This window comes from Ascaphus truei, chromosome 6 (assembly GCF_040206685.1).
Source record: "Ascaphus truei isolate aAscTru1 chromosome 6, aAscTru1.hap1, whole genome shotgun sequence".
In the NCBI taxonomy this organism is placed as follows: Eukaryota; Metazoa; Chordata; class Amphibia; order Anura; family Ascaphidae; genus Ascaphus; species Ascaphus truei.
In genome coordinates, this window is record NC_134488.1 from 98,275,491 (window position 1) to 98,419,669 (window position 144,179).

Below are 144,179 nucleotides of genomic sequence, written 5' to 3' on the forward strand. Positions count from 1 at the left end.
TATATATATATATATTCCTGGTAACAAGGGTCAGGAATAAGGTGAGACAGTTTGAATAGAGGTAGTTATTAAAGCTTGCATGTTGCATCCATAGTTAATAGAGAGTACCAACACCATAGATAATGACACAGGTATGCTGGGTATACCTTCTTTCAGGTATACTAAAAATGTAACAGTCCAGTATAGGATAAAGTTAGTAATAGAAACAGTTTATAATAGTAGGGACCCAGAGAATAGGGTAATGAGGTATAGTTTGTGTTCATACTAAGCAGTGTACCTCCTCAAGAGGCGAGGGATGCGAGTAAGATATTATATATGTTGGATGTGTTAATAAAGCCTATTTTTGTTCAAAACTACAAAACTCCTGGCGTCCATCTTTTACCACCTGGAAACATGCCCAGCCCGCAAGAACCATAATTTTGGACTAAGTATTGCCCACTGAGATGCATTATTACCCACATGTTGTAAAGTCTCTTATCAGCCAGGCAGGGAGAGTTACAATAATCTTGTTGTCTTTGGTGAGATTGCATTCTGTGAAGTGAACACTTTTCCACTGAATCTAAATCCGAAACGCCACCTCACCCCCCCGAACTCTGTTATCAGCTATAGAACCCGAAGCGAATACAAGGACAGAACCTAATTTTCCCATTGGGGTTGGAGGAAATACCTTACCTGCATTTGCTCCCCATCAGGTTCAATCCCTCCTCCCGATCCCCAGCTCCTCCACAGCTCCTTCTCCCCCCGCCCCTACTGATCCCCCACTCTACCTCCCCAGCAGCCTCATCTCCTGATCTATTTAAAACCAAAGACATAACATAAAACACAGACAAAGCTCAGTGCACATCCAGTAAAACTTATACACGGTACAGTGCCTAAATATACATGTATAGATAACTAATAAATAAAATGGTCTTTTAGTTTAACATTTTGGCCAAATTGTTGTAAGCCCCTGAGCCAACTGCACGGCAGACCACGTTTCAAGGGTCCCTAACACTAATATAAATTCTTAATAACCTGTGCATTGCAGGAAGAATGATTTATAATAAATCTGTCAAAATTAGTTGCAAAGTTCTAAGTCTGATTGAAGCTTTTATTAACCTGTACATTACCAGGAAAAGCACTCTGCATTAGATTTGTCACAATCATACTGCAAGCAAGCAAGTTCCCCTGAGAGTGGGAGATGCCATGGAGTGAGCTTTTAACCATTTAAATATGGGAGGGGGTGAGCTTCAATTAGGTTGGAGGTTGCCACCCTCCAATCAGCTAAGACTAGCTGAACAAGAATTATAAAACATACAGAACACCTACAAGCTCATATTGAACCCCCAAAATAACCACAACATATATATAAGCATATAAGTTTCACAGAGGAGTGCTACTGAGCATGGCAATATATAGATTTAAAACCAAAGGCATACTGTAACATAAAACACAGACAAAGCGCAGTGCACATCCAGTAAAACTTATACACGGTACAGTGCCTAAATATACATGTATAGATAACTAATCATCTCCTGATCTACAAGGTCTGGCCCCATAGCATCAAGCTTTGCTCCTGAATCCGTAAGCCCCACATCTCCCTCCCCCAACTCATAAATCACACTCATTGGGGTCCTTAGACCTTTGCTGCTATGCTACCCATCAGAGTTTTGCAGAAATTAGGGGTAAGGTGGAGGGAACAGAGATGTTCAGAGGCTGTAAGCATTATATTCATAGTATTTCTTTTAGTGGTTCAGCGCGTCAGGAAGATGGTGATTTGAAGTCTCTATGCATATTGACTATTCATAGTAATCATTGTAGCATCAATTTAAAAAAAAGAGAAGTACAGAAAATAAAAGTACTTCTCCAAATCATAGGTGCAAGAGCAAAACTATAATACATAAAGTGCACTTACTGCTCGCCCTTTTTCTTTTATACTCTTTCTTCGCTGTACTTTGTACAATGTTATTGCTGTCATCTTGCCACAATACTCTATGAATCTCCCACTAAAACAATAGATACAATGTACATAGCCTAATATAGAGTAGCAAATGCCCTTTTCACCTATTTGTATGAATTCTACTAAACAAGTTCACAAGTAGTATTTACATTGCCAGGCTTAAATGATTTAAAATGATTGAAATAATAGACTTATTTATATTCAACCACTAGCGGCTTTACTTTAATAACCTACTGTATCAGGTGGGAGGCATCTTCAAGATGGTCGCTTGACACAGACGCTCCCTGGCTGGCTGTTCCTAAGCCGCAGCCATCTTTTGTCAACCAACTTAAATTATTTGATTTACTCATTGTAGATTGCAGGCCAAACTAAGTGCCGTCTTATAGACCTGTAATGTCTGCTAAGGTTCTTCCCCAGTAGTCTAGTAATCTTTCCCAGGTTGCGGCCCACCGGTTGTGTCGTGCCTATGATTGCTATATTGGTGTCAAAACATTCCTGACATGCTGGTCCACCTCAGCCTGAACTGTGGATCTGCTCTGGTCGCTGAGCTGCTTTCTCTGATTGCTGCTATCAGTTCCCAGTTGCAGCCTTTGCTGAGTTGTGCCCAGTAAATATGAAGCTTCCAGTTGTCTCATTCCAGAGGTTCATATCCCAGATGGAGACAAAATCTTACCCCATAGTGGAACACTTAAAATCTTGGCATACTTCAAAACCTACCTTTGACTTTTATTTTTGTTTTGTCTGCATGTTCTGGGAACTCATATAGTATTTAAGCTTGTTAAGTATTGCGCCCAGTGACTTTACTGTGATCGCTGTTCTTGTGGTAAACATGACTCTCGGACGCACTGAATACAGGAGTATTATAGGGGGAGTTGCAGCAGGATTCCGGGAGATGATGCCGCACGAAGTAAGGGATTTTTTCTTTCCGGGTTGGTCTTCAGTAGAAGGTGGAAACCCTGCCCAGGGCCCGCCTAATTCCGGCAGGAGTAGAGACAGCATCTGATGCCCCAGAAACTGCTGCCAGGTATGAGGATTCACCATCCTGGTCCTCACCCCAACAAGCCTTCCGTGACAGAGACCCAGGATGCATGGTTTCGTGGTCCCAGTATGTCATGGAACAAGAATCACATCTCTGTTTCACCCCCCCTTTTCTTTGCAGCTTCTGCTTCTCAGTTCCTCATTTCCAGCTGCTTGTATTTTGCTCTGTACACACACACAGTGCCTGTGTGTAAGACACAGTGTTGCAATCCCTGACTCTGCATTATGCCAGTGAGTTGCTACTGCAGCTCTGAGATCCTTCTCAGAATGGGCTATTCTGCCCTCCCCTCTGTTTTGTTCACAGATAGTCTGTCCCAAGACTATTCCCTTTACCACATTCCCCCTCACTTCCTTTTCCACCTTGGAGACCGTGAGTACAGCACCAATTTCTGTTGCACCCCTATGGCAAGGCCAATTCTTTTCACATGCCCTTAACTACAAAGCATCCACAGAGATACACCTTTCCAACACAAACATCTTATCCACAAGTGCCTGTTTTTAATGCTGCTTTCCTAAATAAAGTGAAGAAAATATACAGGACTTGTTGTGCTTTGGAAAGAGGGCTGAGTTGAAGCTATCTGGGTTCATTCATACCCTAGACATGACCCTGGGTCCAGAATACAGTACACGCGTGCACCTTGCGCACTCTGATCAACCGCCCGCGGATTCGGATCCTGCCCCATCGCTGTCACACGACGTGGCGCATGAGTCAGGCTCCGCCCCCTGAGCTCCGTGACACGTGCAGGTCGGCACGTGGCTGGTCCCACCCCCTCTTGTCCCAGGAATTGGCGTGGGAGTGACGTGTTCTCTAAACTCTGCCCCTGGCCTCCGTGACGCACACGGGATGGCGCACGAGCAGTTCCACCCTCAACCCCGATTAGGCTGCATCATAGGGCACACTTGTGTGCACCAGCAGCCAATCGACTCGCACTTCCTGGTTCCACCCTGGCTGGCTATTGGAGGCTCCTCCTATTTATACCCTCAGTTTACAATCATTCATTGCTGAGCATAGTCATTGTGACGCTGTGCCTTGCCACATCCTTGTTCCTGAACCCTTGCCTTGAATGCTGATTTAACCTCTTGTTGACTGAACCCTGCTAGCTCCTTGGACTCCGCTTCTCTCCACTTCTGATCCAGCTTGTACGACCATTCTCCTGTCTCCAGTCCTGACCTTGGCTAATTACTCCAACGATCCGATATTCTCCTATCCAGAACCTGGCTACGTACCCCGATTATCCGACGCTCTCCAATCCTGAACCTGGCTACGAACTACGACGATCCGCAACACTCCGCTCCTGAACCTGGCAAGTACCTTAACCATTCTACTATCTATAATCCTGACGTGGCTTGAACGACTACTCTCTAACCTAGGCGCGCCGGCGTGGCTGTGGGTCGGCGTTAACAAATTCCCTACCTCAGCACCGCGGTCGCGCTTCGTTTGTGGTGAGCTACGCGTTACACCAGGGAATGTTCTGAGAATGCCTGGTGTAAAATGAGATGTCAAGGTGGCAAAAGCTTGTTAACAGGAATTGAAGGTTTAGTTACTAAAACCTTACTCATTAACCAAGTCTCACTTGTTTTGCCTTGGTTCTATAAATGTGGGGGGGAAGGGCAGTTTAGTTGATGGAACTTGCCCCAGGTGCAAAATACCCAGTTCTCCCTCTGGTGGGATGGGTATACTATAGTCCTCTCATTTTGCCACTGTGCTCTGTAATATAGAAAGGGATTGCATATATACTGTATTTGTCCCACCTAGCCTGCCCATTTTTCTCTTAGTGCTTCCTATGAACTCTTATACCCTCTCTGATGTTCAAGGTTTCCCGGTGCCAACTTATCCTGTGAGGCTGTTTCATACATCCGCTTGCCTTTCACTGAAGAAGTGTTTTCCCTTATTCACCCTTACCCTGTGTCTACAGATTGAGTGCATGACCCCTTCTTGTAGCTTTTCTTTTGCTGTGGAGTTGAATAGATGTGAACTTTTCAACTCGTTGATATGCCGTGTGTGTTACTCTGAAGAACAACACATTATTTTAAGCTCCCATCTTCACTCCCAACTTTAGTTACCCTGAAACACAGGTTCATAAATTATCAGGGCAAATGTACATAAACACAAATAAAAACTGTCACCTTTCCAGATATCTACAAATTCTTATGATGAATTGGAAGAGAAATGTGAAAAATACATCCCGAGATTAAAGAAATGTGCAAGCTCTAAATTAGATGCTGAGCAATATTGGGTAGAGATTGCATATAGAGCCCTGTGAAGTAGTCATAATTCATTCCCTACCTAAACAGCCTAAATAAATGATCTCTCCCATATAAATTCAGGTGTAGAAGGGTGGTGTGGGGGAGCTAATCTCAGCATGTACTGTACTGTACCAGGACTGCTCTGGCACTTGACACCCAAAAACACATACTGTATAACAAACTTTAGGCAGCAATGTGCACTGCTGTAGTGTGTTTCGTTCTTTTACTGGACGACCAGTAATAGCTCCAGAAAACCACTTATTCCAGAGATACCTTTCAACTCTCCTCCATCCTGGTGCTCTTCCCTGCAGCTGGTAGAATTGCTGACATGAGTGGAATAGATAGAGGTTCACGTCGACATTTATGGAAGAATAATATTTTCACATTATTTCTATGCATACCCTGTAGCTATAACCAGGCTTTTGTTTTTCATAGCTATAAAAACACTTTGTGTTTCATCGTGTTATGGGTTAAGTGAAAATGTGTGTGTAACAATTTCTTTCCTTCAAACTTTCGTTAATGCTGAAACTGTAATTTCTTTGTTAAGCTGGGCCTCTCGTCTTATCTTCTCACTCCCCCTTACAGAGTCAGATGTACCAGCTGTCGGCCTTGAGACTAATGCGTTGGTTTAGCACCTGAATTTTCCTTTTTGCTTAATTGCTAAAATATATATGTAACAGGTGTTCCCCCACCATCTGGGAGATTTCACTGCTACCTAGTGTCCTTGTGCTGCTCACCTGCTAGGCTTACGGGATACTGAGTGTCCGCCGGTGATAGTGGGGACGAACAGGACAGGCTTTAGGGTTCTTCTCAGTTCTTTACTTGGTGCAGTGCCTCCATTCCCTGCAGGCCCCAGCAGAACTGGGTGCTGTCCCTGCAGGAAAACCCTCTGGTACTCCCCCTGATGAACTGCACTCTCAGGCATGGGTATAAAACAGGAACAGATCTTTATTGGTCAACAGCAAACAATGGGTGCACTTCTTCCATTGGTCCCTGGACACAAGCCAGGGAGCTTGAGGCCTCAAGGGTCTATCCTTAGCTCCCTTATTCCCTGGCGCAATAAGGTGTAGTACCCCATTCCCCTCAAGGAGAGGGTCTCTCCAACACTCAGAACTCCCCAGGAACACTATAAGATCCAGAACCACGAAATGTAGACTCTGCAGCCCCTTTTGTACCCATGGGGAAGGTATTAGGTCTGAGCCCCTGATAAGGCAGTACACAGGCCCTAGTCCCACCCCTGTCACTCAAGGGAGCTGTTTACTGCAGGGGAAACCCTGCCTGCACTGGTACCAGGGCTTATGTGTTAGTCAGGGCAGATTAGTAGACAAGAGGATACATGGCTACATATATATATTATAATCAATAATATATATATATATATATATATATATATATATATATATATAATCAAAAAATAAATAGATGATACCGTTCTGTGGCTAACGAAATGCTTTTATTTGTGCGAGCTTTCGAGATACACTGATCTCTTCTTCCAGCGATGTTACAATGAATGAAGCAAGCAAAAGCTATACTATAAACAGTGTCTATTGGAATGTTATCTGTGCTGGTCCATCCCCCGGTGTGGATGTGTTTTATGGCTGGAGGTGTCAAAAGGTTCCTGAAAGCAAGTGATGAAAGAGTGTGTACACTGGCGACACAGTTTATTACACTGCGGCCAGATCCGCAAGCCGGGAGATTTCCCGGCTTGCTAGTGGCCGCCCCTCGGCGTGCCGCGCGTCATAGACGCGCGGTCACGCGTCTTCGGGAGCGTGCGCCCCCTGCACGCGCGTCCAGGGGCTCCCCGAGGGAGCCCTGGTGTCCCGCGATCGCGGGACAGCGGCAGGGGGTTCCGGGGGACCCGGCGGACCCGGCAGCGGTAGGGAGAGCGCCCCGATCGGAGGGCGCTCTTCCGCTGCTTCGGCGCGCGCCCGTCACTCTCGGGCGCGCGCCAGGCTACTGCTGCGGCACAGAACGGGCAAATGCTCGAATAAACTGTGCCGCAGCAGTATGTGTATCAGTGTGAATTAACATGAATGGAGAGCCCACAGTATATACAGTGCTTTACAAAAGGTGTGTGTGGAGTGGGAGCGGATATAAATGGTGTGGGTGGGTGTGGAAATGTGAGAGTTAGTAGCATAACAAAAAGTGTGTGTGGATACTATGTGGTCCCTATTGGTGTATAGGGATGGAAAAACAAGGAGTATAAGTATGTGTGAGAGACAGCTGGGTGTGCATACATATAGCACAGTATGTACAGACATGGCCTATAGCGCTCATGGGGAGAGAGTTCACTTGTGTCAGTAATGACTCATAAAATTTCCGTCGGCGGTTCAGCCAATGAGGGCAAACCAGCCGCGTGAGGTCATGGCCACGCCCCTGCAAAATACCCACCACGCCCCCTCCCGTCGCAATCTCCCTCTCTCCCTGGAGACCACAGATCACGGTTAGCACTGTGCACAGTGATGACTGGGACCGCAGCCTTAGAGCCTGTAGAGCAGTGCATTTGTATTAGGTCTCACAGCATGTCTTGAGTTAATGTTAATGTACTCTTGTAAGCGGCCGCTGCAATAAAGTTTCTCAACAAATTGCTTTTGTCTAAATAATAATAAGTGTGGACTGAGTTTTTTTCCACGACACATTCCAGGTGCAATAAAGTAAGGTGTTAGAAACCCTCCACTGTACGAGGTAGAGCAGAGACAAAGAGTGTACGACTACATTTGCATGCCTTCCGGAGTTCTCCAACTCCTGCTTCATTCAGTCCGTTGTCATATTATGCAGTGGTTACGCTGCAGACAAGGATTCCCAGTAATGACATGCAATTAAGCACATTGCGGTTTAGCTTCCCCAGTTGAAACATGGACGTTTCTCTAAAGCTTTAGCCTGCTTCATTGCACTAGTGCAGGGCTGGCCAACTCCAGTCCTCAAGGGCCACCAACAGGTCAGGTTTTCAGGATATCCCTGCTGCAGCTCAGGCCTCTTTTGCTGAAACAGGGATGACGCCAATACCTGGCCTGTTGTTGGCCCTTGAGGACTGGAGTTGGCCACTCCTGGACCCTTTTGGTGCCCCAGGGCTTTCTCGCTATTCATGGGGTCTGGCTGGCTTGATGTCAGTGCTGTCGGTACCATTGCACCCAGTTTCGCGCTTACAGATGCCTTGCGCTCTTCCAAAGATCGTGTTCTGCGCAAATGCGTTCTGAAACGCAGGGAAATGGAAGGACTCCAATATTTACGTGTCCGTATTAAGTGGTGCTCCTATCACGGCAGCCAAAGGGTTAAGAAAGTACAGAATAGGACAAATCCACTTAGTAAAGGGGCAGTTCAACCTACTGGTTGAATTTGTGTTCTATTTATGTAATATAAGCAACATCAAACATGCAAAACACTCGCCTAAACTTCTATATGATTGGTGATTGTCATGTTAAACGCTGCTTTCTACTGTATGTTCTGCCGGGAACACTGAAACCCTGCAGCCACCCCAGCTCTCCTGGGCATCTGGCAGCCTCTCAGATTGCAGTGCAAGCCTCTGTCTGGATTATTGTGGAACAGAGAAAGCATTTACACCATCAAGTATGCAAAAGTTCAGGTGAGTACATGTTTGACTTATTTCTACTTACTGTATTGTGAGGAAGTGGTACTGCTTCCTAAATAGTTGCTATAGCCACCCAAGGAAGCTTAATGCCTTAAAATTAATTAAAAATGACATAAAGAGTCGGGGAGAGGGTGCTCTGCGGTTCAGGGCAACTCACTGGTGGGGAGGAGGAGAGGGTGTGCTCGGCAGCTCACGGAGGGGTGGGGTTGGAGGGGGTTCTCGGCGGCTCACGGGTGGGGCAGGAGGGCGTGTTTGGTGGCTCACTCGGCTGAGGGTGTTTGGCGGCTCAGTGTGTGTGTGTGTGTGTGTGTGTGTGTGTGTGTGTGTGTGTGTGTGTGTGTGTGTGTGTGTGTGTGTGTGTGTGCGCGTGTGCGCATGTGTGTTCGTGTTCCTCCTGACGGTGGAAGCTGGCAAAATTCAGTGGCAGTGAATGTTGCCGACGGCCTCTTCTGCCAGCAGTGACGTCACTTCCGTCACCACTGACTTCCGCATCAATCAACTGCATTCACTGCCAGGGAATTTTGCTGATGTGGTAGGTGCCGCTAAAGAAGTTTCACTTCAAAAATAAAAATAGAATATAGTATACGGTATCGGGGGAAGGGTAAATTACTTCAGTAGAAATTCATATCTTCCCAGGGTGATTCCCTGCTTTGCTTATGCTGCCATTTCAGGTTCCTGGTTTTCCCTAGTGCCTTTTGTTCTTGCACTGTGATTACATGTGGACTGAATATTTATATATACATTCCAACTGTTACTCGTTTGTTGATATATTGACTGAATGACTGACTTTTTTAATTGTGTTTATATAGTAAAATGTTACAACAAAAAGCTGTCACATTAATGACGTGCCTGGGACTTAATTTTAAAAGTCTTTAGATTGGATTTCTATCATCCGCAATATTTATAAAAAGAAAAGTGTCGTAAACCTATGAGCTGAACACTCTTTAGATCTCTTTATCAGAGTGGGGAATAATTTAGCATGTTTGTGATATAGATAATTTGTGTAATATGTGCAATACAATGTGTTTTTTCACTATTTAAAGCTGCAGACCAAGCAACATCCTACATGGTTTTTTTTTTTTTTTAAATAAATCAGTTCTGTTAGATAAGACAATACTTGTAGCATTTGTTTTTAAAAGAACAACTGTGATTTTTTAATGTTTTTGTAATGTAACAAGCATTTTTTGTTTCTATAGCAACCATTTACAAAGTCACATCACCTTCTTCTTCTGAAACAGGCTCTGGCACACCCCTTTTTGAGCCCTGCCCCTCTCTAACAGTGCACCAATTTTATCTAGTGACTGCCTGATCACATGATCTTCCCCACAGAACTTTATCTTTGGTCCTCTTCTGCAGCCATTTAGTGAACCCCCGAGCCAAATCTTCGCTGATCGATCTGCAACTTAGATAATTACTTATCATTGTGTGGATTGTACTGATGCACATATTAAAGGGGGGAAAATGTGTTTAAAAAAAAAAACCGCAGCTTGGACTGCTGCTTTAAATAAAACATCTAACACAACCTCTGCCTGGAGCATCCATTCAGTCTAAATAGCATCCCACCACTGAGGAGTACCATGTGGGGGGAGGGAGAGTGGAAAATGGAGGTGGAAGAACACACTCAGAAATGCAGAACTACTGGGTACCTATATTAAAGCTGCAGACCAAGCAATATCCTACATGTGTGTTGTTGTTTTTTTATTAAATAAATCAGTTCTGTACTGAGAAAATACTTGTAGCATTAAAAAAAAACTATTTTAAAGACATTTTTAATGTATTCTAATGTAACAAGCATTTTTGTTCCTATAGTAACCATTTATAAAATCACATCCCCTTCTGAAACAGCATCAACCTTTTGAGCCCTGCCCTCTCTAGCAGTGAACCAATTGAATCTAGTGCCTGCCTGGTCACATGATCTTCCTCACAGAACTTTACCAGTCAGTGCAGCAGAAGAGGACCCAAGATGCATTTAGTGAACACCGAGCCGAATCTTCAGCGATCGAATACAGGAGAACGGATCGATCAGCAACTTAGCTAATCACTCGTCAATGTGTACATTTAATTTTTTTAAACAACAGCTTGAACTGCATCTTTAAAAGTACAGGGTACGCAAAAGCCTCCATGTGTTGTGCATTCACTGTATAAACATCAAGGAAAAGACACTGCACCGTTCTGATTAAAGTATTTATTGAATTCATGTTTTGATGCTGATATTATTATATATTATTATTATGTGCACCTCTGTCACAATTAGGGAGGGTGACCGGAACGGGTGGAAGCCACAGGACCGCAACAGGTGGAGGTTACAGGACCATAGTAGGATCAGGACCATTATGGAAACTGGACTGGGACAGGTGCAGGGCCAGTGCAGCTTGGAACTCTACCAGGTCTATGTCCATGGCCCAAAGCTAATTTCCACTTCCGCAGGAGTTACAATGCCATGCCCATCGCTACTTTAAGTAGTCTCTCCATTTAGTGTTAACCCATTTTATGCCAATTCTCTATTGTATCCAACCCAGTATAAACAAGGTTACAGCAAAGAGTATCCCAAAACAACAATGGGGGGTTGGGTCCAACACAAGAAAGAAACTAAGATAATATACCTCCATTATAGTGTTAAAAGTGGGCACTCATGGAAGAAACTGTAATCCTGCATGTTTAATATAAAATTGTACAACGTCTGGAAATGTGAATGTGAATTTTCCCTGTGCCTGGGGACACGAATAAAAGAGTGTTGTATGACAAAAGTTCCTGGCACCCATTATTGTACAACCTTGCTACCTCATCACCCAGCCGCCTGAATCCAGCACCCTGAGTCAAGATAACTCATGCGGAGTAGCCACCAATGTAGCATCCCTAGAAGCCAGGAAGAGAGGGTTACATGCCCAATACAATTCTACATGATCAGGATGTGCTTCTGTCTTACACCTTGTGTCTCTGCAGAACAAAAGGATCTTAGCCAGGAGGAAAAACCAGAGCAGGACTCCAGTCTCCAGAGAGTAGGACAGGACAGGACTACTTTGTTGATCTGCCTGTAGCCCTTAGTGCAGCAGGAGGCTTAAATATAGTCAATCAGCCCGGAAGGCTCAGGAACCAATAAAAGCGTGCACAGAAAAACCAGCATCAGGAAGATTCAACATGGATCCTGATACACTGACAGTCATTCCTGACAGACAGAAGGATGACTGGAAAACGTGGTCCGCATATACTGCTCCTGGCGTTTTCTGGCCCCTTCTGTCTAAATTTGTGTTGTTTTCCTGCCATTGTCCTCTTTTTGTTAAGCCATGCAGCTACCAATCAATATAATGGTTATTGTGATCTCTATTGCAAATACTGTAGTTCTCCTTTTCTCCAATTAGTAAAATTGTCATAAAGTGTGATAAGTACTGTATACTGTTTAAGTAAATAGCACAGTACTATCAAGTTATTTTGTTCACTTGAAGCATCAGTCCCAATTTCTTTTTAATTCATGTGAACCAGGAGCTGATTTGTGGTCCACTGACTTCCAGGATCACCTGGTCTCTAAGATGTTTGAGTTTTTTGTGTGTCAGTGAACCCCAATATAAAGTCGCAATACAGTACCATCTGTATTTGGGAACCAGTGGTTCCAAGGAGGTCGGGTACTCCCTGGACCAGGTAATTAGCCCCCCCCCCCCCCCCCTAAAAGAAGTCAGGCAATGTGTACTTCTGCTTTAAAGAGTTGTGAATGTGGCCCTGGCTGCTGTACCACATTGCTGTGGTTCTTACTGACAGCAGTAGAAGGTACCATATTCCAGGTCCACTTTGATGGATACCAGAGAGCCCTGTGCTCCTCACTGACAGATATCCCAAAGCTTTGCTCCTCAGATATAGAAACCTGAGAGTCCCAGTGGTTATATCTCAACTGACAGCAGAATAACTTTAGACCCCAGATCTAACATGATATAAACCAGAAAATTGCTGGTCAATTGCTTAGTGAGATCTTTGGGTCTATGCAGTACAAAATGTCACATCTCAATGCAGCAATGTATATTCCGTGACCCCCTACTGTTGATGAACAAGTTGCAGCATAACGTGAAAATGAATCGGACTACACACCCAGAACCCAAAAATATTGACTGATGACTTTTTCTGCAACTCAAAGTCCTCTAACTTTTACTAGTGTATTTTGCCAGTTTTTAGTCTACTGAAACCATTATTATTATAATTACAAGGCATACAATGTTAGTGAGAATAACAGCCCTCTCATCTCCTATACATCTGCACTCATTAGGCCTCGGGCATGGTCAGCGCTTATGCGCTGACCCGTGCTGAGGCGCGCTGCTGCTCGGCACTGAGCCCCTGCAGCCGCAATGAGAGCGGCTTTAGCAGGGGCTCGCTTACGCTTACGCAAGCGTGCAGAAGCGTAAGTCTTAGAAAATGTTTGCATTCAAGCGCTCAAGGGAGGGCAGGGCCGGTCACGTGAGTAGTTCGCCCAATGAGGGCGAACCAGCTCCGTGACGTCACAGCCCCCCCCCCCCTGACACGCCCCCGGACGGCGCGCGGTCTAAGGCCAGGGAAAGCCCCCGCTTTCCCTCAGTATCCACGTGCCTCAGCACGGCACAATTCACCATGGATGCAGCCTTACTGACAATGTGTTATCTTCAGAGATATTTCCCCATCATCTTACTACAGAACTAAATAACTTTGTGTCATGTGATCATCCCCCCTCCCCCCTCCCCCCTCACCTCTTCAGCTGCATGTTGCAATGGACACCATTGGTAATACATAATATATTCTGGAGCTGTGCTTCGGGAAATAGGCTAAGCTGTTAAAATAAAGTGGTAACATTGATATATTAAATAAGAGACATCAGTTTGGCTTTTCTCCCCATGCAGTCCTTGTTTACATTAGAGATGCTGAGATATCCTGTTGGGTCCGGGTGTACAGCATTGATACTGCCTGACCTCTGACATTTGCTCCATCTCTCCCTGAAAAGGCCACAGGATCTGATTCCTCCTGATGATAGAGAGGTGTAAACTTACAAGAGGAGAGGTATAAAGCACATGTAATAAGAACACAATATAATTTGTGTACCCACCCAGGGCTGCACAGAACACCCAACCTTGCCTCTCTATATTTGAATAGCAATGAATACTTGTTACATTGATGTTGATGTAACCTATTAATAGGCATCTTTGTGCTTTCTACAGTGATTCTTTCCTTTCTGTTTTTTTGTGCAGCACAAAGCTGATATCTAGTAAATTTGTTTATGCTTTTAATCACCTATAAAATAGCTGCTGTTTGCTTTCATGCAAGGTAGAGAAGTGAGGCCTGTGTGAGCATGTGCCTAGTTTGTAATAATAATTAAGAAGAACTGAAAGAAGAAAAAAAAAACCTGCTCAGATTGTTAGGAATTATTTCATTTCCTTTCCCCCCTAAAAAAAAATTTGGGGAGGGAATTCAGCTTTAAAGGGACAGCCCCTCTCTAGAACAAAAGTGTACTAATGGTAGTGGCATGTTTAAAACATTAATAAATGTGATTGATGCCATATTTTTTTGTATCAAAATCGGACCCCAATAAATATTTGAAATCTTTTTTTAAGTTAGTTTGTAAATATGATGAGCTGAGACTTGGAGGGGGTGTCCTGGAACAGGAGGGTTGTGTTTTCTCTGTCTTCAGGCTGCCAGCACTCCTCAGCCTTGCTGTTCAACAAGGTTGCGATCCCCTGTGGGTTTCTTGGCTTCAGCCAGTTTCCTTGGCAAACCCCCCTGCCCTTTTACCAGGATGGACAGTTCCCCCTCCCCATGCCAGGTGGTATTGTCCCAGTTAATTTCCCATCAGCCCAGACCAGCATGCTTTTTTTTTTTATATATATAGTACCACTACCAGCAGCCATCTTGAGCAGTCATCTCTCCTATCCTGGTAAAGTTACTGTTTTTATTTTTTTTAACCTATCCCTATATCTTGCATTTAGCCCACTTCCCCTCCATTGCTCTCATGTCCCAGTGTTCCCTCAGTACATTTTCCCCCTTTTCATTTGTATGTTGTTGCCCCAAATAAACACGTCAGCAAGTAAGAAGGTTCCCTTGCTTGATATATGGGATTGAGCTAACCTTCCTGTCCGTACTCATCTATCCGGGTGTGCTTGGGCCGGAACAAGGGCTTAGATGCTTCCTTTTGTGTGATATAGCCATGTGCTGAACAAGAGTTTGCAGAGGCACATTACTGTTGGAACTACGATCATCCACCACCATGCACCACCCCGACTCTTGTGTTCTGCTCAAGGATGTCTTCTTTCTACCCCCTTTTTATCTAAAGCCCTCTCCCGCCTTAAACCTTTTTCACTGACTGCCCCACACCTCTGGAATGCCCTTCCCCTCAGTACCCGACTAGCACCCTCTCTATCCACCTTTAAGACCCACCTTAAGACACACTTGCTTAAAGAAGCATACGAATAGCACTGTGAACATTCTGAACACATGATACATAAAGCTTGGCCCCCTGCAGACGCACTTACCAGAACTCCCTCCTACTGTCTCTGTACGTTCTCCCTACCTACCAATTAGATTGTAAGTTCCTCGGAGCAGGGACTCCTCTTCCTTAATGTTATGTTTGTCTAAAGCACTTATTCCCATGACCTGTTATTTATATTATCTGTAATTTATTCGATTACCACATGTACTGTGAAGCGCTATGTACATTAATGGCGCTATATAAATAAAGACATACAATACAATACAATAGAGGCAACCCCCCTCCCCTTTCCTCTTCTCCCTTTATCTTTATTGGCTGTCTGATAAGGACAGAGAGTCCTAAGGGGAAAGAAAACACAATGGAAAAACACTTCCATTCAGAGGCCTTGTAGTAATGAAGGTGTGCTTCCTTAATTTAACAAAAAAATCAAAGTAACCACATCTTCTCTTGAAGCCTTTTGAGTTAAGTATATCGGGAAGCAGGTTCAGCGCCAAAGACCAGATTAATACCCAGAAGAAAAAGAAAAAACCCAGTAGGCGAAATTGCAACTTTATCCTTCTGAGTTCCGAAATGTGCAGTGGGCCCTTCACAACCCCCGGCTTGCGGCCACGGAATAGGAAGCCTTCTCTTCCATTCTGCTGTGTGTACTGCAGAAAGAGCACTGAGAATGCACCACTGCCCTCTATCTCCCAAGTGATCCGTGTGATCATGATCCAGTTCTGGTTTTGTATTCACATTTTGCAGGTCCGTAGTAATTGTGATCCAATAGGCAAAGTGAAATCAGTTTTTCATGGGTTAAGACCGTGTTTCCCAAACCTCCTTGTGACACCAGGTTTCTGAGACAACCACCTAATATTCTATTAGTATTGAAGGGGGGGGGGGAGTGCATTTCCTTGGATGCAAGTTCATTGGTTATTCCCAAAACTTGGTGTGGCCGTGTGTCACAAGGAGAGATTTTGAAAACACTGGGTTAAGAGGAGTATATGGAAGAAGATTGTACATTCTACTCAACACACAGTGACATCACACAAACGTGAGTGGCTAAATAAATTGAAACACCAACATCTGAGTGAGACTCATATAATGTTAGTATATTGCCCCTCGAGCATATCCTGCTTTTTAATCTTTTTTTTTTTAGTGTTAAAAAATCAGGATTTTCTTACTATCTAGGTTAATGCCATGATAACCTTCAGGCAGCACTGGGCTATGGGGAAAGCTCCATTTTAACCTCCGGACATTTCATATTTCAAATGCTTATATCTCCTGAATGCCAGCGTGGATTACTGCTTTAATATTGAACAATTATTTTAAATGCTTAAACAGCACTCGTTTTACTTTGCACCAAATAACCGAGATTTAACCCATTACATATATTATTTCCATTAGGGCTTTTGCTTGGAGAGACTGCAAACGTAACATTTTACACCACCCAAGAGGTCTGTGCTCGGGCTCAGGGCCTCTGGCCCTGCACCACTCTGGGGAGTTAAGCATTAACGTATTACTGTACAGCTGCAAAACTGGATCAAAACAATAACACCAGATGTATGCAAGGAAATAAAACCGCATTGCTTTCAATATGATTTTTTTTTGCCTTTGTTAACTATAATACTCGTCTCCACATCCTTCTCAGGCCGCGCTTATAGTGCCAGGGATGCGACCGATGCCGTCGCCAATAGAGAAAGTTAGAATTTAATTTGACAAGGGCAGTGATTGGGTTAGAGACAGTCCCGTGGCAAACAGACAGTGAATCCCTGCGCTTCTCCCTTTGGGATAGCAATAAATGGAGAATAAATATATATATATATATATATATATATATATATATATATATGGTGTAAAAATCTATATGATAAAAGAGACTTTTGGTTTACATCCTTTGATCAAATAATGCCAAGCCTGCTAACCACGTCAAGGTAAGTCTCTATAGCAGGTCCCTATGCTAAATGCATACTAGTGTTACTGTATGTGAAGCGCAGGGATTCACTGTCTGTTTTTCACATTTGTATGGCCAATCCCTTCGCCAGCTGCATGCTCCTTACATGGAGAAGTGCGGCGATTATATATTTGTAGTCACATGTGGCGACTGTCTCTAAAAAATCATTGCGTCGCCGTCGCAAAGCACTATAAGCGCAGCCTTACAGTGTTGCAGCTTCGAGACTGTGGGGGTTACCTATTGGGGGGGGGGGGGGTTGTATTGTGGGGGTTATTCATTAAATTGTAATTGTGCCGATCAGGGCACTATCCCACAAAAACTCCAGTTGAATTCAACAAATCAACTGGCACTATCGCAGTTAAAAAAAATGTTTTTTTAAAAAAAAAAAAGAACCTTTGATTCATAACTCCCTTTATCTGTGCAAATTATCCTCATTCTCTAAGACAGGGTTGGCTAGTCGAAGACTGAACCACTGATGGAGCCACCTGTGCTGAAGCAGGGATATTCTGAAAATCTGACCTGTTGGTGGCACTTGAGGACTGGAGTTGGCCACTCCTGCTCTAAGACTACTTATACAGTGGACCCTCCCTCCATACATAGGCGCACGTGTCTATGTAGCAAACCAGGTAAGGCACTAATGAACAAAAAGATCTGATTGACTGAATGTTAAGTTGGGGACTCTCCAGCAATCTCAATCTATCTTGCGGTGGCTGGTAGCTGAGAATTAACTTCTTTCTATACACCGCAGTCATCTCTCTTCTTTATGACTTTATGGCTGGCACTTTTCTATCAGCATCATAAATGGGTTCTTGTCTAGCTGGGATTTTTTTTTTTTACAAGCAGCAGTGTAAAACCCCTTGTAGTTATCAAGGTCAGGATGATAAAATAATAATGACACGAGGAAATTGATGGCGCAGATAAAAAATAAAAAAAACTTCCTGTGAAAACATCAATCTCTCCAACTTTGCATGCATAACCTACATACTATTTAAATAAACCCGTTGCTGTCAGCATATTTTTTATTTTATATTTCACTTCATGTTTTTCTACACTATAGTGTTGATAAATTAGTAGGAGAATATAATCTGACATTTAATAGAATTAACCTCCTAATAGAATTAACCTCCCATCCTTGGGACATAAGCTGCACTAACAATACTGCTGGAAAAGTGCTGTAATATTCTGTAATTGAATGTAGCAGGGTGTAATAATTTTAAACAAAAGAGCAAAGTTCTTTGAACCCAATTTTTAAAAGGTTAATGGTATAAGAACGGAAAGGGCTGTTTCTAGGCAACAAAATAAGTGATAATAAAATCAGTAGTAATCCAGACTACTGCTATCAGACTGTTTCCTACGTGTTCAACAATGCACAGTTACTTATAATATAAAACAGCGGCAAATAAATCAGCACCAAATTTATCAACGTTTTAAATCAAACTGAAAATAATGGCAATTGTTTTCTGTGATAAATATGGTGCTTTTATTTGCTTCAGAGTTAGAAATGTGCGAAGCTTTCCGCCGAGTTGGCGAACCAATGCGAAACTGGACCTTTTTTGTTCCGCAAAAGAATTCAGGAATCCGTCAGAGCTCAGTGACAGAACGGTCACAGTTTGCCAAGCATTTCCATTATTGGTGCGAAGTCCCACCCAGAGCCTAACAGGTGGGTTATCCTGGAGAGTAGAACATGTTTGGTGAATCGCTGGCAAATCGTGACTAAGCTGCGAATTGATAGTGAAAATGTATGATTTCTGCAGGAATCCATTTTAGGAAAAAAGTTTGAGAATACTCTTTGGAAAGTTTTGCACATTTCTATTCAGGAGACATTGATAACAAAAAAGGCTAGCTTTGTCTGACGCGTATTAGCTGTGTCTGAAGTGCATTAGCCCACTGATTTTAAGGGTGCTCCCATTTCATTTGTTTCTTCTGCCCTCAGCAATTGTAATGCTTCCTCTGTCCCATTTTATGGATTTATGAAAGATAGGCCCCAGTCCCTGATAAACACAGTGCTTCAGATTGCGACTGTATCCTGAACTAAATGAAGAGATAGGACAAGGTTTCCCCAAAATAATGGACTCAGACTCATGAACTAGACTGTAATTTGTAAAGGAAAGTGGAACTGCCACTAATATAATACAACAGGGATAGATGTTACTACTACAGTATGTGTGTGATAAGAGCCGGGAGTGCTGTGCTGGAGAGGGACTCACAGTTTCAATACATTCATTTCAATTTGTAGCAGGAGAATTTTAGCTGAAACAGTTGCAGAGATGCATAAAAATTCAACCCAGTAAGAGTTGTATAGACGTTTGCAGTTGCAATGAAGATAAATTGATGTTCACTTGTATAGTATGGAAGAGAGTCTTTTGTCGTATCCAGTGCAGATTAAAACGTTTCATGCATAACAAACAGCTATATTTCTAATAAGCTGTGAAGCATGGCATAGTGTATTGGTAGCAATGGCCATAGCAATCCTAGTGAAGTGTTGATTAAGCGTAGATTGTGTTACTTTTTATTGGATTACCAAAAGAGTTTTCCATAAAAGCAATAATGTGTAAAATGTTGAAGCCTTACAGATCTCTTCCTTGCGGCACACCTGAAGAGGAGACCTGTGAGGCTTGGAAAGCTCTGAACACTCTAACAGCTATACATAACTAAACAGCATAGAACAGGTGATTTTTAGAGTTGTAGATCATTTGGACAATTGTATACCAGATACTTTTTTTTTATAGGAGGTATAAGGGGAAGTATGAACAAATCATATCCATCTGGATGTTGTAATTGAAAGTATACCTCTTGCTGGATTGTGTTAGAGCAGGGGTAGCAAACTCCAGTCCCCAAGAGCTAGCAGCAGGTCAGGTTTTCTGGATATCCCTGCTTCAGCACAGGTGGCACAGTCTTCGAGCCATTGTCTTCAAGTGAGCCACTGGTTAAGCCACCTGTGCCAAAGCAGCGATATCCTGAAAACCTGACCTGTTGGTAGGTCTTGAGGACTGTAGTTGGCTACCCCTTTGTTAGAGAGTGTCTTTATCTGGAAATCCTTAACACAAAACTATTTCCACATACTGGAAGTTTAATGGAAGATCAAACCGGAACACCTTGTAAATATTTAATCAACATGCTCACTAAAGCAAAGCAATGAATTCTAGGCACCTCTGGCACCATTGGGGATTATAAAATACAGTTACTTGTATTTCAAATATGAACCATTTTTAGGGGATGATCCTACTTAAACACACTAGGAACGCAGTTAAGGAAGATAAAAAAAAAGAAAAACTATAAGCGAAAATAACTGTCTACTATTTACTAACTACTGTATGTGTAGCTATGTTTTATTTAGTTATAAAATGTTTTACCAGGACGTAATACATTGAGAGTTACCGCTCGGTTTCAAGTATGTCCTGAGCACAGAGTTATGATGACAAATACTGTACATGGCTACATTAAGTGAACAGGGTTATACATTATATACAAGACATTGCATTGTATTTTATGTTTTATGTAATATATTTTGTCATCTTACCTTGTTCCTTAAGAAATAGACAAGTGTTCATTTGCATGAGCTTTCTAAAACCTGGGAGAGTTACTTGCGCTCCCATTTACAGCAACTAATAAATTATCCTGACACTCCTTAGGTTTTGATATTTGATGAGGTTTGTTCTGATTTCAATGCCCACCTGCTGCAAGGGGCCAGAGAACTTTGACACGGTTTGCTGTCAATTAATTAACCTGTGATCTTTCCTTCAGCCTGTAACGGGGAGTTAAGAAGTATGAAGTAAACCCATAAAATACAGAAATAAAATCAAGATTTACAAGCTGGGCTGCCAACTGCTGTGAGTGGAACAAGATGTTTCCTTTACAGGTGGGGTGAAAAAAGATGCGACTTGTTTGAGGCTGAGAACGGAAAAGGAAGTGTCATTTACATGAAGGAATGGGTGAAGAGATTTATATAACTCGGGGGAGGGAGGGGAAAGAAATATTGAAAATCAACACCTTTTATATTATTTATATGTTCACGCAACAAAAAGCTACATCTGAGATTATTCAATTACATACAGGGCAGCATTAACTGTGGGGGAAAAATACTTGACTTTATTAAAATGAGACCCACTTTCCTGATGAATTTGTAAAGCTTAAAAAATTTGACCCAAATCATGTACAAAAAAAACAACAACAAAAAAACCCCTAAATAATGCAAAATGCAATTTCCTTTGCTTGGCTTTCAGTAGTACACTCTATACTTCAAAACACATTTTGTGGAAATGTGCCAATGTGCCTTGAATCATGTTTATTCACACATTATGGTAATGCCATCAGCATTACCATATAACAAATATGAAGTATGGTGTGCCGAGCAGAATAATGGGGAAAAAATGATTACTACTGGGAGAAAAAAGGCAGCAGAATTTTAAACTCTCCTAAAATTTTATAATAAACTTATACAAATGTATAATATATATATGGATGGATAAATAGAGCAGCATTCCCTCCGTGGTGAAAACTGATCCGGTTTTCCATGCTAAGGAACTCATTTACATATGCTATTATATTTAATTTGCATTTCCACGTTTTACAGCTGTCATCTCAAATAAAGAATGATACATGTCATAAATGTACAATAAGAGACCTTTACCACACTGGTTTTAAGAGCCACTGACATCTGGGCCTGTGTGTTTTTATTATTATTACAGGAGGGGAGCTACCTTTCTGCCCTACAAAACATGCATTCCTTCACAGGTCGTTCAATGCGTCGCTCGTTTGGAATATTGAATATTCAGTGGATAGCATTGTAATTCATTTTTAGCATCAAAAGCGTCTCTTCTACAACTCAGAATATTTCCACTAACCCCTGACTCAGCAATGCAGTGTTGCCTCCTATGGAAGCAAAGGGGTTAACTCTATTGCAGATGGAGAAACTTGCTTGCAAGATCTCCTGGCAGCAAACATGTTACAATATCATTCCTTGTTCCAAAACCCTAAAGATCTCACTTACTTGGGTTCTTGGACCTTGGCAGCTATGTTTTTTTTTAATACACTGACTTTTGATAAATACTATTTAGAAGTTAAATACTTTGGTGGTATCTGGTGTAAAATTTAAACAACTATTTGGCAATGCATCTTAATATATTACACCCAATATGCTGGCTGGTAAGATGAATTTCTGTTTTCCTTTCCCAGACTCAAATAGTATATTACCCACGAGCTTTCCAACATCTGCTCTGAATTATCAGATCACTGGTAAATTAGTACAAATTTGAGGGGTCAGCAAACCAGGAAAGACCTAGTTTAGACAAACTGTATACACTACCGCAGCAGAGACCAGAGCTGGCCACACACTCACGCCATTTTTTTTAAAATCCTAATAGTTTTAGCTTTACAAACGCACTTCAAAAACAGGCACCCTGCCAGTTTTCAAGACAGAGGATCTTGTAATTTATGGTGCCTGAACTGCTTGAGTAGAGATATGAGACCAGGTGAGAGAGAATTTATGGATGGAACCCTCTATAAATTAAATCCAGCTCCAGATTTGGAAAGCAGGAAGCCTTACAGAGAGGTATGTTGTTTGCCAATGTAAAACCCCCATTCATAAGGACTACGTAAAGACTACCTTAAAATAAAACTACTAAGTGTTAAACCCCTACGGTGCTGGAGGGAAAAAGTGAATTGTTTCACTTGTTTGAGTTTCTGGTTAAAACACTTTAGATATGCAATTCCTCCCAAAAAATTCCTCCCCAAAATTATTCCTTCCCCCTTCCCCAGTTTAGTTGACCACGGGGTACCTAGGAGCTGATCCGTGAGACCCCCCCACCCCCTACCACCTCTGTGTACCCTCAAGTTTGAGTGACAAGAGTTTAAATTTTTTGGAGTTTGTGAGAAAAATAAAAACTACAAACATGGCCAGGAGGGTCCCCAATAAAAAAAAACACACCGCCATCTCCTGAGGACATTGAGGCTTTCTATTTGCTGCTTGAGGCAAGGCTGACTCAGCAGCCATTTTGTGTCAAAGCGCCATGTGTCTCGGAAGGCGGGCGGTCCCAGGACATCAGGGAACTTGGTTTAGGTTAGTTTAAAAAAAGCCACAGCTAAGAATAATTGTGCGCAGATTGCTGCTTTAAAGTTGCAATTTAAAAAACTAAAAATATATACTTTTAATAGTGAGTATGCTTATGCGCGTCCAACCTGAATATGTCTAATTCATAGGGATATTATATGGTGGTCAGAGGCTAAATAGTTGTGTATCATAAAAGCATAAATCCGTTTGCCGTGACTGAGGCGGCAATGAATTATTGGTGCCATGGCAGCACAAGGATGAAATGCCAAAAAATATCTACATTCAAGCTATATTATTCAATTGTATTATTTTAGAACACTAGAGGACTTTGGTTGTCTTTATAAGTACGGAGATAATCAATGTTACCACAGAAAAAGAGGGTTCATTTTGTAGCAGGGGAAATCTTTTCTCCTAAAACATGAACTTTTGCTTTGAAATATAGTTTTGTTTTTGGCTGTGTATTTAAAGGTAAATGGTCTGGTGTGGATAGGAAACCAGCGACACAGGTATTACAAATATTAAAGCAGCAGTCTTACAGTAATTGAAGCAGTGGGACCTTCCGAATGAATATTGCTATTTTCAGCTCCCAGGAACTGAAAATAACAGGGTTCTGTCCCTGGAACCCCCAATTCGAATACTTGAATACTGTATACTAACTGTGGGAGAAATATATATATATATATATATATATATATATACAGACACAGATGAGCTTACAATCTATTTAGTGCCTGAGACATGGCGATAAAGTGATTTAACAAAGGTCACCACACTGACAGGGGATTGAACCAGGTCCCCCTGATTCAAAAGAACGTGGTGTGTGTGGTGCTCAAACCTGGGCAAGTGTCCTATTGAGACATATGACATATTATAACCCTGATTCAAACTCAGTATAATTGTTTACAGCATGTCTTTACTCACTGAGCCATTCCGTCTCCTTATTTGGTGTATCATTCTGTTTCTGTCCTGTACATAATTCTGTACCCCCGTTGCACCACGCTGTGGAATAGGTTGGCACTTTAGAAATAAATGATGATAATATTTGTGTGTATACTGGGCTATCTTTATGCGAGAGGTCAGGGGCACTACCTTCTGGCACCTTTTTGGGGGGAGATCAACAAGTATTCATATAGTGATTATGAAGTTATTAGGCATCGGCTAAAGTACTACCTGGGAGTGGATAAATGTTTTATTTTCCAGCACAGTTCTTTGTTTAAAGCTATGTATTGTAGTTTATGTATTAGATTTTCCTTGCTTAGCGATCTTGAACTTCTTTCCCCTACACAATCACAGTGCTCATTTATTGGTAGAATGCAGCATTTGTCAAATCTCTAAGATAACTGTAACACAGGAGGGCTCAACTCCAGTCCTCAAGCCCTCCCCCCACCCCCCCCCCCAACAGGTCAGGTTTTCAGGATATCCCAGCGTCCGCACAGGTGGCTCAATCAATCCCTGCTTCAGCACAGGTGGCTCAAGCCTCTTTGACTGAGCCACCTGTGCGGAAGCTGGGATATCCTGAAAACCTGACCTGATTGGGGGGGCTTGAAGACTGGACTTGAGCCCCCTGCTGTAAGAAATAACAATCGTGGCTGACTTTAAAGAAACAGATGTTAAAGAAAAAAAGAAACCAAATCAGACCCGTAGTTGGGCACCGCTAAAGTTATCGCATTGTCCCACAGACTGTGATGTCATCAAGCAAAGTTACGTGAAGTCATCGATCGATTATTACAGTGACAGATATGCAAATAAGATTAACACGGTCTGGACTGATAAACATATGGTTCGGTCAACTGGGAATTATGAGGACTGACATGAGCTCATCGTCCCAACAGTATATTTACAAAACCATCACCTATGCTTTTCTCCATCTGTCTCTCTCTCTCTCTCCCTCTCTCTCTCTCTCAAACAGGCACACACTGCTAACCCCACCCCTCTACTCCTATGATGTAATCACTTTGTAGCTCTGAATGGTGCTACCAACCAACTCCAGTATCAAATAAAAGTAACCCGTCTCAATAGGTTGAGCTCTCCAGGCATTTCTGGGTAGAGAGGAATAAACACTTGAGGTCTATCCACTTTGAATGTCCATTGAACCCCTTGGCTCTGTTTAACATACTCTTAGTAATGGAGTGAAGGGAAAAAAAAGAGGAAACTTTCTTTTCTGAGTCGTACTGTAGCTGGCTATGGGTGATTTAAACCAAATGACAGAAAACTAAAACCCACTGTACTGGACACCTCAATGAAAACAGATGTCAACAAAATGGTAAGTGACAGATACGCTTATGCGATTGTTTATTTTTTGGGCAAATACTCTTTTGCTGTGTTTATTTATTCAGTGGGTTTGGTTTCTTCCTCCGCTTTAACCCATTCAGTGCTTTACCGATGTCTAATGTAATGCAATTGATTAGGTACTGTATGTGTTCCAGGACCCGCCAACAATAAGGAACTGAAACTGTAGTAAAAGCTCTATCCAGCTAGGTCACACTGGCTAACCCTTTCATTGCTAGATGCACCATCAATTCATTGCAAAGAATCACTGCCGAAGGCGTTAATAGCTTTTCAAAGACTGATTGCTACTGTTATCTTTGCTAATCAACTTGTTTAAAAATCCAATAAAACTGATAACGATTTTTTATCTACAGGTACAGAATATGTATAACTACTTGCGGTCTGTGAATAATTACTAGCCATATTGCATATGCTAGTGATACTTTATATAATAATTACAAGATAACCAAAAACATACCCTGGGTGCTTGATTTAGTATTTTTGAACATGAATATAAAAACAGGGATCCTTATAGAAATATTATATTTAATACACTGTATTAAAGTAAAATATAGTCAAACAATAATTAGACCCTTTAATAGAACAGTATGTAAGGGTCAAATGAGTACCTGGCGTAAGGATTAACTCATTTTTATTTACAAATCTATATTACAATTAGTTATTTGCTTACAAACATTGTAATTTAAAATGAATAGTTTTACTATAAGCACTTTATACATCTAATTGTAGCATAAATAGTGTAGAAATCTGTCTGTCCAAAGAGCTCCAATGTTTAACATATTTGGCAATTTCTTGAAATATGGCACAGAATCACTTATTTTATTAAACCACTTTGACATTGGCGTATTTATAATGATATACGTAGTATTTACAACACTAAGATAAGGTTGTTGAGTTTTTTTTATACCAATATGCATATTTAACATGTTCGCTTCACCCTGTGACTTTTTTTTATTTCTGTTTTACAATGGCCTTGAAGAAATTGCAAATGGAGCAACAGAAAATATCTGATTATTTTATTACGGAATATTATTGCCAAACCTGGACTCATTTTTGAACTGCAGTAAATCTTTGTTGAATCCTCCCTTTTAAGTCTAAAGGTTTTACACCAGCGCTTCTTAACTAGTTTACATATTAACTGCAATGGCTCGGCAGAAACACCTTCAAAGGGAGAATTATACTTAAACAAAGACTCTAGACAAGGGGGTTTTAAGAGCTTGTATTGCTGCTTAATCAGTCACTGATCTTATTATGATGAGTGAGAACTGTCTGGAGAAAGGAAACTTCTGGTCAATTCGCTGGATGGTCCAGTAACAGATTGCAATTATATATATATTGTAAAAACATACTCCATGTCATGCCGTCTATTGCCCACTATTTCATGGTACGCTCTCGGACATTGTAATATATACTGTACGTCCCAATCAGGGTGTCCTGATAACTCACAGTCAAGTGTTTCATAGACATTTATGACTCAAAAAAATAATTAAGATGGATACACCAAAATACAACTTTATACCTAACAATTAGAAAATGGGATCAAGTGCATTTCAAATTATAGGGAAACAAGAAAAATTAAACATTATTTGGCACAATTCTTCAGTGGAAAATGGTTGCGTAGGAATGCGGCTGTCACAAGCAAGTAGCATATGAAAATCACCAAGGCATGTAGGAAAGTTACACGAGACCTGCTGCTGTGCCTGTAATGTATTGCCATTGAATTCTATAGGAATGTTAGATGTTTTGGGATATGAAACTGCGGGCAGCGGCATGGAGTAATAATATCTGTGCCATTTTTAGAAAGGAATAAGTAATAAGCTTTCATTGTTACCAAAGTTTCTGTCCACTTCAAGAACGTCTACAAATAGTTTGTGTTACACGTAAAGCGCATTCATCGTACTACTCTCTGGTACCAGGCGCAGCTCCTGTGTCTAACTCATTTCAGTTTTTTTGTTTTGTAATTTGCATCGTGTACAAATAAATATAATGCATAGGTTAAATGGGTAATGATGTCTGTGACTCAGGACAGCATAAATTATTAGTTAGAATAGGACTTCTGTAGATGTTCTTTGATACTGTGCTTGTGGTTATGTGAAGCACACTCAATTACAGCATGATTTCACAGCAGTTTGCTCAGGACAATGTTGTGTATCTTGGTAACACGCAAGAGATCTCAGAAATGGTCCTTTTTTTCCCCTGCATATAAATGTCTCCTGCGTGTCTTCACATTGGGGTTTTTTTTCCCCTGAGAAAATGCACGGCACAGGCAGTTCAGAACTCAAAGGTTTTCATTCTCTGTAAAAGTTGGCAACATTTCTAAATCTTTAACATCCTATTTTCTAACTCGAGCATCGACTCTTTTCAGATGGTTACAGAATGACCGCAATACAAAGTGCACTGGTCTCTTACACAGAGATCAACATCAATTCTGTAATCGCTGTGCTGATTGAGATTCTTTAATGCATTGCAGTGTATCTGGCAGGGAAACAGGGGTATTGTTCTCGAGAGGTCTCTATCATTTTTGGTGTACCTGATTTAAAAATAACACTATTTTTTACCCAGGAGAACTGTGATGCATCGAAGTGAGCTTTGGAGTTTTCACGTTGAATAGGACTTCATCCGTTTGCAAAACTCAACATTATGATTACACTCCCCCCCCTTCATTAAAAAAAAAAGGAACAAGAAAGTCTGTAAAATTATTACAAAACTATTGGATTGGATTCGGATTTGCTGTGAAAACACCATGATTTCACATTTTAGAAATTGCTGAAGTTCGAAAAATAACCTCCCGTAACGTATTTTTTATTAAGGAAATCAGAAAATGAGCGAATATTTGCGAAATGTGAAACAAAATGTTGCAGACAATTAGAGAATATTAAAATACATTTGAAAAAAGTAATTGGGAAAAAAAGAGAAACATTGTTTTGAAAAATAAAAAAACAGTATAAGCAACATTTTAGTCGCACAACAAAAAAATCTGCAGGTAAAATGTGTGTCAGATTTGGACAATTTTGCTCAAACTGTAGACCTTGCAAATTCCTGCAACATATTCGAGAATTTTATTCTTCGAAAATTCAAAAATATTAACCCGTGAAGCAAATTTCAACACATCCACCTATCTCTATAGGCTCCATAGGATTCTCTAGAAAGGCCTCTATCTCCTTTATTTAAACCTTTTTTTTAAATATACATTTTAGTTGAGATATAATTTTGTTTTTCTTGACTGAGACTTGCAGAACCAGCAGCACTGGAAAACACACAACATGAATTATTATTATTTATTATGTGCTACCATGTTCTGCTGTGCCGTACAGTGGGGGGAAATGACAACCATAACAAACAAGTTAACATCAACTTATTCACAATGACACATTAAGGCAGCAGGTCCCTGATCCACGGAACTTACAGACAGTCAGAGTTGATAGTGAATGGATTTACGTGAAGCTGCAATAACTGTTATTCATTATTATGCGTTCACTGTACTTCCCCCACATAAAAGATATGCCTAGTCCCTTGATTTCACATAGTGACTACAGTACATCTGAAGTTTCTCCAGTTGTTGATGCTGTGTGAAAGGAATGTTTTAAATATATTGAATACTAATCCAAATCTTTTTCCTTTGACATTTTTTTACACATATTCTACTACAGAGAGACACTAATAAGGTAACCCTTTTGTATCTGTATCACCCACTAAAATTATTAGGACATAATATAATTCCCGCCCGGAGACAGAATTGTAGCTTTAGCCTCTTCTTTTTTTTTAACACAATAATGAATCTACCGTCATATACCATTCACTGCTGGGGACTCTTTAAAAAAAGTTAAAATAAAATATTGTTTTGAAGGGTCTTTGTTTGGATTGCTGTTCTTCTGTTAATGCTTGGGTTACACTGCCAATGGTGAACTGAGCAGAATTAGGCGTTTCAGTAGTCCTACTTTTACTGCCTGCTCATAGCAAACACCCATGTAAAGCTTTATCTGAACAAGCACCGTGTTTACCACAACTTTATTGTAAACCCCCAGGTTATAGCATTAACACTGTTATACAATTGGAGGTCATACAAGTTAACAACAGAAATCTGACCATGTGGGGATACATAATGCATTCGATTTGGGGTCATCCAGCTCTAATAATGGTGGCAGCCAAAGGGTACATAACGTTCCCTGCCGTTCTCTACTATTCATTCCTTTGACTAGTATTTGATGCACTAAAATTTCACAAAGAGTATTAGCTAAACCAACATTAAAAATAAAACACGAAGAGATAAGGACAAATCCAAAAGAATCAATCCAGAAACGATACTGATGGAAGAGAGCGGCAAATAACCCATTATTTCAACTTTTCACACTTATAATTTTGTACTAATTAGTCCTGGTGTTTTCACCCCTAGACAAAGAGTTATTTGCAATAGAAATAATTGACTCTGTTCACAATTTGTTTCGCCTCAATTAAACTCCGAAATACTGAGATTAGCAACATGGGCTGTTTACAGGGCGAAGCAATTACCCCCAGGGTCTGGTTTCTGCTAGTTCATGGAAACTGGAACATCTCTTTAATCAGGACATGATAATACCTCCTGTGTGGCTGTGGCTCTTCCTTATCTCCATTAGACAATCCATGAAATGTGAAAACAGGAAAAAACTGTCAACAGAGGTTATTTTTACAGATCGGCTAATAACAAATTCAGTGTCACTGCGACATGGCCAGATTTTCCCTTTAAAGTAGAAGGTGCTGAAAACCTCACAGTCAATCTTCTTTCTCGGAGGGGTTATGTGAATGTTTACTTACTTTAAAGCTAAAATAAAGAATAATTGCTGATTACTACACAGTATGAATTATTAAATCAATATTTTCCCCAGGCAGATATGAGAACAAAGTGCAAGCAACAAGTAATGGTCTTGATGCTAAATATACACAAATGACAGTATTAAGCCTGAGCTATGGGCGCTCAACCGAAGAATTCTTAATCACCGTTAAAATATCATATATATAACACAGATACTACAGTATATTCAAACCATGGAGTAAACTGTCCAGTCCAATGATAGAGGGTGCTGCTAGCTTCAAATGTAGGGAACAACCCAGCGTTCTACTATAGTAGAAAAAAACAAGAACACAGCGCACACCTAGTGTAGTATTAAAATTTACTTGGCAAGAGAAAGATAAAAACGCACTTTAAAAAAATCAGTGCAATATGGGCACTGAATATGAACACTCCAGTAGTTGGGCAATCAGGGTTGACTGCACGGTCGTTCCTCCCTGCTCAGACGCGTCCGTCAGTTCTTGTGGGTTGGGTCTAGTTCTTCACAGTCCAGGGGACTTCCGCAACACATATTCAGTGCCCATATTGCAATTTGCACTGATTTTTTGTAAGTGCGTTTTTATCTTTCTCTTGCCAAGTAAATTTTAATACTACACTATGAGGTGTGCCCTGTGTTCTTGTTTTTTTTTTTTACTTTAAAGCTACTAAACGATTAAATTTGTCTTTTTAACAAGATAATGTACACAATAAGAGTTAGATGGGCAAACAAAAACTAATTAACATCCTCCAGAATTGTTTCTTCTTCCTGTTTTAGTTCTAATCAATATAATTTTATTTAAATAGAAATGACTAACGATAAACCATTTTTTGAATTTAACCCCTAAGTGATGCAGTTCCCCTAACAAGTACATATTACAGATAGAGATGGGCAGATTTGGATCCGCCTCGGATCCGCCGGTTCCTTTTGTCTGCACTTTTCCAAGGATCAGTCTCAAAAAGGGCGATCCACCCTTTTCGGGTTTTTTTGCCCTCTATCATTGAAAATCCACATGGCGGATACACGTCAGAGGATTGGGAGTAGGAGACACACTGCAGAGGGTTGGGAGTCAGGGACACTGCAGAGGGTTGGGAGTCAGGGACACACTGCAGAGGATTGGGAGTTGGAGACATACTGCAGAGGATTGGGAGTTGGAGACACACTGCAGAGGATTGGGAGTTGGAGACACACTGCAGCGGATTGGGAGTTGGAGACACACTGCAGAGGGTTGGGAGTCAGGGACACTGCAGAGGGTTGGGAGTCAGGGACACACTGCAGAGGATTGGGAGTTGGAGACACACTGCAGAGGATTGGGAGTTGGAGACACACTGCAGAGGATTGGGAGTTGGAGACACACTGCAGAGGGTTGGGAGTCAGGGACACACTGCAGAGGATTGGGAGTTGGAGACACGCTGCAGAGGATTGGGAGTTGGAGACACGCTGCAGAGGATTGGGAGTGAGGGACACACAGCAGAGGATTGGGAGTCCGGGACACATGGCAGAGGATTGGGAGTCCTGGACACTGCAGAGGATTGAGAGTCAGGGACAGAGGATTGGGAGTCCGGGATACACGGCAGAGGATGGGTAGTTAAGGAAACACTGCAGAGGATGGGGAGTCAGGGACACACTGCAGAGGATTGGGAGTTAAGGACACACGGCAGAGGATTGGGAGTTAAGGACACACGGCAGAGGATTGGGAGTTAGGGACACATGGCAGAGGATTGGGAGACAGGGACACTGCAGAGGATGGGGAGTCAGGGACACTGCAGAGGATGGGGAGTCAGGGACACACTGCAGAGGATTGGGAGTTAAGGACACACGGCAGAGGATTGGGAGTTAAGGACACATGGCAGAGGATTGGGAGTTAGGGACACATGGCAGAGGATTGGGAGACAGGGACACTGCAGAGGATTGTGAGTTTGGGACACACTGCTGAGGATTGGGAGTTAGGGATACACTGCTGAGGATTGGGAGTTGGGGACACTGCAGCGGATTGTGAGTTTGGGACACACTGCTGAAGATTGGGAGTTAGGGATACACTGCTGAGGATTGGGAGTTGGGGACACACTGCAGCGGATTGGGAGTTGGGGACACACTGCAGTGGATTGGGAGTTGGGGACACACTGCAGCGGATTGGGAGTTAGGGACACACTGCAGAGGATTGGGAGTTAGGGACACACTGCAGAGGATTGGGAGTTAGGGACACACTGCAGAGGATTGGGAGTTGGGGACACACTGCAGCGGATTGGGAGTTAGGGACACACTGCAGAGGATTGGGAGTTAGGGATACACTGCAGCGGATTGGGAGTTAGGGACACACTGCAGAGGATTGGGAGTTAGGGACACTGCAGCGGATTGGGAGAACATCAAAAGCATACAAAAATATGAGAAAAGCTGAAATCACCAGGCACAATATCATACGTCATTTTAATAGCTAATGCATTTAATAGCTTCCATTGCATTCACATGTAGCACTGTGCGATGAAGTTGTTCAATCTGCGAGGATATCTGTAGCCAAAATGAGTTATGCGTATAAAAACACTCACTAGACTTGAGGCACTTAGTAGCATTATACTTTTAATTAATTGGAAATGTCTGCTTTAAAACCACACAGTGATTTCTGTGGTTTGAGATACACAATACTTTTTGCGCTCTTGCCTTATATTTTCTTGTAGGACACAGACAGATGGATGCTGGGTTCCTAAGTATTGTAGGACTGTCATGATCACAGAGGTAATAATTCAACAGAAACAAGGCCGCACCAGCACATCTTACTGCTCACTGCTCTCTCATCTTCCGCCCACTTTCCTCCTCTCTGTCTCTCTGCCAAGTGGTCGGATCACACAACAAAATATTATAGAATATTACATCTTGCAGATGGCATGTCTTACATGCAGCGTGTCAGAGTATGATGTATGTATGGATCATTCATACGACAATATGCGTTTGTCAGTGAACAAAATTAAGCATTCCCTTCTCCAGCTGCATGTTCAAAATGCAATCTATAATTCATGGGCAAAGTTCAAGGGATTTACAATAATAAGAAAGCATAATGACTAGAAACAACATTAATATACACTGTTACAACATTTCTTTATTGATACCAGTCACTAATCTTGTTTTTTGATTATGGGTGACAGCGTGCCTTGTTTTTAACTGGTTCCTACCACAGATCATAATTTTCTACTGCGTATTAATGCAAAGTGACATTTCCATTAACGAGACTACATAGCCAGAAATGTACTGTACAGTCACATTCATTGTTTGTTTCAAATAAAAACTTCCCGCTAGCACTAACTCTAAAGGATGATCCTGAAGCAAGGTGGTTGACCATTGATTGGTGTTCTGATCATTTTGTTCACTGTTCTTTTAAAAACGAGAATAGGACACGATGATGCCTTCCAATCTTTAAATATAACAGTATTTGCCGGTTGATATTTTAGTCCGTTTACCAAAACATACAACAAAGGAATGCAGGAAAATTGCACCCAGCTTTATTCTTAACATTTACCTAATGCAACAGACTGCACCGTCTATTCAAACGACGAAAAATTCTGGGAACAGAGTAAATTATGACAGACTTCTGACCCACTTTGAACTTTGACATCCTTAGGCCTCGTCCATAGTAATCGCGACAGCGTTCACGGTGCGAACAAGAGACGGCTCCTCTATGAGGCCGCTCATAGTGCGCACGAGGGTGCGCGCGATGAAGTGCGACGGCGCGGCAGCATTTCCCGAAAACAAGATTGTTGAGTTTTGGCGCGACGGCCGAGTGACGGCCGCGTCACGTGGGCAGGTCGGCCAATGAGGACAAACCAGCCTCATCACGTCCCAGCCAAGCCACGCCCTCCGTCGCGAGTGATCTGAAGTCCACAGATCGCTCGGGCTTCAGGCGCACGCACCACCATGCGCTCCGTCGCACGCCCCTGCTCTATGGACTTGACCTTACATCGTGTTGGCTGTGACCAGTGACCCTTGTGTACTTTAATTTTTTGCATATTTAATTCTCATTTAGTTATCACTAGCACAGTATGCTATAAATGACCGAGTTACTTTTTTGCTGATCATATCTGGGACATAACGGGGTCTATTTATTAAAGTCTCCCGGTTGCAAAAATGGGGCAAAAACTGGTGCAAAAAAAATCAAGCAACATTTTTTTTTTTTTAAAGAAAAGGAAACACCCTCTGATCTCATGCAATTCTTTGCACTGGTTCTGACCCAGTTCTGCAGCTTCAGTAAATACACGCCATGGTCTGCTGATCTCACACAGTTCTTTGCACTGGTTCTGCCCCAGTACTGCAGCTTCAGTAAGTACACGCCATGGTCTGCTGGGCATTCCACATAGTTGATGTTTACCAGTCAGTTAGCTATTTAACTACAGTTTATCCTTTACATACCGGTAGTAATTGCAGATTGCTGTCCATTGATAGGAACTGGTAACACAAACTAAGTGGAGTATTTCACAGAAAAGGGACACTGGAGAAGTACAAACGTATTGTCTTTAAATATTATTTTCTCTTCTAATTTCAGCCGATTACTAAAATGCACAAATGTTTCTCACTGCTTCTGCATCACGTTCCTCTGCCAGTGACATATCTTGCTAGTTTGTTATCAGGCATTTTATGTGTTAGCACTCAATGCTCAAAGGTATCTTATCAGGCAGTGGTTTTTATCCCCCCTTTGAGTTTAATACCTTAGAAGTTGTTTTCGAAGTTATACTTTAGACAGAGGGAAAACATAATTTCTGCCAAGTTGCATTATTGTGCCATAAATGGATCAGTGCATGTTTTATTTACGGTGCCCTCTCTTCGGCTTACTTCTTCTGATAACGGTGATAAACATTGAAACTCCTGACCTTTCTTCTTTGATTTGAAAAGTCCCCCATTTGTTTGTAGTTTGGAAAGTTTATTACACTATAGTGGGATTTAGCCACGGAAGTTTGGAAATGCAGTTCTCTAGGTACTGTAGTGGGCTGAATATCATTTATAATTGTATTTCTTTTTTATTTTGTTATTTCTTCACTCTTCTCCTCCATCCCTAATACATCTCATCCTTTCTCTATTTCTGTTCCATTAATAATCACTTCATTTCAGTCCTACCATTTTTTTTCAAGCCATTTTAACCACTGAATATGATAAACTTACGGTTAATTAGAGGCATTAGATAAGAAAGGAGTTAAAGCCCAAATAATATAAGAAGGTCAGAATCAAGAGGTGTAGTTTGAGCAGAATCAAATGTTTCTACAGTGCTACTTTTTTCATTTATGTCATTTTAATTCGACCCCATCTTATTCTGATATCCTTTCAGTTTCCATCTCCTTTTCCCCCCGCCTCTCGTTTGCTTTTCTCGCATAAAAAGAGGACGGAGTCTAAAGAGCTGGAAGAAGAAAAGATCCCCACTTCAACAACAAAAAAAAAATACATCAATTTAATGGGTTTTATTTAAAAGGATCAAATATGACGAGACAGCGAGATGAAACGGAATAAAAGCCTGAGATTCCTGAGGGATCAAAAAATGCCAGCAAAGCAGACAATTTATTCCACCGAGCGAATTCCAGAGAGAAAAGGCATAGAAAAGGAAGAAAAATGGTCCAAACCAAAAGACTGTCACTGTTCAAAGGTTAACTTCTTTATGTTTGTTGAGGCACTAGAATCATCAACTTCTTAAATGTATCCCATATGGCATACATCAAAATCCCTATTGTCTGTGAGCCACATACACTGGTGGCCAGAGTGAGAAAGTTTTAGATGCAATCTCATGATCTCCTCTACCAAATCTTTTATTATACATGTTATGGTCCTTCTATGGGATCTTTTACATTGATAAAAGTAGGCATACAATGTAAGGTTTATTTGTGCAATAATAGCATGGCATTTCATTATCGAAAGAGTGCAAAAGACTTCAAGGCGTAATTCCATGGTGGCTGTTGACAAGTGATAGATGCGTAGGACCCTGCTGGAGCGGTCACGCTGGGAATCTCTAAGCTCTGATAAGTTGTATCGGAGCTCGATCCCGCAAAACTGCCATTGATTTGAATGGCAGTTAAAACGAGATTGGGCTATGATACCCTATATCGGAGCTTAATAAATCTTAGTCTGGTCACAATGAAACACAGAAGAATAGTCCAAATAGTTCATTTGAATGAATGTGGGCTCCAGGAAGCAGCTGGCAGACGGTTTGTTCTATACTCAATCCCTGTTTACTTGGAGGACCCGTATGCTTAAAAATAAATATTGTTTTTGATAAAATGTACAAAGTCTAAGTCTAGGTTAAGGGTGACCAACTCCAGTCCTCAAGGGCCACCAACAGGTCAGGTTTTAAGGATATCCCTGCTCCAGCACAGGTGGCTCAATCAGTGGCTTAGTCGTTGACTGAGCCAATGTGCTGAAGCTGGAATATCCTTAAAACCAGACCTGTTGGTGGCCCTTGAGGACTGGAGTTGGCCACTCGTGGTCTAAGTGGTCTACTTTATCAAAACACGTACCTTCGAAAGTCCCAAGTACATAGGATTGTACCTTTACATGATTTGTGCCACAATTGCTTTACCTGATTGTCATCATTTCTTTGATGTTGCTGACCCCTCCGACAGCAAACAAGTTAATGCTGCCTCGGATATGTTAGATAGCGATACGACAGACCGACACACAAATTACAATAATGCCACTCTAACATTTCTGTGACTAATTTTACTATCTTTAATTAAGGCCACACTTATAAGTGACGGCGACACTGACGCTACAGTCACTGGAAAAATCAAATTGAAGTGACTTCCAGCGACCGCGACCAACCCGTCGCCCGGTCGCGCCGTCGCTTCTACTATAAGCGCACGCGACGGCTTCAATACATTTGTTTTGAAGTGACGTCGCTGTCGCTGGCACTGAAAGCGCAGCCTTACTTTGGTATCTGTGCTCAATACTCAAAAGTCAAAATGTGAGAAATAGGAATTTAGTCCATAGAACTCCCTTGGTTTTCTCATTACATCACAAGTGACACACATTATTACTTCTCAGCATCTACAATAACTTCAGAATCATAACCTTATGTACAATATTCCATGCAAACAAATTCTTCAAAGCTCTACTCACAAGTTCATAATGCAACTCTCCATTTAATGTGACTGCCAAGAACCATGGAAAGACAATGTTTCAGGTCCCAGGTCACCCGATGAAAGGTCCATATGGGACCTGAAACGTTGTTTTTCCACTGTTCTTGGCTGTCTCATTGGATGGAGAATTGCATTATGAACTTGTAGGGCTCTATTATGTATCTCTGTCCCAGAGGAGACCTGCACTTTGAAGAATTTGTTTGTCTATGTTGTGTTGGCGGCACAAGCCGGATTCTCCTCCTTGCCTGAAACTGTTTCCCCGCACTTTGGCACTGAACTAGTCCATGCAGACATGCAAAACTATTTGTGATCTTACTTGTAATGTAAGGAGAAAGCAGAAAAGCTGTCGTATAGAGTTACAATAGTTCTTAAGATGAATTTGTGTGTAGCCATGCCTGGCTTGGCTACTAATCTACCCTGCCTGATATGTAAGTCCTGGAACAGTGCAGGCAGTGTTAGGCCCAATCCAGGGTTTTGCCCACCACAAGGAGCTCCCTTGAGTGACAAGGGGGAGGCGGGCTACGGCCTGTGTACTGCCCAGTAAGGGGCTCAGACCTTGGACCCTCCCCCTCAGTACTTAAGGGGCTGCACTACCAAATTGTTTTAGTTCTGTCTCTCCCTTGAGAGAGACTGGTTTCACAGCAGAGGTGTGCAGGGCTCTGTCACCTCCGCCCCCCCCCCTCCTTTAGGGAGTGGGAGTGAGAACCATACCCCCTGCTCTACTAGGGAGTAGGGGTAGAGTTGGGACCACCCTTGGTGTCCATGGCGGCTGGGGTGTGAGTCCAGGGACCATCCAGAGGCAGGAGACCAGTGATAGAGTATGCTGTATATCCAGTGTATGCTGTATGCCTAAAGAATAAAGTCTGTTCCTGTTATCAAATATACTTCGGCCTGGGTGTGCAGTCTGTCTGGGGAAGAGGAGAGAGTTCTTCCACAGGGACTGCTTCCAAAAGTACTGGAGCCTGCGGTAGATGGAGACGCTGACACCAGAGTGAGAAAGAACCATCTGTCACCCCTAAAGCCTGTCCTGTTTCCCCAACAACATCGGTGGAATCTCAGATCTACTGCGAGTCAACAGGTACTTAGCACCACTGTACACCTGGTAGCCGGGGAAATCTCCCAGAGGGTGGGGGAAACACTGCTACATGTGTATATTGCATTAGCATCTGCTGCGCATTTTATTTGTCATGACTTCAGGGACATGATTCCAATCTACCCAATTTCTCTCCAAAGGAAATTGTTAGAGGAGATAATTGTTTACACACGTTGTATGTACATGTAGCCCTGATTAAATTTTCTCTTTCTGGCCCCCCTCCGCGAGTGCCGTGCGGTAGCGGGTGCCGCCGGAGGCTTTGACGGACCCGCCGGCACTTCGCGAGGGTGGGGGCCAGAGCAGGGAGCAGATCGGAGCTGTGGTTGCCGGGGACGCGATCGGGCCGTCGCTAGGGCCGCGATCGCGTTGCCACCGGCTGGGCGGCTTAAGCAGAGTGCGCCGCCATTGCGCGTTAGCTCGCGCATGCGCAGTAGGACAAAAGCGCGCGATGGGTTCCCTAGAGCAGGAAGAGATCGCGCGAGAGTAGGGAAGAGGATAGGAAGGTTGAGGCGGCCATTAGGGGTTCGCGCATGCGCGAGGGAAGTGCGCACGCGGCCCCAATGCATTAGGCAGCCCCTGGGAACTACAATTCCCAGGAGGCTTAGGGAGGCAGAGGTCAGGTGCTCCCTAGTGGCCAATAGGGCTGAAGGAAGCTCAGCCCGGGAAAAGAGATACATTTCCCGGGCTTTGCAACAGTCAGTCAGGCAGAGGAGAAGGAAGGAGTAGGAAGGGTGCAGGGAGCGCGTGGCTCCTGCATCAGGTAAGGGTCCTCCCTAGATTCCCAGGCAGGCCCCAATTCCCGGGTAAAGGGCAGGGGGTAACTGAAGAGGGACGCCTTAACTAGGGAGGTGACCCTTGAGTGTGGAAGGTGCTGGTTTGGCAGTGTCGCCGCGGAGAGTGCTGTGGGCACTGTCAAAGAGGCACGGTGTGCTAGCAGTGTGTTTGCTGCGGGATCCAGGGGCTGTGTGTGATTGCAGCTGCCTGTGAGTAGTGTCGCTGTATGTGCTGGGCACAGTGCGTGCAGTGTGTGTGAAGTGTGGATCCCTGCAGGCTGACAGTGTGTGCGGTGTGTCAGCTGCAGGTGAGTTGGGAATAGCTAGTAGCAGTTACAGTTAGGACTGGGTAGCTAGGGGAAGGGGGGGCAGGTTATGTCCACAGGCCCTAGGAGTTTCCCTCAAGCCATCCCAGGTTGCGGTTCTTCAGGGACAGGCTCTAGGTTAGGGTTGCTGTCACTCTAAGTAGTAGTTAGTGATAGGAAGGCGGTTGCTGTTCCATGCGGTTGGTGTTGCCGTGGTCCGGTTGCAGTTCCCGTGAAGCGGTGGGACCCTCGTTGGGGTCCACCGGCAGAGTACCTGGAAAGGATCAGATGGACGTCTGACCCTTTGAGAAGAGAGTTGCGGTCCCGAGCATCGGAGTGCTCGGAAGGTATCTTCAATATTATAAAGTGCACCAACTGGGCCCTAGCTTAACATAGTGACTGCGCAGTCACCCACGACCTTTCGCAGGATTGCGGGACATTGGGTGTGGGGTGATCACAGGACACTGGGTGGGGAATACCAGACATTGGGCTGAGGTGATGCGGATAGAGCATCCGGTTATGTTATGATGTTATGTACTGTGTTATGTGTTATTAAGTAAAGTGTTAGCTATTGTGTTATATCTACGTGTGTTATGGTATTTCTTATTCAGGGCTATCTTTCCTAACGGGGGATCCTGGGTAAGTGGAGGCGCTGCACCAGGTAATGGTAAGGGTTTCCCCAGGCTCCCAGCTAGCGGAGGCTCAGATCTCCTGGAGCCGCAGGTGTGTTTCAGTACCAGTAACCCTTTAGGAGCAGGTGTATTGCAGGGAAAGGGACCGGTTAGACCACGAGGGGCCAATGTGAAATTGGGTGGGTCGGCCGGTTCACAAAAAGGGCTACATTTGGAGGCGCTGCTGAGATATCAGACCTGGGGTGCCCTGTATGTTTTTTGTTCTAAATTGTCCTATTTTTGTTCCACCATGTGGGTGCTCTCAAAGCAGGAGGTCTACGCTTGGGCCTTGAAAGTGAACGTGACTCCTAACCGCGTGGTTGCCGTGGGGGCAGTCCCGGCTGGCGTGCCCTTGTTAGAAGTCCAGGCGCAGGTTCGGAAGCTCCCTGGACTGTCGGGTACGTGGGTCAGAGGGCGAAGGTATGATGACACCGTGCAATGGAGTACTGTCCTGATATATGTAGGCCAGACCCTAAGCGAGGAAGATGGCCCTAAGTTCTTAAATTTGCCCGGGGGTCCGACTGATGGGTGCCCCTTTATCTACCCTGACTTGGCAGTTTCTACCTGCACCGAGAGCCCTATAGACATTGACCGTGAGCCCCACCTAAAATGGCGGCTCCCGCCAAATCCAAATGGCACGTGTGCGGCTGACTGCCAGCATGCACAGGAAAATGTTGCAACCCTTCTCCCAGGACTGGCGGGAAAGCCAGAGCCCCGCCCCCACACTGTGAGTGACTTAGTACAGAGCTCGCAACACTCCCTGGAAGAGAGTACTGGATACAGAGAAAATTGCTCGCCGTCGTATGGATCCTGGCAGACCAAGGCTGGGAGCGTATCCTTTTTGTTGTGTCCATGTACAATACAAACATTGAGTATCTGGGGTAGTATGGACCTTAATATTTTGGCGTGCATGGTAAAAATGCGGTTGGAAGACGCGAACGAGGAGGGGTACCTAGACTGTTTTTGTAACCAAGGTGACTGCTCGTCTTGTAAGTTGGCTTGGGGGCGTATATGTGGCTACTGCAGGGTACCAACCCTGCAACCCAAACTGCCGCAGCCTACCGAACGGCCAGTGGGAGGGGACACTGTTGTAGAAATGGAGTGTCCTTCCCCTGAGGAAGAAGTAGACTGCCAGGGGTTACACCGCAATGTGTATGTGTCCTGGCGAGCGCCAGGAATAGATGAAGTTGTGCTAGCGTGTCCCTGCCTGCAAAAAGCCTGTGCCTCGGGAGCAGTCCTGTCGCAGTTACCGCTCGACTTCAAGAACATCGAGTTGGATGGAGAACTGGGTATCCAGTGTTTTATGCCAAATTGTGACTGTCCTAGGGAGGCACTGGAGTGGGGGCCTCAATGTGAGTGTTGCGGGGCCTGGTTCCTACAGCCTATCCTGCCCCAGGCGGCGGAACCAGCCGATGAAGAAGAGGAGGAGCCGGACCTCTCTCCTGAAGTAAGTGATGCGTGTCCCCAGTCTGTTCTACTTCCAGAGGCCGCCGGGGACCCGTGTGTCCAGACCACTGTGGCAGACCCTCTCAAAGGGGACGTGCAAATGGAGGAGCAGGAACTTCTGATGGCGGAACCTGCGGAGGAAGAGGCGCCTGATGGTGATACCGAGGTGGGTGAAGCCGCTACTAATTTTTCCACTTCAGCGATGGAGGTGGTGGAGGGGCCGTGTGCCCAAATGAACTTTCTAGACGCTGAGGCGGAGCCGCTGAAGGCGGAGCTCCAGATGTCGGAACCCCAGATGACGGTTCCAGACCCGGTTCCCGAGCAGGAACCACCGAGACCAGAACCCCAGATTCCGGAAGGCCAGGGTAAGGTGCTTGTACCCCCGCCCATGTGCGATGATCCTAGCGACCCACCGAGCGTGGTGATGCGCCGGCCGGCGGACCACTCCAGTGAGGTGACCGAGGCAACCACCTCCATTGATACAGACCATGATGTGGGCCCGTGTGCCCTGCAACTGACAGTCCGGCCTATCAACGAGGTACCAGCGGTCCCAGGCTTGGGATCAGTACCTGGCGACAACGACAGGGGTAAGTTGACTGCCCCAGGGGTGTCGGGTGTGAGCTCCCCGGTGATCGTGGAGCCTGGTGACTCCAGAGGTAGGGTCACCCGGGCGATGGGCTCACCCCGTCATCGCGTCCTGGTGGAGGTGTCTCCCCCAGAAGATCTCTGCAGATCGTGGGATGAACTCGACCTCATGAAGGTATCCGGTGTAGCGGACCGGAGCGACACATACTCCTGCACGAGGAGTCTCCAAGCTTGGCCTTCTCAAGACCCGGGCCTACCCGAAGAAGTGGTGCCGTCCGCGGAAGAAGTCACCGTTAAAGGGATTGTTGGAGCGGACAAAGACTCTTTTGAGACCGCTCTGGTAGTTGTGGCCTCTCCCAGGTGCGCGATGGAGCGCTATGTTCGCCATGTGGTGGACCGAGGAAAGAGACTGAGCCTCCCTGCCTCCCGTGAGACGAGACCGGAGGATCCGGAAAGGGTCAATACCCCGGACCCCTTACTATTTTTTCTGCGAGGGGGAGAAGGTGGGTTGGTGCAAGGGACAGGTCTTGAGCTCCAAAAGACTCACAGGAGTCAAGGTGGGATACCCTCACCCAATCTGTTAGGGGCACTCCACTCCATATCCATATGAGGATTGATGACAAAATGCATGTTACATGTGATGTGATTTATGCCATGTATTTTCCATTATATAATTCTCTGTACGGTTGCTACCCAAGCGAGGACGTTGGGATTCTGCGAAGGGGAGAATGTAGCCCTGATGTAAATTTTCTCTTTCTGGCCCCCCTCCGCGAGTGCCGTGCGGTAGCGGGTGCCGCCGGAGGCTTTGACGGACCCGCCGGCACTTCGCGAGGGTGGGGGCCAGAGCAGGGAGCAGATCGGAGCTCTGGTTGCCGGGGACGCGATCGGGCCGTCGCTAGGGCCGCGATCGCGTTGCCACCGGCTGGGCGGCTTAAGCAGAGTGCGCCGCCATTGCGCGTTAGCTCGCGCATGCGCAGTAGGACAAAAGCGCGCGATGGGTTCCCTAGAGCAGGAAGAGATCGCGCGAGAGTAGGGAAGAGGATAGGAAGGTTGAGGCGGCCATTAGGGGTTCGCGCATGCGCGAGGGAAGTGCGCACGCGGCCCCAATGCATTAGGCAGCCCCTGGGAACTACAATTCCCAGGAGGCTTAGGGAGGCAGAGGTCAGGTGCTCCCTAGTGGCCAATAGGGCTGAAGGAAGCTCAGCCCGGGAAAAGAGATACATTTCCCGGGCTTTGCAACAGTCAGTCAGGCAGAGGAGAAGGAAGGAGTAGGAAGGGTGCAGGGAGCGCGTGGCTCCTGCATCAGGTAAGGGTCCTCCCTAGATTCCCAGGCAGGCCCCAATTCCCGGGTAAAGGGCAGGGGGTAACTGAAGAGGGACGCCTTAACTAGGGAGGTGACCCTTGAGTGTGGAAGGTGCTGGTTTGGCAGTGTCGCCGCGGAGAGTGCTGTGGGCACTGTCAAAGAGGCACGGTGTGCTAGCAGTGTGTTTGCTGCGGGATCCAGGGGCTGTGTGTGATTGCAGCTGCCTGTGAGTAGTGTCGCTGTATGTGCTGGGCACAGTGCGTGCAGTGTGTGTGAAGTGTGGATCCCTGCAGGCTGACAGTGTGTGCGGTGTGTCAGCTGCAGGTGAGTTGGGAATAGCTAGTAGCAGTTACAGTTAGGACTGGGTAGCTAGGGGAAGGGGGGGCAGGTTATGTCCACAGGCCCTAGGAGTTTCCCTCAAGCCATCCCAGGTTGCGGTTCTTCAGGGACAGGCCCTAGGTTAGGGTTGCTGTCACTCTAAGTAGTAGTTAGTGATAGGAAGGCGGTTGCTGTTCCATGCGGTTGGTGTTGCCGTGGTCCGGTTGCAGTTCCCGTGAAGCGGTGGGACCCTCGTTGGGGTCCACCGGCAGAGTACCTGGAAAGGATCATACGGACGTCTGACCCTTTGAGAAGAGAGTTGCGGTCCCGAGCATCGGAGTGCTCGGAAGGTATCTTCAATATTATAAAGTGCACCAACTGGGCCCTAGCTTAACATAGTGACTGCGCAGTCACCCACGACCTTTCGCAGGATTGCGGGACATTGGGTGTGGGGTGATCACAGGACACTGGGTGGGGAATACCAGACATTGGGCTGAGGTGATGCGGATAGAGCATCCGGTTATGTTATGATGTTATGTACTGTGTTATGTGTTATTAAGTAAAGTGTTAGCTATTGTGTTATATCTACGTGTGTTATGGTATTTCTTATTCAGGGCTATCTTTCCTAACGGGGGATCCTGGGTAAGTGGAGGCGCTGCACCAGGTAATGGTAAGGGTTTCCCCAGGCTCCCAGCTAGCGGAGGCTCAGATCTCCTGGAGCCGCAGGTGTGTTTCAGTACCAGTAACCCTTTAGGAGCAGGTGTGTTGCAGGGAAAGGGACCGGTTAGACCACGAGGGGCCAATGTGAGATTGGGTGGGTCGGCCGGTTCACAAAAAGGGCTACATACACATTGTGTATTCTTACTATTTAAATGAGGTAAACTGTCAAGCTGCAAGAAAGAAGTGTGAGCTCAGTCATCGCCAGTGGCACCGTGCAGAGAAGGTTTGCAATGTTCAATAGGCCAACTTGAATCGCTTTTGTTTTTTAAACTGGGATAGGAAATGGCTGAAGCTGTCATATTGCTACATATATAGAACTGTAGGGAGGGAGTATCATGGGCGAAACTGTCAAAATCCGTTTCCTGGAATTACCCGAGCATTCCATTCAAAATCTGTTCCGCGGTGTAAAATCCGACCAGCGGATTACGGATCTGCGGATTGGATTGTTAAAATCCACCAGCGGATTGCAGAATACGCGGATTGAATTGTCGGTGATTGAAGAAAGAATCCGGAAAAGACGAATCAACCTTTTTGAGACTGACCCGCGGAACAAAGGAACCGCCCGATTCAAGGCCGATTCAAATCCTCAAAAAAATGTGCGCATCGCTAGAGTCACGAACAGTTTCATCCACTTTGAGGGATTTCTGCATCAAGGCAAAATTATTCCAATTCTCGGGCAACTGGTTGCACCAGATATATTAAAAAAAATCTGCTTTGTTGGTTCTTCCGATGCAGTGTTTTTGCATCAATTATTCACCAAGAAAACCGTAATACATATGTACTCCATCACATTTAAATCTTCATAAAAATCTTTGTATGTTTAATATGTAGTGGGTTATGTAGCAAAGACCTCTTGTGCCTTTTTTTAACCTAGTTTTGAAGGCAGGAGACTTTGTTACATAATTCCGGTAACTGTACTCCGTTCGCAAGTCATTATTGGCTCCTCTGCCAGCAAAGAGATTACATGAGAGCCAGGTGGCAATTCAAGTGAAGCTGCAAAATGATCATTTAGATGTATTTTTACCCGGTCTCATAGTTGAATGACACTGTAGACCTTTTTCCACCTCAGCAGACATGTAAAATGTTTATGTGAGAAAATGGAACACCAACCAACATTTGTATCCCTTTTCCTCACTGGAGAGAGCAAGCAATGCTGACCCCACTAGCAGAGATGGGGATAAAAGGCACAGAAATTACTTGTTGTTATAAATCACCACAGGAATAAACATTACAAGTCTGGAGGTGCTGGGAGAGAAGTCTGTTATGGTGCAGGACACATGTTTCTAGAGCTGCTCACCATGTCTGTGTTATCCCGTTACCCAAACATCATTTAGTGAGCCTATAAGAGACATCTCGCACCGCACCAATTTACTTGTAAAATAAACTGTTTACAAGAGCACTTTATTCACGTGTTTGAAGTGTTTTCAAGGCCCATTAAATTGAAAATATAACAGAGGTGAACTTTTGCAGAGTTTACTTTTAATATGTGTGAGAGATAGGGAAGCGATAGATACAGTACACTTGGCAAACTAAAGGCTTGTCTTATATCTGTTGCTAGAATGGTCTGGACAGTATTTGAGTGAGCTGTGCTTGAGACTGAGAGAGCACTACTTGTTTGTGTTTATAAATTATATTTTCATATTTAACTCCCTTGCTGTAATTTTCTATTAGCGAAGGAAATTGTAACCTACTTAGATCCATAAAGTGAACTATTTTTTAAGTAACAGAATGGCATTGATGCAAAAAAAACATTTAACAATGTAAGGCCTCGGCCATGTTCCCTGCTGGCGTGCTGAGGCGCGCTGAGGCGCAGGGAAAGCGGGTGCTTTCCCTGGCCTTGCGGTTGCTTACTGCACGCACTGTCAGCAGCCGTCAGGGGGCGGGCTGGGGGTGGGCGCGTCACTGGCCGGGGGCGGGCCAGTGACGTCACGGAGCTGGTTCGCCCTCATTGGGCGAACCGCTCACGTGACCGGCCTGTCGCGCCGGCAAGCGGGGGAATTTAAAATTCCCCTAAGACCTGCGCTTCCGCAAGCGCGCGGAAGCGCAGGTGAGCCCCTACTAAAGCCGCTCTAATTGCGGCTGTAGGGGCTCAGTGCTGAGCGGGAGCGCGCGTCAGCACGCTTCCGCCAGCAAGCGCTAAACATGGCCAAGGCCTAATGCAGGTGTCAAAATATATAAAGAAACAGAAGAAATAATATAAACAAATTAAAGAAAAATGTGAAAGATGCAGTAACTGCAATAAAAGTCAATTTGAAAATTGAAAGATGCAGATATAAATACGTAATGTTTCAGCTTCCTGGATGCAAAATTGATACACAAACAAGATTTAGGAGAAGGGGAATGAAAGTCCGTTGCTATAATCCACCAGTTTTACAGTGGAAGTGTATACCCGTACTGTATATGGGCAACATGATGATGTAAGTTCAAAAAATGTTTTGGGAAAAAAAAAAAAGATGATAACATCTGCTGCACAGAAAAAAATATGTTACACCAAAGCGTGAAATTTAAGGGAAAGGGAATAAGATGTTGGATTCCTCCAACTGATAACTTTTTACATGCATGAGGCTTTTTAAAATAAACACAGACAGCTTCATCACGCAGGGAACAGGGGAATTTTCTGTGCTTGTTAAGAACATAAATTCCTTCAAATGTTCACGAACTGCAATTGATTTCAAACCCAAAGGAGCAGGGTCCTAGGGATACATAGTACGTCTGTGTTCAATAGATCAAAAAGGCTTAGAGTTTTTCATAAAGTAAGCTAGTAGGAATACTAACTATGGTTAGTGGGCTTTAAAAACATATCAACTCAATTATAGGCTAAAAAATTAGACCAGTCAGAAAATTAGCTTCCTGATTTAGATTGGGCTATAATTATGGCATTAGGGGCTTAGTAATGCATGGCAATAGTTTAAAGCAGCAATTCCCTCTTCCTAATCCCCTCTTTTTTACAGGATGGTAGTCAAGGGGTCTCAAGAGCTGAACCGTGCTATTTTCAGCTCTGCAGGCCCCCTTGTTCCGGAGAAGCTTACCGGTAAAGATACCGGCATTCTCCTGGAGTTTTAATGTCCCAGGTCATGTGGGACAATAGGATGCCACAAAATCATTCCCGTGACACGGCAGTTTTAAACCTCCATTTTGTTTCCGCTGGCGGGGACTGAGTGCCAGAACTTTCTCTGGTAAGTATCTAGGCAGCCAGGAGGTCCCCGGAGCAGAAAATAGAGTGATTCAGCTCCAGGGATTCCCTGGTTCCTAGCCTGTAAAAACAAGTGGGGGTTAAAAAATAAATAAAATGAGCAGCTGGATTACTGCTTTATATTCTATCATGGTGTAGATCAGCGGTGCGCAATCTTTCCAGCGTGCGCCCCCCTCCCTGCTCGCGCTCCCCCTCCCGTACCTCCTCTCCGCTATCCGGCGTCAAATGACGCCGCTGGGTCACGTGACGTCATGTTGCCATGCCAACGTGACGTCACATAACCCCGCTGCGTCATTTGATGCCGCGTTACCATGACGACACGTCTCCGAAGAGAAGGTAAGTGAAGTTGAAGAGGCCTCACGCGATTCATCATTTAAATGCCTTGGGGGAAGAGCGCGGGGCCCCTGCAACTACCGCGCCCCCCCTGAACAATCTTGCACCCCCCTGGGGGGTGCACCACCCAGTTTGCACACCGCTGGTGTAGATCCCTCCACTCTGCCACTTCCGCTGGAAACCACAGTCCTCGAGCAGCAACAGTGAACCAAACAATTAAAAAGTGCTTCTCAGACCAGCCAGGGACAGTCACTGCCGACAGGCCTAATTTTCCCATCTGCTTAATAGAATCTCTGAACTTGATGTGCTATTATAACAGGCAGCACATTCGAAAAGGTGGTTCTAGAGAGAAGGAAGACTACGGAAAGCCGTTGAACTCGACGGTTCTTTGTGGCACCAATGGTGTCTTCTGAGTAAAGCATCTTTGAATTTGCAGCATGATACAAAATGCATCCAGGACATTTATTGTCAGTGCTATGGGAAAATCCAATTATCAAGGCTGCTATTATTATATGGCTCCAAGTTTAGAGTAAACCCATATTCCTAGCCAAGATAAAATGCCTAAATATGAATACATCAACTCATTTGAATAATTCCTATACAAATATTTTGTTTTAAATAATAGAATGACAATTCTATATATATAAAGACCATGGGGAAATTAACCCCTTTCTTGGCTGTCTTGACACTGAAAGGATAATATACTGTACTTGCTCTAAGACAACATAAGTATAGGGGAGGGGGGAAAAGACGGAGCCAATGAATTTAGGTACATGTATGAAATGTAAATCTATACTTGGGCTCAGCTGGAACATTCTTACAATTTATAGCATTAATAGCAATAGAAACAAAGTACCTCCGTTTTGATTGGATCCACTCCACCTAATTTAAGAAGTAGGGTTCCATTGCTCACCCAGCAGGTTGCGGCTGCAGGCCATATGTAAAAGAATATGAAGCACACAAGTGTGCTCCAAATGATATGTCCTTTATACTCTACAGCTTGCCTATAATCCTCTGCCTGTGCTCCAGCCACTTGCACCATAAAGAGGAAATTTGTTTAAGAAATGATCAAAGTAAAACAGATCTTTGAATAAAGAGCTAAGTCAGCTGCTAAACTGAAGTCAGAATCCAACCGTCAAACAACCAATTTGCTATTACTGATTGGGAAAAATGAACTGACATTTTGTTGTGGTGCAAAAAACATCTCAATTTTTGTTTTGACATTAGCAATAACACATTATGTTTATCAGTAAATCTGGAGCCATTTATATGCCATTTTTGAAAATGGACAGTGCTCCCCCAATATGTGTTTGCATACCCCTCAATGTGATATAAACAGTAGTAGTCCATACGTAACAAGCAGGTAAGGACACTGTCTTGCAGTATGTATATATATATTACCCCTGATGAAGTATTTTTCAAGACGAAACACGTAGGGTGGAGGCTGGAATAGCATTTCCTTAAGGTCTCCCTGACTCTCTGAGTTCTTAGCTGTATCTGGCAATATTGGTCTAGTATTAGCTGGACAGTGTATGCTGATTCCTCCCTTCAACGACGGAAACAACAACACGCTGACGTCATACTCGCAATCCTGCGAGACTGGAGGGATAGCCAGGACTACACTGGAGGCAGCTGCAGAAACACCTGAGCCTTTGCGGAGTCTCTGCGTTCCAGGTGGAGCCAGAACCAACTAGCCGCCATACAGATCAGCAGTGAGGAGAGGATCTTGATATCCTACATGCCTGTTTTATCTGCTACCTTGTAAGTATCCTTTTCTCTTTTGCGCATTCTGAAGAATACAAGCATACTTCACCATATTTTTCTTCTTTTTTATTATTTTAGATTCATCTTCATTGGTTTCGTCCATATGCTATTAATTCTTCCCTGATACTTTGCAATAGTTTTCACTTATCACTATTTGCGCCTGTGTTTTTTCTCTCCTGTCTATATTTCCATTACTATTGTGTATAGTATTAACACATTGGCAGCATTTAGTGGTACATTGTCTGATTATAGTGTTTTAATTGTGCACTTAGTTATATATATATATATATATATATATATATATATATATATATATATATATATATATATATATATATATAAAATGGTTCACATGTCTGCTAAATTAATGAAATGAATGGATGCCAGGCAGATTTTCTGTTAATGTTTTTTTTATTTAAGGGCCACTGGGAAGAATCCCAATTTGGTTATTACTGTGCTTCAGGAATCAATACAAATGGAAATACCTATTTGACTAAAAGATTTAAACTACAATAGAAAAGTAACAAGCCAATACAATCAGACATTAGTAGACATGTCCACTTGGGTGGATTTGTATCAAGATACATATTTGAATGTTATATTAAAGTGACACTGCAAGGGGGTTATTCATTGGGATCCATTAGGTTAATGCACCTAATTGGGTGTTAACTCATATTCAAGTCAATGTCAGGTAACGCCCATTCACGTGTGACATCCTGTAACGGATCTCAATTAATCTGCCCCAAAGAGTCAGTGGGGATAATTCATTAAGGTGCAATACTGCTGATTCAGGACTACCATATGGAATCTCCCATTCAAGTTTTGTGCAGTAATCAGCAACAGATCTTGTGCAAAGCACTGCAGAGCAAATTGTCTCTTATTGATACATATCCGACTTGACCTAATTTGATATTCTGGTATCAACCATATACAGTATTAGGGCCAATTCCCCTTATTTAGATAGTGTTTTGGAAATTAACCCTTTGATCAAATATAATGAAAACTCAACAGGAGGACTCCCGGCACGGAAACCTGTGACTTATTGTTCTTCTCTTCATTAAAATTTAAATGTTTTAGGCATAGAAGTATACAGAAACAGAATTTTAGCATGAACAATGCAACTAAAGAAACTTGGTAGGACAAGAAACAAGGCCATTTTTGTCCTTAAAATATATATATTTTTAACCCGAAGCGATCAAGTGATCGCTCCATCACTGATGGAGGCCTCTTGTGTTCCCTTCTGATACATCGCGTTAGAACGCAGAATGCAATCTGCCCTAAAAAAACAAGCCATACGATTATAACATAGTAGCTACGTCTAAAGGGCCATTATATTTACAAGAATACAATAAAACATTAAATGCTTGTTATGGGTGCCATTGGTGGATGAGCAAACAGTCACATATTCAATGACCACCCATTACATAGTTCACATATTCCATTTATGCAAAGGGATTTTGGGGGTAAACTTTGTTTTTAATTTTTAAGTGTTTATTCTATGTCAGTATAAAAGTTTTCAATGTATTTCAATGTGTGCTTTCTTAGTTTCACAGTGCTTAGAGTAGTGTGCGCTTGGTTGGTTGAATTCTGATTCTTAATTGTCTGGAATTACTCATGATTGAGAGGTGCTTGCTTGTAATACTTGTGGGTGGGTTGTAATGATTGAGATATAGGGGCCTATGCAGCAAGCAGCGATAAGCCACTTATCGCCACCTTATCAACAAAAAAGCCTACTGCTATTCAGTAAGTTCAGATAAGTCGGCGATAAGAGAGCTTTTCGGCAAAAATTTTTGCCGGAAAAAAATATATCTGCAAACGCAAGGCAATAAGCCACTTTTCAGCACTTATCTATAAGTCCCGATCAACTTATCGAGGCTGATCGCCGCTCTAGAATTGAGAATTCCTCTCCAAATCCTCTCGCCAGGAAAAGTTGGCAAGAAGGTGGTGAGAAGCTGCCGATAACAAGCGAGACGGCACTTAGAAAAGAAAAAAAAATGCATTCTTCCTGCATCGCATTGATGCACTGATGCATCGCATTAATACCAGCACCGAAGACCCTCGGCATGAATCAGATTCATGAAAAATGCATTTACAGGCAACTTCATTACCTTAGCGGCTAACCGCTAAGGCAATGAAAGGGTTAACCACCAGTGCCATGCGTATTGTGGGTAGCGGGGGTGGGTGAAGGTGTTATTTGGCCCTTGGTGTGCGTTTAGGCCTTGTGGAGGGGTTGCGGGTGAACTTAACCCCTTCATTACCTTTGCGGTTAATACGCTAAGGTAATGAAGGGGTTAACCCCTCCCGCTACCCACCAATAACCATTACAATATGTAATAAACACCAATACACAACCCACAAAGGATTAATACCAGAGGCCGGTGGGGGTCCCCGGGTTGTTGGCTGGCTAATGCTTTGTTTATGAATGGGCAAATTCTATGATCCAAATCTGGATAATAGTTATTTTGCACATTACTGTACTGTATGTGTTTTGAGGGGGGAGGTGTATTTATTGAAATGTTGGCCATCTTTATTTTTTTTTACAACACGAATCGTGCAGCAGGCCAGCGGGGACCGACGGGGACCACTCGAGGACCCCCGCAGTCCTATGTTATCAATCATATCTTCAAATAAATAAATAATGGTTTTATATGGGGGCACAGGGGGTGGGTTGTGTATTGGTGCTTACTACATATTTTAATTTAAATTTTATTACTAGTGTAGATGAGCAGGGGGTCTCTGGAGCAGAACCTTGTTGATTTGAGGTCCAGGGACCCCATGCTTCCCGAGTTACAGGCCCTGTTATGGGGTGCCGGTATCTCCTATGCATGTAAATGTCCCGCGTCACGTGACATTTCAATGCATAGGAGATACCGGCACCCCATAACAGTGCCTGTATCTCAGGAAGCAGGGGGTTCCCAGACCTGAAAACAACGCGATTCTAATAAAATTTTAATTCGATTTTTTTTATTGTGGCTGAGATTTGCGCAGAGAGAGGCGGCTCTCTCTCTTCAGCAGAAAGAAATCGCCAGGTGAGCCCTTTTCAGCGGGCCAATCATCACATCGCCAGCTACTCGCCATGTTTGCAAATGTTGCTATCACTGGTATTCGGGGCTCTCTGCATACCGTTATAGCAACGCTGTCAACAATGGCGAATTAAAAATCGTGGTGATTTTTTCAATCGGACTTTACTGCATGAGGCCCATAGTGTGGGTACAATGGGCTGTGGGTATCTACTTGCAACTGAGAATATAAGAATGTAAGCTGATTAATACAGTATACAGTTTGTTATGCCAAGTCTTTGCTTTTCACCCAGCAATATCCACGGGAAATCCGAGAAAACCATCACACTCTCATTTAGGCCTGTGTGTTTATCTCACGATGTACACTGTATCAGCATTGTAAATCTCACCAAGCAGAGTTATGGTGGTTGAAAAAGAAACATGCCAGTACAATGTATGAAGCACATTAGAGAATGCAGTCTAAACACCCCCAAAACCTTAAAGCAATTACGAGCACAAAGTCTTACTGTTTATAGGGGCATATAAGATTTATGAATAACTTTTGTCGCAATAACACAGCTCTCAGTCACAACGCTACGCCAGAACTTTCATGGTGATTTGCTTTGGAAATCTTTCTGCACTTCACCCTCCAAATGCTGGTCTGGTAACAGTGTCTTTTTGGGGTGCCCAAGTGATAGCCCATAACCAGCATACAGTAGTTGAACCTTTCAACTAGTATTCTTCTCTTAGAAAGTGTGCTCCATACCGTAATCCCTGGCTTCTGGTTGGCTCTGGTGTCCTCGCTATGCTATAATGAATAATAATAAGATATCTCTTTAGGGATTTGAAAGCTGTTTGAAGGAATAAATAATCCCTGTCTTTGAACTAAAACGACTTTGAACTTGATGGCCACTTTTGCAAAAGAGTGGATCAAAGAAAAACTTGCTAGCACAGTAGGGACCTAATGTGAAAAGGACGATTCCCAACAAAGAAAGCAATTAGCAACACCATTAGGTTCCATAAATAACAAAGCAATTGGCGGCATGTCATCTTTACTCTGCATGATAATTCGATTAGAGGAACAGTGCAAGATGTATTCCATTTATCTGCTGCACACAATGCCAAAGCATCATATGATGTACTGCACTACACATGTCCACACGTACTGCACTATACTATGCACAAATGATTAAAGTTTCAATGTTTGCAAAGAATTGTATAATGCCCCTTATCATAACCTAATTACTGACATTTAAACTCATTGATTTTACTGTGTGATAAGTAAACAGTTACAGTGATGGACCTATTGGATGATATATATTTGTCTTTATTTAATAGTTGTTAGTATAAACATACAATGTACAAAAAATATCTCATATTGTGTTGAATTTGATATATATATATATATATATATATATATATATATATATATATATATATATATATAAAGCAGAAAATAGCCATGTTAGTCCAGTTGCGATAGTGCCGAATAAATGAGTTCTTCAGTATCAGGTGATACCTTTTTTATTGGACTAACAATTTATGTCATAAGACAAGCTTTCGAGCTTTTCGCAATACTGATATACAAAGGATTCAATGGCTAAAACAGTGTAGAGAGAGGGGGAAAAACCCCTAGATATTTACTGTAGATAAGGTAGGGTGTTACAAGTGTTTGAAGCCAGGGGACAGTGTCAAAGAAAGGTGGGGAGGGGAAGGGATGTTGGGGGGGAGAGAAAGTGTGGATAAGAATTGAGGCAAGCAGGATAATTACAAACAATTTTGATAGGGTGTGAGAAAACCCATGTCCGCATTAAGTCCTTTGGTTTTGGTGTCAAAGAGTCTTATCATTCTGAGTTCAAATGTTTTCCGTTCTTGGGTGCGTTTAAACATTCCATTGAGGATTTTGATTTTTAAATCATATATATATATATATATATATATATATACAGTATATATATAATATATATATATATTTGTACAAGTAATGTGTGAAACATTCCATTCTTTCTGTTGGAACATTTACACATATGACTTCATTGGGAATGTGTGTGTGATAGCGCCCGATCTGCACTACCCCGGTTCAATGATCCACCATTGTCTGTAACAAATTGGTCCAGGCATCAGGCTCATAAACTGAACATTTCTAGAATTAAATTGACAGCAAAGCAGATTTTTGTAGCATTTATCAATTTATCGGGACACTTTATTATCACTATCTTTTATTTGTATGGCGTCAACATATTTTGCAGCGCAGAACAATGTGTAAGGGGGGAATATAACAATATGCAACAAAAAGAGAACAAGACACACTGGGACAATAAGAAGGAGCACTGCGGTCATTTTGCTATGCTTATTTCAGGTAGCAGTACTGTACGTGTCATTACATACAACAATACATGGAAATTAGGAGAACACGTATGTGGGATGTACCAATTTTGGCAACATGCCCAGGTTTTTTACCTTTATTTTTGAAAGCGTCAAAGAAACCGGCATGTCTAATGTTCCCAGGAGATTTATGAGGAATGTAAGAAATTGATAAGCACTGTAGACGGTGGGGCAGAAAGTCACTTATGGACCGCATAGCGCTAATAACATCAAAGATGGACTGTGATTTAACCCATTCAGCCCAGAATAACACTTGGGATAGATTACATATTTTTGGAACATATTTAAATTATGGATAATGGGGCAAAAAGGCACTTTAGGGTGAACTCACCATACATTTCTTCTCCACTTTTTGATTAAAAGCAATCCAGTTATGTCAATGTTGTATATTAAAGAAATTACCAGGACTACAGTAAAAAAAAAAAAAAAAAAAAGGGGGGGGGGGTGTGGTGGTAGAAAATACATGCACTTTTCCTCTCTACCAGTGTTATGCATGTAACAGACAGATGTGGATGAAATACATCTTACAGTGGTCACAAAAGTATTCTAGTAGGACATTCATTCAGTTACAATGCTCCACCGCTATCTATACTGCAATAAATGGGTTAGGACAAAGTGGTGCCTCCCAAAAATACAAGTGAAAGTGTAGACTTTATGCAGCATTTGTTTGGGCAGATCTGGTCCTATTTATAGGTATTCAACAGGTATTGGGGTAAAATCCATTACCCCGCAAAGAATAAAACACTTCAGTGGGAAGGCAAACATGAACATGGAATAGAGAACAGATGGTGAAACAGAGGGGAAGTTGGAAGTGTTTTGAGGGGGTGGGATAGAAGTCCCGGAGGATGAGAACTCCAGCACAATGCAAAATCCAACTGTGCATATTATTTTCCTTTTCTAAACAGGATAAAAATCCAGCAGGGCTGCGGTGCAGAATACGCATGGACAAAATGTCCCCGGAATCCTATGGAACAAATTCCTTCCCATGATTCATTGTTAGAATTTGCTTGTATTCATAGTTGCATGTTAATAGTGTACCTTGACTGACAGATCTTCCTGCAGAGCAGCAAAGTGCATTGTTCTCTCTCTGTGTAAGTGTTAATACAAAAGATACAAATCAAGATTTTCAGGTAAAATGCCAAATGTTTATAGATCTACTAAATAGATACATATTTTATGTATCCTCATATTCCTATATGCGTATGTACACATGCATTTGATTTTAATATAATAACACTTCAACTTCACTGCCAACGTTTGACCATTAGCTACATCTGATTGAATACTGTATATTATTTGCACATTTAGAGTAAATCTATGATAAAAAATATATTTAGACTACAGGAAAAATATATATTTTCTTTTGATGGGTATTTATAAAATATATATTTATTTCTTTTTACTAAATTCTTCACACCGGTTTTCTTTCTGCTTATTACATTTATTAGCACCATTTAGTTGAAAACATTCTGTATTCATTTTTTAATATTTGTTACTTTTTCTCCTCTGTTTTTCTATGTCACACATTTTGTTGACAATTGTAGATTGATTTATATATTAATTAAAGAATTTACCTAATGTCTAGTTTTATGATTGTTTTCTAATTAATGAGTTCATTTTATAAAATGTTTTTTAAATGTAATATTTTAGCTTTCTTATCAAACTTTCTTAAATAGTTTCATATTATCTTACATTAATTAATTCCATGTACTCATGATTTTCAGTACCCTAATATATGTAATGTTTCATTAAATATATATATATATATATATATATATATATATATATATATATATATATATATATATATATATATATATATTATATTATATTAATATACGTACTATATTTAATTCAATAATATTTTAAATATATTTGTATATGTATTACTAAACCTTCTTGGCATTTTAGCTACAGTATTTCACAATTTTCCATTTTACTTTCCCAGAAACGGCAGTCACCTAATGTAACAATTATTGCATCTTCAAACAGTTTAACAATACTTTTTATTATTTGATTTAAATTCATTCTTTCGATTTCAAAGAAACTGTACACGACCATATTAATTTAAAAGGACATTTCCCTGTGATTTGAGTTAACATAAATAATACCGAACTAATATTTGTAGTTTTGTTTTAAAAAGTGGTAATAATCCTCTCTGCATTTCAGCAGCAAAGACGCTATGAGAAATGGATAATAGATCCAGAACGGGCAGGAAAATGCGAAATAAATCACAGTTTTGTTAGGCTTGTGACTTTAGACATATGTTCCGCATACACCAGTAAGATGGAAGTAGATAAGTTCTCTCAACTGTTTCAGTTTTTTTGTAAGCTTATATATTTGTTTTGACTTTCGTCTGTCGTTCTCAGTCGCGCTACAGAAACGGGACGTTTTTCTCTCTGAGTTAATTAAAACAATAACTAAGATGAGGTTTTCAGATTTAGTCATGTGTAATGCAAAAGCAAATTGTGCCACCTGTAAAACAAGATTCAGCACAGAAACATGAGTTCAGCACAGAAACATGATTAAATAGAGTTCAAAAAGTTTAAACAGGAATTTTAAACCATTCAACTGTCTCTCAACATGTAATATTTCTCCAAAGTACAAAGAACAGTTGTAGGTGTCTTTACTGTGGAAATAAGATCTTATTAGCTGTATTAAGCCCTTTGCTATAACAGTCCCCAATTTAACATGAGAATGATTCGAAACTGTTTAACAATTTCACAACTGACTGTAATTTCCTTTTGTTTTCCCCTGAGAAATGTATTTGTATGCTGCATTTTATGTTGTTAACCAGTTTTTAAAAATGGCCACGAGTTATTCCTGTGCAATTCTTGGTTTTAGACGACATATATATTTTTTATAATCAATACAAAAACAAAAACAAAAAGTACAGAGTTAAATATTTTGTGCATTCATTTCTGTCTTTTCCCCCAATAAACATTTGGAGGGTTATTGCCTTAATGAAGTAAGCTGATTCAAAAGAACTACTGAAAAATGTCTCCCTAGAGCAGGGGTGGGCAATTCCAGTCCTCAAGGGCCACCAACAGGTCAGGTTTTCAGGATATCCCTGCTTCAGCACAGGTGGCTCAGTCAGTGGCTTTGTCAAAGACTGAAGCAGCGATACCCTGAAAACCTGACCTGTTGGTGGCCCTTGAGGACTGCTGTTGCGCAACCCTGCCCTCGCCTAGAGTATAACATCAGGCTACATTTATTGACAATAACACTTGTTAATTGACCGTTATTTAAACCAGGAACTGGTTACAAAAAAACAAAACAAAAAAACAGTGGGAGATTACTGTATTTGTTAATGTGCTTTGTGGAGGGGAAATCAAAATGTGCAGCAAGAAAAAAAATCCAGGGAACACGGTGCGTCTTAATTCTGACTATTCAAATGGAAATGCTATAATGATCGTTATGGCTGCAGAATGTCATAATAGGCATTGTTCATTTGAATTCTACATATATTTTGCATTGTTGAAGGTAGAAGGAGTGACGTCAATGGCGGCATTTTTATTTCTTTATTATAAATGGAAAACCGCCCAGAACTTGAAGTGCCTAATCTATTAATTTAGAATGGGCAGGGTGACATATTAATGGAAAACGGGGAAACGCAATGTGCTGTTTGTTCACTTGGCTTTAAATTAGAACAGTTTATACAAGTCCCTAATCCAGCCAGCAAGAAAAGGTCACAAGGACTCCACAGGTCATCTCCTTTTAACATACCATTTCTCCCTCCTAAAATCCAATTCCTCCATCAACACTTCTTAAACAGGAGCCCTTTTACTCCCTGCACATCCATCACCCAGCCAGTTATACAGTGTCCTTGTGTTTCTTCTCCTCTGTTCCTTCCTGCTTTATTTATGGTTTCTTAGCTCATCCTGTGCTACTCCATCAAAACTGGCACAAGCTAATCCTTACCACCTACACTGCTTGCACAGAGGTAAACAACCCACCCATATCAGTGGGACATATGGTAAACCCTGTAAATCACAGACATATACAGACATATGCATTGCAGGCTTCTGCAGTTTAGGTTTCTTTGGAGGACACCTGCACTGTAGGAGTGCGCAATTACAGCCGCAGCTATGACTTGTTAAATGTTTTTTTCGTGTTTATTTTCCCACTCATAAATTCAAGGAGAAAATTGAATCTGTATGCAACTTGGCACATCTGTTGTCAGTCGACGTCCAACTGTGTCCCAGTAGATTCAGAAAAATTGGTTAAGTGGTTTTCGAAATACACAACGCTCTCTCGATAGGAACTGGGAGAGTTTCAAGAGGATTGTCAACTTTTGGCATTTTCCTGTTACTATTTTGTAACATTGCAAGGAAAAGCCGTGTTACTCATTGCATGCCATGTACGCAGGATTTTACAGAAAGTTATATGTAGACATATACGGTATATGATGAGTTGAAAATCCACATTAACGTAAGTGTCCTCTTTAAAGTCCAGATCCGATGACTTCAATATGCAGAAAGAAGAGACACTTCTACCAAGATGTGGCCAGTCACATACCGAAGGTCAACATGTCTAGGAATTCTCTATTAAAAGTAAAGTGAATGAATTGTCTGTTTTGCTAAATTATATTTTGTTGTTAGTCACCACACACATTTAGGCTCTTTACAGTGAGTTGTATGTTTCTTTTTTTACAGTGTAGCGCTCCAGATATATTTCCAATACTTCATTTTTTAAATATTTTTTCGGTTACATAAAATTGGCTTTCATTTTCTATATATAAAATAGTGGTTTTGATCTCATTTGTAAGGATAACAAAATGGTGCTTAATATTTCTGAATTCCTTCCTTTCTCAAATTGGGCACCTGAGATATTTGTAGTATTTTGTGCTCGACTTTCTATCGACACCCGGGACAGAGGTTAATCCTAGTAGCCATTTGGTCTCCAGTGGTTATACTGTAGTGTGACTATCTCGGCAACTGATGGTTCTCCAGGGGCTTGGGGATTGTTAATCAGCTCCAAGGTTCGCCCAACAAGTAGCACAGTTATGCTGTTTTCACCCTACAAATTAAGCCCTCAAAATGTACATCAGGAGACATTTCTTTAAGCAAGTTTACTGTCTTATTATTTTCAAGATATGACCATCGTCTCATCAAATCCTCTCATCAAATACATTTATTTACATTGAAATCTCCAAGACACTCACAATTACTCTGCAGTTTATACAATTCCTTATGTCCTCGTGTATGTCTGGTGCTATTTATATTTGTACTGTATCATCTTACTCACTACCTTCTGGTTCCACTCTCTCCTTTATTTTAGATTGTACTCTCCTTGGGGTGGGACTCTCTTTTCATATTCAGGGATTCCATCATTCTGTGACCATGGAGAGAGATGTAAACATTGCCCACAGCTGTAGAAAATAGTAGCAAAAGCCTTGGCATTGAAATCCTGCAGAAAAACCATGCAGGGGGAAGAAAACCTTGGTTGGGTTTATGCCTCAGGGACAGTGAACATTTCTTGTCTAATGGTTGCTGCGCCACTTGGCACCCCAAACCAACTGTCTGCCAGTCATATGCCTTGATCGGTCTAACTTCCTCTCTTCTGGCCAGGCTTCTGTTTTCCTCATCAAAAAGAGCCGGAGAATGTTTGTATTATCCCTGTTCAGTGTTTTCTTGAACATTCCTTCGCAGATTTATGTGCAGAATTAAAAAAATAAAATCTTAACAGTCCAGTAAAACTCATGCAGCATTTTGAAAATGCCACGAAATTGTATAGGGGCCTGCGCATTGTTACGGTACATGTTAATGTCACAATATTTCTGCATGTTCTGTTATTGTTTTCCACACCCCCACTGTAGTTCACTGCGGAATATATTGGTATCTTATAAATCCATCAATAAGTAGATACATTCTCGGTATTTCAAATTGTCGATAGCTTTGTATGCCATAGTCCTCGGTGCTAAATATATTAAAAATAATAATGATAATAATAATAACATGAAATTAAGGTCTGAAGAAAGGAAAAACAGAAGAGTGTGTGATGATGCCAGTCTTTAAATGAACATTCATCATTTTCAGGTTTCTTCAATATGAATGACGTTAAATATAGTTATTTGCATTGATTATAAAAGTGTAAATTGTCTGTTTTTTTATAACTATAGTACTAGTATTGAATATTAGTCTCTAGATGTAGGTAGATTATTGCTCACTACACCATATTAGTCTCTACTCCTGAAGAAGTAGCTCATTGGTAATGTTACAGCTGGGGGGACCCGGTACGAGCCCCAGGGTCAGCTCGTGTGACCGTGGGCAAGTCACTTTATCTTCCCGTGCTTTAGATAACAAAATTAGATTGTACGCTTTCCGGGTCATAGACTTAACGTGCCGGCCAAACTCTATGCACAGCGGTGCAAACACTGTCACAATAAATATTATTCTTTTGTGAGCTGGAAATATTTCTCTCTTCATTTTCCTTTCTAGTGCAAACATTTAAAGGTCAATATCGGGAACTAAGAGTCACAGGTGCGGATTTTGGAGATGACGTTCCCTAGAAGTTCCCAACACTTTTCTTTCTGTTTGCCAATCCACTGATGGGATATATACTCTGTACTGGATTGGAAGGATTAACATAGTAATAAACACACATGTTGGTGTTCACTTTGAAGTGCAGGGGGGGTTACATTATGTGAAACAAATTAGGCATTGGAGCAGGATGAATAGGGAAGAGAAGAGAAAGCATGTGGTACTATCCCAACCCCAAATATTTTGAATACCCCAAAGTATTGGTTGATTTACCGACGTTCCTCATGCCCTGGTTATACTATCCCTATGGGATGAGGAATGCTACAGCTGGGTCGGAATAGAATGTGATTCTAGTCATCGTACGGTACATTCATTCTACATTCTTGGTTGTTATTTCTTTGTGACCAGTGGGGCCTTGCAACACATTGGAAGCAATGCATTTACAGGTGTGATGCCTGATGGTTTTAAAAACACAATGTATATTATTACATTTTTTCATGAATCATATTCTTGTTCTTGATAATGGCTACCACCTTTCCTTTTTGTGATGTTGCACTCCATACACAATTTTTTTTATTTTTAGATTTTAAGGGATCGAAAAACATTTAAAGCTATTTCCGCCATAGAAGATAATGATTTTGCTGCCTAGTGATTCAGTGTGTGTATAACACGTGAGTTCTCAGGGTGCTGTATACTTTGCTTTCCTATGTGTTTCTCAATAAGCCGTAACAGTATAGGAGTTTAAGAGATTCAGACACCTTAATGTATCATAGATTGCACTTTAAAGAATTCCGTGTGTGAGAACCTCATCTTCATAAAACCATCTGGTAGAGTTTCCAACGTGTCACTTCCTCTCAAAAGCATCTTGAATATATCCTCAGAAGTTTTTTCTTTTCTTTTCTACAGTATATCAGGCAATATCAGCATATTGTATGTGTAAATTAATCTCAGAATGATATTATAATAACTTTATTTCATATAGTGTGTTTCTCCCAAGAGGACACAAAGCGCTCCATAATTACAGTATAATGCACAGTACTTGGCACATAGGAATTTTTACAGACACAGTCCTTGCCCAGATGAGCTTACAATCTATGATTATGGTGCCTGAGGCACAGGGCGATAAGGTGACTTGCCCAAGGTCACAAGGAGCTGACACTGTGAATTGAACCAGGTTCCTCTGATTGAAACTCTGACATTGTTTACAGTCAGTGTCTTTATTCACTGAGCCACCCCTTCTTATCCCCCCATATTGAATGTGTACAAACCTACATTATCAAAGAAATTCAATTAAATGGTGCACAATGTGTGAGTAACAGCCAAGAGTCAGTAAGGTTAAGAAATTCAGAATCATTTTTTTTTTACCCGGCCTACAAAATTCTTTTAAACCTTGTAGTTTCAAAGAGAATACTGCTGGGTGTGATCCTAACAGTAATTACAACACAACACAGAATTTACATAAATTCCATTAACATTCTGGTAAAGCATACACCAAAGCCATTTATCCAGCTCTACTTCTTCATTTAATATGAGTTATATATGTTTTATGAAAAAAAATAATTAAAAGTGCAAAGCCATTGGCTGTTACCCCATGTTGTAAATGTTACAAATGACATTTACAAATCAGGAGGAATTTAGCTCATGAGTAATGATAAAGGTTGAAAGGGGTCGTGAAGAACGTGCCTCAGTGGGTTTGCCTTGGTGTTGTAGTAGGAACACTATAGTGAACTGCAGAATTTAGTGCAGTTTTGAAGACGTGGCTTTGTCAAGTGTTAGAACTCTGTTAGATGCACAAAATCTAATCTAAACAAATCTAAGAGACAATGAAATAACATTACTCCCTTAAAAGCCACTCAGAGGGGAAGATCTTGGATTTAGGGGCCTATCCATTAAACTCTGATATTATCAAAGCAAATTTTTTTTTTTCCAAAACAGCATGCAGTTTGATGCAATAAAATTCTGGCGTTCACACCACATTCATGAATAATTCGCGATGCGTAACCATTGAGCGTTTTAAAATGTCAATTGTATGCAGTTTTCGTCCGAATCTCCGCAGTGCCTGATCTTAATAGCTGTTATGGCATGCACTGGATAGATAGTAAGGCTAAGGTGCACGGGCGTAACTTCAGAGTAAGGGGCCCAGTTCAATTATCTGCCGGTCAGACATCATGATGTTGCTGCGTCACGTGACAACGCATCGCCGTGGAAACGCATCACGTGATGTGTTGCCATGACGACACAGCGTCATATGACACCGCGACGTCGATGGAGCAGCTCTGCTGTTTTACAGAGGCCCTGCTCTCTCCCCCGGCAATCAGTTTCATTGCTGTGGGGAAGCGCGCAGGGCCTCTGTCACCACTTGGGGGGTTCATCTCGAGTCCGAAGGGAGGATACCGACTTCCTTCGTGCCCCCCCCCCCCTTGAGCTGGGCCCTCGGAACTTTCCCGTGCATCTCGGTAGTTACACCACTGCTAAGGTGAGGTTTTAGAATTATAAACACCTTAGTTTCCATAGCGAACATGAAGCCTCCTTGATTACCAAAGAGTACATAATTAAAGCCTTTCACTTGAGATACCAGGGAAATGTGCTCATTTACATATTCGAAATGTATTCAAATTATTTAATGGTACGTATTTTCAGGTATCTGAGGTGGGTGCACAGGTATCTCACCTCTCCTGTCTAAGCTAAAGACATGGATCTGTAAACTTGAAGCTTAATGAATACTCAGAAAAAAATTATATTTTTTGAGTTTGCCTCAATTGCTTTGAAAATCTGCACATTTCATGGAATTGTACACCCAGACCAAATAGTGTTAGAAAAGCTGCTTATAGCACGGTTTACACAGGCGATAAGGGCTTAATGAATCTGGCGAGATACAAAAGCGGGTGAAAACAACCATGCCTTCCCGTTTAATGAATTGTGCCCTCTTCACTCACAACACTGTAATATATAGACCCTGATTAAAAAGAGAGAGCAGCTTTCAGAATCATTCTCCTTTAGTTTAAACTTTAAAGTATCATTGGAAATGAATGTGCCTTACCTATGTCTCCCCTTCATCACGTCTCCCAGCCAGACCTACCTGGTGAATATTCCAGTCATATTCTGGGTACTGTATGTGCATTCATTTGTTTCTGCTGAATTATCGATAGATGCTACTTTGGAAAGCACTGGTTTAATTGAAAAGGTTTAGATAACAACCCTTTAAACATAACAACGAAAAGCAGTTTTCAATACAGCAGGGCATTAAAATGGAAACAGAATTATATTAAGCGAGATGTCATTTTCTAAAAATTATTGACTAATCAAAGAGGATAAAAAAGTTATTGGACGAGCGTAAAATGAGAAAAGTGTGAAAGAGATTAAACAGGGGAACGGGGAGTTACAAAATGCAACAGCATTAATAACTCAAACGGAAGATAAATGAAATAGCAACATATGGATGAACTAACAGCATGAATCACGTAGATGGGAAAAGGGTTAAAAGGGTAATTATTGCTGCCTGTACGCCTCCATAACTGGGCTAATTCTCTCTGTGCCTGCTCCGTGAAGAGAGACTTTCAGTCTGTCATCACATGCCCATTAAACCCGCATCTATGTGTGTTAAAGAATGCACATTGTCAAATTCCTAACAAATTAATTGCAGAGCAGGGGAGGGAGGAAAGAGCTGTCGCTGAAACTCTCCCGTTGTGTTTGTTGGTAAACTGTCCCAGGATGTAGCAACTTTAAACAACACACATGAATAAACCTGGTAGCGATTTCTAAAAGGTGTTCGCTCAGCACTGCATGTCCACAAAGAAATACAGTACATGCCCTGTGAAAATGAACACACACTATTTAAGGATACTAAATATATCGCTATGTTCTTAAGGACCCCCATAAGCAGAGGTGCAAATGGGTGCTGCATTTTTTTAAATGTATTATTTGTGAGTTACATAGTCTTGCATAGCTCGAACAAGGGAAAAATCACACATTTGGAGAGAGCGCAAGGTACTATCTAATAGAGTATCAATTAGCTGATATACCTCCCAAAACACTCATCTATACAACATGCGGAGAGATACCAGGGAAATATGTTCATTTTAATCATCTGAATATTCTTAGCATTTTGAAATTAGCACATGTTGATTTTATGCAAAATACCAATAAACACAAAGGGATGTACAGTATGTACAGTATCTAGGGAAAAGTGGTATAATTCAGGGCCAAAAAATGGACTGTATGTCTCAAAGTAATAATATACAGTACTGTATAGACTATCTTTAAGAAAAAGTTGGACATCTTTTTAGATAGTAAAGGCAAAGGAAAAACACTCCAACGCACAGCCAGAAATAGAGTGGGTCCCAAACGAAAAATGTTAGTTAAAAATCATCTTTATTGGTCCATATTAAAAAAACGGAGGTAAGTACCCTCCTACGCGTTTCGTATCTAGTGGTACTTTATCAAGGATAAAGCATAGGAGGGTACTTACCTCCGTTTTTTTAATATGGACTAATAAAGATGATTTTTTACTAACATTTTCCGTTTGGGACCCACTCTATTTCTGGCTGTGCGTTGGAGTGTTTTTCCTTTGGACTTCAGCATTATTCTCCTGGTTGCACGCCTACCAAGATACATAGGACTGGTGCAATTATATGTGAGTACACCATTACTTTATGTTCATTTAGGACTCTCCCAATGAGGGACAGAGATATCCTATTTTTTATTATATAGTCACTGAAGTGTTATGGTCATTGCTTATATACTCTCCCAATCAGGGACAGAGATATCCTATTTTTTATAATATAGTCACTGAAGTGTTATGGTCATTGCTTATATACCTCACTAGCCCCAGTTACCTATCCTTTGCATCTTTATAAAGGACTTATGCTACTTCTGAATCAAGACTGGATATAAATGTTGGAGCGCATATCACTAACCTGTTCTAGAAAGTAAAGGCAGACTGGGACAGACCAAATAATTAAACATGGGAAGGCTGTTGAGCCAGGGAGTAATCTGATTCGCATTATTGGAGTCAGGAAATAATCTATTTTTCCCTTATGAGAAATCATTGGATGATATTTCATGGTGTGTGGGGGAGGGGGGGTGTTTGCCTTCCTCTGGATCAATATACTGTAAATACAAATATAGAATTAGTATCTGTCTTCTAAATTTAACATACTGTAACATAGGTTGAACTCGATGGACATATTTTTTCAACCTCACCTGCTATGTACTGTACTACAGTATGCATTACAAGCAATAGGATTTTTTGTGCGGAGCTATTTCACCCCAGAATTGCACTATTTGTGCCTTGATACATACATTTGCCTTGATATATCTGGAGCAATTTTTTTGCCCCCAAACTGCACCAGATTTGCCATTAAACGTAAGACACCCAAAAGAGAATGTAGTTGTCATCGCTATCTGCAAGAGATAAAATTATTTTATTTAGACCAATTACAATTCAGGCTCATCTACTTAAACAACACACCGTGGTGAAAGCTGTGAAACGTCTAATGCTAGTAAAGGCAAACAGACTGGAAAAAACACAGTATTAACCATCATGAGAATTCTTTCCCATGTCAATGTTTGATGGTGGTCAGTGTACATTACCAAGAGAAATCTGGTTAAGCACCTCCAGTCGTGGAGGGGATGTACAATATCAAAGAACCATTTTCTCCTTGCATATGCATGAAATGTATGAGAGCTTCTTACATCTGACTAGATTTTTAGACAGGGAAGTACAGATGCTCACTTGGTTCTGGTGTTTTAGTTTTTGCCTCTAAAGAATGTTTCAATTTCTGGTTTTGGATTATGGCAGAATACTATATGTGAATTGGATCATATATATACTGTATATACAGGCATACCCCGCTTTAAGTACACTCACTTTAAGTACACTCGCGAGTAAGAACATATCGCCCAATAGGCAAACGGCAGCTCGCGCATGCGCCAGTCAGCACGTCCTGAACAGCAATACCGTCTCCCTACCTGTACCGGAGCTGTGAGCAAGCGGGGAGACTATAGAGCCTGTTACACATGCGTTATTTACATCAGTTATGCACGTATATGACGATTGCAGTACAGCATGCATCGATAAGTGGGGAAAAGGTAGTGCTTCACTTTAAGTACATTTTCGCTTTACATACATGCTCCGGTCCCATTGCGTACGTTAATGCGGGGTATGCCTGTACATATATATATATATATATATATATATATATATATATGACAAACAGAAAAAGAAAGCAGCGCCTCTGCTTATGGTTATTCCAGTGTGTATGTATGAACTGACTGAAAATCGTATTAATCTACACAATATAAACTAATAATAGTGAATAACTAAAATAATCAAATATAGCACAAATCTATATAAAACCTGTAAACCATAAAGGAATAATGCATTGAAATAAATGACAACATATATAAAGAAAAGCAAAAAAGTGTGATAACCAGTCCTCAAAGATAAGTCCAATGATAATGTGGGTTCTGGTGTAGAGGGTCTCCGGCTGCTCTCAATATGGACAAACCACGTCCACAGGGAATCTAAAAGGAAAAAAGGAGGAGAGAGCGCACGCCCATAGCGTAAAATTGTAAATTTAATGAGGGGAAGGGGAGGAGGGGGTAAAAAATGCACTTACAAAAGTACAATAAAATCAAGCATTGCGTGATATAATCACCACCATCCGGTTAGTATTGCAACATCTTGGGGCAATCCCAGTCTTGCAGTATAAAGGATCGACGTCCCAGCAGGTATCCAGGGCAGGTGATGCTGTACAATGCTGTGTTAGAGTCCTGGAAAGTGGCTCCGTATGATTCAAGCCTCTGCAGCACTTGCGCATGGATCAATCTGCTCCAGCACTCGATGATGACGTCAGTGTCAATGCGTCCGACGTGATGACGCTCCCTGACGCGTTTCGTCACTCACGGGTAACTTTTTCAAAGGGAAGTCATATATATATATATATATATATATATATAAATGTGTGTGGATGTGCAGTGGGTGTTGCGCATAGGATGATGGAGGATGATGGGGGGTGGTGACATGCAGGGAAACAAAGGAAAATGTTATAAAGTTGGGTGATGGGGCAGGGCGGGAAATGTTGGGGGGGGGGGGGAGAATGGCATCCCCCAAGTTCCAGAGATTGAACTAAAAATGTAGATGAAATAAGGAAATTGACAAATAATAATTATATATATACCTTTTCTCTTTTAAGATATATTTATTTTAATTTTAATTAATATAGTCCTGCTAGCACCACCTATTGACCAAGTAATGAACTATTTTTTATGCTGATGTAGCCAGCTTTACTGTCTCCAGCACCGCAACTGAGGTGAGGCAACCGTACCCTAACGCAAGCAACAGTAGAGTTGGCTACATCTAAGATTATCACAGTAGGGGTCCCTGCTTTGAATGGGAACCCCCTTCTGTGAAAATCACTAGCTAAGCTTTTATCGGGCTTCTTGCATCAGCGCTGTCCCAGCCGGTCTGAAATTGCAACCAGCAATGTCTTCTGATTTGTAGCCAGCTCAGTGATGCCAGCGCCCTTGTATGGAAGATCTAGCCATATAAGGGCACTTTGACATCACTGGCCTGCTGCAAGTGTTCATGGGAACATTAGTTTCTAGATGGAAAATACCCCTGCTAGTGTTGAACTCCCAGGAACCCTTGCAAAAGAGGTCAATGATAGAGATGGCAAAAAATTTGGGCGAATTTGGATCCGCAGCGGATCGGTCGGTTCCTTTGGTACCCGGATTTCAGCGAATCAATGTCAAAAAGGGTGTTTTGCAGATTTTTTGATTATTATTACCAGTACACTCTGTGGATTCCACAACCTGTGGACAGATTCAGAAGAACCGATTGTTAAGAATCCACCAATGGATGGCTGAATCCGCGGATTGGATTCCACAAATCCGTCCACGGGTTGTATCCAACGGTGGTTTTTCATGAATCCTCGCGGATTAAAACCGACCAGATCCGTTTTAGGATTTTATTCTGCTAAATGGATTTTGGGGGGAAAATGCGAGAAAATCCGGGAAACGGATTTGGATGTATTCGCTCATCTGTAGTCATTGACCCTTGACTTTTGGTTAATTGAAACATTACATTTGTGTTCATTAAGATAACCCTCAAAATGAGTGTTTTAAAAAATTCTTTAAGAAAAAGTGCACCAAACCCGATAATGTTAGTGTCATTGAAAGTGAAAACGGGGCAATAAAAAAACTTTAATTATCTGAGAAAGATAACACCGATTAGGACATCCACATCTCCCAACCTCCCAGTCCCAAGGCATCGGCTTCTAAATCTTCAGAACTTCAAGAGAAAGAGTCATCTATTATGACAAAAAATAAAAAATAGGATAATAATAAATTAATAATAATTTCATTTCATACGGTGCCTTTCTCCCAATGGGACTGAAAGCGCTCCACAATTACAGTACAGTGTGTGGTGCACAACACATAGGATTCTTTACAGATGCGATGTGTGTAGTAATGTCTCTCATTTGGGGGAATACTGTACATCTATCTCGAGAATGGTGTCATTTTGAAATCCAAGTAAGTGGCACTAAAAGCAACCAATCGAGAGAAATAAGAAAATAAAAAAAGAAAACACAAAAATAGTCAAACTCACATTATATGTCAAAAAAGTACAAATAAAGCAAATATAGAAATAGAACAGTCTATAAATCATTGAAAATACACACGAAGAAAAAACATGCAGAATTTTTAGAACCATTTTTTAATATTGTCCACAAAGGCAGACCTTGTACAGATATGGAACATGACATTGTACAGATATGGAACATGACATTGAACTGCAAGAAATCAACAGAACCGATTTGGGTCTTGTTTTACATTCCTGAAAACTTGCACAGATATTGCAAACCACTTAGGACAGGAAATGTGTAAAGGCAGTAGTTCAAAATATTATGAACAATAATACACCCAGTATCACAAGCACGCTGCTTTGGTGTCACATTTGACTCCTCCCTCGCATTCTCCTCTCACATTCACAATGTGCTAAAACCTGCCGATTTTCCCTCCAGAACATTGCAAAGATACCCCCCCCCCCTTCATGTCGCTGTACTGCTAAAACAAACACAGGCCCTCATTCTCTCCCATCTCTACTATTGTAACCTACTGTCCGACCTTCCTGCCTCTTACCTGTCTCCCCTACAATTTATCCTAAACGCTGCTGCTAGAATCACTTCACTCTCTCCTAAATCTGCCTCAGCTACTCTCCTGCTAAAATCCATATCCTGGCTTCCTATTAAAGCTGCAGACCAAGCAATATACTACATGTGCTTTTTTTTTTTTTTTAAATAAATCCGTTCTGTACTATGAGAAAATACTTGTAGTATATTTTTTTTAAACAGCTCTGAATTACATTTTTTAATGTAACAAGCATTTTTTTATTTCTATAGCAACCATTTACAAAGTCACATCCCCTTCCTCTTCTGAAACAGGCTCTGGCACACCCTTTCTTGAACCCTGCCCTCTCTCCAGCAGTGTACCAATTGTATCTAGTGACTGTCTGGTCACATGATCTTCCCCAGAGAACTTTGTATCTTTGGTCCTCTTCTGTTGCACTGACAGCCATTTAGTGAACCCCCGAGCCGAATCTTCGCCGATTGATCACAGGAGAACGGATCGATCGTCAATTTAGCTAATTACTTATCATTGTGTGGACTGTATTGATGCACATATTAAAGGGAATTTTTTTAATGTATTTCTTTAAAACGGCAACTTGGGCTGCTGCTTTAAATCCTGTTTTACTGACAAAATGATCTTTCTGTTTAAGGCTATATACTCCTCTTCCCCTTCTTACATCTCAGCCCTAATTTCTCGTTATACACTTGCCCGATTCTTGTGTTCTGCTCAAAGATATCTTCTCTCTACCCCACTGCCCCGCACCTCTGGAATGCCGTTCCCCTCAATATCCGACTAGCACCCTCTCTCTCTACCTTTCAGGCCTATCTTAAAACACACCTCTTTAATGAAGCATTTAAGGAGCCCCACGTACTCGCCCCTTGCATACACACTTACAGTACCACAACACCTCCTACTGTCTCTAAGTTGTCCCTATTTACCACAGACTGTAAGCTCCTCAGGGCAGGACTCCTTTTCCAAGTGTTTACTTTTGTCTGTAGCTCTTATTCCTATTATGTCTCATATTGTTTTGTCACGTGTATTACTGCTATGAAACGCTATCTACATACAAATAAAGATATACATACAGTATATACAATGAAACTAAACAGTGGTAAGTAAGCAGGACTGCCAATCAACCTATGTGTTACCTACAGGCATACCCCGCATTAACGTACGCAATGGGACCGGAGCATGTATGTAAAGCGAAAATGTACTTAAAGTGAAGCAGTACCTTTTCCCACTTATCGATGCATGTACTGTACTGCAATCGTCATATACGTGCATAAGTGATGTAAATAACGCATTTGTAACAGGCTCTATAGTCTCCCCGCTTGCGCACAGCTTCGGTACAGGTAGGGAGCCGGTATTGCTGTTCAGGACGTGCTGACAGGCGCATGCGCGAGCTGCGTTTGTCTATTAGGCGATATGTCCTTACTTGCGATTGTACTTAAAGTGAGTGTCCTTAAACCGGGCCTGTATCTATTATGTCTTATCCTACAGTTAGTAGATCAGATCAACATTGTATGGAAAAATCTTAATCCATTATCTAAAGCAGGGGAGCGCAAACTTTTAGTGCTGCGCCCCAACTGTCTCTCTCCCTCCGGGTCTCGCGCCCCCTGCCTACCTTCATCCACGTCAGATGACACTGTGGCGTCATGTGACATCAAATCACCCGTGATGTTATTTGACGCGTGTGACGTCACATGGCACCGCGGCACAGCCGGCTGAATCCCGGTAAGTAAACAGTTGCAGAGGCCTCACGTGATCCCCCGGCATTTAATTTAAATGCCTGGGGGAAGAGCGCGGGGCCTTTGCAACTGCCCGCGTCCCCCCAGCAAAATCTCCCGCCCCCACCCTGGGGGGTCGCACCCCCACTTTGTGCCCCACTGATCTAAAGAACACAAAAATTCTTCAAAGCTTTAAATAACTATACACACTTCCCCATAAGTTTACATATTTAATAATTGGCTTTATTTTTGTTCCAGGTAATGTTTCCAACATCCTGATTGCTCTGACATGCCTCGACTTTTGTGGGGTTTTATTCCTTTTTACATCATCTCCTTGCTGTGCCTGTTGCCCAAGGGGCAGGAGAACCATTCCAATAAAGCCTCAACCCAGCGTGCGACTTCAGATGGCCCCTGCTATAATGCCAAACAGAGGCCAAAGTACTGCATCCCAGATTTTATCAATGTGGCTCTTGGACAAGAGGTAGTTACTTCCAACACCTGTGGTCGTGTACCCCTGAAGCTTTGCTATTTCTTGGACTCGGCTAATGTGACATCACATAGGTGTCAGCTGTGTGATCAGAAGAAACCTGAGACTTCTTATCCACCTTCGTACATGACTGACACAGATGCCCAAACTTGTTGGAGGTCAGAAAGTGGAATATCATTTCCCCAAAATGTCACCTTGACCCTGCCCTTGGGTCGTAGATTTGAGTTGGTTTATGTCAGCTTGCGTTTTTGCTCCCCCCGTCCCGACTCAATGGCAATTTATAAATCTATGGACTATAGAAAGACCTGGATCCCTTTCCAGTTTTACTCCACTCACTGCCGTCGAGTATATGACCAAGCTACCACAAGTGCCATTACAAAACCCATGCAGCATGAAGCCACTTGCACTGACTTCCAAACTGGAGTTAAACCTCTGACTAAAGGACTTGTAGCTTTCATGCCATTGGCAGGCCGTCCTTCAGCCCGCAGATTTGAGTATAGCCCTGTTCTACAAGACTGGGTAACTGCTACTGATATCCGAGTGGTCTTTAACCGTCTCCACCATGGTAAGAAAATGGGAATCAGAAGGAAGACGGCTTTCTATGGTGTCTCTGAACTTCAGGTTGGAGGAAGATGTAAATGCAATGGTCATGCATCCCGGTGCAGCTCTAGCAAAGAGGGACTTATGTGTGAGTGTCAGCACAACACGATTGGTCCCGAGTGTGATACCTGCAAGCCATTCTATTATGACAGACCCTGGCAACGAGCAACACCAAGCAATGCACATGAGTGTGTGGGTAAGTGAAGAAAATTTAATTAGTGTATATGTGTATGTGTGTGTGTGTGTGTGTGTGTGTGTGTGTGTGTGTGTGTGTGTGTGTGTGTGTGTGTGTGTGTGTGTGTGTATGTGTGAGTGTGTGTGTTTTAGAGAGTATATCCATTTCAGTTTGGCACGTAAGAAGGAAATAACATGCCTAGCCAAGATTAAAACAAAGAGTTGCAGGGGCAAAGTAATGACTTGAACTCAGTGTTAGAACATTATGCAACTTGAAAAAGATCCAATTGAACATGGGGAAGCAAGGCTTTAAAAAAAAAAAACCAGATAGAAGTAGAGACTACAGCTTTCACCTTTTTTGGCCAAAGAGAGCCTGAAAGAAATTGTGTGCGAGCCCGAAAGAAATTTCTTATGTTATCTCTTAATTTATTCCAGCTAAAGTAATGAACCATCCAACCTGGATGTCAAATAAACAAATAGATAAGTTACATTACTTTATATTAAGTTTCCCCCCTACTGTATACTGCAATAGTCTTACAGCAGGGGTCTTTTAGTTCAATACCCCCTATTCAATGAGAATTGTTAGCGCAATTAATTTTAGACCATATTTCCATGATCCTTATAGTTTTCTTGTCACAGCAGATGAAAGAAACAACAAACACCAGGGGTAATGTGGATTTCATTGGTAGTTTAATAATGTATTTTAGAATAGAATGTATTATTAATTTTACAAGTTCATCTACATTGCTTTTGCGTGTCTGGATTCATCATTCTTCATGAAAGCTTATTTGACAGAAAACTGTTACTGTGGATGAAAGCTTTTGCAAATATGCATAAATTAAAACATTCCCAAAAGTTATTACAAACCGAACACATCCACCCATCTCTGTCCAGCACATAAGTGACGTGGCACAGAATTACTATAAACTCATTTCCTACAGTATTACAGGGTATGTCTCTCACAATTACTTTATTAACAATAAGGCACTCCAGTAAAAGTTAGATGAAGTACTGTGGAAGAATCTTTGACGTGTCCTTATACAACTATTATCTCCTTACCTCTGCTCCTCTAGCTTGTGAGTGCAATCTGCATTCCCACCGTTGTCGCTTTAACATGGAGCTATTCAAGCTCTCAGGCCGAAAGAGCGGAGGCATGTGCTTAAACTGCCGCCACAACACTGCTGGCCGTCACTGTCACTACTGTAAGCAGGGGTACAAAAGAGACCTAAACAAGGCAGTCTCCAGCAGAAAGGCCTGCAAGCGTAAGTACCTAGATCAGATGTCAGCTTTGACAAACAATTGCCAGTTACAATAATATATACTTCGGGAGTCTTGTATTGTGATAGCAATATATCTGTATTGATTTCTATTCTACTCCAAATGTATATTACTAATGGTATTTATACAGTAGGTATCTGCAACACAAGCAATAATACAAATGAGACATAGGAAGCCCAGTTTCACGTTATATGGTATAGAACTGTAGATGTAAGAAAAAATGGTGAATCGTGTAACAACGGGATTACCGAATTCCTAGGGTATATGCCAACTGGGCGCCAGGTGGTTTCCGAGATGACTACCAACCCAACTGTTACCTGATATACTGTAGCTATGCTATTTTTACTCTTCACCTGACCTGGTTCACTCTGCATCATACTTTTTAAAATGAGCTTTATAGTTGCATACACTAGAAGACAAACTCTATCAATAACATAACAGAAAATATAGTACTAACCAACAGTGCAGTGTGTATAAATCGGTCCTACCAGTCAGGAACACTCTTTAGAAGACAAGGAAACTGCTACCTGCATACTGGAGTTAAGCAGACAATTTTCTTTTGCAGGGAGTTGCTGATTTCTGACCCACTTTAGTCTAGGTTTCCATTCTTAGCTTAGTTGGGGGCCCATTATACTTCCCTTGGTTGGTTTTGCACGCTGTGTGTTGTGAAGATCCTGGTTAACATTTGAATTTCTGGTTACATTCCCAGGCTCTCCAGAATACACAGTTGTGGGATTTTTATCCTGTGTTGACTACTAAATTCTCAGTGTTTAGTATAAAATGTAAGGCTGCGCTTATAGTGTCGGCGACTGCGACGTCGCGGCAAAACAAATGTATTGCCGCCGTCGCGTGCGCTTATAGTAGAATTGACGCGACGGAGCGACGGCTTGGTCACGATCGCTGGAAGTCAAGTCAATTTGATTTTTCCAGCGACTGCAGCGTGACATCACCGTCATGTCGCTGCTGCTGTCGCCGGCATTATAAGCGCAGTCTAAGACTTTGTTTCAAGCAAGTTTTTCCTCAAAAAAAGTACAACATTGAGATCCTTCCTGTACCATAGAGTTACATTGAATTGGAGGCATCCTTTTACCCTGGACCAATTATTATATGTCTGCTGTACTGTATATTACAAAAGCACTATATCATTTTACTGATTTGTTATCTTCAATGCTAATTTTTAGTTTTATCACTCCTGTTTTCCCATAGAACCTGCAACTGTGGTTGCAGTAACTATATCACTATTTCTGTTCTAGTTAATGAATTAAGTAGAAATAGCTGTGTTAGTCCTGTTGCAATAGTGCAGAGTAAACGAGTACTTCAGTATTAGGTGACACCTTTTTTATTAACACTATCAATCGATTATGTATGTATGTGTAGCCCTCTTTCCTGCTGATATAGAAAGATTACTAATGCTGTATATACCTGCTGGCTCAGCGAGATCTGGGCCTCCGCTAACTGGGAGCCTGGGGTAACAATATGTACTTGGCAGCGCCTCCACTTACCCAGGATCCCCAATAAGTAAGATTCCCCTGGACAAGAATAATGATAATAAGCATCAACTTTGTAAACTTTTACTAGTAAGTGAATGCAAAACCTAACATACACCTATCACACATATAACACATATAATCACAGTGCATGAATAGCTGGTACTTAGCAATCAGACACCTGTGGTCTTGCCACACTTCAGCTGGAGCAATGTCCCTTTCTCCCACCAACGCGTGTACCCCACACCGTGTCCAATGTACTGGACCAGTCCCTTGGCCACTCAACCCAGTGTCCACCAAAGAACCCTCCCCCAAGGCGGGATCAGCGCCTGCAGGTACCGGTGTTGGTGCACTTATTTATAATACCTTCCGACCGCGTCCGCAGTCGGTAAATGAGCTTCGCAAAGGATCCGGCGATCCAGCGTAGTCTCCTACAAGTAGTTGCTTGTCTTCAGCAGCTTGCTCCCAAACCACTGCCCGCACAGCAGCGTAGAAGGAATACTGTGTCCCTGTCTGCTAGTACAGTAAAGGGTATGCTGTCCCTATATATATGGCTGTTCCCTGCAGTACCACAAGCTGGTGGTGACTCAGGGTCTGCACTGGGACCTAAGGGAAGTCTCTGGCCTACGCAGGTGGGTCACTGACCCCCTGCAACACACACCTCCTCTCCCCTTGCTTCCCCGGGGCGCACTGGCTAGCGTGGTCTCCGGCTAGCTTCCTTTTCTTGCTCCTCCGCTATCCTCACCTTCCTATTGGCTCTTGAGTCCCCTCTGACCTTACTGAGGCTCATGGGAGTTGTGGTTCTGCTGAGAGCCTCTGGCTGATTGGCCCATCGTTCGCGCGCTTATTCTGCTCATGCGCGACCTTCCAAGAGCTCCCTGCAATACCACTATACTGCGCCTGTGCAACAATCCAACATGGTGGCGCCCTGTGCTTGTCGGGCCGCCGCGGAGCCTCGGTGACACTAGAATGCTGCCCGCTCGCCTCCCCCATCTCCTGAGGGTCAACTGACCTGCCACATATCCCTACAGCACTCGCAGCTAGGTATAAAGCCAGGGAGGCACAGAAAGACACCACTACATTTGTATATCTTTATTTACAGTATATAGCACCATCCAACTACATAGTTCTTCACAGCAGTAAGACACGTGACATAATATAACACATAATGGGAATAAGCACTTCAGACATGAAAGTAACAATAGGAAAAGGAGTCCCTGCCCTGAAGAACTTACAATCTAAATTATAATATCAACTGACAGTCCAAATAAAAAAAGGTGTCACCTAACACCAAAGTACTCATTTGTTCTAGTTAACACACTCCTCCCTGTCAGCAGTATTGTCACACTGACCCTTTGCTCGTCACTACACTGGTACGATTGCTATAGTGTTACATTAATAGAAGAATTCCAACTTCATTAACTTTTATTACGAGGATTCTTATCACACTTCTGTAATATTAATTTCACTATCTTGAAACAGATGCAGCTATCACATACAGTACCTACATTAAGAATGATCAGGCAGCTTGTCTCTGATATGTATGTGCTGTGTACAGTACAGCAGCAAGTAACAGCACTCTGTTCTGTGTCCTATTTCAGATTGCTTGTTATGAAAGCCGTATGTGCAAAGTAATAGGGGATTACTGAAGATTATTAGGCTACGACATCATTTCACTATGATGGAGCTACGCTTGTTACCAATTTATCACTCACTTTGTTCTGCCCGGTTTAACAACACAGATTAGCTCAATGTAGTAATCCTCTGAGTACTTGAAGAAAATGTACTTCTGAGAGCCTTATAGCAATGATAATAATAACACGGGCTGCCATCAGGTGGGGGGGGGGGTAGGAGGGGGGGTAGGAGCCCATGGCCAGCTGTCCCCGCCTCTATCTCTACCGGGCCTACTAGCACAACAGGTGGGACATCCCCCACCCGCTCAGCAGAGTCTCAACATCCATCCACTCAAGAACCCCAGGAACCAGGTGTAGAATTCTCTCCTGGGCCCCGGAATTGCTGGTGATGGTACTGCCAACATTGCATTAAAGTACTGTATTGCTATTCTCAATATAAAGAAACCTTTACATTGTTAAATAACAAGTGAGTGTAATATCAAATACTGGATAATCACTGGATGTATTGAAGACTAGATGAATTCTAAATATTTTTCCCAATCACTGGGACTGCCTGCTGGAGACTTTGCTATAATTAAAGCTGTTCACAATGAGAAGTAATTAGACCATTTTTTTGTTAGCTTGCCAGTGCCATCCGATAGGAGCCGTTAATGCCATGTGCAACCAAACGACAGGCCAGTGTCAGTGCAAAACCGGCGTCACAGGACCGACCTGCAATCGATGTTCCCAGGGATACCAGCAAAGCCGATCTGCATATATGCCCTGTGTCCGTAAGTAGCGTGAGATTATGTGCAGAATTTCAGCAGTATTATATGAGCAGAGAAATGAATGCACTGTATGAGTGTGCCCAGGATTTCAATATCCAGTGTTTATTACATGGTGTTATATACCCCCAGAAGCCTATATGGGTTGTACTTCTATATTACCAGTATATTGTCCTCTAAGAAGTGTTTTAGTGTTAAAAATCATTGTTTTCTTAATCTCTAGAGTGGTAACCTCAGTCTGCATTGGGCTCTGGGGAGACATCTATTTTGACATCCTGGACACCTAATATTTCAACAGCGCATATCTTCTGGGTGAAGCATCGGATTAAAACAAATTAAAACATCCCCTAAAAGTGCAGGAGAAGAAATTTGAGAGTAAATATAAAATAAATATGCAAAACAAAAACAGCGCAGACTGTCGCTTGAAGAAATAGTGATTTGTTATTTTATCACAAAAGATTGCGAATCTATTTTTTTTGCAGGACAAATTTAGCAAAAACGACAACCTTCCCAAAAGATTTGGCAAACATTAAAAGTAAATGTACATTGCAAATTCCAACGCAGAAGCAAATGGCCCCTTATATACTGCATTTATTTTTGCAGGATTCTGCGAAACGTCGCACAATTTCACGGTAATGTAGCAAATTGGCAAAAACATTTGCACTTTCGTGCAGTCCATCCATGGCAATGTGAATTTTAATAAAATTTTGCAAAAAAATTGAAATTCAGCAGAAGGCCATAACAAAATTGCCAAAGGAAATGTAATGACATTTGCACATCGTTATTAAAAACTAGTACTTTGGGATTGTTTGATATGATATAAAATAATAAGATATTTATATTCTTTACCTTGTAACTCTTATTTGGTGATCAGTTTTCATGTGTTTGCTGCATTGGATGGTGATATTCTTATGAATAATGGATACATAAAGTACATATACACATACAATGATTAACCACACCCTTATTTTCCTCTATCAAAATAACCTTATTGCTTATATAACACCCCTATCCCACCCGGCTGACAGAGATAGGGTGTACATGAATAACAGTGTCTCTGATGTTACTGACAGGGTTTAGACCTGCTTAAGGCCGTGCGTATAGTGCCCGCGACGCCGCCCAAAAACAAATATATTGCCGCCGTCGCTGTGTTTGCTTATAGTAAGCACGACGGCGACAATGCAACGGAGCGATGTCGCGTCGCGGACTTTGGAAGCCGGGAATATTTCATTTTTCAAGGGCTGACGCCTCATGTGACAGCCGCTGAACAAATCAAATGCCCGGAAGTCCGCGCCACCGCGAAATATAACTGTCGTTAGCAGCGACAGGTGACGTCTCCCGTCGCCGGTCGCGGGCACTATACGCGCGGCCTTAGAAGAGGTTAGCTCAGGGGTTTTACTTTAGCTCTCAGGGTCTTCTTCGTGGGTCCAGGCCTAGGCTATAATGGAGTGGAATGCAGGAGAAAATCAAAGAGAGGGTGCCAGGAACTTTTCAAAGCTTGGTGGTGTTTATTAGAATGCACAACAGGTCTCAGTGTCCATATACAGAGTTAAAGAACAGCGCATTCCGCCATAGTAGAGTGAATCAGCACATATCAGCATCAGGACAGGTTTTAGGTGAACACATAAATGGGTCTCTCTATCATAGAAAGATCCCTGCCAGGGAACTCCTCAGGGGTCCTTCTCCCCCTGGATCAATACTGGACTCTTCACCTCCCAGGAGACAGAGCCCCTTGGGTAGATACTGTAGGACAGCACCCACCCCCCTTGAGGTAGGCTAGAGTAGACAGCTCAGTCTGAAGGACTTGAAGGACTTGAAGGACTTGAAGGACTTGAAGGACTGGACTAGAACTCACTATAATTTGGAGGAATAACATATTTATACAGGAGGAGGAGCCAGCCATTCTGCCCCAGTAACTGGGCAGAGTTATATGTAGCAAGGCCCTCATCCTGTCATGTGATTCCAACTTCTCCCAGACAGGCAGGTGCCTGAAGCTGCAACATAATTGACACATAAGAGGAAGCCATCTCACATGTACTGCCTTATGACTGTTTAACCCTGGCACTGCCTGCAGTTACCAGGGCTAACATGCCAGGTTAAGGCTAAAGAATATAGCAGGGTTCAACACTTATGACAGAGATTCTCATTATTTTCCTTGTTGCAGACCACTTAAAAAATATTAGTCTTTGTATGGAAGTCCATCGTATCTCTCTGTGTTCATCAATTTATTTATAATTGTGTACCTAGTAATTAAAATAAACCAATGCAGAATTAGGCAACAAAGGTGAATGTATTCAGTCCATTCTCTTCAAATGTCTCATCCCTCTCACTACTTCTTCTGGCTGAACTTCTTGCATTATGCTTTAGCCACGTGTGAATAGAAGAAGAGCCACACAGCATCTTAAGAGGAGACTCCTAGTTTAGGCTAAGTTCATTGTGCAGGCTCACGCGCGCTACTGAGCGTATGGGGTCACACACGCCTGCTGCAGAGGCGATCCGTGACCTGTGGCATTGCTATGATGTGAGCGAAGGGGAGGCGTGGTCATGATGTCACGAGGCCAGTTCACCCTCATTGGTTGAGCTGCCCATGTGATGCGGCCGTCGCTCGGCTGCCGCGACAAAAGACAAAAATCTTGTCTTTTGGAAATGCTGCCACGCCGTTGCGCGCACACACGCACTATGGACGGCCTCATAGAGGAGCCGTCTCTTGTTGGCGCCGCGCGTGCGGTCACGATCACTATGGACGAGTTCTTAGAGGACAGAGCAGCAAGGATCATCTCAAACAAAGCCTGTCACAGGCACATTGTTAATATTGAACTGCCAGCATTGATATAGAAGCACTGTGGCCTTGGGTGACAGCTGTCTGAAATACATTTTAGGGGTTTTGTACATTGAGGATTGAGATTCTTGGTCAGTGAACCTCAGTTTAAGAAACATTTGATGATGTCACCATCAAATGCTAAGCAACATCTCGGTGACAATCTTTCCCATCCATTATAATAAACAAACATATTCTAATGTTCCCTTTCTTTTCTTCTATAATGTTCAGGGATTCAGGAGGAGATGACAACAACAGCAGCTTATCCTTTGGAGTGGAAAACAGGTATACAAATGCAGATAAAGCTGATTGTTGAGTTAAGTGGTATTTCCTGTAACTCCACGGCATGTAAGTGCAGGAAAAGAAGACATAAAGACCTTTTCTTACCTTATTGTCCCAAAGGTACAGAATGTCAGTCGTACTGCAAGCCATCCCACAGCCGTGTGCACATGAACTTGCGCAAGTACTGTAAGAAGGACTATGGTAAGTAAAGTAATACACGTTGCAATCATCATTGACTAATAAATGCTGCTGATTCCACCTGGAAATCATTGTTCAATACTTACTGTAGTTCAAAGCTCTAGCACAGGGCAGGCCAACTCCAGTCCTCAAGAGCCACCAACAGATCAGGTTTTAAGGATATCCCTGCTTCAGCACAGGTGGCTCAGTCAGTGGTCCAGGAGGAATTGAGATTTGTTGTAGCTTGTGCTAACTTTTAGGGGTCGAACATTCGTGTTCTTCTGAATCCTTCGCTTTGCAATTATTACAGTACAGTTGAAGAAAACCTATGAAGTTTTAATACATAAAAATGCATTAATCATCTTGGTGAATTAATAAACATTACGGGAGGGGGGGGGAGGGAAACACAACACCCATTTGTTTGCTCTTATTTTCGTCTTGCATTTCGCTAATGTGCAATACACCCACGGACCATTTGGAAGGTATCACGTAATTCACCATATGATATCATAGAATGTAATAGTTAGTGCACAATGTGAATCTTGGATTTTGTTATTCAAATGCAATATAAACATTGTCACATGGGCACAGCCCTGTCACAAGTAAAACCTTTGATCTACGACTGCAGCACTTTGAGTAGACACACAGTTCGTTTATTTATTTGAAAAGTTTACCATTATTTACAAAAATAACAAATGCATTTGATTTTCATTATTTTTTCTTGTGATCAATTTTTGAGCATCAGATCAAAATTATTCTGATTTAAAAAAAAGAATAAAAAAAAAAAGCCATTGTCTTATTTCTAGATACAACAACTGTAAATGTAACTCCCCACCTCCCCCCCCCCCCCCCCCATGTGAAAACAAGTGTGGAATTTTTGCATTAAACAATTACTAAATAGGAAAAATACATTGAAATTATGGTAATTACATGCATTTAAAAACTAGTAGAACTTTTCTGTGTATATTGTATTACCTATCCTCAATTTTCAATTAAGGTTGTCTATTCAATAATCCAATCCACCACATGTCACTTACATTGCAATAAATAAAATACAAAAGAAAAACTCTCTAAACAGAAAAGCAGTTGGATAATATGTATATTGTGGCATTATAAAGTGGGTGTCAATTGTGTTTTCTTTTATATTATGAAGGAAATACTATAGCTAGACATACCAGAAAAGATAATCATATTAATGTGCCATGCACATGGTAGAAAAGAGTTAATTGCATTGCATACTAATAACATGTAACCAGCCACACACACTATTACCAAAACTCAGTATTAAAAACAAAAGTTGGTCTTTATTCAGCAGTGACCATTTAAAATGAGAAATGATAAGCTAAGTTTATGACAGTTTGCATAACTTTTTACATGCAAATAGATTAATTAGTAGGAACAAATGCATTCTTAAGCTTTTATTCTTTGCCCTGCTCCCTTTGGGTCAGTATCCTCCCAGCAGGTCCTTTTCTTGATCCCACAAGCACAGCTAGGATAAGATGACTGAAGGATCATCATTTCATAGGATTAGTTAAAGAAAGCCACAGCTTTGGGCCAATGGGAATGTTAGGGTGGGAAGCAAAGTGTGCTGTGAGAGCCAGAGCGTGCATGGGAGATGCCAGAGAAGGCTAAGTCCAAGCCCTGCTGCGCCAGGAGAATGGTTTTTAACCACACAAAGGGAATTATCGCCTTAAGCCGATTTCCTCTCGATGATTAGAAAGAGCGCCAAGATAAAAAAATAAAAAAAAGGAAAGTGAAAACAGAGGCCGGGGCTTAGGCTGGTGTTTGATTTCTATGAAAACAATCCTTTTAACATAGAGAAAGGGGTTACTGGGAAATATATTTCCCTTCAAAGTGTGTTGTCAAGAAGACGTTCAAATCTCTTTCTCTTGAACCCATACGCTGCCACAGGGGCCAGCAACACTGGCAGGAAAGGGTTAAGGTGTGGCATGTAACGCATTAAAGAGCAATGTGATGTAGGCGAAGCCCTCTGTAATGGAAGGGATGAGGGGCCTTGCAGCTTCAGTAAGCAGAAAGGGGAATGGAGTTAAAGAATTTTCAGTGATTGATCGTCTGCATGTCATGACCAATAAAACTAAACAGTCTTCAAACAAACGATGACCAGCGGTGCAACTGTTGAAATGAAAGGCGTGAGGCCACAGGTTAAGTGTGTGCAGCCACCCAAGGTGTGTATATATTAGAGAACCACTACATGCCATCAAAGGTGCTGTCTGTCTTATGACACATGGAAGAGTGTTGTAGAGAGTATGAAACAGTGCAGGGTGGGCAGTCATGGGAACACTTGCATTGACACAAGATGATTCTATGCAACAGACAGCATTTTATCCATCAATTTATAAAGTATACATGCGGTACATAACATAGGATGGTTTACCATCTTGTATGTGTTTCTCTCCCACACGTGCATAACTAGACCATCACTTTGTATCCACTGTGTGGTCTATTTCAGCGGTGCGCAAACTGGGGTGTGCGCCCCCCGGGGGTGGGGGGGCGGAAGAGTTTCTAGGGGGGGCGCGGCAGTTACAGAGGCCCCGTGCTCTTCCCCACAGCATTTAAATTCAAGGCCGGGGGTGGCGTGAGACCTCTGTAACTCCCTTACCTGGTGTCTGCTGGGTCATCGGCGACGCACGTCGAATGATGTCACGTGATGTCATGACCCGCGACGTCATTTGACGCCAAGTCCTTGTAAAGGGGGGCGCAAACGCAGCTGTATCTTTGGTACTCTTCAGCTGCACTAACAGAGATTTAATGAACCCCTGAGCCGAGTCTTCGCTGATTGATCACAGGAGAACGGATTGATCGGCAATTTAGCTAATCCCTTGTCAGTGTGCAGATTGTATTGATGCACATATTGAATGGAAAAAAATATATATATATATATATTTGTTTTAAAACGGCAGCTTGAACTGCAGCTTTAAGATGTATTTTTGACTAAATGTACAGTGAAGGTCTGCATTATTCACAGAGAAGTACATGGTGAAAATAATGTTTCACTCAGTAGCGGGCATAGTGTCTAATAACTGCGGTTTAGGAACCAAACGCTGAAGTCATGACCAGACAGGAGAATTGTGAATCTCCAGAGGATTGCTGGGGGAAAAAAGAATATCATGCCTGAGGACAGCTCTAAATTCCTCAGATTGTATTTGGAGTTCTAGAATTGTATTTAAAGAAATATTTTTGGGTGTGTCTTGGTAATGTCGTTACGGTTCTAATGGTTGTATGTAGTATGTATTTCTATCTCTCTACCAAGTTACTAATCCATTTACTGGAGTACCTGCAATTAACGTCTATAATTATGGATTCCGGTTTTAGGTTTTAACTGAAAAATGCAGAAAACACAACGACTGGTCATCTTGCACTTTCATTTAAAACCGACAAAAAACGGAAATGAAGTATAATTGCTTATTGAATGAGACCACTTGTAACAGGCCAGTAACAGATAGGATACAAAGACAAGACATAGGAAATATGGAAACTACAAAAAACTGCACAGATAAACACTGAATTTAAATGCATTTTTTTATTGTTAACACTGATCGCAAAAGATTTTTTAAATTTAACGAAAACCCCGATTTCACAAAAAAATAACGGTCGAAAACTGAAATCCCAACTATAATGTTTTACCATTAGACATATGTGCTGCTAACCTAAAGCCCTTGCAATGTACTTTCTGTTCAGCAGCAAAATGATCTTATGGGTTACCAAGACACTGCCATGTAACCCAGCTTTATTACAGGCTGCACCGGCTCCCACTGGCTGCTACTTAGAGTTTTACATTTTATTGGAACGCCATATTATTTTAAACAGCTACATTATTATCCAAGCAGTTAAACAATATTCAGCAAACTTTGCATTTAATCAAGTAGCAGCAAAACATCGGCAGGTTTCTTTTATTTATGTATTCCATTCCCATCTATTTCCAGTTCAATAAATTATATAAAAAGGGATCCCAGAGGATATAGGCCCATATTGGTTAATCTGTGGCATTTATGCTTGCTTTTTTCCCTCCCTTTTCTGCAGTTCTTCGAGCTCAGCTCTTGTCTATGGAGAAGTCTGGAGAGTGGTGGCAATTCACAGCCACTGTGTTGACCGTCTACAGGCAGCGTAGGGTTCCCATCCGCCGAGGTGACCAGCCGCTCTGGGTTCCAGATCAGGACCTAGCATGTGACTGCCTCCGAGTGCAGGTGGGCAAGTCTTACCTGATCATTGGTAATGATGAGGAGTCGCCAGATCCGGCACGTCTAATCTTGGATAAGAACAGCCTAGCACTGCCTTGGCGGGATGTTTGGGCACACAAGCTGAGACGCTTTCAGCAGCAGAACCGGCGTGGAAACTGCAGAGTGGGTTAAATATGTCTATGCTTGTAATGAGGGAGCTGCCTAGTATTTCAGATGGTCCTCAATGTCAGTTGTCTTCAAACCAGAGCCCATATAGAATGGAACTTGTAATACCAATGACCTGCTAGCTGCATCGGTATCTGCACGTTATTGTACGTGTATTGCTACCTCTGTATTACAGAATTTGCCAACTGGAAAATCAGGGCAAAATATAAGTAAAAGGAATCTAATAAAATATTAAGTACACTGCATGCGCAGCAGGACGTATGCTTCAACATTAAGCAGATTAATACATTTGTTTTTGTTTTCTTGTGTGATGTGATAAAACATTTGTGCTTAAGAGTATTTTTATATATTTGTAGAAAAAAAAGATGCTGCTTTGTCTCCTTTGCTGTCTCAAATACAGATGACACATTGTGTGATTGTGTGATATTCTGTTTCTCCCTCATTTATTCTCAGTGTATACAGTAGACTAACTCAGCCCTCTCTCTGGATATGTGTACGGTACTTGGTGGCTTATGCGAAAGGGAGATTTTCGAGCTTATAGAACAAACCGCTTGATATACCCTCACCTCAGAGACCTAGTTGCATGCGTCAGCCAATAGCTAGGTGGGAATATTTACTATGTTCACACCTGTGCAGGTATTGTCTCCATGTCAGGCCCGGCCCTAGGCAGTAAGCAGGTAAGGCACCACCTAGGGGCGGCAGGTCTCAGGATAGCAAGAGGGAGAGGAGCACTGCTGCTTTCCTTTAAAAATAATAAATACATGTAGGATTGAAGCAGGGGGTTTCCAGAGCTGAACCCTGCTAATTTCAGGTCCGGGACCCCTTGCTTCCTGAGATACTTACCACCTTAGGAGGTGCCGGTATCTCCTGCTCAGGTTTAAAGCCCCCGGTCACATAAGCTAATAGGAAGCCGCCTATGATGTCATGGCTTCCTATTGACTCATGTGATGGGACAGCTAAACCTGAGCTGAGATACCGCCCCCCCCCCCTAAGGAGGTAAGTATCTCAGGAAGCAGGGGGACCCCGGAGCTGAAAGTAACAGGGTTCAGCTCACAAGATCCTCTGATTCCTACCTAGAAAGGGGGGGGTGTGGGGCGGGAGACGGGCCTGGTCATCGTTATCTAAGTTGAATGCACTTTAGGCCGCGTTTATAGTGCCGGCGAAACCTGGAACTATGCCAACTAAAACATGCAAAATATATTCAAATAGTTGAAAATGAGAATATTTTCCAGGTGTCTTCTTGAATCAGATGCTGAAATCCAGGGTTACTCACTCCAATATTCTTCCTAGTTGTAGAAGAAGCATTTATTATTTAAGTGAGGTGGAGCTGGTACAGACTATAACAATGCACCAATAACAATCCTAATTAGTTTCTGCAAACCTTATTTGAGTCTTAGTATTAAACTGCCTCCACTTTCTTATGACATTACAAAAGAAAACAATCTCATTTAATTTCCACATGACCTACCATAATGCTGTTATTTTGGATGTAAAAATAAAGCAGCAAATGGCTGAAGTTTGGATGCCAATATCATGCTGCAGGAGAAGTTATTTATGCTTCACCAAGATCTTATAATAACATTTAGTTTTGTACTTTATATAAGTTGCAATGAGGCTGTGTATCAGGTGTCAGAAACTGCAATTTGATGCTAACTAATTGTGTCCTTTCGAATAGAGATGCGTTCATGTGCCCAAAAGTGGTTTGCACATTTATTTTTAACGATCTTGTGAATTTTGTCAAAGTTGTGACATTTCCCAGTGCTCGAAAATTAGCAAAAATTGCTAAGAATATGCAGTTACACCAAACATTTTGAAGGTCAGACCCTGAAATAGGGCTTTTGCTCTCACTCTTCCTCGCCAGCAAAAGCCCTATTTCCGGGCCTGGAAAGGAAACTCTGCAAATCGCGTCTGAACTCTATCAAGGTCGCGGTTTTTGGTTTGCAGAAAAGCTACTGTCATTTCACATAGTTCACGACCTCCAGCAAATGTTTTGCACTTCTCTATTTTACTACATTAAAAACATGTCTTCCCTAGCCTCAATACACAAATGTACATTATATCAGTTTGCAGGTTCTTTAGTATCTCTATGTGAGCTGTTATACTGTAGTAGGAGTTCCAAAAGAGATTTTTGACATATGAAATCTATCATGTTCTGCACCTGACGGGCGCCATTTTTCTTTCCTGCTTTGAAACGATTAAACAGGTTTGAAGTAGAATACATATATGTGCCTAGCGTATATTTACAAATATGAGAAACAATTACCAATAATCTTACATTTAATACAGAGGCAGGTTGATAGCATAATATCATTTTAGTGAAAATGTACTTTTCAGAAGTCGTATAGAAATTTGAATGTTGGAAGAAGCACACAGGAGCCTTTCTGTAAGTTAACTTACTTTGTATGTAAAGCATCAGAGCAGGTACTGTATATGCAAAAACGTGACGTTTCAGGACAGACGTCCTTTCCTCAGACCATGGAGGGGGCAGAGGGTGAACAGAGAGTGAGCACCAGGGAGGGAAGTACTGATATATTTCTTCTATAAACAACGGTGTGCCACTCCTCCAACCCCTTTCCAATACTTTTCAGAAGTCCTCACTGTTCAATTAAAGATTACCGATATATTTACATACTGTATTTATTGTACTGAAAATATATTGCTTCCCCAAAGCAACCACATCTAACTTTAAACTCCCAAAGTACCAAAGAAATAATAGAAATAATTCATATTCTGGGAAAACAAAATGTAAAATATTTCAAAGTGGCCAAAATCACAATTTTGCGCAATTTCTGACACAGTGTGTGCTTGGACTTTAATAAACAGCAGGTCTGACGAGTCTCCTCACTGATGGAGAATCCTGCACACGAATGAATCAGTCCTACAAATTATAGATTTCTTTTTTTTAAAAACTGATCTGAACCATGTGGTCCCACAGTGTAAAAGGGCTGTTTCCTTATCATTGGGGATCAACGCTCCAGTTGGGGCGATATTGACGGTTAAGTCCTTTGCCAAAAAGGATAACGGTAGCTGTTGATAGCCAATCAGTGCAGGGAATGCTGTGCATAATGAGAATGGCCTTGCCACCCAGAAGACTTTGATAAAAGGACCCCAGTGATAAGGATGAACAGTAGGAGGAAGTAAAGTGAAAGCAGTAAGTGAAATCCATATCTGTGTCTCTAACCTAACCTTCATACTCCAACTGGAGGTTCCACATGTACTTGGCTAGACAAGGAAGGACATATATAAACATATATACATATATACGTAGTGCTGCTTCCCACTCCCCTATGGGAGATTTGCCCTTGTACCAGTGTATGGTTGTGTGCTTTACCTGTTGGTTCACAGGAAGGCTGAGGTTCCACGATGGTGTCGGACAACAGGACAGGCTTTTGATGTAGATGCTTCAGTTCAGTGTCTGCAGTGCTAGCGGCTCCATCCACCAAAGGCTCCAGGAGTGCTGGAGGCAGTCCCTGTGGTAGAATCCTTGCATACTCCATTTGATTGACTGCAACCCAGGCCAGAGTATATTGAACTGAAGTCTCTTTATTGAGCATCCACTGCATACTCATTTCTCAGAATCCCTTGCTGCAGTGGAAGTGCTGTGTGCTGGGTGATAATGGTAAAAGGCGGGGTTGCAGACCTGCCTAAGACATGCAGATGAGCATACAGTTGTATTTACATTTGCATATTTGCTTTGCTGTGGAGGGTTTTTGTCACTTTTTTCACTCACCATAACTTAACTCAGTATGGTAAACCCCACCCTTTAGCTTCTTTGCATACCCAGTTAACCAACCCCACACTGATGAGGCCCATTAAGGTCAAAACAGCTGTCTGTGGGTGGGTTTTCTGGGTATGCACCTTAACCCTGGCTGGGCTCAAAGCTGTGACCATGCAGCAAGCTTAAGCCTATAGGGAACCATGTTAAAAATGGTTTTTGAAGCAAAAAGTGGCACTGTGTGCTCATTTGCATGTCATTTCCCAGAATCCCTTGCTGCAGTGGAAGTGCTGTGTGCTGGGTGATAATGGTGAAAGACGGGGTTGCAGACCTGCCTAAGACATGCAGATGAGCATACAGTTGTATTTACATGTGTGTATATATATATATATCAAACAAAACAAAAAGAACGAAGTAGCGCCTCTAATACAGCCTATACAAAACTGTGATTAATGAAAAACAACTATGAAAGCATCCAATGGGGTGGCATATGTGGGTAAATTAAATCCAAACTAGTACTAACCAAGGGTAATAGGTTCTAAAACGTAATTAGAATGTTCAGTAACAAAGACCTAATACTTTAATATACAAAAAATACTAAATAACCATAACATATAAAAAGTATATAATAAAAAATGTAAAAATTGTAATAATTTTTTTTTTTTTAAATGAATGAAAAAACCTAAAAAACCTCAGAAAGCACAAAGTTCTGTTCCAGAACAAAGCATCCAGATATATGGCAGCCCGTTTCAAAGGGGTCACTACTCCCTGTTGATACCTATGAAAAAAGAAAAGAAACAGGCGCACACCTAGTGCATTAAAGTATAACAAATAGTTTATAGAACAATAAAAACAGTCAAATGCCCACGCACAAAAGTACACGGTTTAAAAGCAGGTGTGAGATAGGCTCTCATAAGCTAGTACTGCCGTCTGGTATCAGCAATGGTGTCCTCTCCTGTCTGCTCTCCGCATGGTCTGAGCAACCGGAAATGACGTCCCTCCGGTCGGGTGCACCACACAGGAAATCCCTCCGGGAACTAGCACTTCCAGTTTCTTGTTCTGGTCAGTGAGACATCAGGGGAAGACGATCCAGCGTTTCTTTCCACACAGCCTGCAGCGTCTCGCAACCCGCAAAGGTAAAATCAGTGGAAGTGCTGTGTGCTGGGTGATAATGGTGAAAGGCGGGGTTGCAGACCTGCCTAAGACATGCAGATGAGCATACAGTTGTATTTACATTTGTATATATATATAATATATATATATAATATAATATATATAGCAAATGGATATATTACTGTATGCTCATTTGAATGTCTAAGACAGTGAGCATACAGTAATATTTTCATTTGCTATATGCTTTGCTGTGTAGGGTTTTAGTCACTTTTTGGACCCACCATAACTTAACTAAGTATATATATATATATATATATCACCGGTACAAGTCTGTATTTTGTTTCCATTACTACATCCAACTTCATATTTCCTTTACATACAATATCCGGGCAAACTAGTTTATACATTTATAATTACAAATGACAATTCTTCTAGAAACCCAAGGTTGGGAGACATTTATATCAGCCATATGGGGATATAGACGTTTCCCAGGGTGCTCCAATTTAAAAAAAAAATATCTTCCTTTCTCTACATTTTCAGCTTATTTTTAGTGTCCGTTAAATCCCGGCTACGTGGGTTACTGTGGATACATCTGAAGCATGTCAGCTGGACATAAAAGTAGTAAAAGTAGGAGGGATGGTTTCATGTCTGTCTGCTGTGCTCTGCAGCTGCATTCGTTTGAGTTTCCTACTTCAAAAACACCCAGTGATTCCCTTGGAATCTATCCCCTGTGCAAAAGATGCTGAAGTGGGTTTTGTATCAAAGTCTGCAAAAAATGGTGAACAAAAACAGAACAAGATTTATCAAAGAAAGAAATCATTTTATGTGCAATGAGATTTTTGCCATTGATAACCCTGGTGAAGGATTTTGGATCAGTATTTTTACGTTGCTAATCTTTTCCAGGATGAGAAAAAAGGGGGCTCTAAAACGGCATTCTAGAGATTTTTGGGAATACCTTTAATTGCATCCATTTGACATGATACATCTAAATACCATTTATTTACTGTACCATATTATTTGCCATCACAAAGAAAATAGTATTACATAATCAAGTTATGTGTTGCTGATCTCCATTAACCAGCTGGTGACTTTCACCTATGGACGGTTCCTGGCGTTCAAGGATACTTGAAAATCAACCTGAAGACAAAAATGTTCCTGTGTTCATTAGTTAGAACATGAACAGTATCAGGCTTCATAACCCCTCTCCCAAAACGTAGGGCTGTCTTTTGTGGCACCTGGGCACAAGTTTCATTTGGGGCCCCTATCCTGACGAACAAGATTCAAAGATAACCATTCCGTACGTCCCTAGGGAAGCACTTCTGATTTGCTGTAAATAAAGAAACATTAAAAAAAAAAAAAAGATAACAGGACATTAACAAGAATACATATTTCACAAATATTTTTTACAAGGTTTTTTATTTTTCCTGGATTTTTAAATTTTTTTATAAGAAAACATGCAACAAAACAAAATTAATACATTGATGTAAAATACATGAAAATAATAAAATTAAACAAAAATCAAACAATATTCATTACATTAAAATTAAAATAGTAGTTTTCTGGCTTTCTAAAAACCAAAATCCTTAATTATTTCAGAAAATTCTGTTTCTTCCAAAACTTCAAATTCAATGTACATAAGAGACAATGCATTTAATCTGTTTTGATTAGTGCTGTTTCGAAGTTCATTTTTTTTAGCTTTCAAATGAGCGCTACTCACTGCAACTTGTTACCATAATAGATATGAAAAGATATCTACAGGCAGTCCCCGGTTATCCAACGGAATCCGTTCCGGAAGTAGCCTTGGATAGTGAAACCGTTGTAAAGTGAGTCCCATGTTAATCAGTGGCGGTGAGCGTTGGATAACGCATTCAGGCGTCAAAAAACAGTGCATAGGGTTGAATTATAAAGTGTTGGATATGCCATTCATTGTAAAGTGAAACGTTGGATAGTGAGGACTACCTGTATTGATCTTGAAATTAATTGCGCCAATGGTAGGCTCTTCCATGTCCAATATGTGATTGGTCATCACTTGAGTCTAGACACAAAGTTCACCTTTCCTGTCTTGCCTTCAAATACTTTCTGGGCAAGCTACCCATCTATCTGAACAAGCTCCTCACCCCTATCATATGCTGCATTTATCATCGGAGATCTGACTCCAAAATAATGTTCATTATCCCAAGGCTCAACAAAGTATCCGGACGCTCATCTTTCTCTTACCGTGCACCCCAAAACTGGAACAACCTATCGGAGACTCTCACATCCACCACCAGTTTAAGTTCTTTCAAAGCTAAGGCTGTCTCACATTTTAATCTAGTCTGTAACTGTTACATAAATCTATAATATATATTACCTTTAACTGTGCATGCAATGTCTTTTATATAATGTATACCCTGTTCACTTATGTAACTGTATTTGTAACCATGTATTATTATTTGTCTTAACTCTATGCCCAGGACATACCTGAAAACGAGAGGTAACTCTCAATGTATTACTTCCTGGTAAAACATTTTATAAATAAATAAATAAATATATAAATATGTAATACTTACATTGATTACATTCTTAAATTCTTCTTTATTTAAGCCGTTCGGATAAAATTCAACTAGGTTTTCGGCTTGAACTTTTATTTCTTCTGGATCCAATTGTTTTAGATTTCCAAGGATTTTGAATGTATGGTCGATATTCTCATATGCTTAATTTTGTCGTGATATCCCATCTGTTATAGAGCTGGCCTAGCCCGGATGTGCGGCAACAGCCATTGACCGGGGGGGGTGCAGCCCCCCCCCTCCCATCTGGCCTGGTGGTCTTGAGAGCGATCAGGGTGGCAGTTGGGTCGGTTGGGTTTTAAATCAGGAGCCAAGGAACAAGCAACTGTCACTTGTTCCTTGGCGTTGCAGCGGTTTCCCACCCACCCATCCCTATGAGTTAAGTAATTTCGGGAAATTTTGTTTTTCAGTGTTAACATTTCTTTATCTTGCAGATAATTAAGATAATCTTTTTGAAAACAAAAAAGAAAAGATTCTGATGGAGGGGTCAGTGGGCCAATTTGCTTTATCGCGGCGGTAGTTGGGGAGGTGCTCGGGGCTGGTAATGCGGGGGGTTGAAGCGAGGGGGCAGGTCACTGAGATGTACTTCCGGGTGCCCCATTGCGCTGCCCAGCTATGAGCATTCTGGCGCGGACAGGTGGTACGCTATCCCCAGTTGTGATTAATAAACAAGCTGCGGCCGTTTTACCTCCAAACTGTGTCCTCTCGTTTATTTGTATGTTTTATGTAGATGGGGTAATGGGAGAGAGGGGGGGGGGGGACTCGCGCCTCCTTGGTCAAGAGGTCTATAATGGGTAAATCAGTATCTGTTTTACATATTTTGCTTACATAAAAAATGATTTCTTCAGTTCCATCGAAGAAACTAGCTAAACATTGACTTCATTGTTGTATACGCATATTAGTATCACTACAGTCAGCCTCCGCATTCCCAACTTTTTCTTTTGGTATTGTCTCAAATTCATTACATTGTTCCTGCATGCTTTGTTTTAATGAGTTTTTGGTCTGAATGACTATTTGCAAGTCGATAGTTCCTTTCTGCACAGTTTGACGTGTCTCATTGAATCGGTTAACAATTTCCTTCCAAACAATTGTTAAAAATGCAGTTTGTTTCATTTTTTAAAATAAGGCTTGAGGCTTTATGTCTTGAACGGCATCTTTTTCTAGGCTATCAGGGGCTGCTTTAAGCAATTTGTAGCTGCCCCATAAACTAACTTCAGCTCCATACACGTGGATTTAGCATCAATTAAAGAAATCACTGTATTGGTACTTGATTTTTTTTACGTATGGTACTGTAAATGTTAATTGATGTATGTGGCACACCTCAGGCGTAGAATAATATTTAGCTTTCTTTCATTCACTGACCATCACTGATAAATTTTTCGTACCCATCAAGGCAATGCATTCTTCACACGTTAGCAGAGAAATACTGTATGATGGGATACCTTTACCAGTGTCGCCATACTTTTTGATATGCTCAAAAAGAAACGGCTCAAACTGACTGTAGTTCTGAAGTTACAAAATTAGACCATTGTTCGCTGCAAAATAGTCAGGGATTACTCACTCGGAATGCAAGCCTCTTGTAGCTAGGAACTTGACAACTGCAACCATTCTGTTCAAAACTTTATGCCAATACTCCTAATTTTCTAACTGAAAAATTAACTCCGAATCAATCTGAGAAGTTTGAGTTTTTCGATGAATGTATGTTAACATTCAGTTTCGATAATCAAGGCTATTTCTGTTTACAACAGAAAGACGAAAGCGCAAACTCTCCTCGTGTGATTAAAGCAGCAGTTCAAGTAATATCCTACACGTGTTTTTTTTTTTTTTTAATAAATCAGTTCTGTACTATGAGAAAATACTTGGAGCATTTAAAAATTCAAAAAAAACCCCAAATATTGTAAAGACATTTTTTAATGTTTCTAATGTAGGAAGCATTTCCAAAGTGACAGCCCCATCACCTTCTGATAGGCTCTGGCTCTTGAGCCCCACCCTATCTCTAGCAGTGCACCAATTGTATCTACAGTAGTAACTGCCCAGTCAATCATATTCTAGGAACTACATTGCCCACAATGCTGTGCAGTTTTTCTTTCCCATTTTTTGTTCTCCACTTGCATTTTATGCTTTAAGTTTAACACTGGAATAAGAGCAATAATGACATTGAAATGTCTAAGAAAATGCACAATATTAATTTCATTTGTATTTTTCAGGCTAAATTAAGATATAAATCCAACTTTGTATTGTATTATATGTCTTTATTTATATAGCGCCAAAAGTGTACTCAGCGCTTCACAAAGAGTACAGTACAGGGAATTATAATAATACATTAAGCGCAACAAAATCAGACATTAGGAAAGGAAATCCCTGCCCCGAAGAGCTTACAATCTTTTAGAAAACATATTCAGGGAGGAGTGAGTATATTTCAGTGCCGTGAGGGGGGGGGGGGGGGGAATATTGCCCCCATAGAAATGCCTTCTACACTCATCTACTTGCCAGATAAGGAATGTCCAGCAGTGTATGCGATACTGAAGCATATAAAGTCAGCAAATGTACATTTACATTTATTTTCTGCTATACATATCCAACAATTATGTCATTAATACAAACTATTGTTATTTATTTCTGTTTCTAACTTTGAATTTCAACAGAAAACAGATAAAACTATTTTTTTATTATTTGTCCAAATGTACACCACCTCACTAATTATATTCCACATTTCTATTACAAATGCTTGCAATTAAAAGGTTTGTGCCTATGCCCAACCTCACAGTGTAACTTATAATTTATTTCAAAATGTACTGCATCTCATCGTGTGCTTAAATGTTACGACAAATCTGCACAGTGTTTCAAGTTTCGTTATTTGTATGCGCAAAACGAAGTTATTATAAAAATAATTAATAGCATTTTTTCCATGTACATTTCTCAATGAGATTATTTTTAACCCGGCAATTATGGGGCCCCTATTGAACCCCCGCCATGTACCCGGGTTCTATGGTCCTCTCCCCTAAGATGACACTGCTAAAACACACAATACAAGTTGTACTATCCTCTGCAAGGGGTGGAACCAGTGAAGTCCCGCTCCTTAAAGAGGGAAAGCACCCATGACAAAAAAAGAAGACTATTGTGTTAGTTTAATTCCAATTTAATAACTAAAAAAAGTAAAGAGACAAAAGGGGAAAGTGAGATAAATGATGAGGAAGAAAGAAGAAGAAAAAAGAGTAAGAGGAGCAGTGACTGAAAGTAAACAGGAGAGAAGCCAGTGAATGAATTAAAACCATTATTAAATTATACGACATTGAGGATGGAAGTTCTTATAAGGGGCAATCCCTCCTGGGCCAAAGTGTATTAATGGCAGCAGCATGTTTAAGGGGTTACATCTGGGTGATTTAAATGTACTTTATCAAAATCTGGCACAAACATTTTTTCAATATTTGTAAAAATAGGTGTGTAAACATGGGGAGCTAAGACTTTAGAGGGGTTACATTTCCTCCCATCTCTCCCACCCACCCCCATCTTTCCCTCGGCCCTTTCCTGATAAGGACAGCCTGGGATGAGGGTAGAGGAAACACTTGATTGACAAATACTTCCCCATTCAGAGGCCCAAAGAAAGAGGAGTCATGCTTAATCTCCAAAGAAATAAAAACAGACAAATACAGACGACGCATAAGCCCCACACCAAAGCATTTGTTTCATCCTTTTGAACTCATCCGTTTGAGCTTGACAACTGATGCTGCTTTGTGAATGTAAACCTCCCTGCCCGGCTCCTAAGCAGTTTACATCAAGTGTCTATTTACATGGCTTTGCTCCTTCTCTTGCATACCTTTCCGAGTGCTGGATTCATACAGACTGGGTGTAGCTGAAGCAATGATTGAAAATGATGGGCACCAGGAACGTTTATGGTATAAACAGCAATCTTTTCTTGTTCTGTTCTGAAGAACATCTTGTTCTGAAGAACATCTTCCCTACAGAAGTTACTTTCATCATATCCATTGGGATGTACTGTAGCTTGTTCCTGTATAGTACACTGGACTTGTCCCAAGGTAACGCTATGTCTACCCATTGCTGCCATGCCCCTTGTGGGCTCTGACTCGCATCCATCCCTCGGGGGATGCTTATTCCAGCTTCATCCTCTGACTGCCACTTCTCGGCATACTGGGTCGTGCGGACCAATTCTACTATGCTCTGGGGTTTCCTATCTGCGGGGCCTCTATAGGGCATAGGCTTCCTCATGCATATACACACAGTGTTTCTAGGGGTCATCTTTCATGGGTGCTATCTTAATGGGATACTTTCCCTGAGTGTAAAACAATAACCAGGGACAGATCAACTATACTCTCTTGCCTATATACGTAAACTTATATACATATCTACAATGAGGCTCCCCCACTTAGAACTCCCAGGGACCTGACTTCCAGAACCTTATCCCCAGCATATATACTCTATGGGTGACCTTCTATCACAAGGCAGAAAATGGGCATGGCTTAGTTTCTGCCAAGTCACCCACTATCATAAGGGACATAACTACACTAATGCAAAACCCTGGAATACAGGGCGGCTCAAGTGCAGGGGGCATGGTTCCCGACTGGCCATCACTGAAAATTGGGCATAGCCTGAGGTCAGACCCAACTTCATTTGCTTGCTGCTTTGCCAGCAGTTCGGCCTGCCCAGAGATTTGGCCAACCTTCTGCACCCACCGTGTGGCCCCAGCTTCCCACTGACACAGGACCTGAGGCCCCACCCCTGTCCCACATTGGCCAAAAGACAAGAGGAGGGGGATTGATTGAAAGAGAGGGGGATTGAGTGTGAGGAGGGGAGGGGGATTGAGTGTGAGAGGAAAGGGGAATTAAGTGTGAGAGACAGGGGGAATTGAGTAAGAGGTAGGGGAATTTGAGTGTGAGATTTTGAAAGGAGGGGGAGAGAGAGAGAGTTAGAGAAGAGGGGGAGAGTGAGAGAGTTAGAGAGGAGGGGGAGAGAGAGATTATGGGGCAGAGAGTTAGAGTGGAGTGGCGGAGAGAGAGTGAGAGAGGAGGGGAAAGAGGGAGAGTTAGAGAGAAGGGTGGAAGAGTTAGAATGGTGGAAGAGTTAGAGAGAAGGATAGAGTTAGAGAGGAGGGAGGGAGAGTTTGGGAAGCAGGAGAGATAGAGAGGGGGGCGAGTTAGAGAGGGGGTGGGGGGTGTCACGTACGGCACACCTGTGAGCACGTGACCTGCATATGGGACAATGGTTAATACACAGGTCGCAAGCTGGCCCACTTATTACCTTCACAAAGGTCCCTCAAATGAACAATAACTCCCCTCAATCTATCTCCACATACCATCTGTCATGAACAGCACACAAGGGAGCACGTGATTTATATATGCCACCAGGGTTAATACACACGGCTACTCTAGCCAACTCACCTTTCTCCTCTGCAAGGTACTTTCAGTGAGTTAATATTAACCCATTGCTAAATTGCAATCATATCTATACGCTTCCACCACCCAAGAAATTATGCAAAATACGTAAATTCATATATCTGCCAGGGTCTCAATTCCCTGTTTATTATGGAAAAAACTATGCACTTTACTCTATCAGCTCCATACAACACATCTTGTACTTTTAGTGGTCCATAAATGTTAAACCACCAATTAAGTCATCTTTGAAGCCCTGGGCAGACTCAGAAAGAGTCTTGACCTGTCATAAAACCAATATTTTGTATTTTTAAAATCAAACTGTAGCTACATTAACCCCTGAAGCACCAGATTGATTAAAATACTTAATATATTTTGATATTATCATGACAGGTGGCAAGACCTGAGCAAGACTGAGGGGGACCTTTAAAAACTGTTTGCAGGGGTGCACAAAAATTGTAGTTACACCACTTAGTACCAGGTGAGGGGAGGGGAAGTATGACGGCCTTTCCCCGGTTTGAAAATGCAGAACATATGGAGCCTGTCTATACCGATGAGTCCAGCAGGGAGCTATTTAATTGTAGCTAGAGTCAATTAGCCAGTCTCCATCTGGCTCATCAAGCAGCTCTAAATGTGTGCTGCACCAACGGCATAGGGCGCTTGAGAACAGAGGGACTGTGTTGCCAGAAGAGATTCCCAGGAACAGATCTCTTAAGCACAGAGGGACTGTGTTGTCAGGAAAGATTACCAGTAAACTAGACCATCTATTCCAGGGTGCAGTGAACCCTGAAACCTGCCAGATGGTGCCCCCCCCAACGGACACCCACTTAGATCCAGAGACTGAAATAAAGATCCCCAATATACAGGTACTTCTTTGGACTTTGGGGTCAGAGTTTGGCAAGAGGCCTAGTCTCCCAGCCCTGCAGATAGGGACTGGGAAGTGAGTTAGTCTTTACAAAGGGATAGGCTGTTTGTTTATTTGTGTGCTTCCTTAAAGATGTATTGTTTGAAGCTACGGGCTGAATAAAAGCCAAGGTTTATTTTCCCCAAATATGTCCCCTGGTTTTACCTCTGTACTCGTCTCCTACTGTACATATGGTGTCAGAAGTTGGGATAAGAGGTGGTCCTTGAATTTCAAAGGGGCCACGGAGACCGTCCGGGAAAATAGGTTGTGGTTTTGTTTACCTTCAGTCCCTGCTTACTGTTCCTGCAACATCTTGAGCAACCAAAAGCAAAAGCAAGAACAAAAGAACCACATACAGAAGTGACCAGAATTAAAGAGCTACATATCCAAGCAAGAAAGCTACACTACTCTGGAGAAAGCTACAACGCCACAGTCTGACTGAGGGGACTGTGGCAGACTGTGACCCACACAAGTTACTTACTCGGTGACTAAAGTCAACCCCACCCAGTGTGCCGAAAAAAAACCTTGTTTTTTTTAAATGTCCACTCAGAAAAATAAAACGTCTACAGAGACATCTGTGAGAGCCACGAACTCTCCAACTGAAGTCTGCCCACCTGTAAGACTGTCAGGGTCTCCTAGACCTCCTGCCTAGCCATAGTTCTTCTTTGTCCACTGGGTGTGCTGCTGTCTTCTGTTTCCTCTGGGCTCCTCTGTCTGTCTTTCTTCTTGTTGCTCCTGTCTCTGTCCTTTATAGCTTCTGCTTCCTGGTTGGTTCAATTGCCTTTGCTTGAAGTCAGACTCCTAATGCACATGCTTCTGATTCCTGATCTGTTTCTGTACCTGTACCTGTATTATAGAAGTCTGTTCACAGTAAAAGCCCTTGCTGGTAATCTGGCTTGTCCCTGTTTGTTCCTGTTCTCAGTCCCTGCCCCCAGACCTGTCCTTGCTCCCCTGTCCTGTTCCAGTCTCCTCGTTGCCGACCTCTGCTTGTTACCTGACTTCGCTACCTGCCGCCTGCCTCGGACCTCTGCTTGTTTCCTGACTTCGCTACCTGCCGCCTGCCTCGGACCTCTGCTTGTACCTGACTTTGCTACCTGCCGCCTGCCTCGGACCCCTGCTTGTGACCCCTACTACGCTCGTGCTGTTCCGGCCACCGAGATCCTACCCGCCACAGGAGTCTCCCGTGACAAAGACTAATAGTTGTGGTTCTAGCATATACGGATAAAATCGCTGCAATAGCGCCTCCTGAGATCAGGGGAAGAATAAGCCTGATACCGCCAAAATGGAGTGCAAAATGTGGTGGGCCGTTGATGGTCCAACGAGGATACTGATAATGAGGATGATGTCTCTTAGGCTGGGCCATGGTTCCTTTGCTCGTGCTTAGGCGTGTGGAGACTGTGGAAAAGCGGGTGCTTTTCCTGGCCATGGTTGACGGTGTGACGATGGGGAGGATTTGGCCCGGGATTAAAGGGGTTACACCCCAATTTGCCACCCTCTACTCTCACCTGGGAAGCAAGGGGTTAACTGGACTGAGGTCCAGTAATGTGTTTTTACTTCGCTTCCATATCCTAATGCTTATTCCCCTGTGTAACTGTATTGTGTTATCCTGGTGTTTGCACTCACACATACACTAGGGTTGATCCGGGAGAGCAAGGGTTAATATTTCTTTAGTGATTATAGCCCTTTGTTTAAATTACCCTCAAAGATGCCTGCCTACTAAATGCAAATGGTCAGGCTAGCGACCAAATGGGTAGGAAGCAGCCCCTGATCAAAGGCTACCTGTTTGCAGGAAGCTGGAGTGGATTGTGAGCGTTATAACTCACACTTACAAACCATAGTATCCTGCCATGTGGTAGACTGGCCAAACGCCTCTGATTTAGGAGTGGGGCTACAGAATGAGTGACCTTATTAAATATAAGAATATTATGAGATGTCCTTGGCTGAACATGCTAAGAGTTACATATGTGTATTCGTGGGACTTACCCGCAACTAACGGTTACAGATACCTGGTGTTTAGCCGGTCCTAACAGACAGACATTAATATCTCTTTTAATTTAATTTAATTTTAGTCTCATTGGGAGCGTCATGCGTTACGGAATGTATTAATATGTCTCGCGTGCGAGTAAGTTTTACTGAACTGAAGTTATGAAGTTATTTAGATAGGGAAAAGCAGTTTTTAAACGTCCTTGGGTGGGAGGAGTTTTACTCTGAGGAAAACTGTCAACTTCACCGCTGATTTATGAGAGGGGCTGGGTTTAGGTTGTGTTCAAAGGGAAATAATTGTATAAGAACCAGGCTCAGCCTATGGCTAATGTCTTTCATGTTTTTCGTGCCTTGATGATTATGAAGATTGCTGTATGAACTGCCAGTCCAGATGTGACTGTTTCATCATTCCGTTTTAAGTGAGTGTCCATATTTTGCCTGTTATTTGTATATCTCGTGTGTTCACCTTTATCAAGGAATAAATTATATTTTATCATATCTAAGTCTTGTCCCAGTTCAACCCAGTTATTATATTATATATTTTTTGGTGTTTTATTAATAGCCTGTCACAAAGCTCCCGTCACAGACGGGCCATGGGGGGCGTTCCTAGGGGTGTCACGGACCTTGTTCGCCCTCATTGGGTGAACCGCTCACGTGACCTGCGGGTCACGCTAAGAAATCAGTTTCAACTTTTGCTTACATCTGTGTTTCGTCAGCCCCACCCTCTGGAATGTTAATGACGCAGGAGGACAAAGGACTTTGAAACCACAGCTGCATTCAATCTGAATCCCTACATCTGCGTCGCCCCAAAGGCAGAAAGCCTTTGGTGCAGCCGAAGCGCAGCTAGAGGGTGTGAGCCTTTTGCTGATGTTTGGTGATGTTAAAGCTGCTCTATTAAAATTTGAAACTCACCAGCCCTTTTATCCCCTGTACCCAATTTTCTAACTCCAACTGTCCACAAAATGTCTGTGAATTGTCTGTATCACCTCTGTTCATTTAATGTAACAATGTATTGTTACCATTACTCTATGCCCAGGACATATTTGAAAATGAGAGGTAACTCAGTGTTTTACTTTGCGGGTAAAACATTTTTTTAATAAATAAATAAACAATAAGCAATTGGTGGGTAAAACTATGTAACTATGTAACTGTACAAAGTACAGCAACGTTTAGAAACCCCATAAGTGTACAGTATTTACTAGTATTTAGCAAGGTGCTCAAACCTGCTCTACAGTGTGCTAATTTCTAATGCATGTTTGCACCATTAAACCACTGAATAACGTGCAATGGACTAAATGAAATGGGTTTGTGGGACAGATAGATACTGTACACGCATGGAAGCTTTTTCTGTGTTGTGGATGTTTTTTTGTCACTAAATGTTATTTGTTTAGCTATCCCTGAAATTTTGGTTACTAATCTGCCTCTGTGGCAGACCGAGTATACGGCTGAGATTATAGTGCATGCTTGAGCACGTGCGCGGACACGCATGGTGTGGCACGTGCCTGTTGATCAAGTGATCTCTGCAGATACTGTTTCATGTGATGGGGAGGCATGGCAGAGGTGTGGCTATGACATCACGAAGCTGGTTCGCCGTGATTGGCAAAACCACTCACGTGACGCGGCTGTTGCTTGAAAAGACACATTTTTTGTATTTTCAAAACGCGGTCGCGCCATCGCGCTCCGTCTTGCGCGCACTAGGGGCAGCCTCTAAGGGATCCTGCAATTTGTACTTTGTGCATGTGCATGCGCATACGCGCGCACGTGCCATTGCACACAGTATAATCGCTGTCTAAGATATTTGTGCATGAACATTGAAAGAGGACAGGTGAAATCTATAGGGGCAGAAATAAAGTTGTCATCAGTTGGTATTTTGAGTTGGAGAGTGGGGTGTATGAACAAAGTAAATGTATAGAGTGGCTGAAAATGAGGATAGCATGAGGAAGGTTACAGCAGCGAGAAAAAGTTTGTGAACCACAATGATAATTATGGAAATTACATAGATTTTCTATGATAACCTTCTTGAATCAAAACCAGTCCTTTCTTAACTATCCAATGCGGTTTATATTAACCAATTCCATATCTTTTGAAACAAAATTATGTACTGTATGCATTAGATAAACAATGAGTGATTGATTGTCAATATGTGCAAAAGTAAGTGAAACCCTGGTTTTATCAGCTACATTAAAGGGGATAATAAGAATCAGGTGTTTAAATAATTAGATCGATCTTCACGGGTGAGTTTGGGAGGCCCCACCCTATATAAAGATCAGAAACGTTGTGAGTTTGGTCTTCACCATACAGGTGTGTGAAACACGTCATGTCATGAGCAAAATAAATATCTGAAGAACCTCAGAAAAGCAGTTATTCATGCTCAACAGTCTAGAAAGGGTCACCAAAACCATTTCTAAGGATTTGGGCTTTACCAATCCACTGTCATAAAGACTGCAGTCACTCTAGTCATGAGCGGCCGTCCTACCAAAATCTATGCAAGAACAAACCGGTAAATCATCCAGGAAGTCACTAAGAACCCCAGAGTAACATCAAGGATCTGCAGGTCACGCTCGCCCTGGCTAATGTGATTGTTCATGACTCAACTATCAGAAAAGACTGAACAAGAATGGTGTTCATGGAAGGATAGCCAGGAGGAAACCACTGCTCTCTGAAATGAACGTTGCTGCCCTTCTGAAGTTCGCCAAAGAGCACATAGATGATCCACAAGACTTCTAGAACAATGTTCTCTGGACAAATGAGTCAAAGGTAGAACTTTTTGGCATCAATAAGAAACTTTATGTTTAGCGAAAACCAAACACTGTGTTCAAACAGAAGAATCTCATCCCAACCGTCAAGCATGGTGTTGCGAGTGTGATGGTTTGCGGCTGCTTTGCTGCCTCAGGACCTGGACGGCTTGCCATCATTGACACAACCATGAATTCTGCATTCTATCAGAAGATTCTAGAGGAAAATTTCAGGCCATCCAGCCATGAGCTGAAGTTGAAGTGAAAGTGGGTCATGCAGCAAGACAATATCTTAAACGTACAAGCACATCTACAAAAGAATGACTGCTGAAGAAAAAATGACGCATTTTAGAATGGCCTAGTCAAAGTCCGGACCTAAGCCCCATCGAAATGTTGAGCGGGACCTGAAGCGAGCTGTCCATGCAAGGAAGCCCTCAAATGTCACTGAGTTCAAGCAGTTCTGTAAACAGGAATGGGCCAAAATTCCTCAAAACCGATGTGAGACTGACCAGCAGTTACAGGAAACGCTTAGTTGAAGTCATTGCTGCTCAAGGGGGTGCCACCAGGTACCGAATGTAAAGGTTCACATACTTTTCCCACACATGGATATTGAATGTTATATCATGTGTGGATAAATAAATGTCCAAAAAATATCATGTGTGTGTGTCATTTGTTTGATCAAGTTATATTTATCTATAATTAGGACTTAGATTAAGATCTTATAAAATTTTAGGTTTGAAATATGTGAAAATCCTAATCAGGTCACAAACTTTTTCTCGCCACTGTATATGCTTGTTTGCATATCAGTACCCAGAGTCCTTTTCTGCAGTTTAACCACTGTATGGCAGATGATAATAGGGTGAATGAAGCAGGGGTACCTGTGGAACACATGCAGATACACTCTTCTCCATCTTTGCTGGAGATTAGGTAAAAACTATTTAATAATTTGCCTTTAGTTACCTAAACCCACCCCAGAGAGATTTAAGAATCTACAGTAAAGACTTCCTGCTGTAGATAGGACAGATCATAAGTTAAATACTCAAGGGTGCATATATTTAAAAAAAAAAAAAACAAGTCTTTGAAATAAAATGAATTATTTTTCTACTTCTTGAAACTTACTTCGAAAACATAATACTGCTAACAGATCGCAAAAACAATACTTCTTATGATGGATAAAACAGCTTTTTTTTTTTACATGCATTGAAAAAAAACAAAAAGGATGTTGATTATTATCGGCCGTCAACAGATATCATGGGCCCAGGACTAATTAACCAAGCAGGGCTACCATCCCCCTGTTAATCCCCCACCCCACGGTGCACTTGGGATCCTCAAGGGGGTGGGGAGGGGAAGGACGAGAAGAGAGAGGGGGGAGAAGGGGGGAGGAGAAGAGGGAGAGGAAAAGAGGGGGAAGGAGAAGAGGGGGAGGAAGGGAGAAGAGGGAGGGAGAAGAGAGTAAGGAGACAGGGGGAGGAGAACGATGGGAGGAGAGGGAAGAAGGAGGGATGGAGATAAGAGGAGGGGAGGAGGAGAGAAGGAAGGGGAGAAGGGGAAAGGAGAAGAGGGAAAGAGAAGAAGAAGGGGGGAGAAGGGGAGGAGGGAGAAGGTGGGGAGGAGAGGAAAGGGGGAAATGAGATATCGATGTGTGAGGAGAAGGGAAGAAGGTGAGGAGAATGGGAGGAGGTTGTGGAGGAGAAAGACCGGAAAGGGTGGAGAAGTGGGGAGAGGGGGAGTAGATGGGGGGAGGAGAATTGGGGGAGGAAAAGTGTGGAGGTGGGAGTGGAGGAGGACAGGAGGGGAGAAGGGAGGGGAGAGAAAGGGGAGAGAGAATGGGAGGAGAGAGAATTTGAGGAGAGGGGAGAAGAGGACAGAGGGAGGAAGAAGAGGGGGAGGGAGAAGAGAGAGAGAGAATAGGGAGAAGGGGGAAGGAGTAGAACGATGGGAGAAGGAAGAAGGAGGAGAGGAGATAAGAGGAGGGGGAGATGAGAGAAGGAAGGGGGAGAAGGAGAAGGGGGAACGAGAAGAAGAAGGGGGAGAAGGCTTGGTGGAGAGGAAAGGGGAAAATGAGATAACGGTGTGGAGGGGGGGAAGGTGGGGTGGGGGAAGGTGAGGAGAAGGGGAGGAGGTTGTGGGGGAGAAGGAGCGGAAGGGGTGGAGAAGTGGGGAGAGGGGGAGTAGATGGGGAGAAGGGAGGAGGAGAATTGGGGGATGAAAAGTGTGGAGGTGGGAGTTGGGGAGGACAGGAGGGGAGAGAGAGAAGGGGGAGAGAGAATGGGAGGAGAGAGAATGGGAGGAGAGGGGAGAAGAGGACAGGGGGAGAAGAAGGCAGGGGTAGAAGTGGGGGTGAGAGAGAAATGGACAGAGTGGAGGGAGAGAGAGAGGACGTCGAGAGAGGGACATGGGGGAGAGAGATGGGTAGGGAGAGATGGAGGAGAGAGATGGGGGGAAGAGAGAGATGGGGGAGAAATGGCAAGGAGAAATATATGGGGAGGGCGAGGGGGCAAGGAGCAATAGACAGGGAGAGTGAGATGGGGGACAGAGGGTGAGGCTGGAGAGAGAGAGAGGGAGAGAGAGGGGGGAGAGAGAGGGTGGAGAGAGAGAGGGAAAGAGAATGAGGGGAGAGAGAGGAGGGGCAGAAAGAGAATGGGAGAGAGACAGGGGTGGAGAGAGAGAGGGCGGAGAAGAGAGAGGGGTGAGAAGAGAGAGAGGAGGGGAGAGGAGGGGAGAGAGTGGGGGAAAAGAGAGAGCAGGGCAAAAGAGAGAGTGGGGGAAAAGAGAGTGCAGGGGCGCTGGGGAAAAGAGAGAGCGGGGAGAAATGGCAAGGAGAAATATATGGGGAGGGCGAGGGGGCAAGGAGCGATAGACAGGGAGAGTGAGATGGGGACAGAGGGTAAGGCTGGAGAGAGAGAGAGGGAGAGAGAGGGGGGAGAGAGAGGGTGGAGAGAGAGGAGGGGCAGAAAGAGAATGGGAGAGAGAGAGGGGTGGAGAGAGACAGGGGTGGAGAGAGAGAGGGCGGAGAAGAGAGAGGGGTGAGAAGAAAGAGAGGAGGGGAGAGAGTGGGGGAAAAGAGAGAGCAGGGCAAAAGAGAGAGTGGGGGAAGAGAGAGAGAGGGAACAGAGAGGGAAGAAAGAGTGAGGGAAAAGAGGGGGGAATGGGGGGAGAGAGGGGGAAAGGGGAAAGAGAGAGGGGGGGAGAGATGAGGCAAAGAGAGATAGATGGGGAGGGAGAGGGGACAAGGAGAGATAGACGTGGGGAGAGTGACAGATGAGGAATGAGAGATGGGGAGGAAAGAGGGTGGGAGGGAGAGAGATGAGGGGAGGCGTGAGGAAGGAGAGAGGGGGAAGAAAGAGGGGGAAGAAAGAGAGGGGGAGAAAGAAGGGGGAGGGAGAATGGGGGGAGAGACAGGGGTGGAGGAGAGCGACAGAGAGAGAGAGGGGACAAGGAGAGATAGACAAGGGGAAGGAGAGAGGGGGAGAGTGATAGGGAGAGAGATAGGGTTAAGGAGACAGAGAGATGTGGAAATAGACAGACAGGGGGCGGGAGAGATATGGGGAAGGAGAAAGAGGTGGGGGAATGATAGAGGGGGAAAGAGAGGAAAAGAGGGAGAGAGAGGAGTGATGGGAAGGGAGAAGGGAGGGTGAGAGAGAGAAGAGGGGGAAGGAGAGAAGGGAGAAAGGCGAGAGGGGAGGGGCCTACATCATGCTGCCTCAGGCCGAGCTCAGACTGGCTGCTACGGCTGCGCGCTCCAGCACCCCTGCGATCTATGCTCAAACTGCAGGAGTTGAGTCGCGGCGTTTGGGGGCGTGGCGGGAGGCGTGACACGTCACGGAGCTGGTTTGCCTTTATTGGCTGAACCGCCTCACGTGACATGACTGTAGCCCCAAATTTCAATTTGGGTTGTGGAGGCAAAATGTTGCAGCATCAACGCTGTAGTTTGCCACCACAGGCAGTTTCTAGTGTAACAACTGTCATCCACTAGCCTCAAAGAGTGACAAACGTGCGCACGTAAGCGTTGCATCCTGTCTGATCTAGGCCTCAGACGGGCACCTCCACAGACACCTACCTTGCAGGCCCCACCTGCAACATCCCCCAGCAGGCCTCCTCTGCGGATCAGGACACCTCATGTAATGTTAGTGTTGCCGGCAGGAGGCCTGTGCCCCTTTACTCACTGGGCCGGGACAGGAGGCCCAGCTGTCCCCCCCTGTTGGTGGCTCTGAGTACTGTAGCTACTCCTATAGACTTATCAAGATTTCAATCACTCAACTCCAGTTAAATCTTCATTCTCTTTTATTTCGGGAGGAATATGCAGAAAATACAAGTAACATTTTGGGCTACTCTAAACCCTTTCTCCAGCCTTTCTTTCTAAAACTTGATTTAAGCATTTACTACTTGTTCATGCTTTATTTATTTTTTACGTCAAAAAATTCAAATGTACTCGTTATCCCTGAAGTGTATATAAGAATCAAAAGAACTCAAAGAAATAAAACCCAGTACAAGCAAGTTCATATTAAAAACAAATATGGATTTGAATAATCACTTATGACAGATTGCTCCATTTATGTTAGATATGATCAATAACCCAATACAGGATTTAGTTTAATATGGACTGTGCTTATTCTTCTAAACAGTTATACACACTGCCAACCATACTGTATGAAACTGGATATTGCACAGCAGTGGTTCCAAACTCCAGTCCTTAAGAACCCCCAACAGGTCAGGTTTTAATGATATCCCAGTTGCTCAGTCAAAATGACGGAGCCACTTCTGCTCAACGTGGACATCCTGAAAACCTGACCTGGTGGGGGTTCTTGCGGACAGCAGTTGGGAACTCCCCTTTCCACAGATTCTCACATCACATGAGGTTATCATGTTTGTATTGTCTCACCAGCAGATTTTAGCTATTCTCGTCTTTCACCACCAGCCTTTCAAATTCATGATCATTTCACTTACCAACTACAGTATTTCTGGGAATTCAACTGGCAGAACAAGGCATGCTCCTTTAGGCTGAGATTATACCCAAGTGCTGCAAGGCGGCAGCGTTATTCTGTGACGTCACCCAGCGCTGCCGCCGAGCAGCATCTTGATTATACCAGGGAGGGAGAACAGAGGAATCTTGGAGGCGTGGCGGAGGCGTGGCCGTGAACGGTTCAACCTCATTGGCTGAATGCTCAGGTGACACGGCCATCGCTAGAAAAAAAACTAATTTCAGAATCTCTTCCCCTGCCGTACGCGCGCCACGACCGTCGCTTGCGGTATGAGCACTTCAATTGGAAGTAAGTTACTTGTTTTGGCGCTGCGCGGCACCGCTACACATGGCGCCACGTGTTTTTGGGTATAATCCCAGCCTTAGGGCCATATTTCTGCTCAGCTGTGTGACACAGGGTACTGTATCTTCTCATGTTTGCCTTAGCCGTGGTCCCTGCTGGCTACTGCAGTGCTCGCTATGGCGGGTGCTGCGAGGACAAGAGCCGCACCTCAATGGGACCGGGCCCGCTACAAGGGGTGGCCGCTGCGCGGAGTGTTTTTCCTGCAGACAGGAAAACTGTGATTAGTAGTAGCGACGGAGTGCTAAGGCCACGCCCCCCGGCAGTTCAGCCAACCTGCGGGTGACATCATGGCCGCGCCTCCCGTCACGCCCCCGTCTTTCCCCCTGCAGCTCACTGCCGACCAGGGAACTCAGCAGTACGCGCCACCAGCCTGGCAGGCACGCGTGCAGCGCAGACAGCGGGGCCGTAGCCTTAGAGTCGAAACTGTGAAGCTCTGTAGTTGGAAAACTTTCTTCTCTAGGTTTCCTTTTTTTTATTTAAAACTAGGTTATACAAATTAAATTGACTCTTGCAGGCAAACAGTTTTAAGCTGAAATAATAGGGCAATAGGCTCCCTAGACATTAAAGACATTTGACTCCCTGGCTTTAAAAAACTGCATGTCAGCATTTGTCTGGATTCTAGGTATGCGGTCACTTGAGTCTACTGTCAAGAACAATGAATGCTGCCATCTAGAGGCACAAATGAGCTGCATACTGTACTATGGCAGAATCCTTTACTGATATTGCCTATAAATTGGCACAGGTGCTCAACACATTAAAGTATCAGATCAAATGTCAGACGATATTCGGATCAACTGTTCCATTTAAAACAAATGCAGCCATATCAGCTTTCACTGATTTTGTGTGGGTCGCAATTATTTGCAATCCATACCAAAACCCAAAGAGTGTATCTGAATTTCTTCCACAGTGCCCCAAACCTGAGGACAGGGAGTCTGGTTTCTCATTCTGTACAAGCAGCAGGTGAAAACTTAAGGGAATCCATGTTTAAAATTGATCGGAGGCTAAGAGGTGGCACTTTCAGCATGTGTATTTGTACATCATTACTCAGAATAAATGTCTATATATGAAGCATTGCCTGACATGATTATAGCGTGAATGAAACAGATGCACTCGGATCCTTTAATGGCTGACACAAATGTAAACATTTTTCATTTGTCATGTGTGTACTGTATGTAGGTAATGGATTGGTAACGATTGGATTGGTAGAAGGTGTAGGACTGACGGTAAGAGGCCTAGGGGAATAGAGTATGAAAAAGAGGAGGCTTGCGCAATGGGTGCTTGATGGCCACGCACGCACCAATGGCAAGTGCCAACCGGGCATTGCGGAGTCGACGCTCTCCGTTTGCGCAACATTTGCCCCGGGAAAAATATGGTCACCCTATCCACGTGACAAATACAGGCATAACCCACTTGTGTGTAGGTAATGGATTGGTAATGAATGATAGGGTTAGGAATTTGAGCTTTATTATCCTGACAAAAAGGTGTGGGGCAGAGGGTAAGAGGCCAAAAAGATTGTTAGACCTGAAACTCACGAGGAGTACACAGCAGCACACAGGACAGGAAACATATCCTGTGGAGGAAACCTGCGAGGAACCATGGCTGCAGTGCTGACCTTCCTCTGGGCTTACTAATGGATGGGACAGTTTGATTAAGCGATAGGAATTTAAGCGGCCCAAAAGGACAGACTGGAAAGCAATGCACTTCCGCAGTGGTGATTAGGCAGGAGGGTAGCCCAGAGGGAGACAAAACCAGCCTGACTTACCAGGAAAGAGGAGAGAGAGGCTGGATGGATGCATCACGACTGGAGCCAAGTTAGAATGAATGGCCGGAGGCGTCATGACCAGAGCCAGAAGAGAGAAACAGGAGAGGTATCGAGCGCAAGGTGATATCTGGGAGCACAGTGGAAGGCAGCTGTCTGAACCCAGTAAGCAGAAGGCAACACAGTCAGATAAACATGGATGTGAACTAGGCTTGGGGAGCAGGTATAAGTGATTCAAAGCTGAGCTGAAAGCATGGTAGAGTAGGGGCTAGTATTCTGATTTTACTGCTATTAATGGAGACTGGGAACTGTCTGATATTTAAAGTCACAGCTCAGCTGGTAATAATTCAGTCTGCTCCATTGAGGAAGACTGAAAGCCATGACTGGAGTTGCTACTCCCCACACATGTAATACAAGCATAGCCTTCCACTTATCGAAAAACACATTAACAAAATATTCACTGTTCTTTTCCCCCCCCAGTGCTCTATAAAATAATGGGTTCTTTTGCTCTGTATTGTGCTCTATAAATTAAGCATTTAATCAAACAAATCTAACTATTATTACTGCAAGAGGAACAAACAAAGCATAAATAAAAGATCAAGCAAAAAGAACAACCCATAGGTTGAGAGGGACACAGCACACCATTCATAGAGACTCACGGCCTGTAGATTCCTTGACACAGGACCTGTCTGAGTGGTGTGCTGTGTCCCTCTCAACCTATGGGCTGTTCTTTTTGCTTGGATTTTATTGGTGTCGCCACACCTTTGGACATTAGCACACTCAAATATTTCAAACCTACAGTATCTACATATATACCCTTTTGTATTCTCTTTTTTTTTTAAATAAATGAAAAATGACTGAACTGCAAAATGAATGAAACAAGAAGGCCAAGAATCACTGTAGAGCAAAGAAAGGATTGCTCAAATGTTCCTAGGCAGATATACGTCCCTGCTAGAAGTATCAACATTTTCAGTTGGGTTTCCTCAAGATTTTCTTAGATATTTTAGAGGAATATTTATAAAAGGCTCAAAAATAGGTGCAAAAATTGAGCCAGATTTACCAAGGAAACGGAATCATTGAAAGCACTAAGATTTTTTCTATTGCTATATCTGGTGCTGTGTTTTTGAACAAACAGTGCCCCAGTTTCCGGCCGGGACATTGACATTGATAAATATCACTCATCGGCTTTGCCTACTTTGTGGTGTTTTGCTATGGCTGTGCTTTACGCTGTCAGTTATTTATCAGAGGTCTAAGAGAACTTGTCAAAATGAATATTTATACAGTGAACAAACCATTGTACAGTATATCCCCAGCTCATTTGAAGTTATACATTTCCATTAATATCAAGGCGTCTTAGTGAATAGGGTCCTCGGTAATTTCAGTGGCCTTTTTTAAAACCACACTAAATAATGCAATACAGATCCACACAAGGGTTCAAAGAATGGGAAAATAAGTGAGTAAGCAAAGGATAAGGACAACATATAAAGACACTAGGGAATATCGTTCATCCATACTAATTACAGTAAAGCCTTATAATGATGATATCTGCGGTACTTTTTTCACCATGGGATTAATCATTGAATACAAAATATGGTATGTGTTTAGTCTCATTCACTTTGCAGTATGCTTCCTACTGATAGACATAGGCTCAGCAGTGGGAGCTAAAGGGGAACGGAGGGGCCCAGCCCTCTGTAACGTGTCCAAGGTGATCCCTGCCTTGTTTTGGCTGACCGGGACAAATTTTATTTCAGCGTGGGCTGCTCGGACCTCTGGTCCGTGAAATCAACATCTGTTCACAGGGGTCCTTACCACATTGCCAAATGACTTTCTGAACAGTGTCCTGTTACCATGTTCTGGTTGAGATGAAATCGTGGATGTTAAAGCTTGGCTTGCCCCCTGGCATTCCCATATTGCGTCTGCTACAAGGCGACTTTCATTTTACCGATAGGTTTCCAGCAGAGCACAAAATAAATATAAAGAGCCCCGACTTTGTAGTGTGGAATAATGCATTCATTGTCATTGAGCTTTAGTTTGATGTGGGATCATTTTTTGTGAAACAGCTGAAGATAGAAAATGCTGGAGTTTTTGCCTATGGAACATTTCAGTGGTGCAGTTGTCACGAAAACCAGTTACACTGTTGGTCAGATGGGCAATAAACACATGATTACAGAAATAAACATAAATGCATCATTTTTATATTTAAATCACAGCAACAGTCTTATATTGTATATATATTTGTTTGCTGTAAGAGCCTTTGTGATCACAAAAGAATGTGCATTGTAATAGCCATAGATATCTTTTATTGCACCGTGTACATAAAAAGTATGTTTATCTTCAAAGAATCCAGTTATTACAACAACTGTGATACATTTCTGTTTTAAAACAAGGCATTTATAGGAAACTACAGTCAGATGCTGACAGATTAATGGATATGAAGGCCATTTCTCCTCTAGCTGCAGGGAAATTGTGTTATGTAAAATGAATCCATGTACGGAAACATAATATACATGTAAACTTCCTTCCAAATTATAATCAAAAAAGCATTTGCACAAAGTATTTTAGACATGACAGTTTCCAGTTACAAGTGTTTAAATGTTTTACCTCACTGGGGTAAAAGGCTTGACAAGTAACACACTACTTTCTGCCAGCTACAAAAAGGGGGTGACTGAGTAACCGGTTCTTACTCATAGCTAAAAACTACCTTTCTGCCAAGTTGCTTGTTCACCTCTCAGAGACAATGTATTCATATACAACAGATAACCTTAATGTGCTACCATATTGTGTATTGTGGCTGAAAATAGAATGGATGATTTATTTGCAAGTTTATAAAGTCCATTTGTGGCTGAAATCATCCATCCTGTATGTTGTATAGTCATGGATTTTTAATTCGTAGACATTGATTTCTCATTCCAACCAAACATTTCGTATGACAACCCACCATCGTAGTAGCCAAGCATTTGCAAATGAGTATTTAGTAGATTTATGAAAACTATTGAAATTGTAAATCAATTTCCACTTGTGTATACATTTCCGTGTCTTGCCGCCAGGTTGTCTAAACTCTATTTGTGCATTTGATGCTATAACATATTATATAATCATTTCTTCCACAAAACTTAGTTCTGATGATGTAATCTTTATTAGTGTTAATACAATCATATAGTTACACACATTTCCACACACTCATACAGTACATGCACAAGCACTTACATAAGAGAAATTATTTATTTACAGTTGTGAGGGAGTGAAGGGGTTAACGCACTCCCTTTGTGAGGATCAGGAAACTACACACTGGTGTAAGGTTTCCTACGTGAGCTACATGAGGTGTATGTAATGAACTCCTGATTGAAAAGGGTTTAAAAGTGACTGTTTGTCCCCGTTCCTGTTCCTGTTGCAACAAGCATGGAGGGTCACAAAAGGATTGTCTGTGACCAGCTGGACCTCAAACACCAGCAACAGCTAAGGTTGCCAGGAAGCTTCACCAAAAATACTGGACACCATGGTGAAAAATGTGGCGCGCTCGACAAGTCGGCGTGGGAGTTATGTTATTCAAAAACAGTCAGACTGTTACGTCATTTGTTCTAAATTTCAGTCCATGTATGCACCAATTTGCACCATTTCATATTCTATTTCCTAAAACATTCTGGGAGAGGTTTGGGGACTGAGCGGCCTCCCAAAAATTTTACGAATTAGAATATGCAAATTGGTGCATACGTGGAGTCAAATTTAGAAAAAACTGATATAACGGTCAGATAATTTATAAATAACATACCTGCAGTCATACAGGGTGAGCTATACTGATCTTAATTCTTCTCACCCACTACTTCCAAGATTGTTGCAACCCCCCTCATCCTCTCTCACCCTGTCTCATCCTCTCACCCTCCTCTTACCCGCCAAAATCCTCTCACCCCCTCCTCATCTTCCTCTCACACCACCACCACTACCCATCTTCTTCATCATCTCCTCACCCCCATCATCATCATCACCTCATTTCCCCTCCATCATCATCATCATCTCATTCCCCATCATCATCTCATTCTCCCCACATCATCATCATCATCTCCCCCCATCATCATCATCTCACCCCCTTCCCCAATATCATCATCTCCTCAACCCGAATTGTATTTCTTCTTACCTTACTTCCTGGCAGATAGCAGTCCTCTCCTCCACTCAGCACTCAAGTCTCCTCACTGTTCCCGGCCACCGCCCGCGGCCCGCCCCCTCAGCACCAGCGCTTCCAGACAGCCGCCCCCACTGCTGCCACACTCGACTTGCCGCCAACGCCGCACTCGCGTTCTAGCAGTGGTAAAACCAGACACATACATGTCCGATACACTGCAAAATTGCCGGCCTGTCCGGTTCAAACCGGACACCTGGCAACCCTAGCAACAGCTCCAAACCTGCAGGGATCCAGGCTTCCTGTTCCCAGAGGGATCTACCTGGGAACAGCATGGAAGCAACAACCCTGCACTACAGACAAGCCTGCAGAAACCAGAGTATGCCAGACCAGCATACTCAGATAAGACTTTGATATATATTGCGCCCTGATACTGTTTCATATTTCAGATTGGTAACTGGACTATCCAGTCAGTCAGGTAGTTAGGGACTGGTCAGTCTAGTTAGTCTCCAAGATGAAGTAGGCTTTGATTTTATGTTTTGGCTTAAAGGGACAGTGTCACATTGTGCTCAACACAAACAAGACGAGACCCCGGTACTGAGATGGGAATAGTAACAAACACCAGCCACAGGCATGGGGGCCGGAGTGTAAGATTGTCTTGGTAGCCAGATCAGGGATACAGAGGATAGAGTAGCCGTGATACTTGCCAAGTTCAACGTAGGAGTGATCCGGAGCGTAGAAGGTACTTTGCCAAGGTCAGGATAGGAGAGGAGCGGAGAGTCAGAGGATAGCCAAGATCAGGAGCCAGAGGTCAGAGTAGTCAAACAAGCCGGTCCGGTACACCAGGGTTAAATCTAGAATCAGCAGCAGGCCAGGAACAAGGCAGGAACAGCAAGGGTGAACAGAGGTAACAAGAATCTATGCTCAGCCAATGTGCCTATGACATTGGTGAGCATATATAGGCTGGATCAGCCAAACCCCATGTGGGGTGGAGCGGGGGCGCAGCCTCCACGGTAGCTGTGATAGGTCCAGGGCTCAATGAGCAGGTGTAGCTGTTTGTGCAGCTAATGAATCTTGACACGGAGCTTGGGGCCGTGGCGCACGTGTCACTTGCGAGCTCCACGCGCAATCAGTGCGCGGCACGATCCGGTGGCGGAGCCTAAGTTTGCGGCATCGGATGATGCCATTTTGCGCGCGTGCATGCTGCGCGCATCTGGAAAGGAATGTGGTCCATAGACACCCCGCGCGTGCGCGGTGGTACTCGAGAGGATGCGCGGAGCGGCTGTACTTCGGTAATCCTTACAGACGGTACCCGATACTTTATGTTGCCTTGTGTTGTAAATAAACCCTGCCGAAAGCTTGTTTAAACACAAGATCTACGTGTATGTGTTTCTTTGACCTCACCTACTGACCAGTCAGTCAAAACAGTGTACACACTTTTGCACACACCTATGCACATCTACAATTGGTACTAACTGTATGTTCACACACTTGTACATATACGGTACCTACTCATTTGAATACAATCATACACTTGTACATTTTCTGATTCTAATCTATTTGGAGCAGGGCCCTTCTTCACTACTGTACCTGTGTATGTTAATGTTCTTTCAGTGCATCAGTGTTTCTCAGTGCGGGCCCAGTGCAGTGTAAAGGTTACCATGGTAACCTCAGAAGATAGATGCCAAAAAATAAAGAGGCCATGTTCATCAGGGAACAAGATACTAAAATGATATGCATTAAACTCACATAGGCTCCTGAGGGGGAGGGAGATTGCTGCTTTAAAAACAGTCACTGCAATGCTCCAAGAGATACATCTCAAACCAGCCGTGCCTAGGGGTTGGCTTTTCCAAAAATACTGGACACAATTTTGAAAGGTCAGACACAAACACACATACACATGCCTCTCAACTCTCTCCACTCCATGCTGTTTCCTCATCTCCTTGGCCCCATCCCCAGTCTCCTGACACCTCTTCCTGATTGGCTGCTACTGGTTAATGCAGCCAATCAAGATGGAGGAAGCTGCCCAGCCCATAGCAACAGCCTTGCTCTCTCCCTGCTCTCAGAAATCCCGTGGCCCCCCAAGCAGGTCAAGTCACTATGGCCAGAGAGGTAAACCAGACACATACAAGTCCAGTATTACCTCTCATTTTTTGCTGGGCAGTGTCTCCAAATACAGGCCAGTGCAGTTCAATACTGGACACCTGACAATCCTATCCGGCCCGTGCCTTTGAAAAACAGGTTGGGTTCTGAAGGTATTTTTTAGACACACTGGCAGAAGGAGAGGAGTAGCCAGACTAATGCTAACGGGTTTCCCTTTCAAGCTACAATCTCAATAGGCATATGAGGTTTGAAGCGTGCTCATCTATGGTGACAATTTACTCCTAAATCTTAGCCATGGTTGCCCTGCAGCTACTGTATGATAGGGAATAGTTCATAACATTTTGCAACATCATTTTGGCTGATAAAGATAACACTATTACTGAGGAGGCAACTTTAATATTGTAGACAACCCACTTTTAGATAAAATCATATAACGGCACAGAAATCCAGGAGCAAACGCCCTTGAATTAAAAACAAAAAAAACAAAAAAAAAACAACTACTGTACATCTAGTAGACCCTTGGAAGACAGGGACTATACATACTGTATCTAACTAAAGCCCATGGGTCTAATAGATTTCTTCCTCATATCCACAGCATTATTTCTCAAACTGAAGAACTGAATGTGGGTATTAAGAACGTGTACATCTCAGACCAGAGTCGGATTTCCCACAAGGCTGAATAGGGTATAGCCTAGAGCTGCAATTTTGGAGGGCAGGAATGTTTAAAATTTGTTTTTTTTAAAGTAAATATCGAAAAAACGAACAATTGTTATATAAATAATGCACCGAATCTATTTCTTTAAGCGTGCTTTATAAAACGTAAACAAAGGTACAATGCGTCAGTTATCTTAAACTACCAGTGGGCGGCAGCCGCCCTGAATGTGTGCTTACTGCTCAGTACTTACATGGAAAGTCATGACGTGTCCTGCGTGTCGCATGTGCATATCACCCTACTGACAGTGAGTGGATGTCGCACAACAGGTTAATACAATTATTATTCATGTACACTTAATACACGACCAAATAAATTATTTCGCCGATAACATTTGTTTCTATTTAAATAAAAAGTAAATATTATTGTAGAGTTCAATTTTCTATTTATAGCTCAGAATTTTCCTAGCAAATGAAGAATACGATTTAAAATGGTGGTTAAGGTGACGGAATTTGTAGTTTCGCAATGACACTGACTTTTATATTAAATAAAATTTGTTAAATAACAAACTAAGGGGCGCCTATGGGCGTCAAAATGATAAATCCGTCACTACTCAGACCATGCCCTGGTCGGAGTTCTCCTTCTCCTTTAACGCATGCATATAGCTTTGGAAATTGTATTTGTTACTGCTTACAGACAGCAATTTTAAACTGGAGCTGGAAAATGCTCAGATGTTCTATGGGGTTGATACCTATACACAAGGATACCCCAATATTTTGTGGGGAAGCGGCCAAATCAGTCCTAAGAGATTGAATTATCTCTAAAGTGACAGATAAAAATAAACTGAACAGACAGAAGTATCCGATGCTGAATAAATCGCTATCTGAATCATAGTGCCAATGTCATCAAGACACTCCAACTGAAAACAAATCCCCTTACATTGCAAAAAAAAATAAAAAATGAAATTGATATTCTACTACCAAACATAGAAAACACCAGAGTTAGGCAAAGTTTCTTATATTTGGCAACAAGGCCAGGAAAATGCTGTGCAATCTGATCACAGCCACCCAACCACCCACGTTAATCCCCCCCATCCAAGATGGACATGGGAAATTGCACACAGACCCAACTCAAATCAGTCTGGTGCACACGGAATTCTATAAATCCCTTTACTCAAAAGGGATGTAGATCATACTCGGCAACCATTTTTTGGAGAAAGCATTACTTCGCCTCAGATAACAAAGTCTCATTTAGACTCTCTAAATCAAAAGATCACCCAAGAAGAGGTTGCCACGGCAATTAAATCTCTAAATATTCTCAAGACTCCGGGCCCTGACTATGGTTTCCCATTGAATTTTACAAAGCTCTTTAGCCATTAGTGACCCCTACGCTATAACAAACCGGTGACATCTGCCCTTCTTTCTCAGAACACACTTAATGGCATATTTACAAATGAGACGTTATTTTAACTCCTCAATAAATAATACGCTTCTGCAATCTAACGCTCTAAAATGTGCACTAAACCAGGCGAGCCCGTGGGATTGAGTACAGAGCAGGTGTTTTCTTTAGCAACAGAAAATTGTCCGTCTCTGATCTTCCCACTCGCAGGAAGATGGCGAACAGAGTTAGTGACTTAGAAGTTTTTGAATCACTAATGCAAGGATGTGAAAGGGTCAAATCTATCACAGTCTTATCCAACCTCAGGCAACTACAATTGTTCATGCTACTGTATATAGAGTTTATGTAACTCAGCATAAAAAATATAGATCAAATTACTTAGACAATTGTCCTAAATGTGAGAGAGGTGACACAGACCTGCTGCACTGCCTCCAGGATTCCCATAAATTCAGGGAATTTTGGCACAAAAACCGAAAATATTTATCCCATCTCAGAGATCGCAACCAGATGTGAGCGCTATGCGGTCCGGCGACCTCTCAGTATGGAAGAAATCATGCCCAAACTTACCACGATTATAGAAGTGGGCCAAATAGCGACAAGAGAAGCCATACTATCATTTCTGATCAATACGCACCCTCCCAACATTGCATATTTGTGTCTATATTAGTATTTGGGATGATCTCAGATAAGAAAAAAATACTCCATATCAGGCCCAGAAGCCAAGTCTAAAAGCTTTTCTTATTTTTTAAAATGTGGTACTGTATATGTATAAAAAAAATAGTATTTCCTCTGCGGTATAAGAAGACACCTTTCTGATTCACTACATGGCTCCTGCATAAACAACTTAGGCCCCGATCCACACATCTCCGTTATAGACTTAATGAGGTGTTAACTTAAGTTAATGCCTCGTTAAGTGATAGCGGGTATCTTCAAAGCTCGCTAACACAGTGTTAAGTGCTGTTTTCAGCTGTAACGAGCCCTCACGATCCTACAGTATAATGCGTTACTTGGGTCATACTGTACCTTAGGGTGGCGTTATCTCCCATACAGACCCTGAAATATGGGTTTTGCTCGAGAAGAGAGCAAGTCTATTCTAATAAGATAAATAACGGCCGTTGCATTAGCATATAATTATCTTTGTGGATTGGCGTTATCCTCAGGGAACTTAACGTCCCTTACTGAATTTGATAAATTGACGCTATGAGTCCGCTACAAACAATGCATTGCTGCAAATGTAATTTAGTAGAAACGAAGATGGTAATGTCCCGAGAGTAACCTGTTCAGATAAATTAATTAAAAACTGCAAAATGACATACAGTTTGTGCTTTGAGAAGGGCACCTGATTACCATTCAGCAGAAAGGAGCCTTGTCCGTGCATGGGCCTGATTTTGGTATACCTTAGATGTTTTTATCATTAGGTGTTCTTTAGCTAAGTTTGTTATTTATATACTTGATGTATTCTTTTTTTACCAGAGATTGTGGACAGCTTTTTAACCAATCAGGCTTACGGCTTTAAACACGCTTCTCAAAAGTTATATTCTGACTGTCAACACAAACTGTATTTGCTGTACCGATGCTGTGTACAATTAAAGAGATTTTAAACAAAGAGTTACATTTATTGGTTTTTCTTTACTTGTAATTTATAAAATTACAGTTTTAGCAGATGTCAGTTGTTTGAGAAAAAGGTACAATCATTTAATAGTTGCCATTTTTAAATTAGGTCATCCCAATTGAAATTCTGCATTTTATAGCCCATATATACAGTGGTCAAACTAGTTCTTGGTCATTTTATTTCACATTTGGTTAGTTTGTTATTTTAGGAAGGAATGGAGCTTTTAGTTAACTCCTAATCCATTTTGTATTTCTACCTTTGTATATATGTTTCTTTACAGAGGGGTTAGCATGATTCAGCTCGGCAACCACATCCCAGCTCATGAACCAACCAACTCTCTCAACTAATACCTATTTCAGTCTCTACTGTATGCAAACACACGGCAGACTGAGAAGGAAGGCAGCCCCAGGCACACTTAGGTTTGTCATCAAAACTCCAACAGCTGCAAATGCTGCTAAAATCCCCAGTCTGAAGAGCAAAAACCAGGAAAGCGAGTCAGACATACTGTACGTAGGATGCTAACAAATTGGCATGCTGAGAGCACAACCTCCTGAAAATAGCCACACAGTGTCTGCAGCTTTATAAACACATTCAATGAAGCTGCTTAAATATAATTCAGGGGTGATACTGATATCCTTATTTTGCTGTTAGCTAGTGCAGTGGTGTTCAACCTTTTTTTGGTTAATGAATCCTATAATTATATTGTGAAATTCTGCGGAACCCCAACCCTCTCTAATAGCATGTCTAAGATCAGATGCATTTTAAGGATCTCCAACCCTCTCTATTAGCGCGTCTAAGATCAGATGTATTTTAAGGATCTCCAACCCTCTCTAATAGTGTGTCTGAGATCAGATGCATTGTAAGGATCCCCAACCCTATCTAATAGCGCGTCTGAGATCAGATGCATTGTATGGAACCCCAAACCTCTCTAATAGCGCGTCTGAGATCAGATGCATTATACAGAACCCCAAACCTCTAATAGTGTGTCTGAGATCAGATGCATTGTCAGATCCCCAACCCTATCTAATAACACGTCTCAGATCAGATGCATTGTAAGGAACCCCAACCCACTCTAATAGTGTGCCTAAGATCAGATACATTGTAAGGAACCCCAACCCTCTCTAATAGCGCGCCCAAGATTAGATGCATTGTAAGGAACCCCAAACCTCTCTAATAGCGCCTCTGAGATCAGATGCATTATAACTTCTGCTGTATTTGGTACAATTTTCAAAATCTCTGAAAAGTATAGGAAACCCTTTAGGAATGCCAGAGCAACCGAAGGTAAACTTGGTCTGCAAACCACTGCCCATAAACAGCAGCAAACAGCCCACTGAACCAGTAGCGGATTGTTCTCTGGAAAATCTCATTGCAAACTTTTGGTTAGCAATGTGGAAGTCTGATACTCGTTTATTTCGCCATTCATTCCCAGAGAGAGTTGCTTTGCTTGAACTTGACACTGTGTCTGTAAAATTCCTATGTGCTGTGTACCGCGCACTATACTGTAATTGTGAAGTGCTTTGAGACCCATTGGGAGAAAAGCGCGATATGAAATAAAGTTGGTACTTCAGCCAATCAGATTGGGGATACAGTTCTCACAATCTGATTGGCTGAAGTATCACGTGAATGTAAAAACATGTATGAAACATTAAATATGCCCATTGTAGAAACAATAAGTTCCAATAACATAGGCACCATGTACTTATATAAAAATGACACCATAGGCCATTCTATGACAACGGTTGAAGGTATAATGGTGTGACCTATTGTGTCATTTTTATATGAGTACATGGTGCCCCAATTATTGTTTCTACAATGGGCATATTTAATGTTTCATACATGTTTTTACACTTGCAGCACCAAACTGCTTTTGTTTGAGCTGACATTATACTTAGTACAAGCCTAAGTGTTGTGCTCCCTCATCTCCAGGATATTGGACACGGGTTGCCATACAGTAGCTGTGGTATGCGCATGCGCAGTACATTGCCTGCATCGCGGGCGGCTTTTGTGGCGCGCATGCAGCGTACCAGCAGGGTCTATGATGCTGTGCGGGCTTGCGCATGCGTGTCCATGACGGGGAGGCAAGTGCTTATACCTGGCAGCCCCCGTAGTACACGCTTTCTGGCATCCGGACAACCCTACGAGTGAGGAAACTCCACATGACATTTAACTACAATCTTACAAGTAAGGCTGCCTCTGACAACAGGTGAGTAATTTTGCGGGCTTTTTTAAGGTTTCTATTGGTTGATTGGGTGCTATGATGCACTTGGTGGTGGTATGAATATCAGTCACGGTCATATGACCATTGTATTGCCTTGAGGAAGGTCGCTCTCGGCAGACCGAAATGTTGGCTGAGGTGCCTGAATTTTCTACAATACTAAACTACCTTTTGAAAATCATTCCTGGTGTGCTGTCTCCTAATTGCTGGACCCCAATCTGGTAATACATACACATATATATATATATATGAAAATGTAAATACAACTGTATGCTCATCTGCATGTCTTAGGCAGGTCTGCAACCCCGCCTTTCCCCATTATCACCCAGCACACAGCACTTCCACTGCACAAGGGATTCTGGGAAATTACATGCAAATGAGCACACAGTGCCACTTTTTGCTTCAAAAACCATTTTTAACATGGTTCCCTATAGGCTTAAGCTTGCTGCATGCTCACAGCTTTGAGCACAGCCAGGGTTAAGGTGCATACCCAGAAAACCACCCACAGACAGCTGTTTCGACCTTAATGGGTCTCATCAGTGTGGGGTTGATTAACTGGGTATGCAAAGAAGCTAAAGGATGGGCCAACCATAATACTGAGTTAAGTTATGGTGAGTAACTGAATTGTATATATCTTTTTCGAACTAGCTATACGTCCATATAAATGGATATATATATAGAGCAATACTATGCTGCAGTTTGCACTAAGACTGGATGTCACAATAGAGGTATAATTACTATATGTTGGACATATGTATCTGTAACTGTCTATTGTAACTAATTTAATAAGATGTTTCTTTGCACGTTTTTGTTATTATACTATATATCTCACTATAGATTATTGTAATTGATTGTATGCACAGTTATATTTTAACACATGAGTAGATATATTTATAAATTAGAATGTATTGGGAATTTATTTAAAATCACTATAACCAAAGCATTTAGAAGCCTTGTGTCATCTAATAGAAAATATTGTCACTATAAATAAATGAATGTATAAACATACATGTCTGTCACGTTTCTAGGAGAGTTATGATGGAGGGTAAGACAGGTACTTATCTTAACACCTCCCCCTAAATAAATAAATATATATTTAGGTATACAATATATGGGATCTATAGTAACTTGGGAGCAATCCCAAAACCACATACCATAAGCTCAAAGTTCTTTTTTGCTACCTATATTCATAGTATATGATCCAGACATAGGATCTAATTATTATCTAATCTCTATTATATATTGAAACTAATCCTGGACACATCTACACAAATGTCCAATTGTTTTAGGATACAATCCCTATATCCTCTTAAGGTACAGAGATAACACGTTCTTTGATAACATCCCACCAAGGTCAAATGTGGGATACACAATTAGTACAACCAATTTGACATATGTACTGGCCATCCCCCCTCTGCTGATAATATCTCAATATAAACTCCTGTATTGATTTAGGCTGTTTTCAAATATTCCATCTGTTTGGAGGAGTATACTCCATAATGTCTCAATTCCATTATATATGCTGATAACTTAAAGATATATTTAAGGTGTATACATACAGCGCTAGTAATGTGCATTTTTGTACTGTATATATAACATATGCTGTGTGTATGCAGTTTCAGTTCACAATTGTTCAATAATACACAACAGAATCAGTGTTTGGAGCTGCCTTGCAGCAGCGCATTTAATTGTCATGACATCAATAAGATAACAATCAATCACGTTCCTTGTATCTAATGAGTTAATTAAGTTTGAGCCAATCGTTGTTGGGGAGGTGCATATAAATACCCTGGTAGGGATTAGTGAGTTAATAGCAGCCCCTGACGAAGCCCGCTGGGAGAAACGCGTAGGGCCAGCTTGTGTTAGCAGCAGTGTGAGAGACACGCCGAGAAGCCCCTGTGAGACATTCACGAGGAGTTCCGGAATCGAATCCCTGTACTAACAGACTGATAACATCGCGAGAGCCGGGCCGCGTCACACGCAGCGTCACACGCCACGGCCGATCACGTGGTACGGAAGAGACTGCGGAGAGGACTGGTAAACCGGCGATTCTAAACGAGTGTGAGAGACTCGCTAAACACTCTCTACTGCTTGTTATTCTCTCACCAAATGTGAGTTGATTACCTATATTTTAACTAGTCTCTTTTAGATTAAAAGGTTTTACACATATTTTGCTCCCTTCCATTATTTCCTCCCCCCCCTCCCTCCCCCCCCCCCTCCCCCCCCTCCTGTGAGATTCATCCATAGTGAGACGTGAGTGCCTGGGAAGAAGAACTCCTGGATGAGCAGCAGCTGATTGCCTGTAAAGAAGATTTCTGGAAGACCAAGCAGTATTCAAACAAGTCCTTCAAAGCTACGTTCGTGAGTCCCAGAGAGGATTACAGGCTCTTACTTATTCGATCAGTGAAAGCGCATATCTTACCAGTCTTATATTTATATAATTATAGATATACTGCCCTATGATCCCCCTTTGTGTTTTCTCTCTTCCCTTTTCCACTTGCGCTTAGGTCACTCTTCTCCAGATCTCCAAGGCGGCGATTGTGGAGCCGCAGACCTAAATTAGCTGCAGTGTATAGGGCTAGAGGTGAACCAGGGTATGTACCCCCTTCATATTATTGGCTCTATATAGTGGTGTGAATATCATCTTCCACAGGAACAAACTGTATAGATTTGCGCTGTGTGTTTCTTTTGTATATAGGTATATATATATATATATATATATATATATATATATATATATATATATATATATATATATAATAAAAAGCAACAACCAGCACACAATTATATGAAAAATCCAGATGCTAATCCCATAGAAAGAAATAATAGTTGTATTACCAGATTGGAGTCCAGCAAATAGGAAACAGCACACCAGGAATGGTTTTCAAATGGTAGTTTGTATTGGCTGAGGTGCATGTATTTTTCTTTAACACAAACTATCATTTGAAAATCATTCCTGGTGTTCTGTCGCCTATTTGCTAGACTCCAATCTGGTAATACCACTATTTTTATATATATATATATATATATATAGTTAGCGCCGAATAAATTTGCTACAGTATGTATCAACCAAAATTAGATTTGACATAACATGTCCCCAGTGTCATAATGCATTGCAGCCAATACCAAGTATACTGTACAAATGAATGCAAACCAAACAGCAAAGGGATCCACAGGGAAAAAAAATCAAACTCTTTTTCAAAGTTATAATTGACACAGTGTACAGATAAATCCAATTCATGTATTTTTCCTCTGGTAATGGAAAGTATATAGTGCATATCTAAAAGAGGAATGAAGGTATGTTCGCAATGGTGCCTACAGTATGTGTGCCCCTCTCTTGGAATAGGAACACGAGTAAATACCAGCACAGCTGCCAGCACTTAGCACTGGTGACTAATGGAATAAGGGCATGACATGGTTCCACCTTTATCTTTCTGCCCTTTCCTTCCTCCTGGAAAAAGCACATTATGCAATGCACCACTGTAAGGAATAAGACGTGTTGCTGCCCTGCACCATGCAAAACATGTTAATCAAATTCCTTATACATGGCACATGTCGTTAGCCATAGAACTTCATGCCACCTCAGATCTGGCAGCTGTCTTGTCACAGGGTAAGGTGAGAAAATATGGCCCATTATAATTCATGTGAGTTCACTTCTCCTGTAGCCAAGGCAAACTGGTGCACACAGAGCACAATTGGTGAAAAATACCCTATTACGTTGACATGAAGAGATGCAAAGTGGAAATAAAGTGCTCATCTCCAGTTTTGCCTCAGATTTCCTTAGAACACGGACCCCTCAGTAAAAAAATGAAACAAGGCAAAGAAAAAAATAAATAATTGTGCATCCCTTCTTGGCATGTATAAGAAAAGAAGGCATGGCACTACGAAAGCTAAAGCAATAACATGACAAGGTCATATTTATCTACAGTAAGCATAACTCAGACCAACATTTTGATCAATACACAGGGTTGCTATCGTCTACTGAAGGCTAACCCGGAGATAACATTTTTAAATTTAGTGCTTATCTTCGGCTGCGGCGGCAGCGTCTACCGACGTCCTTCTGACAGCATCCTGGCATCTCCCCCTGCATCTCCTGTCAATATGGCTGCGCGGTGTCAAATAGTGCTGTGTTTCCATGACAACAGGATGCTATGTGACGTTTTGATGTCATGCAGCATCAAGTTTCCATGACAATGGGGTGCCTTATGGTGCTGAGGCGTCATGTTGTCATGACAATGCGGTGCCGCGTGACATCATGACAATGGACGTGGCATGATGCTGTGATGTCACGTAGCGTTGCCATTGTCATGCCAACACGGTGCCATTTGACACCGCGCAGCCATATTCAGAGGAGCTGCAAAGGGAGATGCCGGGAGGATGTCGGAGAATGCGTTGCACACCATTACCCGGAGGTTTACAAGTTAAACCTGTAGCCCGGAGATACGTGGCCAAAACCCGTAGTCTCCGGGTCAAACCCGGAGTGATGGCAACTCTGTCAATGCATGGACCTTTACCAGAGGTGGGTTATTCTCCAGTGCAAAACTTACTAAGTCATTGCAAAGCAGCCAATGTTATAGGTTTAGCCTATATAGTCAAAGCCTGAGTCTCTGATTCAGCCACCTATGCTGAAGAAGCTGGGACTAATTCAGCCACTTGTGCCGAAGCTGGGATATCCAGAAAACCTAACCTGTTGGAGGGGGGAGGGGGGGAAGGGGGGGGAGGGGAGGGGGCTTGAGGACTGGAATTGATCACCCCTGGTTTAGAGAAAACTATCAACCTTACATGTAAAATCTCCTACATCATATGTATCTTAGTATTTACATATTGTAAACCATTTTCTCTGTGCAAACCTCCTCACATTACAAGCTAGCACACACAAAGTAAAACAGGAACAAAATAACTTAGAATGTTGGGGGTTGCATTAAATTGCAATACTGTAGACTGGGGCACTATCGCATGGGACCTTCCATTGACTTCAATCTGAGTTTCAGTGTGATAGCGCCCCCATCTACTAAGAAATACAAGTGATAAATATTTCTCTTGGCATCAATTATAGGGCAAAGTTAGTCTTCATACAGATGTATAGAAATGTGCGTGGATTTGCTTCATAAACATTTTTTAGACTATTTAAAGAACATCACACATTTACAAAACCTTTTGACAAAACTTATCGGTGCACATTATTTATAGAAAAGTATCCAACTTTCTCAAGCTTTCCACAACTGCCAGCCAATTCATCAAAGTTGCTTACAATTTTGTGAATGCAGCACTCTATTAAAAAAATCACGAGGTTTTAACTGATTTTTATAAATACAAAAAAAAAAAAAAGAATTTCCGGGAAAATTGATGCAGATAATTCATTCACATTCAATAGGAATTTTGATCCTTCACTCAGATTGTTGTTTTACTTTTTTTACACTAAAGTTTGACAGTGTAGGAATTTCCATTATTGATCACATATCTCCACTTCCAATGTATTGCAAAACTCCTGAGAGGACAGGGTTAAATAGTGGTGAGATTCCTCAAGAGTAGGTAACCTTGTCTATGTATTTATTGTGTATATGTGAACCGTATGTATATGTGAATGCGTATGTGTGTATACATGTACATATGCACTATTCCCTGATCATATATATATATATATATATATTAATATATATATATAATACATATATATATATATATATATATACAGCTAAACCCTGCTATAGCGTGATCCGGTACAACGCGGATCCGCTTATAACGCGGTCTGAGCGTGGCACATGGACGCAGCCTGATGAAGCAGGGAGAGGCGAGAGCTGTAGAGAGGAGAGAGCTGCAGATGCCAGTAAGTCCTCGTGTGGCGGCCATTTCATGATCACGGTTATAACGCGATCTCATCATCTCTATCTCATCTCTATCTCTGAAACAAAGGACTACTATATGCAAAAAAGTGAAATTTATTGACGCAACGTTTCGGTCCCCACTCGGACCTTTCCCAAGATATATATACACATATCAATAGTTATAATGGGTTTATATATATAGGTAGATATTTATACACCTACTGTCTTGTGCCACTCAACTCCCTTCTCAAGTGTCCTTACCGTCTAGGCCGCCTTTGCATTTCAAAAGAGAAAAGCCTTCTATGTATGTCTCTACTGTTAGTTTTCACACCAGGCTACCTGTTTCTACCTTATCTTATTTCCCACTTCCTCTCAACATCCATTGCAACCAGATATCCCTCTTAATAACATTATATATAGTATTGTGTTTCTGTATTTCTGCCAAACCCAATGATTGACCTTACGAGGTTTGAAAGCTTGTCACATATCAACTACTTATTGGTCCAATTAAAAGTATCTTTCCATCTTACCATCTAGTACTCCCTCTCCCTCTTTTGTTATTACTCAAGAGCAGAAGAATAGTGGTGAACTCTGCCTTGTACACACTACAGTACATTACTAATTTTCTGGGAGTTTATCATTCTTTAGTGACCCAGCCAAAAGTCTTCCTGATGAATAAGGATCATGTTACTTCACTCCGTTGCTTGTCTTCCCACAAGTTTTTTTTTATAGATATTTGTAATGCACACATCTCTTTCGTGATCTTTAATTAATCAAGTGATGTATCCAATTTCATTCATTAAATCTAGGAAAGAGTAATGTACTGTACACATGAAGTAATATTGCAATATCAGAAAAAGTCATTCCGAATGATGGGCATTTTGCTTATGTTTATCAGGTGTAATATATGAAAGATATTTCTGTAATTTCCCACTGTAATTATGCATACTATGTGACACAGCACTGAGGGGTCCTTAATTACATCCAAATTATACAAAACAGAAATGAATTATGTACAGTCAGACAGATTCATAACAAAACAGTAATTAAAAATAAGGCTTAGGAAGCCTGATGAGATAGATATTTGTTTTCCTTTTTATTATCATATATGAGACTATAGTAAAAGCAAAACAATCTGCTTCTGTATTCTGCAGTATTTTAAGGTAAATATATTTACCTTAGTGCATGTTGAGAATAACGGTATATTTTCCATTTAATACTTAAAAAAAATGTTTTTCCTGTTTGCTACTTGTACAAATTAAATAATTGTGTTGTACAATTAAATAATTGGTGGTTTAACAAGGTAGGCTTATTCCATGTAGGCTATACCTTTGGATACAAGTAAATACTACCAACACAGCACAGCGCTACTGTTTGAGGGTTTAAAACAATTTGTGTATTTCTAGTAATATTAATACAACTTTATTATTTTTGTCTTTTTCAAGTGGAAGTGTGTGCATCACATGGGATTCTTTTTTCTCCATAGGCTACTCGTACAATTAAATAAATCAGATATCTTTTACCATATGGTGCAGCAAACAGCACTGCATTGAAGATGTAAGGAGGAAAAAAACTAAATATATATATATATATATATATATATATATATATATATATATATATTTATATATATGTAGCCCTTTTTCTGAACCCTCCCAAAGGAACTACTGGTCACTGTACAACACCTGCGGCTCCAGGAGATCTGAGCCTCCTCTGGCTGGGAGCCTGGGGTAACACTTATACACTTACTTAGCGCAGCGCCTCCACTTACCCAGGATGCCCGTGATGTGAGATTGCCCTGGGCAAGAAACATACAACACCTTATGATTGTAACTGCTTTTACTATAATAATGCACGGTAGCAATAACACAACATGTACACTTATACTCTAACGGTATAACCTTAGTGGCTGCCCACTCATCAGGAGCAACGTCTCCGTCCCCTCACCGCATGCCCCACACACCGTGTCCATGTATAGTACTATTGGTATAGGCTCAGTTCTTTAACCACTCGCTCAGTGTTCCTTAAGAGTTATGACCTAAGGCGGGATCAGCGCCTGTTGACCGGTGCTGGTGCACTTGATGTTATAGTACATTCCGGTCACGGCGGTGACCGGTACCTCTTCGCAAAGGGTCAGATGAATCAGCGGTCTGTCTCCTGGGTCTCAATATCCAGCCGTCTGGTCCCAAATGACTCGCCAGCAGAACCTGCTCCGCACGCTTGTCCCTTTGTCCCTAGCTGTCTACACAGTAAGGGTGATGCTCGCTACCACTATGGGTGTCCCTGCAGCATAGCAACCTTCGGTGACTTCAGGGAACACTCCTAGGGGCCTATGGGGTAGCCTGACCTATGCAGGTGGGTCACTGACCCCCTGCACCCACACTACCTCTCCCTTCACTTCCCGGATCCCCTCTGACTAACTCAACCTAACAACTGCAGCAAACACACTGCACTCACACCGAACCTGCAGCAACCCACTGCAAACAACCTGGTACCTGCAGCAACCGCACTGCACTCAACCGGGTATCTGCAACAACCGTGCTGCACACACACACTGTGCCTACTTGTCAGCGCTCACAGCACTGCCAGCCGTGACACTGACAAGACTGCACACTCACACCTAAGGGCAGGGTCCCTAACCTAGGGGCCGTCCCTCAGTACCTACCCACTACCCTGGTGGGGATTGGGGCCTGCCTGGGATCTGGGGAACAACCTTACCTGGTGTAGGAGCCACTTGCTCCCTACACCCTTCCTTCCCCTTCCTGCTCCCAGCTCCAAATGCCGTGCTCCAAAGCCCGCGAAATGTATCTATTCCCCTGTCTGGGAATCCTGGGCCCTCATTGGCCACTATGAGGCACCTAGTGCATGCCTCCCTATGCCTCATGGGACTTGTAGTCCCGTGGAGGCCTCTGTACCATTGGGGCCGCGTGTGCGCTTGCCCTGCGCATGCGCGAGTCCCTGATGGCCGCCGCAACTCCCTGTCTGTTCCCGTGCATGCGCGATTACTCGCACGCCCGCGCAACCTGTCATGGTGGCCCCCGCTAGCCGGGTACGCCGCCGGGACTCCAGGGACTCGGATCGCTCCCTGCACCGTCCCCCACCTTCGCGAGCAGCCGGCGGGCCCGTCGCTGGCTCCGGCGGCACCCGTGACCGCTCGGCAATCGCAGAGGGGGGTCCTGGGGGCAAAATAAGACCGGGGCTACATATATATATATATATATATATATATATATACACAATATATATACACACACACACACTGTGTGTGTGTATACTCACTGTGTTTATGTAATAGGTATGTAGCGTACATTATTACTCTGACTGGTGTGTTGCAGCGGGACTAATGGGTTATCCCACCTGTTGTAATGCACCAACTGATGCAATAACGTGTGTTACATTTGTACAGTATGTACAGTATATGGTGCAGATGTTGTGTGTGTCTACGTATATAATACATGTATAGTATATGTGGTTCACAGAACATGTGTGATGTGTGCGCATCTGTGTACTGTATGGTGCGTGTATCTGGTGTGCGCCTCTGTGTATATGGTGTGTGGGAGACCTGGTCCTTGGGCCAGTTTGTTGGGTTTTCCCCCAGACTAAAATTTGCCAGCCTGCCCCTGGTTACCCGGCTGCAACACCAGAGCAAAACAAAACTGCACAGAATGGATTCAAGCACACAACGTCATTGCCCCCTGTGGGACCTTGTGCGTTGATAAATCCGATGCCGCTTCTTTGCTCCAGTTTTGACCCATTTTAGCAGCCGGGAGACTCTGATAGATAAGCCCCCTTTGTTTTTATTGGGACATTCAAGTGGTACAGAACACCTTTGCAATATGTAAAAAAGCAGAGACTAGAAATTGAATTGTCAGACTGATAAAGGATGATTGTGACAAAACACGGGACACACATTACAAGAGAATACCCCCGCAACTTATGTAAAGAATGGACTGTGCTCGGTTCCCACAGTGACACAGGCAAAACCACTTAAAGGTAAAAGAAATGTATGCAGACATTGACCGAACATGATTGAACCACTATCACGTAAAGAAACAATTCATGCACTTTTTTATTTATAATTTTTTAACATAGATTTGAAACAGGGGGTCTCCGGAATTGAACCCCATTAATTTCCGCTCTGGGGAACCCCTCCTTTCAAAGATTACAGACCTCCAAAGGGGGTGCTGGTATCTCTGCAAAATGTCAAGCTTCCACATCACGCGGGCCAATTGGAAGCCGAACCTGATGACGTCATAGCTTCCTATTGGCCTGCAGGGCGCGGGAGCTTTGAACAGTGGCCATTAGGTGAACCTGCTGTATGTATGTATCTCCAGAAGCAGGGGGTCCCTGGAGCTGAAATGAATGGGATTCAACACGGGGGATCTCCTATTTTAATCCTATGTTAAAAATAAAAACATTGTATGCTTTATTGCTTCTTTAAGATGCAATCACAACGTAACTCTTCAGTCTAACTCTGGTTGGGGTAAACATTTTCTTCCATGTGCTGTAAGCTCGCTATTATTACTGTTCATAGTAATACCTTCTAGTGGATTACCGCAGGGCAGGTGCTATTATTTCATTTAAACATAACACTTTTCTCTAGCAGCCTGACATAAATTCCTTGGAAGGAGGCCTATGCTTTAAGCAGTCCTAAAAAAAAATCGCCATCAAATTTAAATCACCATTTTTGACAGCGTTGCTATCACGGTATGCAGAAAGGCCCAAATACCAGTGATAGCAACATTTGCAAAAATTGCGAGTAGCCGGGTACGAGATCATCTGCCTTCCGAAAAAAGGGCTTAACCGGCGAATTGATTCTGCTGCAGTGAGAGAGAGCCGCCTCTCCCTGCACCAATTTAGCCGAAAATTAAATGTTTTTAATTTAAATTTTATTACTAGTATACATGAGCAGGGGGTCTCAGGAGCAGAACCGCATTGATTTCAGGTCCGGGGATCCACTGCTTACCAAGATACAGGCCCTGTTATGGGGTGCCGATATCTCCTATTCATTGAAATGTCCCTGTCACGTGATGTGGGACATTTACATGCATAGGAGATACCGACACCCTATAACAGGGCCTTTATCTCAGGAAGCAGGGGGTCCCCAGACCTCAAATCAACATGGTTCTGCTCCGGAGACCCCCTGCTCCAAAACACATAATAACATTTTAAATAAAATAACTACCAAATAACTACCAACTACTACTAAAGTAACTACCAATACACAACCCACCCCCTGTGCCCCCACATAAAACCATTATTTATTTTTTTAGACACCGGATTAATACCACAGGCCGGCGGGGGTCCCCGGGTGGTCCACATGGGTGTTCACATGTGGGGGATTCCCACAGGTGTCTCGTGCCCTTGGGTGGTCCCCACTAGGCTCCGTGGGCCTCCAGGTGGTCCTTGCAGGTGTCCTTGGGCCCCAACGTGGTCCACGGGTGGTCCCCGCTGGTATCTAGGGGTCCCGGGTCATCCCCACGGTTGTCTGGGGGCCCTCTGGTGGTTCCCACGGGTGTCTGTGGGCCCTCGGGTGGTCCCTTCAGGTGTCTGCGGGCTCCACAGGGGTCCCCAGGTGGTCCCTGCAGGTGTCTGGGGGTCCTCAGGTGGTGTCTGGGGGCATCCAGGGTGGTCCCCGTGGGCGTCCGTGGTTCCTCGGGTGGTCCCCATGGGTCCCCGCTGGCCTTCAAGTTGGGTTCTTGAACGATACCAGTATTATGGCTGCCTTGGTGTGAAAACATCCTGTGAACAACTAATGATAACAAGGGAAATGTTAACTAGAAAAAAAAGGAGGAGAGGGAAGTGTGGGAATATGAAGGGAGAAATGAGCCATGAATTTTACACTGACAGTTGGGCTGTGTTTGTTCCTTTCACATAATGGTAGTACAGTATCTTGTCCCCGGAGTATGTCCTGCTCTTTACAACACCCCCCCCCCCCCCCCCACCCCCAAAACACATGATTTAAAAAAATCAAGATTTTCTCAATCTGTAGCTTCTGAGGTCACCATGGTAACCTTTAGACTTCACTGAGCTCTGGAGAGAGCTTCATGTTAAGCTCCAGGACACTTAATATCTCCGATGCTTATATCTCCTAAATGGTGCATCAGATTTTAAAAGTCAAAACAGCTTTCGAAAGGACCCATTCAAGTAAGTAAAATACAAACATACAAGAAAAGGTGATCAACCTGCCCTGCTGCTTTATCATCAAGAAAGCTCAGATCTGCATTCAATTAAATGGAGCTCGGAGCTTCCCTGACATGGAGAAGCAGCTTCGTAACATACAGTGTATTGGAGCGGGAGTTATTACACACAGTCATGTCAGAAAGAAAAGGGTAGAATAAGGACAGGGCCCTATTAACACATGTACAGTACAGTATATTTGTAGCTCAGCCTGCGAGGTGAGAATAGACTTGCAAATCCACTGAACCGCATATCTTGGATGTACATTATACTGACACATTTGTTAGCAATACAGAACAGTCATGCATGTTTCTCCAGATCACACCTAAACTGTTAAAGGAATTTGTAAAGAAAAAAAAGAATAGCTTTAAGAATAATTAACACATAATGAAAACAAAACAAAAGTTTCCCCCAAACATCTTTACCAACGTTCCAGTATAATTGACTGATAAAGGGGATTAACTTTCAATGCCATAACATAGCATAATATGTCTAGAGTTGCTAACTAGACAAAATATCTGTGTAGTTTAGAACAGAAATTCTCAAAGATCCATTGTGTTTCCTCAGACAGAGAGAATTTGTACTTATTCTATTTATTAATAGCTTAAACAGCAGTTCATACTGTAGATTGCTGGCTCTCACGGAGATGGAATAACCATTATTAATTGTTGATAGACATCTAAACAAGAGATGCGCAAAACCTTTGCATGAGGCCATGCCAAATGTGCCCTTTGTAAAGTCACGAAAAAAGCCGGTGTTTGCAAGCAATTCGCCATGCAAAAAGTCACTGTGCATTGCAATTTAATTTAATACGCCAATTCTCAAAAATCGCTACATTTGCTCAATTCTGAGACTATGAATCGGGATCACACCCACACACTATGTTTTCCTCAGTGTCTTGCAATATTTAGCTGAAAGATTACTCATTTTCAGACTTTATTAGCCCTTTTGAGACTTTGTGAAACATTTTGCATGGAATCAAATTTAGGAGAGGAAAAAAACCACTTAACATTTTGCGAGTGCATTTTGACAGTTTTTGCAATTTAAACAAATCTTGGTATTTTACTCTTGTATAAGCAATCTAAATAGTGATTTTTGTCTCAGCACCTTTCATCAAATGTATGAGACAAGATACATTTCGTGCATGTGTAACCCTCCCTGTACGGCTCTAATGAAGTTCACGTCGGGTTGGTTACTGTATATATACAATACCTGGCTGTGCTCCGTGTCTCATACATTTTCAGGGTGCTGGATCCATGCTGGCTGGGCGAGAATATGTACATTTTAGAACAAAGGGCGCCAAGAACTTTTACATTACAAACAAAGAGCTTTATTCACAGCCATTGGTAATGCTCTACATGCATAGGACACACTTCTCATAGACCCTAACAGGTGTCAAACAATATGGTTACTCTGTGCTTCTTCCCTTGGTAACTCTCACTCCTAGACTAGGTAGGTACTTAGGCTTCTTCAGGATTGCATCTCCTTGGTAGCTCTCACTCATAGTTAGGCTGCGCTCAGTGTGCCGGCGTTGCGACATGCGCGCGCGCATGATCGGGACTTTCTAATGTTAGACAATGAGGTATAGCAAGTGTAACGAGTATTCCCCCACCCAATCGCTTATAGAGTGTATGTGAGGGGGAACCTATATGTTACCAGGTGTGGTGCAGTATACCTGTCCGGCTCACAGGAGGTCTGAGCCTCCGCTAATGAGAGCCTGGGGTGAATCCTCTGGAACGTTCTCGTCGGTCAGCGCCTCCACCTATGTAGGATTCTATAGGAATGTAGAATGGGCCTAGCATAGGAAACCACCTAGAAACCACATACTGTACACCAGGGTTATGGCTAAAAGGTTTACTGAACGAGCAAATAACACAATAACATCACATCATACTGTATAGCAACACAACACAGAGTATCATACTTTAACAGTGCAACATCATCAGTATGCACAACGATATATATGCCACCCTCTGCCACTAGCTGGTAGCTATAACCTTGCCCCTAACTGGGCTATAACATCCTTACACAGTATTCCCAAAGTCCTTGTACCCAAAGTCCCAAGAGTCCCACAACCCCACCCACGTGTGGGACAGCGCTGCCCACTAAGATGAAGTGTATAGGTGGTGCACTTGGTGACTTGGATAATACCTGCCTGGTGCTCCTGCTACCGGGTGCGCAGATGACCTTTACTTGGAATCCCTTGCTCCAGGAGATGATCCAAGATGCCTCCGCCTCACCGGTGGGTGGCTCCCGCATGGAGTGATCCACCTTTATAATGTCTCTTATCCTTGCTAACGCAGAGGATGTTATACCTTCACGCAATTCACCTTCACAGCAATTGCCAGGATAGTCACGTTTCCTGGCTGGACCCTCACTTGTCTAGGTTCTACAGGACCCGTTCCCTAGTCTAAGGGGAGTCCCTGTAGTAACCACAAGCTGAGGTGAGTAGGGCCTAGCTGGGGCCTAAGGGGAGACTTCTGGCCTAGTGCAGGAGGCTACTTTCCTCCCTGCACAAACACACCCTCCCCTCTCTGTGTCCCAGCTCCTAACTGACAATCCCTGTCTTCACACAACATTGTTGTAACTTTGCAGCATGAGAATCTGTTAGCCTTATTGGCTGTCTGGCTGCCTGTGACCAGGGTGAAAGTGCAGTCCCCAGAGGCTGCTGGGAATTGTAGTCCTTGGTGGCTCTCTTTAACATTGGGGCCTCGTGCGCGCTGTGTAATGGCCGCCGCCGCTGCTAACTGCACATGTGCGAACTGGGGGATGTCCCTGACTATGGAGCGCCTCTTCTCACGCCCTGTAATGGCTGCCGTATCGCATCTGGGGCTATACTGCGCGTGCGCGAGCTTCTGCACATGTGCGAACGCACACAATATGGCGGCGCCCTGTAGCTGATGTCGCCGGGAGCCCCCGGTGACGCGATCACCCCTGCAACTGCCCTCACGCTGTCGCAGGTAGGAGAGAGAGAACCGAATGTCTGGGGAGCCAGAGGGGACCTGGCTACACAAGCTAAATGCTCTTCCTGGTGGCCAAGTAGTGCGTTGACGCTGAAATATTTTGCCAAGACAAGTGAATTTGTCTTTCAGGCTGCAGTAGCGTGAAGTCAGCGTCACGTGAGCTGATTCAGCCAATGAGGGTGAAACAGCTACGTGACACGTTCACCATGCCCCCTGCCATGCCCCGATCGCCTCCCTAATCACCTGCAGCCCAGTACATGGGATGTTCACACATTGCGCGGTAGACAGCCGAGCGCAAGGGTGGGCGCGCACACTCTACATCGCGACACAAGCACCCTGAGCGCAGCCATTATATTTATAAGTTATAAGGGAGGTACTTATATGTGTGTCCTTTAGTAATGTTAGGCCGCAGTTTATAGTGAGGGCGATGGCACATGCGGTGGTGAACACATCGCAAACAAAATGCAGGACTGCTATGAAGCCACCAATAGTGCGCGCGATCGATGAAGAGCGACCGCACGCCAGATTTTTAACCTTTTTTTTGCGCGATAGCCGCTTCATGTGAGTGGTTCAGCCAATGAGGGCAAACAGCCTGTAATGTCTCCGTCACGCCTCCCCATCGCCACCATCTACACTACACCCAATGCTCTGGTGACAGGCGCTCACACACTATAATCAATGCCTTAGATTGGCAATCTCTTGTATAGCTTCCTCAATGCCCTATATCTGGTGGACCCAATTGGGAGACTCACACTATTTTTAGGGATCAGTACCCCTTTACTGTGAATGACATTCTTTCTCTATACTTTTTCATATCGGGAGTTTACCGCGGACCTTTCGGTGGGAACACACTATATTTTCGGGGATAAGTATCCTGTCATTCTGTATACTATCCACCTCGTCCGTACCTGTTGGACCTTCCAGTGAGCCCGATCCAAATATGCTCTCGAGTTTATACTCTGGGAACTCCCTGCTGAACACTTGTCTGCTCCTCTTCTGGTCAGAGAACAATCTTTTTTCTAGGGCTCTAACTATAAAGGGCACGTTCCTTAATGGAAAACAATAAAGGTGACAGGACATCCTTAGCACATTGACTATAAATTTAAACATAACTTACAGCAAGGCTTCTACACTGTCACTCCTCCAGGAACCTGATTCTAGAATCTTCTATATAGTAGAGTATATAGTATATACTATATACTATACTATATGATGATTATATATACTCTAGGCATAACCTGTATGATATGATGGGGGGAAGTAACTCTGTGTGACTCCACGCAATTAACCCTGCAAGGTCCTTAAACTTTTAACTTCTAGTAGTCCCTAGTAGGGGGGCTACACACTCCCCTAATAAAATATGACGTTGTCCCCAACATCCTATGAATATTCAATGGATAACATTGGGATAGTTATACATCTTAGATCAGTGTTTTTCAACCATGAACCCTTGGATTCCCCGGGCATCCCTAAAGGGTTCCCTGCAATTTTCAGGTCACTTGAAAATTGGACCAAATACAGAAGAATTTACAATGCATCTGATCTCAGACACGCTATAAGAGAGGGTTGGGGATCCTTATAATGCATCTGATCTCAGACACGCTTTTTGAGAGGGTTGGAGATCCTTATAATGCATCTGATCTCAAACATGCTATTAGAGAGGATTGGGGTTCCTTACAATGCATCAGATCTCAGACACACTATTAGAGACTGTTTGGGATCCTTACAATGCATCTGATTTCAGACACACTATTAGAAAGGGTTGGGGTTCCTTACAATGCATCTGATCTCAGACGCGCTATTAGAGAGGGCTGGGGTTCTGAAGAATTTCATAATATAATTACAGGATTCCTTAAGAAAAAAAAATTGTGTGTGTGCCGAGCACCTGCATTTTAAGTGAAACTTCTTCGTCTTTTGTCACTGTTTTGTCACAGAAATTGTATTTGTGATGGTAATTTCTTAAATTAAAAATCAAAACACAATCTCTGTGACAAAACGCAAAGAAGTTTGACTTATAAGTTCGTCTATATTTATACTAACTATGAATTCCTTGTGTGTATGTCTGTCTCTGTGTGTGTCTGTGTGTGTGACTGTGCTCTGTTTTAATAAGTTTTTTTCCCCATTAATTTGAAAAAGTTTTCTTCAGGTCAGAGGACCCTGCAGCACATAGCACATAGCACATACCAGCAGCAGTGTGTATGTGTGTCAGTGTGTGTCAATGTCAGTGTGTGTGTGTGTGGCAGTGTCATAGTGTGTGTCAGGTTGGGGGGAGGGGGGGAGAATCTCATGCAGACTCATCTAGCAGTGCAGCCTGGAGAAGCCGGTGGTGAGTCTGCGATAGAGGGAGGGGGGGGGGGGGGGCGGGGAGTTCGGCGCATCACGTGTGTGTTTCCAGAGCTGCCTTCCTCCTCTCTGGTGACTCCTCCTGGTGGAAGCTGGCAACACTGACGGCCTCTGCTGCCAGCAGTGACATCACTTCCGTCACCAGTGACTTCCGTCTCCATCAACTCCATTCACTGCCAGGCAATTTTGCTCATGAGGTAGGTGTGCCCAAAGAAGTTTCACTTCAAAAGTTAGAAACCACTGTCCTAGACACATAATATACCATAACAGCACCCTACAATTCTTTTAATATAAACATACTGGTACCAACATTACTACAGTATAAACATCCTGACATACTGTAGCACTTTGCATATATCAGTCAACACTATACATGCTTACTTGGCAGATACATTCAAGACCATACCTGAGCCATACACACTCTAGGTATACAGCACTCACTGGGTAGAACAGCGTTATGCATCTGATTTATCAGTGGAAGAAATGGCATTCATTTTGCATAAATCTGGGGCTGTTTTATGATCAGTTTTGCTGACAGGCTACTTTGAAAAAGAAACCTACTGTAATCTGTGCTATTTGTTTCGCCGTGCATGGTTCCCTCCTGGTTCCCCCCCCCTCCCTCTTGTTTTATTAACCAGATTGTATTTGATTTACATAATTATCGCAAATTACAGTATGTAGGTTTATTTGGCAAGAGAGGTGTTTGAGATGTTTAAGGCGTTTAAGGCAGGGTGCCTCTGATAAATGGACTGACAGTTTAATTTTCAGATGGAGTTGTTTGTTGTTTTTCTTAATGTGCAGCAAATGTTTCTTAATTACATGTGGTTTCAATAGGAGAAGAATTGTATTTCAAATAATTTCTGTTTTTACCCACAAAGGACACAAGATCAAACAATGAATACACAATAAGATGCACATTCTTCATCTTTATATACAAAATGTGGGTTTTTCTGAAGGGGGATGGAGAAGGCTTAAGGGGCAAATAACATATATAAAATATTATAGGCATGCATTTATACAAGCTCTGTATAAGTAATCAATAAGTGTTTATAACCAACATAACAACATGGGCCAGGGGAGGGATCTGTTGTGCCCAAATGCTTTATCAAAGTATAAAGGTTTACTTCCACTCCCTTGCATTAAAAAGTTTTACCAAGACTGGTTAAACAGCATGGAACAATAAAATACTGTGAGGTAACATGGGTTCTTGTTCTGTAGAGTGCAAGAGTGCTGATACGGCTGTATTGTAAGGAAAGCCCAATTGACTTAAATGATCACACTTTAAAGAATTATTTTTCACCTAGTAGTAGCAAATGTTGAATCACTCTACTCTTTCCTAAATCTGTCTCAGCGGCTCCCCTGCTGAAGTCCTTCTCCTGCCTTCCTATCAAATCCTGTATCACACACTCAATTCTCCCCCACTTTTAAAGCTTTAGGCTTTGGTCCCGCTGCATCCGGCTGCGTGCGCGTTCCTCACCAGCAGGGGTATCCTTCTTGAGCCGGTCCCAGTCCACCCTCGCTGCACGGCTCATAACGCGCTGTGACGCGTCAGCCGCCAGGGAATGCAAGAAAAATCTGATCCCGAGCGGTGACGCGTCACGTGGTGCGCTGATGAGCCTATCAGCGGCGGGAGCGGGAGCTGTCAGAAAGCTTCCTCCACAAGGTAGGGGGTGGTGTGTGTGTATGCATCAGCGTGTGTGAGGAGGGCATGTGGGGGAAGGGGGAGGGAGCGGGAGCTGCTTACCTTCCAGCAGCCCGCAGGAGCTCCCTCCTGCAGCCCGGGAGACCGAGCCCGTGGAGGGAGGCGGGGAGTAGCGGGTCCAACCGCTCAAACCACGCCCCCAAAACGCCCTCCTACTGTCTCTGTATGTTCTTCCTGCCTACCAATTAGATTGTAAGCTCTTCAGAGCAGGGACTCCTGTTCCTAAATGTTACTTTTATGTCTGAAGCACTTATTCCCATGATCTATTATTTGTATTACGTGTTATTTATATGATTGTCACCTGTATTACTATGTACATTAATGGCGCTATAAATAAAGACATACATACATACAATGTATAGGCCATGTAAGGAACATTTGTTAAATATATGAAAGCAAAGACAAGTACCCTGAATGTCAATAATTTACCACAGTACCCTGAATATCCGCAAAACAGCGAGGAATATAACCTGCGATTTCCAAATGCCGAGTATGAGTGTGCAAAACTATCACCTGCATGTGTTAAATGTGTGCTGGTATTAGTGTTAATTAATACAATCCTTTCACAGTGGACTATGACACTAACATTTATTAAGGAAACACCAGTTGGTACGAGAGATTAGAGGACAGACGGAGCAGGGATGAGTTGGCATTGAGCAAGATAGAGAAATAATTGGTAGGGAAATATGCAGGGCAAAGGTGTGGAACTGCATCAAACAGGCTTTTAATTACTGGAAATCAATTTATATATGGGTTGGCATACTTTACTTCTGCGCTGTGTTGTAACTGGCGAGCAGGAAGGGAAAAAGCTATGTCATGTACTGTACCTGTCTACATTTCCCACCATTCACTCACCATTTGTGGCCCTCTGATTATGCTAAAGT

At 42.6% G+C, this 144,179-nt stretch overlaps 1 protein-coding gene across 2 annotated transcripts; it reads left to right on the forward strand.

Annotated features, from left to right (window-relative positions):
- The first annotated feature begins 25,217 nt into the window (after positions 1-25,217).
- On the forward strand, positions 25,218-87,148 carry NTN5 (netrin 5). Of its 2 annotated transcripts, XM_075605311.1 has the most exons (8): positions 25,218-25,494; positions 59,767-59,869; positions 72,916-73,940; positions 74,992-75,180; positions 78,938-79,087; positions 82,131-82,184; positions 82,302-82,382; positions 86,400-87,148. In XM_075605311.1, exons 3-8 carry the CDS (start codon positions 72,947-72,949, stop codon positions 86,726-86,728), a joined length of 1,797 nt encoding a protein of 598 aa, XP_075461426.1. In that variant the 5' UTR covers positions 25,218-25,494; positions 59,767-59,869; positions 72,916-72,946; the 3' UTR covers positions 86,729-87,148. The 2 variants fall into 2 exon arrangements, with proteins under 2 accessions (XP_075461426.1, XP_075461425.1); XM_075605310.1 differs by lacking the exon at positions 59,767-59,869 and having other exon boundaries at positions 25,219-25,494.
- The last annotated feature ends 57,031 nt before the right edge of the window (positions 87,149-144,179 follow it).

Bases quoted from the DNA above. Each gene is read 5' to 3' on its own strand.
- NTN5 (XM_075605311.1), top strand. From the start codon at position 72,947: ATGCCTCGACTTTTGTGGGGTTTTATTCCTTTTTACATCATCTCCTTG. The intron at 79,088-82,130 runs GTAAGTAGCGTG...TATAATGTTCAG, and splicing joins TGCATATATGCCCTGTGTCC to GGATTCAGGAGGAGATGACA. The intron at 82,185-82,301 runs GTATACAAATGC...ATTGTCCCAAAG, and splicing joins TCCTTTGGAGTGGAAAACAG to GTACAGAATGTCAGTCGTAC.